The sequence below is a fragment of the Harmonia axyridis genome, chromosome 1 (genome assembly GCF_914767665.1).
Source record: "Harmonia axyridis chromosome 1, icHarAxyr1.1, whole genome shotgun sequence".
Lineage (NCBI taxonomy): Eukaryota > Metazoa > Arthropoda > Insecta > Coleoptera > Coccinellidae > Harmonia > Harmonia axyridis.
This window is the reverse complement of record NC_059501.1, coordinates 42372751-42516929: the sequence shown is the minus strand read 5'-3', so window position 1 is coordinate 42516929 and position 144179 is coordinate 42372751. Positions and strand designations below refer to the sequence as shown.

Below are 144179 nucleotides of genomic sequence, written 5' to 3'. Positions count from 1 at the left end.
TGATATTCCTACAGCATTTCTCAATGGAAAACTGAACATCGATATCTTTATTAAAATTCCTGAAGGTGTCAATACAAAAGGAAAATACAATTCATTAAAATTGAAAAAGGCACTATACGGTTTACGAGAAGCTCCAAGACTTTGGAACGAGAGGTTTCAGCAATTTGCAGAAAAATACAAATTAAAGAGATCTAAAAACGATTTCTGTTTGTATACAGGAGACAATGTATGGCTCTTAATATGGGTTGATGATATAATTGTAACTGGCAGAAACAGTGACTTTATTCAACATAAATTAGAACTAGAATTTAATGCAAAAAATCTGGGAAAACTTCAAAATTTTTTAGGAATGGAAATTATTGAACGAGACCACAAATGGCTTATCAGCCAGAAGAAGTTGATAAATAAAATCATAGAGAAGTTTAATCTACATGAATGTAAAGAAGCTCAAACACCTATGGAACCAAACTTCCAAGTTGAAGATCAAGAAGTTATTAAGGTACCATATAGGGAAATTATTGGATCCTTACTATATATTGCTACAATCAGCAGACCTGATATAGTATATTCTGTAATATTTTTAAGCAGATTTTTGGAAAAACCTACACAGCAAGTATGGAACGCTGCAAGAAGAATTGTACGATATCTGAAAGGTACCTACTATTAACTTGAATTTGACTTATGAAACAAGCAACGAAAACTTTGAGATAACAGCCTACACTGATGCAGACTGGGGAAGCGACCAACTAGACAGGAAAAGTGTAAGTGGTTGTGCAATATTTTTAAACAAAAATTTAGTGACGTGGATATCGAAAAAACAAAATATAGTAGCTCAGTCAAGTTGTGAATCTGAATATCTAGCCAGTGCTGTGGCTGCTTCTGAGTTACTTTACTTAAAAGGTATTTGTGCAGATTTTGAATTGAACATTTCAAACACAATTTTATTGATAGACAATCAAAGTGCTCTTAAACAAATTGAAAGCTTTGAGAATAGTAAAAGGTCAAAACATGTTGACATTAAAGCTCACTTTATCAAAGATATTGTTGCAAAAGGCTTAATCAAACTATCATTTGTAAGCACAAGTGAAAATGTAGCTGATATTTTTACTAAATCTCTACAAAGAGAAAAATTTGTTTATTTCAGAAACATGTTAAATGTAAAATAATGTATTAATATTTTTTTGCTCGCAATTTAAAAATTTGTTATGAATATTTAAATTGAAGGGGGATGTTGAACCACAGACTAATCTGTGGTTGAACATACCCACCTGTGGTTGAACATACCCACCTGCTAATTCTATGGTCAACATAGTATATGACATTTCAATAAATGTCTGTGACTTAACCAAGTTTTAGCAGTTGTACAAGTTGTCGTAATACGTAATAAAAGAGTTTTATTTTCAAACCAAGTTCTTTACTGAAATTATAACAAAATATTCCGAATCCTAAATATAATTTAACATATTATTCGTCACAGATCGCTCTGTATTCTGTATTATATCTTCAAGCACCCTAATCCATCGATATTATTAGTTAATATTTTCATTTTCAACAATTCTTAAATTCCAAGTCTGATGACACCTTATTAAAATCCTCAAAATTGATCGATTTGGCAAGGTTTTTCTTCAATAGTTACAGGGGAGCATTCAGGGAGGGGGCATATGGGCAATGGCCCTCCCCTCGCGGAACTTATAAATATAAAAATGTATCCTCAATTACCAAAAAATACACGCAGATTTCTAAGTGGCCATATACCTAGACCTCTATCAAATAATAATAAGGATCTTGCTTTTGGCTTTATGGGATGGGTCTTGGATTTGTTGTACCAATGAACGGTCGGAAACGCTCGCACGTGCTCGGACCAAGCACCTGCTCTTGTCGTTGTCCCGGCTTCATGCTGCATGCGTCCTGCCTCGGGCAAGTTAAATTTACTAATGCACGTGCGTGATCCAACTGTTCTCGTTGTCTGCTTGTCTCGCGCCTATGCAGTATACACTCAATCTTTTATAAAGGGTATGTATTATTTTGAGTTATTTTGTTTTATATTTTCCTTGATGTAATATGTCTTTTTATAAACATGATGGAGTTTTGTTATCTTTTATAATTTCAGATTAAATGAAATACACATAGAGAAAAAACACCAATCAAAAGAATGAAAAGAAATATTGAGAAAAATACAAAACTGACAGATTTTTTTAAGCGATCGAAAAAAAATGAGGTAGATCAAAATGTTTTGGGAAATCTACTGAGAACATCAGCAGATTCAGCTTAAAATGCATCTGGAACCATCACTCATTCAGCCTGCCATATTGATTATATTCCATCAACATAAACAAATTCAGAAAATGCATCAGTGACCTTCAATCGTTCTGATAATTTAGCGAGTTCAATTGACGTTCCATCTACATCAGCAGCTTCAAAAAGCCTAATTGAAAACTCATCAGTAACCATCATTCGTTCAGCCTATCCTATTGATAATGTCACATCAGCAGATTCTGAAACCATAGATTATTACCAAAAGGTTTTCGATATTGGGGCAGCTACTGGTGTTGCAACTGAATCTTCAAAAATGAGTGAGTTCCAGAAATATAACAATTTGAAAAATACCTGGTATCCTCCTGGAAGTTATCAGTTTCCATTTAGTGAACATATCAATAACAATAAAACTGTCAAGAGGTATCTTAGTTTCAAGTACTTGAATACATATGAATGGGTGGCATATTCACATTTGAAAAAAGAGTTATTCTGCAAGTACTGCGTTATTTTCAGCAATTCCAAAGATTCGAAACAGTTGAAAGGGCTGATATTGGAACCTTTAGTGAAATTCGCCAAATTACTTGGACACCGGGGATAGAGGCAGTAATGGCTGTCCAAAAGTTCATGAAGTCCTTTGAAATTCCTCAAGCAGATGTGAGGAATCAAATCTAATGCTTTTCAAGTGAGTGAGAATAAAAAAAGATTGAAACCAATCATAAATTCGATTCTATTCTTGGGAAAACAGAATATTGCCTTCAGAGGTCATTGGGATGATGGTGTCATAAGCATTGATGAGAAAATATCAGAGACGAATGAAGGGAATTTCAGGGAACTACTTAAATTTCGGGTGGAGTCGGGGGACCAAACATTGAGAGAACAACCTATGTGAGTAAAATAACACAAAATGAGGTACTTGATTGCATTGGAGAGGAATTCAAAGATTTAGTGATTAAAGGCGTTAAAGCTTCAAAATTGTATTGCATAATATGCGATGAAACAACAGATGCTTCTCATATTTCCCAAATGTCCATTGTTACATCGACATACATACATCGACATTGAGAAGAAGGAAGCAAGAGAAGACTTTATTTCTTTTGTTGATTGCCATGAAAATTTTCCTTTGGACAAACATACATTCGAACCAATCTTGAATGGAAAAGTCTTAGCCAAAACTGTATTGAACGTTTTAACAAAACTTGGACTCGATTTGGGAAAATGCGTTGGTATATGTACAGACGGGTGAAGTGTGATGGTTGAAGAAGTCAGGAAATACATACCACAAGCCGTACTCTCTTCATGCTACAACCACGCACTGAATTTGGCTGTGGCAAAATCTCCCACTGTACATTCCGTTAGGAATCTGATAGAAGCCATAAAAGTAATCATCTTTTTTCACAGCTTCGTCAAAACGATATTTTGTTTTGAAACATGTACCTCAAACAGAACTGAAGAGTGTTTGCGAAACAAGGTGAATTGAACGCCAAGACTCCATTCTCCAATTTAAAAGTGAATTGCCTAATACTCTCCAGACGTTGGATAAACTATCTCTATGGAGCGAGAGTGAATCTGCAACAAAAGCTAAAAACTTCGCGATAGCTCTGAGAAATTGCGATTTTTTAATAACACTCTTCTGTTTGGCGGATATATTTGCGATAACGTTACCACTCAGTAATCTGCTTCAAACAAAAAACTTGGACAAAAAGCGATCTAATGATGCTGTTTGTTCCACTTTTCTGACACTCCAAAATAAAAGAGACGATGCCTCGAAATATTTTCTTAGTATCCTGAATGAAGCCAAATAAAAATTCAAAGAGCTCAATATTGAATATTCGATGCCAAGATTAACAGGGAGAATGGTTCATAGACCAAATCCTACATTTTCTTCAGTGAATGACTATTATAGGGTAACTATTTTAATTCCTCTGCTCGATAGTATAATCAAAGATCTAAAAGATACACTATCAGAAAATAAATTGAATCTCTACAACCTTCACATATGTGTGCCGTCAATAATAAAATTTAGAACAGACGAGGAAATCTGTCAAGGCATGAGAAATGTACCTACTTGAACAGTTTTCAACAATTTTTGAGGAGAATAATAAAATAATCTTTCAGAAGATCGTTTCTGAAATGTTGATATGGAAACAGATGTGGAATATCCAGCAAAACCCCCCGACAATGGTATAACTGCTCTGAAGGAATGTGATAGGAATATGTTTCCTAACATAAACATTCTTCTGGAACTTTTATGTTGCCTGCCCTCAAGTGTTGCATCTTCTGAAAGGAGTTTCTCGACACTCAGAGGGCTGAAAGATTGAATAAGATCAAGGATGGTGGAAGGCAGGTTGAATGGATTGGCATTAATGCACATCCACAGGGCCATTTACAGTAGTCTGAACGTGAATGATATTATTCAAAGATACGCTAGTCAAAAGGATAGGAGACTGGAATTTGCTATTTAGCTTTAAATATTGGATAATTTGTTTTATATATTTTTGTTTATGATTTATTTGTTATTGAAAAAAAATATGTTTTTCTGAAAATGAAATGAAATATTTATTTTCTTGTGACTGATTTTTCTTGTGGAATAAATCTATACATATATATTTTGAAATATGTCAAATTATTTTAACTTGTTCTTGTACAGAAATTTTGGTAACTGAATATGATATGATCTTCTAAAATCCATTTTTCCATGAAAAAAAAAACACTTGATTCAGTAGGTACTAACAAAAAATTCCGCTATTTTGCTAACCTATATGAGCCATGACCTTCAATGGCCCCCCTCAAACATCGCCTGGATCCGTCCCTGAAATGTTATTACATGCTGCTCATTTCTGACAAGACACAACATGAAAGCTAATTGGAATAAGCACTAAAATAACAGACTATGTATATAAAAACTATTTCTAGTATTCAAAGACTTTTAAATATTTGCTCTTGTGGGTTCTTGTTATATGCAGTCATTCTGGGGACAAAAAATTTTTCAGTAGCAAAAAAAAAACTAGTGTTGAAAAATATTTAATTCGAAATAGAACTTCTTAGTTTATTGATTCATATAAGCTGAGAATTGATGAGTGATACATTATTCGATGATACCTATACGAATGAAAATGTTAAATGCAAAAACCAAAAGGAATATATACCTATATATAAATAGAATTCAAGAAATCAGGTTCACATCACATTATATATATTTATATATACAGCCTGGGGCAATAGTGTTCCATCGGTCGATAACTCTTGGAGATTTTGAGCTAGGAGAATAATTCAAATTTTGACAGACTGTTGACTACCATCCTGTTTTTTTTAAATAAAAAAGCCCAATTTTTATGTCATACTAATAATTTCCATGAAAATTTGGTTTTGAAATACCCAATTTATCTGTGGTTTCAACTAGAGATTATATCTTGAAAACCGTTCGAGATAATTGTATAATTTTTTTTATTGGATTCTCGAAAAGTTTTCAAGTCTTATGCATTTTAATGGACCACTTTACAGATGTTCCGAAAGAAACTGCAATTGTTTTAAGTTGACCTTTGACAAAATATGACCTTTTAAAAATATCAATAAGTCCATTTAATCAAATGGCATGCCCTGATTATTTTGTCTATCGGATACCCTAGTGTGTAGTCTTCATTTTTGGTTGAGACAGGTTGTGCCTAAAATGAATAGTTTTCAAAATGCCTCACATTTCATGTTTTACACGGATGCTGGCGTATACTTTCCACGCATACAGTTTCAAAAAGGCAAGATTACTCAACTCTGCTTGATACCTTCTAATAATATAAATTAAAATCAAAGGAACCATCAAAATATTCGGAAACATTCATTTGGATCAAATGGAACGGAGACCACGTGAACAAACAGAAACAGCATGAATTCTCTTAAAGAGTTTGAAATAACTGCATATTTGCGGCGGAAAAGATCTCATTTATATTTATCTCATAGATGTCTGCAATTTTTTTTTAATAAGTTTAATATAATTGTAATGAGATGCAGCTCGATTTGAAAAAAGTTTGCAGGCATCTGAGCAGATCATATGAACGATAAATATTGACGCGACTTTTTCCTCTGCGAATATGCAGTATTTTTGAACTCATTAAAATACTCCAGACTATATTTCTGTTTGTTCACGTGGTGTCTATTTCATTTTGTCGAAATGAATGTTTCCAAATATTTTGATGATTTCTTTCATTTGGCTCATCTTCAGGTTCACTAGGTATTAGTACAGTTGTGTTATCTTATCCCGAGGAAAGTATACTCTTTCTTCTAAGGTCTTTCGTACCATATGCAAAGTGAATTTGCAACAGATTGGAAACCGGGAATTCGATTGAAAAAATGCTACAATTATCTCGAACGGTTTTCAAGATATTATCTTCAGTTTAAACTATTATAACCATGAAATTTTTCGGCAAAAGTGGCGTACGTCAAAAAGTACCAAGTGGCAAGTGAGGTATTTCGAAATCATAATTCCATGGAGATAGTATAATATGAAAATTGGGTATTATTATTCGAAAAACAGGATAGTATCGTGTTTCACCACTTTCGGACCGGTCTAAAGAGTCAAAAATATTTTATGTTTATGCGTTGAGTACTCTCGATTGCGTCAAATTTGAATAATTCTGTTAGACCAAAATTTCCAAGAGTTATCGACCGATCGAACTCTATTGACTCACCGAGTATATAATTTGAATCTATCAATTATTAATTTATTAATAAATGAAAATTTACAAAATTATTTACATAACCACAAAAATACATACATTTTTAGGCCAAGATAACATTCAACATAGAAAAACTCATTCCTAAAATTATTTTGCATCAAAAACGAAAATTTTCAAATTCTGGTGCGTATGAATTAGTATTATGATACGACAATGTCATCTGATATGAATTCATACATTTTGAAGGAATTCAAAAGATTTGAATTGAATGCTGAAACAATTTCATAAAATTCCAGAATGACAAACTCAGCTTATGAATTTTTACTATTGAAGTTGAGAGTCAAGGCTATTTATATTTATTCAATTGTTTTTGGAAAAGAGTATGATTATAATTTTTTAGAGCCTAATTTCATTGGACCACCCATAGTCTTACTGGCACGTCTTGTTTCCAATTCTTTTTGCCTCATCAATTTTCTTTCCTCTCTTTTCCTCTTCGCCTCCTCTAATTTGGGGTTGATGCCTGGTTTTTCTTCAAGTGGTTCAAATTCTGTTTTATCCCACCCATCTTGGTTCGAAGAAGACTGCTTTATAGGCGACTTTGGTAAACTCTCCTTTTGTGATTCTTGTAAAATTGTGGTTATCTCACTAGGACTCCACGCTTCTGAAGGAGATGTTATTTCACTTTTTGTTTCCTGAAAAAATAGGATTTCCGAAAAGTTTATATCAATCTGATATTATATAATTCTTATAGAGCAGGCCCACGTATTTTTAAGGCGACCATCGAAAGGTCTAGAATGCGATAAAAATTGTAATATATTCGCGTCAGTTCAGAAACGTTCGATGGCAACATAAGATAACATAAGAGATTATTGTTATTATTATTATTAATTATACAATTAGAGTAGAGATAAATACCCAGAAAGGTTGATAGTATTTTGGGCTGTTTCCATCATCTGTGCGGTTAGTTGTTATAGATGTTTCGACGAGTATTCGCATGCCGTCTTCAGGGAGGTGATCCTGATGAGAAAGACTAATTATTTGGTTCTAAGAAGAACCGTCTGCCAAACTAGGTCTGTCTGGACTTGTGCGCACTATACTTTTAAGAGTTTTATTGAGGATATCGGGGTTTGAGGTTAGCACGGTTACAATCCGTTCACAAGGTCAAATATATTTATTTCGATAATAATGTACATAGTATCTTTAAGGCACAGTCGCCTTCACAAATCAATAATTATATTCTTTACACAGTTCCCACATACATGCTCACACTGTTGTTATATTATGGAGCGGTCGAATTCGACCTTACAATCCGTTCACTCTAATTACTAGTCTACAGAAGCAGGTAGTAACAACCTACAAACATTAAGCTCAAAATAAATTACACCTTACTTTTGATATGCGCAGTTGGGATGAAAAAATTCGGAGTGATACTAATGAAGGCTGCTTCTTTTAGTTTTTTTCGTCCTTTCTTGTCCTTTGATATTATAGACGCTTCATCCCATTTGATCCTATTGTTTTTACCCCAAGCATATTGGACTAACCTAGATTTATCCGTTTCTCTAAGTCGAACTATTTTTTGGTGTTTTTGGTCTTTCCAATGTACGCTCTGCCGCACTCACATGGTATATGTATGGTATACACAATTTTTAGTTATTTATTTATGAGTGGGTATTGGGTCGAAAGAGAGAATGGAACGACCACATAAGTAGAATGGACGAGGAAAGGATGGTCAGAATTGCACGCGATAAATCACCACTAGGTCGCAGAAGTTTAGGACGCCCTCGAAAGCAATGGAGCGACAATTTGTCGGTGTAGGCAGAGATTCGACGGAAAGAAACAGGCGAATCGCCTAAAAAAGAAGAATGAAGAAGAAGAAGAAGAAGACGTCCATAAATAAGTAATGAAATTCTGCATAATTTTTACATCGAACAAATTCACCTTAAGAGGATCGATTTCTTAGTAAAAACTTAAAATCGCTTTATAAAAAATTCTATTTTGTGAAATATTTTTTGAATATAATACGCTCAAGGTGATCGGGAATAAATTGAAGAACATTCAATAAGTTTCAAACGACATCATACACAAGCAAATAGACCTTATAGTTTCAATGTAATCAATGAAAAACAACACTGGCGGCGGCCTTGTTTATGACGTCACTGCTATCTCCTTCACCATTTTGAAACGTTATTAAAATGTTAAAAGAGGAGGACATGGCAATGGTAGCAAGAAATTCAAGATATTATTAGATATAAGGGTTTTCGAATACGAAATTATTTTCTCATTAATTTATTATTATATTATTTAATACCAAGGTGAATTCATCAAAAATAATTAATATGATGAGAATCGAAACCTTACATTTTAAAACATTTATCAAATTCGAAATAAATACTTAAGGTCTCGACGATTTCCTAAAGAAATCTAATGAAAAGAGTGATTTACGGTTTCATTCAAATAGGAAATTCAATTTGAGAAAATTATAAACCATTTATATATTGTGTCTAATTGTTGATGAGTAATTGTAAGTATTGAAGGAATCAATGTTAAATTAAAACGTTATATCTGTACTTGGAAAGCAGACAAACGTTAATCCAACTTCTGGTGAATATGGAAACTGTAAAAATTTAGTCTATATATAAATGGGTAATAGAGCCAAACATGGAGTTTTTTCACATAACAAGTCTAACGTTAGTCTAGTTCAGAGGTAAAAATATTTAAAGTCTTCATTTATGATATCTGATTCATCATCATGGAATTTTGTTGTTTTTATTTAAAAGACAAGGATTATTTCCACGGACAAAAAATGCTATCAAATTAAAATTCGAAACTTTCATTAAGTTTGATGTTGTTACTAGATACACATTCAATCAGAAATAACACACATATAACACAAGAGAGGATATCTTGTTAACGATTATAATAATAATGATAAAGTTTATTTGCTTTCATATTTGTCGTCATATATTCAATTTCTTTTCCACATGTCCACCAGTTGATGTGTCCCGTAGAGAAAAATACTGAAGGGGGTGGTACTACTCTGATCGGTCTATTACCCAATTAATGTTGACGAATTTTACGTTTCAGAATCTTTATAAATTGTAGATGTTTAGTTTGAGCCAAACTTGTCATGTTTTATTATTACAAACAAATAAAAGTTTATAATTAAAGTCTTTGAATTTTGGGCCATCATTTATTTATATCCCATAAATAACATTGTGATAATGAAGACCAATGCAAAAAAATAAGCAAAAAAATAAATAATACCTTATAAACATGATTAATTTTCTATGAAAAGTAACGAAAATTGGTTCATTATTTAAGAAAATCATATCTCTGAAATTATTAGATCTAAGCTAGGGGCGAGCAGCTTCGGGAAGTCATTGCACATGTCATGGAAAGTCGTGGGATTTTCTGTTGATTCACCTTTTTTATAAGCTTTTCGGGTTCAAATCTTATAACTGAATTTTTACACACTTATCCTTCACCGATCTCGATGAAATTTCGCAAATACGATAGATTTGGATAACAATGCATGAGAACGGCATCCAAAATCCAAGATAGCGAACAGTACAAAAGGGCGGGCTCGTTCTTTTGTGTGCACCACAGTGTCACGGGTATGACTATGAAAAGAAAAGGTAGACAGTTTGGTAGATTGCACTCGCAAAAATGAAGATATCAATTTGAATAATATTATACCATCTGACATTAATAAAACAGGAGGGTTACCAAAGGATCTAGAATAATTTGTTGGAGCAATAAAAACATAAATTTTCCCAAATACAATATTTCGCCTAGTATTTCGCTATATCTTGATTTATGTTTGTGATATCAAAAATCGAAGGCGATTGAAACCTCTTGATACGAGTCCTCCATGATGACCTTCATTTATGGTATCCGTTTGTCGCTCTGTATACCACTGCCTTATTCACTCTCATTTGAGTAACAATATTTTAATATGGGGGATATAGACAAAATTTTAATATCCCAGAAAAAAAATTCAGTTTATTTTTTGGTTTGACCTCTCATTCCTCATGTAAAAGACGTTTTGCTGATAAACAAATGACTGTGCCTTCGCTATATATTTTTAAGTGTTTGATTTATGTAGAATAAAATAACAGGAAATTACCAACTCTTTCTGACTGTCATAACTACAATACAAGAAATGTGTCAACTCGGTTTGTTCCTGCTAACAGAACGTCCAAATATGAGAGTTCTCCTCATTTTAATAGTGTAAGGTTGTATAACCATCTTCCTGTTTCGTTAAGAGAGCTTAATGTTACTGTGTTCAGGACTAAACTGAGACAATTATTAGTGAATAAGACTTATAACAATGTGAATGTGTATTTGAGAGATACGGCTGTTTCTTCTTCTCGAGTGTCTTGCACATACTTTTAAAATTTATTAAATTTTTTTGTTTGATGTATGCACGTAAGCCTCAATAAGAATTATAACTGTTGTCATAAATTTCATACATACCGTTATTTTTGTTTTTCCCTTTGTTGCAAATATGATCTTTTTTCTCCAGTGAATCATAAAAAAATGTGAATTTTTTGAACATTCTTCTCTGTTCAAATAAGCCTTTACGAAACTATCAGTATTTTTTCCTTGTTGCAGGAAAAATTTATTTTTCAATATTTTTTTTATCTAAAATCCTTGATTCTTCAAAAAAAGATTATCTGATATTTACCAAAACTTAGGTTAATTATGACCATCGAAAATCATAGGAAATCTTTGGGAAGTCATGGGAAGTTATGGGAAGCCATAGGAAGTAATGGGAAGTGAGAAGTCATTGTACAAATTTGGGATACCTTTTCGCCCCTCGGATCTAAGGAATTAAAATGTATTTTCTGTTCTGTATTTGTAATAACCCCTTGTATCACCGATATTTAAGTGAACCAACCTGAGTACGTAAAAAATAAATTTCAACAAACCTGTTCTCCTTCCAAATTACCCCATTCTTCATTGTCCCATCCATCAGTCACTTTATCCTGTCCGGAATGTGACGGAGGGCTAGTTGGATCACTGGTTGCATCTCCACCTCCACTTCCGCTACTACTTGCCATCTGCTCATGCGTCTGAGAAAATTTACAAGCGATTTATTCTTAATATCTATTATGTCAAATGCTATCGTACCTCCATATCACCCCAATCATTGTCGCCCCAATGATCGTAATCGTAATCGGAAACAGAATCGTTTCCTCTACTTCCATCCTCATGTTCTAACGAAGTCATCGAAGTAACACTTGAAGTGGTTGTGGAGATGCTACTGCTTGATGGTTGCTCTGTAAATTGAATGTTCCGTTGTATTCTATTCACAAATAATAAGTATAATTAATAATAATATAATTATAATAATAACAATTCATTCATTCACAGATAATAATATACCTACATACATATATCAATTTGAAGCAAAAATTAGTCAATTATACACATATTATATGTTACTGTAGAAAAGAGCTTGAGACTGTTCTCAAATCAATCTTCATAACTAACAAATATTAAGTCCAAAAATGCACTCAATAAAACACTCAATTAATTCAGGAAATGGTTTATAATAACATAAAATCTTGTAAAAATAGAAGGTTTGTTTAGATTAGGGATTTCCATTGCATCAGCGTCTGGTCTTGCACAAAATAAATGAAGGAAGGTCGGTATATTGACTCACAATATTAGGTGACGATAAAATTGTTTAATATTTTCAATAATTATAATTATAATTTTTCGTACTATATATTTAACCGTTCTCATTGAAGTTTTTCGCTGCTCAGCTCTAATAGCTTAAGGGCCCAAGTTCTATAAGAAAAATCCAGCGAAGATGAACACCAACCCTTATAAATGGGCGGTTGGCTTCTATTGTTGACTCCGTCTGTATGTTGTTTACCATCAAGTCTTACTCATCCCAACACTTTTTCACCTTACTGATGAGGACCGAAAACCCGAAACACTGTCTACGGTTAGCTCTTCTCCTTGAGGAAAATTTTCTGATTCAGCAAAAAATACATTTTCAGATAAGGTATTGCATGATCTTGAACCAAAATGGTCGATACATTAAACACCTCTTCTTCTTCTTCTTCTTCTTCGTCATCAAAGGCTTGTTTCGCGTGTACTTTTGAGATGCTGATGACCAGCTATCCTTCCATCTCTTCGGAGGGCGTCCTGGTGGTCGTTTAGTAACTGGCTTGCCATTCCATGCAATCTAAGCAAGTCTCTCATCACTCATTCTGGAAACATATTCATTCCAATATCTTCTTTTTGTACGTGACCATCTCACTACATCCAATATCCTACACTTCTTTCGGATGTTCTCACTCTTCCTATGATATCTCAAGGTATTACCCTATCTAAAGTTCCTAATCTCATTAGTACGCATCAAATTCTTTGTTTCGAATGTGTAGGCTCAACCGCATATGTCATGATCGGGAGTACGCAAGGTTTGTAAACTCTGGCCTTGCGTTGATTGGTCATAAATTGGTTTCACCATATTAACTACTTCAAGACACCTGCCACTTTGGCTGATTTATTGACTTGCCCCCTGACAACACCCGCCAGGTTTCCCCACAACGATACTTTGACTCCCAAGTAGCTGAAATCTGAGACTTGCTTTATTATGTTGTCATCAACTACCAGCTTGCATCGACGTGGCTACCTCGATATTACCATACTTTTAGTTTTTGTAATAGAGATCTTCATTAATCACCTAGTTTGATTAAATTCTTCGTTTCTTACTATTAACTGAATGAATGACAATGTACAACCAATATTTTATTTTATTTTCATGGGCGCACATTCCGAAGCCAACTTATTTAACTTAATTAATTCAAAATAAAAATAAAGAAATCACTCACCAAGTGAAGCTGGTTTAGTAAGCATTTTACAAGACATTGGATTCATGGACTTCACGGTATCTGATTGACTTCTATAGAACTTAGCAGTAACTGCTGTCACAGCCCAACCTGCCCACGTTGCAGCTGCATTACTCAAACTCGGAGTAGCGGTATTAACATCTGCTTCTAGAAAAATAATCCAACATTAAATTTAATATTTAAAAACACATTGAATCCGTACCCATACTCTCCCGAAGACTAGGATTTTCAGATACTTTCTCAAGTTTTCCTAAAAATCCCTTGATAGTACGAAAAGCAGAGTCCCTTACAGACTTTTCAGGATCCATGGTCAGTTGACAGAGTGCTGGTAATATTCTCAATGCGACTTCATTAAGTAGGTAATATTGTTGTGTGGCAGCTAAAGCTAAAATTCCTGTGAATACAAAATGCTTAAATTATTGGGATATAAATATAAAGTTGTTTTAATTTTCAACTGTTTGTTATTATAACTAAAATAATTATAATCAGTCACCAAAAAATAAAATTAAAGTACCTAATGTATGATGTCATTTTCATAAACAAAATCAATTTGGTTATGTACTTACCTGCTGTCCTAGCTGGTGGAAATGGATCCCTCATAGCTCTAATAAAGGCAGAAATAAGAACCTTCTGTCTAATTTGTGGATGTAAATGTTGGGCTATCTTTCCTAAACAGACAGTGGTATTCGTCCTAATGCCTCCTTGGCCATCTTTAGATTGTAAACGAGCAAAATGCTTCAGTACTTCTACATTAAGATTGTTATAACTTAATTTAGGAGCTAGATGTATCACAGACTGAAAATTGATATTCAAATTTTACTCATATTTTCAACTGGTGTTAAATTTTGGATTGAGTTATTTTGATGAATATAAACAATTTCAAATTTCCGTATAAGAATTAGAATATAGTTCAATAAAAGGAGATGAAAATTCATTGAATTCACAACTTCTTCACGACGCCGACGACTCAAAAGTGCTTTAGTTTTGCGAACTGTGAATTTTCACCATTTTGTAGAGAATTTCAGTGCGTTGTTGAAACATGTATCCGATCATTTTGGATGGTATGCCACTTGAAGAAATGACACCGAAATCAATTGGGGAATTGATCTGTTGGAAAAATTGGATTCTGTAACAACTCTGGTGGTTTTAATGTTATCATAGATAAAGAAGGCCCTACCGTGTAAACCAGGAAAATGATCAATTATTGGTGATAAAGATATTCTCAAAAATGAAATATTTCCATTTTCTTCTTCTATTACATCATATATTTTACTCACTTTAACAGTCTGTTCTCTTATGGTGGGATTGGTGTCCATAAAACCATGAGCAACTTGGGGAAATATTTGTTCGTTAACAGTACCAGCTTGTAAATGTCCTATGAAAAACTCCAACTGTTGTAAAAGACGGGATCTTGTAACCCTATCATTACTACTGAACAACTTCACTACACATGGCACAATTTTTTTCTGGTAATCGACTTCATCCAACAATCTACCCAACTGGAAATGAATGTGCATGTAATACCTAATTCAGTAATAAAAGTCATTTTCAAACACTTGTTACCTTAAACATTGGAGCTAAAACCGCCGATCCGGCATCTCCATACTCAAAAGCTGTTATTAATTGTGGTAATATCTTATGTTTACAAACATTGTCTGGAAAATTATCTAAATGAGGAGTCAAATTAGAGAAGAATCTGTTCTTTTCATTTTTGTCTTTTATCTGAATTTCCTCCAAAAATAATAAAGTATCAACTAGGTCGTTCTTAAAATAACCCCCTAGTTTTCGACACCTAGTTATAATATCTGCGGGATTTGGTCTGGAAGACGGGTTTGATCCGACAAGTTCAGAATATAGTTGGATCAACTGCTTAGGGATCTAGAAATACATAGAATGAAACAAATTATTCAGGAAAATATAATTTATTTACATTTTCTTGAATTCTCAAAGAAGATCGATTGTTCAAAGATCCATTGAAGACTTCCCAGATCAAGCAGCCAAGGCCCCACATATCAGTTGAACTGAAATACAAATCTTAGCATAGAATAGCTGGTCATGAAAAAATAATAAACTATTATTACAATCGATATTTATAATTAATATACAGGGTGTCCCGGGAGTCACCGTACATACTCTTACCAGAGGTTGAGTAGGACTAGGTGAGTAGGGATTGACTGCAAAAAATTAATTTCTGCCTTTCCTCAGAAAGCTACAGGGTGAATTTGCATATTCATGGGAATAATGAAACCATCATCAGAACCAAACTGCCGAGATCGAGTCAGAGATATTAATTATTTCAATATTCCAGGGCCGGACTCATTATTTCTCATTAAAAGAGTTCAGGTTAAAAATATCAATTTATATTTCAAATTTGAAATCATTGCTTATATTTCCGATAAGAACATAAATTCAGCTTCAATACGCAGTATCACTCAGAGTTATCACATCTAACATTTGTTTTTTATGAATTTTTGAAATTGGACAAAGTTCGAAATATTTGATTTATTTACATAATTTGGAATGAGCTATCTCGTGATTGAACATGAAACGTGAAATTCTTCTTGGAAAATCATATTCAAGATCAGGAGATTAATAAACTCATTTAATAATGGAATAACAACAAAATGAAAAACATCAAATTGCAGTAATAAGTCATAAAAATAAAAAAAAAACGAATGAATTCTTTATATTGGAATTCGATAAAAAATATTTGTAGACTTTCGAATTGAAACTATTTGCGTATTTATTAATATATCGCAACAGTTTATTATTTTATTCAACTAGTCTCTTACTGGTTGTGTTCTGAATTAGCCATATCTTTCAATTCTCCCCATAAGAAATAACCAAGTTGGTTAAGATCTGGAGATCGGGAAGACCATGAATTTGGTTCTCCTCGACCTAGCCATCTATTTGGGTAAGTATTGTCGAGGTAATTTCTCACTTCTAAACCAAAATGAGATTCAGCCTCATCATTTTGAAAATATATTCCTGTAATAATGCCTTGTAACATGCCGGGTTAAATATTTTGTAAGAAGTCAAGATGATACGAACTTGCCAAGTGACCGTCAGATATCTGAGTATTAAACAAACCATCATTGGTGAACTGAGCCTCGTCTATTTCCCTTACGCATAACACATACACGAACATAATATCAGCATATTCTCTATTTAGCAAAATGATCATTTTGATAATTCCAGAATTTCATGACAATATGGAAAACGACCTATGAGTAAATAATTACTATCTCAAATTTCAGTTGTCAGCATGTTTTCAGAATAGAAAATGATCACAAAAAATGTTTCGAAAAATTCATAATTTGCCTTTGTGCATATTTTTTTTTCTGCTTTTATTGTTGTTTCACTGATGAATTATTTCATATATTAGCAAATAATTATCATATACTAGACGTTAACTGTGTTTTAAAGAAAATTTCTACTTTTTATATTCATTCACGAGTTTTATAAGATACCTCACCTCTAAATCAACTTAGTCCCATTTCAAAAATTCATAAAAAAAAAGAATGTTAGATGTGACATCCTCAATTGATACCGCGTATTGAAGCTGAATTTATGCTCTTTTTGGAAATATAAATTATGATTTCAAATTCGAAATACAAAGTGATTTTTTAACACTTTAAATGAGTACTAATGAGTCCAGTCCTGGAATATTGGAATAATTAGTATCTTTCTGCTCGATCTCGGCATGTGTCAAAAACATCTCAACTTCCAATAAATTCCGCCGATAAGTTTTTTTCTGATGATGGTTTCATTATTTCCATGAATATGCAAACTCACCCTAATAATCAAGGAATTGAAAAAACCACAGAAATCAGAAAAACGAGTATTCTGGAAAAAACTGTCATCCATTCATGAACATCAACAACATTTTCAAATATAAGGTGCACAATAACATAGTCAACTCAGTGTTTGTTATTGTGCACCTTTTATTATATTGACTCATTTTTTATATTGATAATGATGTTGATGTTAGATGTTCACATGTTCTCATTCCGGAATTTGAGAAGAAATCGAATTGACGCCATTATTGATTTAGAATGCTCTGTATGAATTTGACTATTATCTTCTGCGAATTTTGAACCAAAAATTGCTTTTTTTGGCGAGAATTTGTTTGACAATTCTCATAAGTACTAAACAATGTGAGTTCCTACCACATTTCTTTTCAGCAATGACTAAATTTAATTGTTGTATTCGTATTTTTTAACCAACTTTATCTGTTGCTTGTGTATGAAACCATTTGGACTCCTTATGTTATTTTCCAGCCTATATTGTCTGAGGATGCGATCACGTCTGATCATGAAACCGCTAACAATTAAAATTTTCACACAGGATCTTATGATGAATATGCTCGAAAAAATTTTATATTTATTATATAATTCGATCTATGTTGAAATGTTACATAATTCGAATAAAAAATGGTGTGAATGAAAAGAATTCAACTAATTTAGGAACACTTCCTGGATCATCACATATAGTACGCCTCGAGGAAAAAATTATGCATGTAATCATGTACGAATTAGTACATACAGTACGTCCAGAAATGGACGTACTCAGGATATCCAGAAATTGACATACTCAGTACGTGCAGTAATGGACGTTTTCAGAACATTCCGAAAGTCCAGGGCGTTCAGACCTAAACTGAACCTGAAATGGACGTCCCCGGGACGTCGGGTGCTATATGGGATGTATCTATATAAATGTGAATGTTGATGTGAAAAACCATATACAGGGTGTCCCGGGAAGAATGCGACAAACGAATACAATAAATTAAGGTCATCATGGAGGACCCGTATCAAGATGTTTCAATCGCCTGAGTGCCTTCGTTGGGGATATACAGGGTGATGAGTAAAATTTTACAGTTCGATAACTCTTTAACTAATCGACCGAATAATTTCAAATTTTGAAGTTTTGTTACCCTTCCCCATCGCCTTCATTCAATATTTCTGAATGTGAGTAAATCAGATCCGGACTAGGAAAATTTCAGACTTTTCCTATTTTCGTGAACATTGGATCACCCTGTACGTGAACATTATGATTTTTTTTCCGTTTTCGGAACCACAAAGAATCAATTTATTATAAAAATTCCAAATCTCTGCTTGGCACGGTCATACAGGAATACAGGATGATCAATAAACATTCCCTTATGAGTGAAAAATTTTTAGTTCCATAACTCTTCACAAATCCACCGAATAATTTCAATTTTTAAAGTTTTGTCGCCCTTTACTATCGCCTTCCCTCAATATTTCTGAAATCGAATAAATCATATCCGGATTAACAAAATTTTAGTTTTAAATATTGGATCACTCTGTGAGTCAATATCATAATTTTTTTAATTTTCGTAACCACATCCACAACGAATTAATTTATTATAAAAATTCCAAATCTCTGCTTGTCACCGTCAAACAGGGTGACCAATAAACATTCCCCCATGAAAGAAGTACAACCGATTCAACCGAATAAGATAGCGAAATCTGTGAAACAACTATATCATATCAACGTGCTCAAAAATGTATTAAAATTGATGAATATCATTTTGAACAATATTTGCTGAACTGAAAATATTTTATTTTTGATTCATTGTTTTCAAGATCAAATATTTTCAATTTATTTGCTGTTTTTGTTCTATTCTTTATACAGTTTGTTGATTAAAAGTTTTCTTGAAAAATTTGAGGAAAATTTAGGTGAGACATTCGTGAAGGGTGAAACAAGTTCAATTTTCGAAATAATTCTACCGATAAATTCGAGATATCCTGAACTATGAAATTTCTTTCATGAAGAAATGTTTATTGATCACCCTGAATGATGGCGTCAAGCAGAGATTTAAAATTTTAATTATGAATTAATTCTTTTTGTTTACGAAAACGAAAAAGAATCATAATATCAACATACAGGGTGATTCAATATTCAAGAAAATAAAAAAGGTCTTGAATTTTCCTAGTCCGGATCTGATTTACTCGATTTCAGAAATATTGAAGGAAGGCGATAGTAAAGGGCGACAAAACTTGAAAAATTTAAATTATTCTGTGAATTTCTTGAAGAGTTATTGAACTAAAAAAATTTCACTCATGAGGGAATGTTTATTGATCACGCTGTATGATCGTGCCAAGCAAAGATTTAGAATTTTTATAATGAATTGATTCTTTGTGGTTCCGAAAACGGAAAAAAAATCATAATTTTCACGTACACGGTGATCCAATATTCACGAAAATAGGAAAAGTCTGAAATTTTCCTAGTCCGGAACCGATTTACTCGAATTCAGAAATATTGAAGGAAGGCGATAAGAAAGGGTGACAAAACTTCAAAATTTGAAATTATTCGGTCGATTAATTAAAGAGTTATTCAACAGGGAAATTTCACTCATAAGATGAACATCACCCTGTATATCCCAAACCATAGTATAAGGAATTATACTATGCCCAAACGAAGGCACTCAGGCGATTGAAACCTCTTGATACGGGTCCTCCATGATGACTTTAATTCATGGTATTCGTTTGTCGCATTCTTTCCGGGACACCCTGTATAGGTATGTGTTTTGTACTCGCGGACACACTTTAGAATCTTTAGATGGATATTAATTTAATCATTATCAATAATTTTATCTAATTGAAAATCAAAGAGAAAGATGCGAAGATATATTTCAATCTCAAGTTTGACTTAAAATTAACAGTTCATCTTCTTTGTTGGTGTTCTATATAATGAACTCACCATTTATTAGCAAGCTTCAGCATATTAGGGTCGGGTTTTTCAGGTGCATCGTATACTTCTAAACTAGGTAAGATTTTGTACATAGACGAACCATCATCTTGGGCAGTACAAACATACTCTACTCCTCCTAATTTCCACTCTCCAGAATTGTTAACGAAGACCGACCATATATTGACATTATTATGTTTCAGATTACCATCATTATTCAGAAACGAAAGAGCTCTCTAAAAAGAAGAATCAAATTCAAAAAAACGTTCACAAATATATCAAATCAGAAATATATATACAGGGTCATTCACCACGATGGCCTATTAGGAGTTTATGGAAAACTGATCATAATTTTGTGCTGAAAATTTGCATGTTGGGGTTTGAGATAATGATCTTTCTCCCTAAAATATTTTCAGATCTCTTCAACCTCGGGTTGTACTGGAAACAGACTACTATGTACTTTCATATAAACTCTTTTTTTGAACCTCCCCGTGCTTGTTACAGCCTCCTAAAGATGGCGCCCGAAAAATAGTTTTTGATTGGTGAAAAGTTTATAATTGTGTTTTTACATTTATTTTATTTTTATTTTATTTGACATCCGCCTATTTGATAAATTCAAGTTCGAAAATAATTCCAGCCTCCACAACTCAGACGTATTATCTATTGATAATTTTTTTTTCTCAAGAACCACCAGAACCAGAAGATTGCGAGAGTCCTTATTTGTTAAGAATTGATCAGTCTATCCAAAATTTATTTTCTTATTGTAACATATGAATAAAGAAAAAGTTATTGTGAAACAAGTTTGGGGAGTGGCCTTTTTCTACCCCTTGGAATCATGGAGGAACACCATCAAAAATTTTATTGAATGCATGCCTTCTCGCCGCAAGCTGTCAGCTTGATTTAATTTTCTTGAAAAAAATTGAAAATTTTTATTTTAATTTTTTTAATTTAATTTAATTTTCTTGAAAAAAATTGAAAAATTGAAGAAAAATTCTTTAGGGGGCTGTAACTAAGCAGGGGGGAATCAAAAAAAAGTTAATATAAAAGACCAACCCTATTTTATATATTAATATTCATATTTATGGCTTTTTTTTGTAACAGAATTTTCCAAGAATAAATTGATGGTGAAATATATAGCAATAACAATGACGATAACTCCTGATGTTATCTTGCGAAAACTAAACAGATAACGGATGACAATCCACCTGCTGTGTTAGTGGTATATTATGAATCAACAAAAGAATCAAAATATTGAAGGAAAGAAAAAATCTGAAGAAGTAGGGTTCAATTATTGGGGAGAATCTAACCGCTTACCGAAATGTATTGTACAAAACTGCCGCCAGAAAAATTGTTCCTTTATAATAATATATCAAATAAATAAACTTTATTTAGCACTGGCTATTGAAAACAATATAAATGTAATCCACTTTTATTGAAATTTTATATTTCATTGGTATTATATTGCATTCGGATATATTATTTATTTTTCAATTTTATAGAAAATGTACCTAATAATCTTGTGGCTTAAAAATAATGAGTACAATTAAAATTCATGGGTTCAGTTAAAATATTGTATTTCATTGGCATTATATTGCATTCAGATTTATTATGTATTCTCCAATTTTACAGAAAATGTGCCTAATAATCTTGTGGCTCAAAGATAATGAGTTCAATTGGACTATCGCATTTTCATATTATAGTTATATTGTTTTTTTTTTACATTTCATTGTTCACGCTTTTGCTCTTGCAGGATTTTTGGGATGCATGGTGCATGTATGTTTGTGCCATTTGCTTTAGCTCTTATTTTTCATCCTATATAACTTGATATTCGAAATGACCAATGAACTGAAAACAATCAAAATTCCCCCAGATGCAAGGTTAGCCTCATTTGATGTAGTAAATTTATTCCAGTCAGTACCAACTACAGAAGTGGAGTATCGAGTAAACCAACAACTTGATGAAAACCCTTTTATTACTGTAGATATGAAAGAGGAGACATTGAGAATTCTTAAAATATGTCTAGAGCAAAGCTATTTTAAATTCAACGAGAAAGTTTATCAACAGTTAGATGGTCTACCAATCCTTCATCCAATTTGTTTAGTGAGATAATCATGACAGCTCTAGAAAAGAAATAATTTTCTCCTGTGAATATCAGTTTGACCGATTATGTACTATACTGGAAGCGATATGTGGACGATAATTTCTGTATATGGACTGGCTCGACTTCAAAACTAGAGTCTTTTTGAATTGATAAATTCCGTCTATAGCTCCATTCAGTACACTTTGGGAATAGAGGACAACAATAAGTGTTTGAATTCCTTAGACATTCAGGTAAAAATAATAAATGAACACGTTCAATGTAATATATACAGAAAACCCACTTTTTCTGATATTTTGATCCATATAACACCTTATAACACAACAACCTCATAAGATCAAGATGTCTCCTGAAATAATTGACAAATTGATATTTAAAAAACAACAGAAAAAATTGTTAAATTTAATCTATCCACCTCAAACTGAAGATCAAATTAAAAAAAAATTGTATACATCAATTATATTCCATCTATTAGTGATAAACTTTGTAAAAGAATTAGACAAAATGATATTGATGTTATATGTACAAGTGGTGTTTATAAGTTGTTTTGTGACGAATGTCCTGCATTTATATAGGTCAGACCGGTCGATCTCTCGGAATTAGAATTGAAGAACATAGAAGATCGATTCTTCAAAATAAATCTACAACCGGTTTTTCCAATCACTGCTCACCTCTAATCATTTTATAGATTTTACTAAGACAAAAATTTCACACAAAGGTGGTAAAGGAAAACGTTTACATTTCTTGGAGTTTTTAGAAATATCCTCAGCGCATAAACAAAATCTCCCAATTTAAATGATTAATTAGATTTCCGCCTGTCTCCACTTTTAACATCTGTCACCTAGTCATCTATATTTACTTGTGTATATTATTTTATTCAGTTTTGAGAATGGAATGAAACCCGAAATATGCATATCAACAAGATTTTATATATTTTATTAATAAATTGTGAAACGTACAGTCAAATTTTTTCATTTTCATTCCTAATTTCCAAAATTCCATAGGAATTTGATGATTGCAAATATTAATACGAGGTCTCTCCTGGCTAATTTTGATTCCTTTGAAGATCATCTTTTAGCTGTAGGTTATGATATAGTCGGTGTTACAGAAACTTGGTTGATAATGATGATAGATATCTGGTAAGTATCGACTTTATAAGTTTTTTGTCTAGGTCGAAATGATAGACATAGTGGTTGCCGGTTGGGTAGCTTACTATATTAGATACTGTACTGAGATCGATTTATTATATCCAGCTCTAATGATCATATATAGGATTTTTGGATTAAACTATCTGTTGATGGCCACATTTTTGTGTTAGGCATTATTTATCGCCCGTCTAGCACAAATTTGGATGATTATGTTGATCTTATGCAGGATACTATAACCAGACAGTCTAATGACCATTGTAGTCGATGCCTCGAAAAAACAAAACTATGACCACAATGTACCTAGCGCACGAAAATGTACGAGTATGAAAGACTTCAACATCTATATACTCGACAAGAACTCGAGAGCCATTACCTCGTTGAAATCTTTATTTTCCATTTTTGGAATTACGCAATTGATAAGAGGGAGCCGACTTTCACCGCAGGATCTCTCTTTGTTTGATCTTATGTACGCGTCATTATTCCTAATTTTCATTAAAATACTCATCTCGATGGAATCTGCAGTTTCAAAATTAATAGACACACACAATTTTGTTCGGCCATATTTACGGAACCCCTGGTCAGATTATGTTCATTAACGAACTCAACCGCGGCATTCGAGATCCGAACCTACCCTGAAAATTTCAAGTTTCTCGCTTCTTTCGTTCGCCAGTGATCATGTTTAAGGACGGACGGACGGATATATTGTCAATGAGTCCAACACTATTGTTTGAAATCAAATTTTGGATCGCTATTAATTCTGTTCTGAACATCAACTAAATAATTATTGTAAAGATTTTATTCAATGTATGACGCAGTTCATTTAACCTGGCATAATTATTATTGTTACGGGACCTTCTGTATTTTTATACGCTCCAAATTTGAATCTATAAGTTCAGCAGTAGACCAATGAGGATACCTGCACAGCCTTCTCACCACAACAGGCACAAACTGAGATAAACTATTATACAAATTAAAATAAACTTTGTAACAGAAAATTCAACAATGAATTGATCGAAGAAACAGTCGCAATTCGATAAGTATTTGTTCAAACCAACAAAATCACCTCTACAAAAATCAAACTTTTTTTCCTCATACGGCAAGTCCTCAGTGCACTTCTCCCACAAAACAGCAAACTCCAGAGCAGCATGATAACCACCACCAGTCTGTAACGGGTCACAAGTACTCATAACACCCGCAGTGCCAACACTGGCGAACTCTAAATCCAAAAATCCACCAAGACTGTTCGGAACGGTGTTGACCTGCATGAAGCCAAGAAAGCCCAGCCCAGGGTATCCCTCAAACTGGCAGCCGGGTGACTGTCATCGCACAACACATAATCGCCATCACTCCATCTACCACCTGGAACGTTATAGTATCCACACAAATAAATGGATACTTTGGGACACAACAATAACATCTCCTCAAGAGCCAGGAAATTGTCGGAGTACACCCCGTCAGGTGAGTTAGGAGGAATGTATGCACCAGCGATGATGAACCTACTATTACCAGCTGTGATCTTCACGAATAAATGTTCAACGTTGTTGAAACAATGTTGGATTGCGTCTGCACACAAGCTGCCGCTGATCAGTATAACCACACCACCGCATCTGGACTTCATGCTAGTTTCATGGGTTCTATCCGCTCTAAAAACCACATAAGAAGAGGGACATATTTCTTGGACAAGAATACCACCATCAAGCCAACTCTTAGACAGTACTAGTATTTCGTAAGAGGGGTGCACAAGCGTTAGGTTAAGATCTTTCAGTTTTGTTCTCATTCCACCCATATTCTGATAATATACCCTTATTGATAAAGGGGGCTTCGTCAGTTTTCCGAATTTACTTTTCACTATCATGGGGACACCACGCACAAACTTTATAGTCAAGTCATGCTCGCCCGACTTTAACCGTTGATCTAGGTCATTACGCAACTTCCTCAACTGCGAGCGCTGCAGTTCGGTCTGATCGGACAAAATAGAGATTCTTTGTCCATACGACTGAATCAACATATTTCCCCTTTTAAGAATATGAGCTGCCTTTAAAGAACTCGAAAATGCTACCTATGTTAATCGGCTCTTGCTGCTCCCCTTAATCACTTCATCCAATGATATCTCCGCTGGAGATAAAAACTTGACGACTAGCTCTGTGTCTGATTTTATTCTCTGACTCAGATTGGAATCATCGAATTTCTTCAGTTGACATTTTTGATCTATTCATTCTATCACCGACCTCAGAGCAACCTGCTCAGCACTAACACCATTATTCCTCTTCAATTTAGACAATTCATACCTTAGTTGTTCCATCTCCTACCTAACGTTCCCATTAATCCTAAGTTGATCCTCAAATTCTGCAAGCAGCTTTGCGTACTTGTCCTCTATACCATTTAGTTTAGACATAATGGCATTCAGAGATTCATTGAGAGATAACTTTTTAGGAATCATTGTTGAAACGTGTGATGGGCCATTTTCATCTGTACAGAAAGTGCAGAACCAAGTTCCAATGCCACTTTTAAGATTTTCAAAAACATTAGATTCAATGTTGATACATGTTTTGTGATACCAACATTCACATTTATGACACTGCAATTTGAATCCCACCTTACCATGTTTCTTATTGTAATAAGAACTGTCAAACATGTATGTTTGACAGTTGGAAGACATTATAGTGGGTACTCTCCTTTAGCAGACTGCAACAGGTTTCCAGAAATATGTTCGCGCAAGGGACGCACACCAGCTGTACCTTGTGTACAGTAAAAACAAAGCAAAACTAATGAATGATGCAGGAAAACAACAGGGAACCAAGCAAATGAAATATTCGCAGTCACGCCTCAAATGGGCACAAAACAAATTCAGCTAATTCAGCTGTTGATGCTAAAAAAGTAGCTCTGACAATCAAGGGGTTTTGAGAGCAAGAAAAATTAAGCAACAATTCACCTATGAACACGAAGATGAAACAGTCCAAAATTCTGAATTGAAATTCAAAAGAAACTGTTTTTTCGCCATAAATGATTTCAGTATTCCGTTTTTTACTGAAAGATTTGAACTGTTTTCAAACCATTCAGATTTTTTATGGAATATTGAGCAGGGACTGATTCAGAGATCCACCAAAATGGGTTGGCAATTTTTTTTTACACTTAAACATAATATGTGAACTGCGAGATGCCTGCCTAAACAGTATTTTCTTAATTGGCATATAATAAGCATTATTTAAAAATTTTCTAGCTTGGGTTAGTCAAAAGAACCAATAACTCTCCTACCACTAATATGTTCCACTTCAGCAATTTTATAATTTCCTTTGTTTCATTTCCATCACCAAAGTTGATATTGAATTCCCTTGTCTCTCACCAAAATTATACACTAAATCCTCAGTTAAATCCAGAAAAACCCTATAGTCTATACAGATCTATAAACCAAAATGATAACCATGCTTTATTTCAATCATTGCCAGCTCAATATGAATCTCAACAGATCAATTTTTTATCCTAACAATCTCAAAATAATCAATATTATTCTTCAATGTCATTGTACCTCCATATATATGTTGTTTTCTTGAGACATTACTTCCCACTGTATAATTCTTAAGGGTCAAAAACATTTCCAGCACAAATGAAGTGCTCAATATAACAGTGGTATTTTCTGCTATGATACCATGATTATCTACACATTTTATTTACTAATCCATTCACATTAATATTGAGTAATATCATCTGATTCGTCTGAGAACATAATTGTTCTTTTTTTAATGTCAGCTACTGTGGTGTCCCGGTTTAGTACGGTTCCAATCGTACCGGGTTACCTGTTTTGATTTCAACTTTCTATTTTTGTCTACAGAGTAAACATTCATAACACCCAATGTCATCAGCTTCATCTCCTGAATTTGGTTCCTTGTCTTCTTTACTGGAACTGTTTAGTTTTCAAGCTTGTATCAGGTAAGTTCATACTTTTCATGACAAGTTCAGTTCAATCAGTTTATGCTCCTGCACAGAATCAATACTCTCAGATTATCTGAAGCTTTCCTTTGGCTCTCTGAATCTTCTTATCACCACAAACTGAGATCAGAATGATTCTATAAGAACTTCTTAGCTGTAGTCACTGGTATTGTGACTTTAATAATCTTATACATTCTTGATTTTCCATTCAACTCAGGGCAACTAAAATCAGCATTTGACAAATTTGCTTTGATGAACACTATTGTCTTCAGTGTTATTTGGTTCAATTTTGGAGAGATGAATGTGACTATAAAGGACAAATTTTACTGGTTTTACTTGGTACTGTTTGTGTACAAACAGTATGCATTTGGGTTTGCATCCTGTTTGCTATTGGCCTTCTTTATCAGCCTTCTTTATCAGGAAGATCTATCATGCATTTTTTGTTCAATTCCTAGGTTCCTTGAGTTATCCTGCCTAGGTGATGTACTGGGACCTAATTATTTTGTTTTTAAATTGTTTTTTCTATTGTCTTTTTTTACACTAAAATTATCATCTCTTAATGGTTCATTATCAATAGTTGCTATTTTTTTTTCACAACTCCTACCGAGTTGTTTTGAATTACAGCACCATCTATTTCATTCAGGTTTATTATATGATTCATCAGATCTGTATGGACCCTTCACCAAAGACACATAGGGAAATATATTTTTTTACTGTTAGTCCATGAAGACATCTGGTCTTTTGCTTTCAGAGATGAAACCTTATTCAGCTCATTTCTTTTGCTTTTGAAATTACATAATTCCTGTATACATCATCCGGAAACTTCTTGTAGAGCTTTTCATATATTATGATTTTTTAAATGTCTTTCTTATCCACATTTACTTTGTTAAATGACGAAAGTTTATGCGCCGGAAAGTTGAATTTATTATTTTTGGCTTAATAAAGATAATTGTTTCATTTTCAAACTGAACAACCTTCTGTAATAATTTTCGTAATGTACAATATCCATATGTTTCTTGTAAATGTTTATGTACAAAAAAGTTTTTTTTTCCTAAAAATGTTTGAACTCTTAGTAGATAATGATAACATGCATACAGAATATTCAAATTTTATGAAAAATTAGCAATATCCAATTCAGATGTTTTTTTCATTTCTCTCAGTTCTGATGACACTGGACAGTTTGAAAGTAGCTCCCTTAATATAATATAATATGTGTTATATTACATCTTTTCTCGCATCTTCTATATATTGTAAGTCATTGAGGGCATACATTTCTATTTATATCGGTAGTAAATACAAACTTTGTACTAGTCAGCATGAGAACATTGAAGGGCCATGAGGATAAAGTACAACCCACTACAGTAAGCTATCATAACATAATATATATATATATACATATATAATTTTTTTTTCTTATATTCCAACCATATGAAACACTAGGAAATAATAATCAACAGAGTAATGTCAGCACTCTAAGGTTTGATCAGCTGCGGGGGACATGTAACAACAAATAAAGCATAGCCTATTGAATAGGTTATATTAATTTAAGTTAGTTGTGAACAATCAGATTCCTAATCTATTTATCTGAAGCATCAGATGTCCCTGTCAGCAGCTGTTCTGCAAAATCAGCTGACACTTCTCTATTGAATTCGTTCTGAATTCAATTGAACTGAATCAAAGTGAAATGCAGTATTCAATGAACAATTAAGTTCTAAATTACATTACCGTAATCTGAAAAATACCCCAGGCTACATATAACTCCTTTTGGGGTCCCTCAATAGATTGTTTTTGTAAATGTACTGCTAAAGGTTCCACATATTCCGTAGCCAAATAAATAACTTTATCTGATTCAAAACTGTCCAAGTAAGTTAATATACTGGGATGTCGAAGTGTTTTCAACCGTTTCACTGCTGACTTGGCTGTATCGAATTGGCTTTCAGATCTATTCCTGATGTCAAAAACGAATATTGATACCTCTTCAGTACTACCCTGTGGGATAATAATTTTTTTTAAATATTCTATTCTCATCCAAAGTCATCTGACCTTCCTTTTGCCTTTGTGCAAATTCCATATACTCTTATCTTCTAATCTAGATACGATCTCTCCGACTTCAAAATTGAAATCTTTGGAAGGATCTCTCGAAAAAAAAGACCACATTTCAAGTTCCACTTGGATGAAAATCTCGAAAAAATTGAAATTGTTAAATATTTAAAAACTTAACCTAAATGCCATCATCAACAATATTATCATACCAAAACTAATCAAAGATCGAATCCAGTATTGCCAACTCCAACATTTCTGACTTCTGTGTAGGGATGGGCAAGAAATATCGATATATCGATATTTTTACTCTAACATATTTATATACATTTCGATAGTGCCAGAAAATATCGATACAATATATATCGATAGTTTTCTGTTCCTTGCCCATCCCTACTTCTGTGTCCCTATCCCTCTATTTCTCTGGACGTTTCTCTAAAATACCGTTCCAAAATCGCGGTATCGAAATACCGTTCCATCCTTCTTCTTTATGTGCCGTCTCCTTTAAGAAGGTTGACTATCATCATGGCGATTTTTACCCTTGAAGTTGCGGATCTGAACAACTCAACAGAGCTACTGTTGTACCACTGCCTTAGGTTGTTCAACCAGGAGATGCGTCTTCTTCCTATACTTCTTTTACCCTGTATTTTCCCCTGTATAATAGTTTGCAACAGCGTATACCTCTCCCCTCTCATCACGTGCCCCAGATACTGCAATTTTCTGATCTTGACTGTGTCGACTATTTCCTTCTCCTTTCCCATTCTTCTCAATACCTCCTTGTTCGTTGTTCTGCTCACCCAGCTTATTCTGAGGATTCTTCGATATGTCCACATCTCGAATGCTTCCAGCTTGTCGGTGTCGCATTTCTTAAGCGTCCAGGCCTCCATCCCATATAGCAGTACTGGAAATACGTAGCATTTAAGCATTCTGATTTTAAGATGTAGACTGAGATCTGTTCTGGTTAATGCATTCCTCATTTTATTGAACACTGTTTTAGCCATTCCGATCCTTGATCTTATTTCCTGTGAATAATCATCATTGTTGTAGACTTTTTCCACTGGCTCTCCTTTGATCCATAATGTTTCTCGCTGTTGTTGGTGTTTTGCGATCGTCATGAATTTAGTCTTCTTGGTGTTAAGTGTGAGCCCACTTTCTTCACTGATCTGTACTACTAGATCTATTAGCCTTTGTAGTTCTTCCAGGGTTTCTGCACCGTTCCATCCACAGAACATAATTTCTTTAGGTCTATTGGCCACAGATAACGGAATATAGGCCCAAGGTCATTTGAAGCCTTAGAACAAGCACAGATTAGTCTGTGGACAAGTATGTAATGCTTTATGGACGAAGCGACATATCATAGATAACGACCATAGACCTAATAGGTCTATGATAACGACTAACGAGTCCTACTTTTGAATTTTATATTTATCTATGCGGCATATTCATTATTTACCATGGATAATAATCAAATAATTAGAAAATTGCAAAATGCAATGAAATTAGGAGGTTTCACTATTCGTAGGTAATTAGAATTTGGATTATTTTGATTATTAGACTATAATTATATAAATTTTTCAGAGAAGTATGTACAATTATAGTGAATGAATTTATTAAAAGGAAAGTAAATTTGTGTGATAAAACAATATTTGAAGACTGCATAACAAATTTAAGTTTATCTCTTGAAAATCAATGTATTGCAGGAAAAAGTATAGAGGAGGAACAAGTCGTGAGAGCTGTAGAGGTATGAACAGTCATTATTTGAAAAATAATCATTTCTTTATATTAAATTACAGATTTTCTTGAATTTGGGTTTAGACAGAAATGAAACAGCTTTCTCAGTGATTGAAGCTTTTGCTTTCCCAAAATTTCATTATGATCCTGATAAAAAATTATATTTTTTATCTAAGCAAAAATCAAAATTTCTCTCCGATGCAACCTCAAAATCAATGGTGTTCATTGAAAGATACCAGACAATACTGCAAAGAACACAAAGAATGTTTTTATCTGGTGTTTCAACAGGAGAAACTAATATGCTAAAACTCCAAACTGTAGATTTCCTTCTAACATTATCAAATGTTAGTTTAAAAAATACATTGATCTTAGGATCTATCATTGAAGTATCAGAAGGAAAATACTGCCTAGAAGATCCAACTGGAATGGTACAGATAGATATGAGCCATGCTAAGTAAGTAATAATAAATTGTACTTTAAGGTTTGATTTGCACCAAGTTGTTGTGCCTAAGTACCTTCATTTTTAGATTTCAAAAATTAGGTAATAATAATATTAATTATATATTATCCATATGTAGGTGAAATTTTCAATTCAAGAACATAACTATTTCTTGGCAAAGGTCTTCATGTTTCAAAACAAAATAATTCAAATGATAATCAACTTTTCTCTTTGGTGTCAGTTACTTCCATATTTATTAAAAAAAAAATAATAAATAAAGGATAAATTAATGTTTTTTCAGGTTTGAAGGTGGTTTATTTGTTGAAAATAGTTTTGTACTAGTGAATGGATTTTATGAAGACAAAATTCTTACTGTATCTACCATGTTAATGCCACCTGGAGAATCATATGAGGAGTCTAGGTCTATTTCTTAACAATAGTGTCGCATAAGATATGAATTATATATTTTTCAGATCTTCATTTGCAAATGTTAATTACTTTGGGGGGCAATCAAGAGTGCCACTGAGGGATTCTATAAATTTAAGGGAACATGCTTCAAAGAATGAAACTGGCATGATACATATTTTGTCGGATGTTTGGTTAGATCATGCTTTGGTAAGAACTGACTAACCTTCAAAGCCATTGTTTGAAGTCTTTAAGCCCTTTACTTTTATTATGACTCACAAAATCAAAAATTGGTTACCCAAAAATTCAAGAGAAGCAATGACTTGGAATCATGAAGTTTTGAGCAGTTGTTCATTCATGCTCTGTGAATAGAGCACAGTAGTGTATAATATGTGAGATGTTATTTATTATGTCATTGTTGGTTATTTTATCTAGATGAGAGCATGAATATTCGAATTATTTCTACAAACTGAATTTTAAGCTAGTCAGATCCGTTATGGGAATCTTTGGTATTTTCTTTTGATATTTTGCTTCAAATTGCACGAGTTCTATTATGGAGGTCAACAAGAAATGGGAATCTTTGGTATTTTCTTTTGATATTTTGCTTCAAATTGCACGAGTTCTATTATGGAGGTCAACAAGAAATTTTGCGTTTAGATTGAAATTGTTATTAGATCAGATTTGTAATCACGGAAATATTGTTTTTTTTTTCAATTTTTTGCTTCATTCAGGAGTCTAGGTCTGTGGATTAGGTTAATTTATCCCTATGAAAGTTTGCATGAACTTTCAAACTCTTATTCTACTTTTCAATACTAAGATGCTTCAATGCTAAGAAAATACCTATTTTCAAAGAACAAAAAAATTATAGAATAATTGTAGACCCATTTCTATAACTATAACAATGATATATTGATTTCCCACATATACAAAATAGAAAGGAAAACAGGTCATCTAAAAACACACAAAAAATTTCTCTGTATTTAGTGCTTTCTCTAAGATAATAGAAAGATTAATTAAAAAAAGATAACATCATATATACAAACAAACAAAAATCAATATGGGTTTCAAGAATGTAAAAGCACCTTAGATATAACAGTGGATTTGTTAGAATACATTATACAGAAACTAGAACTGAATAGATATGTTGTTGCAGTGTTTGTTAGTCTACAGAAGGCGTTGGATACAGTCCAAATCAAACACCTGAAGGATAATCTGGAAAGAATTAGTTTTTAAGGTGTGTCCCACCAACTTTTAAGGTCTTATTTGATTAATGGAAAGCAAACACATAAGTGAATGGATATAATATTGGGGAAGAAGTTCTAACACAGGGTTTGTGTTGGGTCCACTGCAATATTTAATGTACATTAATAGCTTAAAATATGTGAATCACAAGTCAAAATGCTTTATGTTTGCTGATGATACTGGTCTGGTGCTTTCCTTACATGATTAGAAACAAGTTGAATGTGATGTTAACTGCGATCTCGAAATTATCATGAATAAGTAGAGTATTAATATAGATAAAACAGTATATATGTTGTTCAGTCAAAAAAACAAAGCAACCTGTGAGATAGATGTTCACTAGGGCGAAGGGACTTTATGGTCAATATAAACATCTGTCTTCGATATTTCCGATTGGGTAACAAATTTCTCAAATATCAATCTGTGTTATCATTCACATGTTTGATTGAGCGGAGTTATGACTCTGACTGATTCAAAAAACTGACAAAATTATATGAAATGGATTTAGAAACAGCAACGAAATAACCCTTCAATATGAATTCAAGATGTTGAAGAAGGAATTATCTAGAATTCCCTATTCAAAACTTGGTGCAATGTCATTACTTTCTAAATATGATGTGCACTGATTTGCTTACATATCTATACTACGCAAAATATTTTGTATGTTAGCAATATCATAGGCAACGCCTGAAAGAACGTATTTCTTCCCTCAAGTACGATGGGAAGTAAGAGATTGACTGGGCTTGCTCTGTTGAATTTTTATTATGATTTTGATTTCTATATTTCAAAAGTAAAGTACACAATGAGATTGGAACCCTATAATATGAATAAATATTGAGGAAAGAGATGATTTATTTGTTTGTTTTCTTTGATGTTGACAATTCCATATTTAGCATTAATTTTGATGATCGATGTAACTTATGGAAAATGAAAACTAGTACTACTATATTGTGAACGCATTAGATATCCTAGGAATGTCTGGAAGAAAACTACAAATTTTTATTATTTAATTTCATTATCTTTAATATTTATTTCGACCTTCAGTTCAATCTGAAAGTTTTTTTTCATACAACCTACAGCCAATAACTGTTATGTTATTGTCTCGTCTCCAGAACCATAAAAAATTCAATGAAAAACAATGTTCAATATTTCCGTAACGACAAATTAGACTAGGTTGAAATTTAGTTTTTATATGTAAAGGTACTCACTAGACTTTATAAACCGCATCTCATATAATACAATGAACAAAGGACTCACAAGCTTCAGTCACAACGTGCTTCACTGAAATTTTTTATTTCATCATTCAAATATCATTTTTATTGCGTTGATTGAAATTCAATTATAAATATTTTTCAGATTTATCAAAATAAGTTAAAACTATATAACTTATTCTGACTTGTCCTTCTATGTAATTTATTCTATATTTTAGGTTTTTGAAAAATTAGAAATGTTATTTAATGGGTTTCAAGAAGATCCACCTATTGCATTTATATTTCTTGGAAATTTTATATCAGAATCACATGGACATGAACGAATGGATATTATGAAAAAATGTTTTAAGCTACTGGGTGATCTTATAAGTCAGTACACAGCTTTGATGGAAAGTAGTCAATTTATATTTGTACCTGGCACAACAGACCCTACCACACCCCATATTGTGCCAAGGTATTTTCTTTTATTTCTTTGAAATTCTATATTTTGATTACAATGATTTTCTCATTCAAAGGTTACCTTTACCATCATATATAACTGAGGATTTTTTTAAATCAGTTCCTAAGGCTGTTTTCACAACTAACCCTTGTAGAATCCAATATTGTCATCGAGAAATTACAGTATTCAGATGTGATCTCCTCACTAAGTTATTGCAAGGTGCATTATCTAAGCCTATCAAAGATCATATAGCAGATTATGTAAGTTATATTGTAAATGTATTTATTGAATTGGGTTGATAAAAATAATTTTACAAGAATGCACAAATTGAGATAAATGTATTAGTCATCAGTAAGCAGCTATGATTTTCACAAGCAGTGGCTAAAGTAATTCAGAAAAAACTTATCATACCCTTGGTCCTTATTGAACACTCATCTTTAAACAAATCACTCTTATCATTTCGTTACAATGTCAATAACTTTCGCATTTTAAGCCAGGAATGATTTGACTAACTGATCTGTTCTTGCATTAGAATGTTAACTGACCATTTCTCTGTCCGTTCCTAATCATGGCAAGCTAGAGCGGAAAGAACCTAGAAACTTGGGAATTGTACCTTGAAAGCTGCGGTTAAGTTCGTTAGTGGACAAACTCCGACTAGGGGTTCCGTAAGTCAGGCTGTTCGAAATTTTGTTTTTCTGGTAATTTCTTAACTTTGATTTTGAAAATGTTGCATTATGATTTGAGATGACAATTTCAAGCCTCATGCAAAATTTCATGTGGATTGCGTGTCCAGAGAAATTATTCAATATTCTGTGTAAATACAAAATAAATATTTATATTCAGTAAAACAATTTTTGTGCAAAATTTCGTATAGATAACTTCTTCAGTATTATAGAAAATTCAAACTGAATATCTAAAAATAACCTAATGTTTCAATGACAACAAATCCGAGTTAGTTGAAACTTTGCGTGTATAAATATTTTTTTAATCGATATATAAAATAACAATCCCAAGCTTCTTAAAAAGTTAGAAAAGAACCTGTATTTCTTGATATCTATTTTATGAAATTTGTTACCAGCTAACAGCTAAAGCAAATTTGTTTGTGGAATCTTTGGCAAACACTAGTACTTTGTTGTGAAAACCACATCGCACTATCTATACTCATAATCTAGAAATCCTGAAACCTATGATTTTGTGACATGTGGCAAGCATTTTACTAAGTTTTAATAACAAGTTTAATCATTTGGACATGAAAGCATGTTGTATTTAGTAATATTGACATGGCACATAACAATAAAATTATCATACCCAATTTATATAATGAATTTATATTTATAGGTCACAAGAACTATAATAAGCCAGGGCCATTTAACGCCAATGTCATTGAATTCTCAACCAATACATTGGGATTTAGATTACACCTTACGACTACATCCACTTCCAGATCTGATTATTATAGGTGATAAATCAGAATCATATGCAGGGGAGCATAAAGGCTGTAAAGTGGTTAATCCAGTATGTTATTTATTCTTATTTCGAAAATTTTTTACTGTTATACTCTTTTTTAGGGACCATTTTGTGAAAAAGGATTTGAATTTATTTCATATACCCCATATACAAACAGTATCGAAGCTTGTGTATTATAGTATCAAACAAGTAAATTGTTTTATTTCAATTCCTAAATAAAATATATTTTATATAATATAATTCACCTTTGAATAGAAGTTATCCAGAAAATATTACAAACATAACAGAATTAATATTTGATTTATAACATACAGCCTAGAAAAATACAACATGATAGGTTATATATATCCAACAATTTTTATGTTTAATCACAAAATTTTATCAATAATAGATAGATGAGTTGGGTAATTTGCAAATATTATTGAGTACATGAGAACATTTTCTTTTCACATGTTTCTACATAATAACAAATTCTTGTTAAGCAGGCCTCTCATGTGGAAAGGAATAAATATTTTTCAAACTCTGCATATTATTTGGAAATATCTAATTGTTTGTTGTATTTTTCAGTGAAACCATCTTATTTAGTATTTGATGTTCTTGGGCAATGCAATGGATTATTGTTATTATTTCACTGAATCAGGGTCATTACGGCTCTATTAGACTTGCGGGAACTGCAACCAAGTTGATCTTTTGTTCTTAACCCTACCTTGGGTAAAGGATACTTTTGTGAAAAAATTTGTAAGGTTGTGTTCAGTTGTAGCAGAAGAAAATATTCAGAAGAGAATGAAAGGTGATAATGAGTCAATAAAATCAATTTGAAGAGAAACCAATATTGTAAATTTCATTATCTTTATTCATTTCATTACATTTTCCTTTCATTTGATGTTGTTTATCGCTCACTAAAGATTTGGGCAATTTCAGATAATGGCAATTTTCTCCCTTATTATGAACGAATCAGTGAAATTTCACTAAGATATTATGACTTTAATATAATATTCATGAATAAAATACTTATGTAGTAAATTGAACTGAATAACAGGAACATGCCTTGAAGGAGACCACGGAAAAATTTGCCCAGTTAATCTAAGTGATTCTGTTCCAAGCCTTTCCATACATTTTTGTTTCGCGGTATTGTGCAGATTACAATACTTTCACATGCATTCAGAAATTTTGTTCTTTTCCGTTCCACAATAATGAGAAGTCTGCTTTAAGAAGGCAATAAAATTTGAAATTTACACTATGAAGAAAACAATGTGAATGTTTTGGTCACATAAACATGTCAGTAATATATATAGTACACATGTTTTTATTATATATATATATATATATATATATATATAAATATCACCCCTCCCTCTCTCTTGCCAAGACCATTCATCTTAAATTTTGTCTTTAGTTACAAACAAGCCACATAGCAGAATTACATTTTTTTTGAATATACTAAGTTATTAAGGACTTATAAAAATGGTACCTACACCAAAATGCAAACATAAGCTTTAACCATAGCCGAAAAAAGGCATTTGTCCAGAACAAATCTATAATGCGGATGAATCAGTATTGTTTCAGATGATCCTGGCAGATGAAGAAAAAGAAGATAAGTCAGATTGATCTAATACGTACGCTCCCGTAAATCCGAACGGCGGTTTGTTTCTGGTTGTTCGGACTAACCAGGCTCTACTGTACTCAATTAGCTGAGTACTCGGTATTAAGTGAATTTGAAATTACGGCTATACTACCTGTTTACATATACATTAAGAATTTTTAATATATATCTATGTATATAAAATTTTTGAAATAAATCAAATAATTGAATGATATCCGAGTCAACACAATTTCAGTGATTATAAAGCTCATGTTTTGAGGAAACAATAACATCCGTGAATTTCTTATAGTTACGGCGTATTGATAAGTGAATATACTTTTGACGACGTGGTATAACCGTTTTGGTGTTTCGCCTCCTGCCATATTTTTATTATGGTCGAGTTCGGAAAGTCAGTGCTGTCGAATGCTCATTAAGTGGGATGTCAACAAAGCGTTCATAAATTACCGATGGCTGAAGGTACGATGGAAACCATCGGGTTCTTAAACATTTCTGGAATTCAGCGCTGGAACATTTGATGTTTCATCGGAGTCCATAGGTTGCAGAGAAATGGAAGGCCGATGTTCCATAATTCTTCCATAATGAATTCAATCAAGTGGCTAATCTGATGTTTCAGTTTGAACATTTCAATCATGAGGATTGAAATAATTTTGGATTTGTTTTGACTTTCTAATTAATTTGAAATAATAAAAAAGTATTAATTCTTCCAGTACGATGGTTGAAATTAAAAGGGCATAAGCAGTCAAATTCTGGCAATTCTAACCATGTTACTTAATTTGACTATTTGCCTTTTAACTGTCACTAGAAATAATTGCTGACCAATAATGATATCAAACTTGAGTGAAAAATGATGACGTTTTATAGAATTTTAAAACAAAGTTCATAATACAGATGTTGTCAATCTCAGAAGAAAAGTCAATAAAAGAACAACTCTGGAAAATTCTGCTCATACGTAGGAACAGCGTTTTTCTTTTCTTCATCTGAAGGACTCCTTGTTTCAATAATACTCAAAGATTTGAATATTTCGTTTAGTTTATTCTGAAGTAAATCATGCTTTGGTTGGGTTCTTCTGATCAACTCTGAGAATGTTGCTGTTCTGAATGTGTGACTTAGTATTTTTCTCTTTTCGGCTTCAGCTTCTTTACGAACTTCAGATGGTTCAGTGAGAACTTTCTTCATACTTTCAAAGGTCAATTCTTCCTCTGGGACTTTTCTGTAAGGGAGGAGAAAACTTCAGATGGCCTCCACAATTTCGCTACAATAATTTTTTACCTTTGTACTCCTGGTGAACTAGCAGCACTATCTACTTCATTTATTCCCGTCAATTCTGTGATGCTTCCTCTACCGGTGTCTATCCAGCTGTTTCTGTGAGCACCAGCAGCCACAATTCCTGGACCACCAGCTCCATATGGTGAAGTTTGAAGGAGTCGTGAGGCATCAATTCCATGACTCTTAACATATTCACAAATGGCCATCTAAAAGTAACATAGTAGGACAAAAATATTTTTTTTGAAATAATTGAAAATTAGTTTATATCCGAAGTAACACCAATTCATCTCATATAAGTAGATCCAGCAGATGTTCTGCTATAATTTCATCATTCATTTCAGTGGAACAATTAATAATGAAGTATCAAAAATTTAATTAAAAGGACCTCCCATAATTTTATTCGCATATTTTAGCAAAATTCAGGGTTTGAATGATTTAAAATTTTTAAGGGGTTAGTCTCTTTAAAAAGACTGTTCTAAAAGTACTGGAGGTAATTGATTCTCGAAATACCGAAAGAACAATTGGTATATGGAAGCGAAGAATTCCAGTACAACACAGTTTGAATGCGTATTTGATAAAATTTTTCTTTTAATGTGTTCCAGACATAAAAATCCAAAAGGAGTAAGATCAGGGCTTTTTGGTGGCCATCTTACTTGACTGTACCTTCCAATCCATTGTTCTCTGACATTTATTCAGTTGGTCCCCTACATTCCAGCTATTAGAAGCTGGGTAGCCATCCATTTGAAACCAAATATTTTGTCTGTTTTCCAGAGGCAATGGATTGCCACCAAGGAAGTCTGATCTGACTCCTTTGGATTTTTATGTCTGGAACACATTAAAAGAAAAAGTTTATCAAATACGCGTTCAAACTGTGTTAGGCAGATATGGGTTAGAAATGTTTTGAACTGCGCAGGGTTGTAGATTCAGTAAGAAAACAATTTGTGAAATGTATTGAACAAGGCGGTAGATATTTTGATTTGCTATGAGTTAATTGTTTAATTATTTGTAACGAGTTTTTTCAGCATTTTGTCCCCTCTCGTAACTTCTTTCTTATAATATGAATTAACAAAATTTAGTTCATTCATTTGACTTGACAGATAAATTAACACTTCTAGTGAGAGTAACTCCAATATTCAATAAGAGAAAAGAACTGATTCAATCATTAAGAGCTTTAAAATGGAAGAAAATCAGGATTTAATAAATTATTATTTTTTGTTGTTATCATGTTAGCCATGATATTGAGGCAAAAAACAAGCAGCTAGTACAAAAGTTGATATGTCATTCGAAAGATTACTGATTGCTGAAAAGAAAACATGTTCACAATCATACATTTTTTATCAATACAATCATGTATGAATAATCCGAAGTACCCTATAATCCGAACGGCCCAATTGGTAAAATGATATGTATAATCCGCACAGCCTGAACTCTGCAATCCAAAGGTGAGAATGAAATGCAGAAAATTCGATTCCTTTGAGAGTATCAGGAGTAGGACTAGATCAAGGTTTTGATTAAGTGGAATTAGTGAACAAAGTAAATCGTACTATGATCCAATAGATGAAACAGAAAAAATGGGCACGAGGTGATGATGAAGAAAACTGAGACAGGGTTTTAGGAACATGATGAGATAATTGCTGATGTCACTGAGAAAATGAAAGCTCTTACAACGAAGATGAACCTGTTCAGAAAGTGTCCACGAAAAATGAGATCATATAATTCATGTTTTTTATTATTATTTTTATTATTAACAGTTCTTTATTGGAACAATCCAAAAGGCCATCGACCGAAGTCCTTCAGCCAGTTTTGAAAACAAAATATGGTATGTTAACAAATATTGAAAAAAAAATTAATTGCATACAAATGTAAAAAAAAAAAAAAAAAATTTTGTTTCTTATGAACAGTGAACTATGGTGTTGCGGACAACTTTTGGAGTTCTTCCCATATGGTGTTCGGCGGTGTCTTTCTGTTGGGTCTTCTGTTTGGATCTCTTTCAATGATGTAGGTTTTCAATATATCTGTATTACTCTGCTTCACCGCGAACTTTTTCCAGAGATTTTTTATTCGTTCTTCAATTGGCATTATCTTAGTCACCTGGTATAACAGGCTGTTGGGAGGGTTATACAAGGAGTTCCTGGGGTGTCTCATTTTAGTGATTCCCCTGAGCGATGTGGTCTCTGCGGTACTAAGGATCTTCCTGACAGTTTTATTACTGGTGATGTAGATTGGATGACAGTATTCCAACAGAGGGCGGCATATTGTTTTATAGATATGAGCCGCTGTTTTGGTACTTATTCCTTTGTTTTTGTAGGTTAATGATCTAAAATGCTTACTCCTGTTGATACATTTCTTCTTGTTGTGTATTGTGTGACTCATCAGAGACAATTTGTGGTCCAGCTCAACACCTAGGTATTTGGCACTATTTTTGCAAGCGATGTTGGAGTTTGCCAGAACCAGTTCAGGCGAGTTCGGAGTAATGTTGTGATGAAATATGACAAACTGAGATTTTTCTGGGTTTATACGTAGCCTCCATGTGTTGAACCATGTTAATATCGAATCTAGTAGCAGCTGCAGATTGTCTATTGTTTTTCTTAGAGTTTTGTTGTGACTAATGAGTGTGTGGTCGTCAGCGAATTGCAGCACATACAGGTTTTTGTCAAAGTGCTTGGGGTTTTGGTTATAGATGTCAAACAAATAAACCTTACTAAGCAGTGTTGCAAGTGGAGAGCCTTGTGGAACACCCTGTTCACTGTGAAATATTGTAGATAAGCAGCCATTCACTCTCACCTGAAAGGTGCGATTCATCAGGTAGGCTCTTATGAGCCAGATTAAGTGCGCTGGGCATTCCAACAATTTAAGCTTGTATAGAAGACCCCTATGCCAAATGCTATCAAAAGCTTTTGTAATATCCAGGAATAAAGCAGCACTGTGATTTCCCATTAAACGGTTCACCTGGACATTCGAAGTTAGTAAAGTTAACGGATGAATGGTTGAATTCCCTTCCTTAAACCCGAATTGATAGTTTGGAATTTTGAGGCTGACTTCCATTTGAACAAGTTTTTTATTATTTGTTCAAGATGTTTACCCAAAACAGGTAATAGCGTAATTGGACGATAACTTCCCAATGCACGACCTGCAGTATTGGATTTTGGAATCGTGATGATTATTCCGTGTTTCCATTCATTAGGAAAGTAGTGTGAATTGATACAGAACTCGTAGATTTTGATGAGATATTCGTGTACAGTTGGGTTCAGTTTGCGCAAAAGTTCTTTGGTGATATTGTCGTGTCCTGGTGCTGTGCTTTTTCCTTTGTACATTGTTTCATAATAAAGTTCCTCCTCCAAGCACATCAACTCCATTACTGGCTCACTTCGAAAATAGTCTGTATACCACTTGTTTACATCATCATACTTTTGTTTGTCATATTGTGGAGTGCTTTTCTCACTGAATGTGTCCTTGTAATATGTCGCAAAGATTTCTGCTTTTTCTTCATTTGTTGAATATAAAGTGTTGTTTTCTTCGATTGGTCCAGTATTTCGAGTTTCATTATATCGAGTCAATTTCTTTATTTGTTTCCAATAATCACTTCCTCTACTATCATTTATTTCATCGCAAACTGCCATCCACTTATGCTCTTTATATTGTTGTATCAGGGTCTGGATATTTTTGTTAAAGTAATTGATCTCCTTTTTGACTTCAGTACTGGGGCTTCTTAGATAATCTCTATGCATTTTCCTCTTTTTCTTTATTAGTTTGATGATGTATGGTGGTAATTCATGTACATAATATTTGGTTCGGAGGTCAGGGCTGTTTTCATGCACTAGAGATGTCAGAATAGAGCTGAATTGGAAAATTTTTTGCTGTGTTATAGGTTCTTTTGAAACTCCATTGACGTAAGTTACTAAATCGTCATTCAGTTTTTCCATGTTACATTTCCTTATGTTCTTTCTTGCTGGGTACTCCTGAAGGATTGGTTTGTTCAAATCAATATAAATTTCGATGGCATCATGTTCAGTACCGAGATCAGGGTGTGTTATTATTGACTGTATATTATTCTCCATGTTTCTGGTATATATCACACGATCAGGGGTAGTATCTGGATTGTTGGCCATTCTGAATGTTGGAGGTGTATTAGCCATTTTGAATGGAGCTTTCTTTAAAAATTCAGTTATCTGCTTGTCTTTTCTGGGGTTGACATTAAGATCTCCAATTATCATGGAATATTTGTAGAGGCAAACTTTGTTGAAGATGGTTTGTTCGATAGTAGAATTTGGATGGCAATACACCAGAAAAATGTGAAGCTTATCTTCAAGAAAGGGGATTGAAAAGTGAGTTGCTTCGTTCAAAGGGTTTTTCATTTTTGGGGGATTTTCTCTAGTCATCCTTAAACCAGGATGTGTCTGAATTAGACTTCCACCACGAGTATTCTTGTTGACGACTATCCCATTTCTATGTATTATATCCCAGTTTCTATATTTCGTGTTGGTATTTTCTTTTGTTTTTGTTTCAACAAAAAGGGCGCAGTTTATCTCGTGCCTCTCAAGGATATTGTTTATGAGGTGTTTTCTTGGTGTATAGCTGTTGAGGTTGGCGTACATAATCCTAAGTTTCGACATGAACTTGCATGTTTATACCTCCTCCGATGGGTTGTGTGGGTGAAATCGATGAAGGACTTTCCAGATCGAACATTAGAAGATAAAGCCTGTTTCCTGAAAAATGGGCCACTGTATCGATTGAGTATTGGTCAACAAATCTTTTCCTAAGTTTGGCAATTAGTTCTTCCCTGTTTGTATTTTTATTTTTGTTCAATTTGTGTATGTATGTGTCGATTATCATGTCATGTATCGTTATGACTGAATGTAATTTTGTGTTTTTCTTTATTTCTTTATCGATTTCCATAGACTTTTTGTTGAGGGGTTTTATTTGGCTATTGGGTATGCCATCTATCGGTTTCGTTGGTCTACGGGGGCATTTTAGCGACCAAGCTGCGTGATCCTCTGAGCCACATGAAACGCACTTTGGAAGAAGTTGACTGCTACACTTGCTGTAATGATGAGAGCCTTCACATTTGGTGCATTTGATGGGACTGGTGCAATTTTCTCGAGTGTGTGCAAAAGATTGGCAACGGGAGCAAGGTTGTGGGATTGGTGCAGGTGGATTGCTAGGATATACTGGGTAATATCTGTGCTTGTAGAATAACCCTTCATTTAGTAGTCTCTCAGATGATTTTAAGCAGGGTGTTATAATTCGAATCATCAAGGTTGGTTTATTTGTTGCTCTAGCTATAATTCGTTTACAATATCTATGTTCCACCTGCATGCGATGGAGATATTCGCTGATTTCTATTTCTGAAATATCAAGTTCAACCGAACCAACCACTACACTGTATGAAGCATAAAATTCTCTGGTTGTTGTGTTGGTTTTATTTTGGGATGGATGTGTTTCTTTAAAATTTTGAATTTTTTCTTCTGCGACAAGTTTATTGAGGGTAACCACTATTAAGTCTTTATTCTGATTGGTTTTAAGTAGAAATCCTTGTTTTGTTGATAGAATAGAATCTTCTGAGTTTGGGTACTCTCCTTCCCATATGTTGGAAAGATCTTTGCGTAATAAGGATTCAGCAGTTTTTATATAAAATAAGTGCTTATATTGTTTATTAGTAATTTCTTTCATTTTCGCGGAATAGTTTCTTTTGTTGATTAGTTTGGTTGATTCAATAATAGTGGCTTGCAGTGTATCTGGAGAGTTATTTTGAACGTGTGTGTGAATAGTGGAATTCCCTTCTGTTGTTTGATAATTTTTTGTGGGCCTCACATGGCTCCGATAATTGATAGGAGGTGACATTATTCTGTTAGGAATTTCTTGTACAGGCGGAAATTGTTTTTTGTTGGGATTTAGCTGAGTGGGCGAATTTGGATCTCTATTCCTCTTTCTTTTGTGGCGCACTTTTCTCCATTCTCCATTGTCTTCAATCTCCATTTCAGAGTATTCACCATCACTCGAAGAATTCATCATAAACAGAGATTAATATTTTCGTTATTTATCAGCACCGTTTGCGGACCGTCGTATTTGATATCTGATCGCGACAGATGCTCCCATGTTTTTGATGGGCAGAAATACATATTTCTATATAAAGTGCAGCATTTTTTTATGAAAATGAGTTTGCACGCTCTAGAAATGTTTTTATAATCCAAACGACGTTCGGATTATAGATATTATTCAATATGATTCCTATAATCTGAATGATTTGATAAACCTAACAGGTCCTGCCAACTTTCTGTTCGGATTATCCATACATTACTGTATTTCTATTGGAAAATTGTGATTGATATTGTAAACCTAAGAATAATTATGTTTATATGCTTACCACACCCGCAGTAAGGAATTTTTTGACACAAAAAATTCTTGTATTATAGCCAATTTCATGCTCTTTTGAAATATGTGATCAAATAGCAAATAGCTTCTCTTTCCCGCCATCAGACATATCATTACATATTACGACTACATATGTAATAAGTTCTATATGTGCAATAAGTTTTTCTGTGATAATTGTTATTTATTTACTTTTAGACAGAATCTATCAAAATGTGTGATTCAAGGCAATTATTGTTTAGTTTTACCCAGATTTTGGATCCCTCCCAAATTATGATTAACGACGCAATGCTTCGTCAGAAGATAATAACGAAGAATATTATTTTTGCTGACACTTTAGACTGTATAGAGTGGTTGGTGAAAAGAAATTTGATCAAAAATTTGGCAATACTAACCCCGAAATGGCGTTTATTGTCGCACAGATGCTGGCTCAAAATACACTTTTTGTGGGCACAGCCATCTCAAATGCTTCAATGAACTCCTAAAATTCTTATTAAATATAGAGCTGATGAAGCCTTTAATCATTATTATGAATAGGTCAAAATATGTTGTTGGTGTTGAAAAGTGACAGTTGGGAAGTAAAATAATATAAAGATATAAATAACTTGTAGAATATATACTTTCTGTATTTATAATGAAATTTTAATCACTGAATACAATGAATGAATAAAATCCAATGATAATATTTTTTTTCCATAATTTCAAACTTATTTTCTTACCTGGTCTATAAGTAAATGTGGCACTTTTCCAGCACCCTCACTATTACTAGGATAATGGACCATAAACTCAGGTAACAAATGTGGAGCTTCCTGACGCCTTGCTTCTACAATTTGACTAGCATATTCCTCCAAAGACTTCAAGTTTGCAACATTTGAAATGAGCACCAAGAGACAAACAATAAGGCCATGTAAATTAAATTTCTGAGCAGAACTTAGGGAATTGTTTGTAAGTGCCAAATTCTGAATACTAAAAAATTGGAAAATAGAAATGTTTGATTTCAAAAATTTAAAACTCTTACCCTAAAACAAGTTGTAAAAGGTCAATCACAGTTTCTGCACTGGAGAGTTCTACACACAATAGAGCTAAGGTGGTGTAGATAGCTTCTATATTCTCTGGAGTATTAGTATCTATCTGTAAACTAGTGTATAGAGCATCATATATTATGGGTCCATGTTTGTTAATGAAGATCAAATCTGGTCTAGACGATTTTTCGATCACCAGATCTAGGTCTGATATGTCTACACTAGAAATAAAGATTTTATATAAAGGTATTTCATTTTTGGGGAAGGATTATTTCATTATTCTTGTAATAGTGACTTATGATGAACTTACTTTGGTTTTGTTAGTTTTTCCAAGTTATGATGTCTATCAATCAATGTGTGAAGTATCTTCTGTACTAACAATCTCATATCTGAATCAGGAGCCAAAGACATTCTAAGTAAGGGTTCCAGGAATGATACTGGGAATGTTGAATTCAAATGGATTGTTTGATATTTTGTTCCAACCTTCAAAATTAGAATAGATATCAGAAACATTTTAATGAAAACATTTACAAAAAATACCTTCAGTAAACTTTTCAACAGAATACTTTGCAACAAGTTGTCTGCAGGTGTTTGATTATCAACTGGAGGAAATGGTATTTTACTCATAATAAACATCATAATTTCAATTTTTTGATAATCTGGGAGATGGTTAGCAAATTCCCCCAGAGCATTGATAAGAGCTTCTTGATACTGTTTCTCCTCAGATTGTGATACACAGTTCCTGACTGAATCCCTCAAATGGCTCAGTAGGGAATTAATTATTTCCAATACAGTAGGGCCTGTTGACAAAAAAAAGTGAATATTACATTATGCTACGATGATATTGTTTTTAGATGAATTTTCCATAGTTTTCAATTCATTGAAATGCTAATTTATTACAATTGGTTAATCTAGTAATAGTAAATTCATTTTATATATTTTTTTGAGATTTTGTTGTATAATTTGGAAGGAAATGAAACCATGATATTTATAGAAATGCAGTCATGAAAAGGTCCATTTGCGCGGATTATACCCTGAGATCTACCTTAAATAAGAAAATGAAACGTTGTGTTGATGTTTTAAGATAGCGTTTTATCTTGATTTGGTCTCGACTTAGGTAACCTATGACAGTAATATGCCAAGAAAGTTCACTCTACTAATTAGTGAACCTGAGAGAATAAACTTATCAGCAGGACTTATTTTGAATTAGAAACAGACATTTTTTATAAGACTTTTGTCATAGGGGTGGAAATATTCTTTAATATAACAGTATATGCGTACAACAATTTTGAATCAAAACCAAAAATATTGCTTTATATTACATATGGCATATGGAAATTCCTTTATATTTATGTGGCCGAAGGAAAACTATCAATTGATCAATACAGATCAAAAACAATAAGCCCGGTTGTATCAAGTGTCTCAAATTTGTAGTTCAGTAAGGGGGATCTCAGAATCCCTTTGAGCTAAAAAAACTGGTTTCAAGCTATAAAAGAACATTGGAAAATGGCGTGAAATTAAAAGTTCTCATAACTTACTTATTACTGGTGCTATAATCATGGAACAAAAACCTTCTACAGGCACTATTTCAGTAGAATCCATTGCTATAATCATTTGTTTTTTATTGCAATTACAACGCATAAGCAAAAAAAAAAATATATCTGCTGATATATTTTTTCTATAAATGAATGAATATCAGCAGAAATGCAGCAAGATTACAATCAGACTTTGAAGAAGTCAATGATGAATAAGGAATGCCCGAATGGAGATTGGTGTACCTTTGTTTGATAATTTTGAAGGATTATTCGAACCTGAAACTAGTTGTCATAGATCTGATGTTCATTCAGAAGTGTTGCCATGTGAACAGAAGATTTGGGAAAAAGCAGAAATAAACTCTGGAATCTTCCCGATAATTTCCCAGCATAGAGTTAAATTTACTGATGAATAAAATCATGTCATAACAATATTTTACTTTTGGATTAATTCCGCAAATATTTTGACGAAAACGAAATTTTCCTCAAGTACACCCTTACAAGAAATGAAACTTATAGCACCAACACTTAAATTTTCTATAATTATTCATCATGTACCCATTTGCATAAAATTATTATCATCTGTGTAATATGTAAATTTGTTTTCAAATATAATATTTTAACAGTCTCTTAATTTAGAAGTCGAAACCTCTTAAAAATGTAAAATCATTTTTCTCCTCAAAATGATCATCAAAAAGAATCCTCTAAAAGGATCTTCTAAGAAATCCATATCTACATAATCCACTTTTTTTTTGACAATTAGAAAGGAACACTAATATCTATACAAATCGAATTGTAGTTAGGAATTCCAAATTTTTTATATTTTATTGGCTAGAATCAACAATTTAAATATTAATTCTCACTTCAATCCAAAGAACTTGCTTGATTCTTTTCATCTATAAATTAATGGCAATAAACTCAAATTAAGCAATGATGCAAGAAAAATGGAGCCACTTATCGTAGATTTGGCGCTAAGTTTTGGTTAAGTACAACTGTGCAAGTAGCCAAAATAGCAAGCAACAATGCTATCTTCTGGAGAAATATTTACAGATTTAGCTCAGTTGAGCTTGCTACAAATATAAACTGTATAGGTGACATTTCTCAACCCGTTTTAATATTTAGCTTTGCTTCAAGAAGCCTTGTTTTATACTCAAGACTACACAAAGGGGCCTCAATGTGAGAGGATCTAAACTATTGTTTTCAACTTCCTTACATAACTCACAAAATGAAAATGTAAAAGATGATTGCTATGATGATCCTATATATGGGGATAAATAAAGCATTGTTATTATAAAGCAATCACAATAAGAATAATAACATTAATCAAAACAGATGTGTGCCAGCATCCGCCATTTGAGGACATGTGATCCAGGAGTGAGCTTTAAAAAATGCTCATGCACTTCAAGGATTAAATTAGTAGTTTTAATTTCAAGGACTAAAACAATACTTTCAATCTCTAGGGATTAAAAGTGATCGACATCCCGTTACTAGCGCGACAACACTACCAGCACACTACTCCTGCAAGACAGGTTTTTGACAAATTAATTATTTGTTATTCAAGGTATTAACTGGTCATAGATACATATATAGTGCATAAAATGGCGTACAGCATACAAACAGTGTGACTAAAGTGTTTTCAATCCCTCAGCGAATTGTAGCCCTTCTAGCTCCTAGGTTATGAACCCCTTGAAGTGTAGTTCCACCAAATAAGCCATATTTAAATTTCATTAAAATGCGCGCGCACACGGATCCAAATAGAAGTATTTATTTACTCACCAACACTTTCTCCAGCGGCAATAGCTATTATTTTCGATAATACAGCAGCTATACTTGTTCTTATTGATGCACTAGATTTACAGTTTTCATCCAAATGTGCCATAAGAGATTCTACAACTGTATAAGAATACTGAGCTTGTATTGAAAACATTATAATCCTGAACGTGTGTATGGCAAATTGGTTGGGTACCCAAAGCTCATGCAAATCAAAATGCCTGAAATATGAAGGATATAAAATGAAAAAGGAAAGTTTTTTCATCAAAAAATGTTTTTCTTTAGTTTTCACATTGGTCGTTTTCTCCTATTTTTTGTCGCAATATTCCCATCAATGGTCTATTCCATAGAAAGTTACCTGGGCTATTTCTGTTGCATGAAGACGGAATTATACTAATAGAAGTGTGTTGGAACCGATACACGCAATACTATCGAAATTAATCATTCCTGTATCGACTGCGTTCGGCAAATCTAAATCGGTGCAGAGCGAGCGGTGTAATCTGCACTTTAGAAGATATTCAACTGAAATTTTCGGCATAAATACTTGCTCATTTTCCAGATCTGTTGCAATGATTCATAAAATTTCAATTAACTCCTATAATCGTAGAAAAGAAGAACTACAAGAAATACCCTGCATCTCTAAAACAAATCGTTTGCAGGCCCATGTTTACAGGACATTTTTCCAAAAATTACCCAAGGAATCTCCCATTTTGATTAGAACTTCCAATTAAGGAACAGCCTGTAGGTATCAAAATACGTTAAAATTGAAAAGGTTAGTTATACTGCCACAAATGGATGATGAGTCCCAGCTTGGGATATTTAAATCTGACAGCAGAAGAAATAATAGGAGAAAATTATACTATAGCGGTATTGAGCTCACTGATTTTCAATATATTTATAAGTTTCAGAAAGATTCCTAAGAAATATTAAAAATAGAGTATTATTAATTAATGCTATTGTAGAAATATCATATGACAAATATACTGATTTGATTCAAGGATATCCCCTTAAACAACCAGTTTTGTGAAAAAAGATATTTTCATTATTAATTAAGTACTATAAAAAATTCTAGAATATACTTCAAACATGAAGATTTGCAAACCATTCATTAATTAATCTTTCTCGGTTCTTAATCTGGGAATCTGAGAGCGTACGCCAAAACCGACTATGTCGGCCGATGGCAGACACAACTGCCCGGACAAGTAATGTATATGTAATTTGCTCATAATTTGTCACTTGGACAAATCCAGAATATTTCTATTATAAAGGGCCAGGGCATTTATTGCCTAACAATACTTTCAAATAAACTCTGTGTCGTATCTGGAAACAGAATGTGTAGATTTGGTTTTTTATATTGGCTAAAATAGTCCACGTTCCGCCGAGTGCCGATTTTGTTACTGCCATTGGCTGCAGCTACTCACATCTATCACTTCTTAATTTACTTTATCATGATTCGCATAAACCGGATTAATGAAAGGGGCATTTTTACTCGGTTGCGGTTCGTTGTGTGACTGATTTTTTCTTTTTATTCGGATAAAGTATATTCAAACTCAATTGAAGTATGCTAGAATATTTCTAATGTACAATACAAAGGTTTTCCAATAACCCAGTCCTTTTGAATAAATCCCTAGTGTATCGTTTATCGAAATATGTATGTGTCGATTTGGTCACTTTCATTGCTCTAAAATAGTACACGTGCTACCGCGTGGCAATTTGGTCGCTCTTATCGGTAGGAGTTGTGCTCATCTTCCACATCTCATCAATAGAACTAGTTTTGGTAGTTATTAAGAGCCTTTTAAGAAAACACCGATGAAAGATTCTACACTCATCGAGAAAATGTTTTTAATTACGATGACGTTTGGCAAAACTCTGTGTTAAAAAACTGAAGATTTTGCGATCAAAACTATTCCTCTAGTTAAGAATAATCAAATTATAACACAGTAGAATAGCATAGTGGTATTAATGATTTCACAACAAAAGCTATTCACGTCGCGAATTAACTGAAAAAATCGACATCAAAGTTCAATACAATAGCGTAAATATTATTTTCAACTCTAGGGTTCAAAAAGCGTGCGCCCAAAGTTACGGTATGAGATCAAACGAACATCTGGATAAGTGTTTTTATGGAGTAGTTCAAGTGAGATTGAAAGAACTATAAAGTTATTGATATTCGACAAATAAAAACTAAGCTATTGCTAAAAATAGAACGATACAAGCTTCAACAAAGCATTGAAAATAGTTAAAACATACTTTAAAATGGTGAAAATTGTGCGGTCGCAGTTCGCAAAACTAAATTACTTTTGTGCAGCACCTTCTCGGCTGTCAATAGTGAAACTAGTGGAAAATTTGAGCTGTTAGGACAAGTTAGTGATATTATGAATCGAAACGTCTCTCGAGAACAACGGAGAATATTACTGCTGTAGCCTGTAGTGTTGACAAAAACCCAGGTTTGTCAATTCCTCGTCGATTAAAGGAATTAATCATTCCACAAACGACATTACACCGTATTTTGCATAATGATTTGGGTCTTGAATTAAGGCTTTTAAAGTTCAGTTGACACAATAATTCAAGCAAGTATCTTCGCTGATTGGGTTCTTAAAATGTATGAAAATGATCCGGATTTTTATCGAAAAATCATCTTCAGTTTTAAGGCCCATTTTTTTGGGCTGATGGTGTGATTGGATGTAAAATGTTCAAAAAATGAGGATGGTCAACTATTACGGTGAATGTATTGCGCTACCGAGCTATGATTCATAATTTTCCTAGTTAGAATTAAAGATATTAATGTGGACGACATTTATTTTCAACAAGACCGGTCTGCGTGCCACACAACCAACGGAACAATTGCAATTTTGTAAGAAAAGTTTTCTGGGCGTGCAATAGCACGCCCAGAAAACTCGGTGATCAATTGTAATCCCCTCGTCGTTGATCACCGAGATTTTAGACTTTTCTTTCATTAATATGACGCATCTCAATGAGAAAAACACACAACAAACGACCAGAAGTCACGTACAGGCTCACGCCTCTGTGACTATATGTTTATACCCTGTAGCTTACAGAATAAACCATTTTATTATTATTATTATTTGCTTGTACCGCCCCATGTTAGATGTTTACCAAATATGTGATTCAATCCAGTGTCGTAACCGAAATTCAGCGGAATCGCATTCATCTTCGGGGGTAGATATCATCCCCAATTTGTATATTTGATATATGCGATTTTTGGTGAAATTATTTATTTCACAGGAGGTTCTATTTTCTGTCAAAAAAAAGAGTAACTTTTTAGATAATATACTGGGTGATTCATTGGTAAATGGGCAGAAGATAGAGGATACCGAGGTGAGTCAGAAGAACCTATATTTGAATGTTCTATCTCTTTTTATTATCAAGATACAGAGTGTTTCGAACCACACAATATATTTTCATGATATTTGGTATGTTTATTCTTTGCAACATCCAACAACTACTTTATACAAACATAGTACAGTAGACTCGCGATACTGTGAACACAAAATGTATCAAGGGTGTTCGAGTTATCGGAAGTGTTCATCTTAAGGGGGGTAGGGCAATGTGCAAATTTTGTGACGTATTTTATAATAATTCATTTATTTTAACACTTGAAATATTGTGTAATTTTGGTTTGAATTTGTTTACTCTTCAAATTTTCCAGTACAGCTTTTTCTTGCAGGCGTTTCAAAGTTATTATGTCTTGTATTTCCATAAAATTTTCTTCAGCCCAATAAATAACAGTGGAAATTGATTTCACTGCTTCGAAATGTGGAACTTTGGGCCTTACAATATCGACATCGTTATCTTCATCGTCGCTGTTTTCTGGAATATTTTCATCATTCATATCTAGCTCATCGCAATTCCACCGTTCAATTTCTTTTTCATTATAATCATGCTAAAATATAGAAAATTTGAAGGAAATGAAAATGTATGCTGATTTTACTTACCGGTTGAAGTTCCATTAAGAGTGATATTGTATCTTTCACAACAACTTTTTCTCTATTGAGCATTTCTTGTAACATACTCAAAGGTATATTATCCTCATCAGTGAAATCTTCAGTGCGATCAAACAAATTTTTCCAACACTTTGAAATCATCTCTGCATCCAATTTGATCCATGCAACTTGTAAATGAGCCACACAATCTTTTAAAGTAAGTCGTTTCAGAGCATCGGTTATGTTTTCCTTTTGACTCACAATTTGACTCAATAAGCTCCTTCTGTAATGTAGTTTTGTTAAACGTAGGATATTCTGATCCATGGGTTGGATCAAAGGAGTCACGTTGGGCGGCATATAAACAGTGAAAATTATTCCATCTGAACTTCGTAATTCCTCAGCCGGCGGATGACAAGGAGCATTATCCAAAATGAGAATTGCTTTTTGAGGCAGTTTTTGACCTCGCAGAAAGGATCTGACCTGAAATTTGAGTTTGATATCATTATGTTATACGAAACGTAAAAAAATTACATGTCACTCACCTCTGGAATAAAATGATGAAAAAACCATGTCTTCAAGATGTCTATCGTCATCCAAGCATTTTTTGAGTGCTTGTAGATGAACGGATTTTTAAAATTTTTAAAACATCTTGGCTTCGCTGCTTTACCTATTAATAAAGGCGTCAACTTATGCGAACCATTAGCATTCACGCACCCCAATAAAGTAATACGTTGCTTAGCCATCTTCAATCCAGGAGCTGCTTTTTCAGAAAGGGCAACAAATGTTTTGTCAGGGAGAAGTTTCCAAAAAAGGCCTGTTTCATCTGCATTGTATATTTGATGGTTACTTAGGTGATGTTCTTGAATTAAATTCTTCAGCTTCTGCTTGAAAGGATCGACTAATTCTGGCTGCGATGATAGCTTTTCGCCAGTAATTTTTAAAAATCTAACGCCATGTCGAATTTTAAATCGCTGTAGCCAACCATCACTGGCATTGAAATTATTGGTTTCTTTAAATTCTTCATGTAATTTTGATGCCATGTGTTTAATCATATCTCCTGTGACAGGAACATTATGTTTCCTCTGATTTAGGAACCATTTGTATAATTTTCTTTCCATTTTTGGATTTTCCGGTCTTCTCAACGTTCGCTTCTTGCTAGGTTTCAAGGTTTTATTGACAGAGTCCTTTATTTTTTCAGCCTTCTTCTTTATGGAACAAATCGTTGATTTTGCTACGCCATATTTCACAGACAAAGCAGTTACACTTAGACCTTTTTTGTGTTCGTCTAATATATTCGCTTTCTCAAATAGAGTTAAACACTTCGGAGGCATCGTTACACTCTGATATTCCGTAAACGCAAAGTACGATATTCACTGTTTCAATAAATCTGAGATACTAAATGTATTATGACTATGCAAACAAGTCTGAACGTGTTCGTAAGCGAAAAAATTAGATTATCTGTCTCTGTTCATGTTACCGAATTTCTGCGATGTTCACGTTACAGAGTAGTCAATGGATCAGAATTTCTGTTCACGTTATAGAGCCATTCACGGTATCGCAAGTTCACGTTATTGCGAGTCTACTGTATCTGAATTTTTTTCAGGTCTGTCCAGGAAAAATTGATAGATAAGATTCAACCCAAAAAAAACATCCTGTACATTAAATTTTGATAATATAATAATAATAATATAGTTTATTCTGAAATAGATACAGTATAAACGTTCCACACGGAGGTATAACCTGTACGTGATTTACATTTTAACTGAAAAATTACAGAATCCATACGTCCAAAGTATTACATTTCCAAACAGAAAAAATAAACACAAAAAAAAAGAAACTCTCTTTTCTAACTCTTGACATAACTAAATTAAACTATCATTCGCTTAACATTTCAAAGGATGGATGTTCCATATAAAAGGATTGAACGCTCATGTGACTGGGATGTACATAATAATTTATTGAAATTAGGCCTCATCAACTAGGGATTGATAAGCGAAGCAAAGTAAGCTCTTCCCTTTTCCATTATCCAATTTTTCATTTCTCTTTTGTACGCATAAAAACTCTTAATTTCCTTCAGTTTTCTAGGAATGGTGGAATGAATACGGGGTTCAAGGTAAGTGCAACATCTTTGTCCTATACGTTTTTCGGCTCTAGGAACAAGATACTGGTTTTTCTTATTTCTCGTCTCATAGTTATAATCACTTTTCAAGATATTTATCCTTTTCATATATATAGCAAGCAGCATATCCAGTGCGAACAGTTGATGTGGATTCATGATTCTGGAGATGTTATACAAACCATCGGATGGAAACAGAAGAGGTTTGCCGTAGACAACCCGTAATAGCCACTTCTGGATGACTTCTACCCTTTTCATGTGAGTTTTGTATGCTCCGCCCCAACCAATTATTCCATACTTAATATGGGATTGACAAAGCGACAGGTAAATTACTCTTAGATTTGTCACATCTAGATATTTCTTGAGACACCTGAATTTCGGAAGTAGATATCTCAGTTTTGTCACTACCGTAGTGATATGTTTGTCCCATTTTAGGTGCCTGTCAATTGTTACCCCCAGGTACCTGATATGTTCTGCCTCAGGGATTGAAGTATTGTTGTCAACTTTGAGATTGCCCATTTGTGGAAGACCTGAACTATAAGATGCAAACAGTAGGTATTTCGTTTTTTCTGTGTTGATAGTTAACTTATTTTGCTGCAACCAATTTTTTATCCTTAGGAGATCCCTCTCAACTTCCAATTTCAACTCTTCCCATGTATCACCCTCATACAATACGGCAGTATCGTCTGCGAAGCTGATGACCTCCCCTTTCTTATTCATTAAAAGTAGACCGTTCATGTAAATTATGAATAAAATTGGTCCCAACACTGTCCCTTGCGGTATCCCATATTCAACCTTTTTCTTCTCACTAACAAATTCATTCAATTTAACGTATTGTGTTCTATCGGACAAATAACTTTCAATTAGATCATATGCCTTTCCTCGAAAGCCGCATTGATGAAGTTTTCGAATCAGTTTCCTATGTGACACTGTGTCAAAAGCTTTCGCGAGGTCTATAAAAACGCACAAACCCACCCTGCCGTTATCCAACCAACTGTATACCCTCTCTACAACTCTTCTAATCGCTTCCTCTGCAGACTTGCCAGATCTGAAGGCGAATTGATTGTCTGATAAAATCCTATTTTTCTCTAAAAAATTTACTATTCGAACTTTAAGTATTTTTTCTATTATTTTAGCTACGTTAGATGTGAGACAAATAGGTCTGTAATTAGTTATATTTGTTGTATCCCCTGACTTGAACAATGGTTTGATTATACCAGTTTTGAGAATACTTGGAAATTCTCCCGATTCAAAGCATCGGTTCACCAGCAACATTAGAGGTTCCGCTATTTCATCTTGATTATTTTTCAGTAGCTCCGTTTGTATGCCGTCCTCTCCAGGGGCTCCATCGCTTTTCAGTTGCCTAATCATTCCCTTCACTTCATTCGTACAAGTAGGAAAGAAAAATAACGTTTCATTACAATAATATTCGCTCCCACCATCTTGGACCTCTTCTATTCCTTCAGCCAATTTTTTCCCAATTTCGCTATAATACCTACTGAACTCTTCCACTATTTTCTCCTTATCCATCAGCTCCTGTCCGCTTGAGTCTCTAATTGAATTTATTTCTGTTTTAGGTCTCGATCTCCCACATATATCATCTACACACGCCCACAGTGACTTAGCTTTGGATGCTCTGTTTATCATGTTATTAATGTAACCTTTTTTTGCCTCTCTTATCAGCTTCTGCAGAATATTACGGTATTGTGTATATTTTAGCCTTAATGAATTATTGGATTGATCTTTCATCATTTCTTTATATAAGTTGTTTTTGATATTTATCGCCTTCAAAAGGCCTGCAGTGATCCACCTTTCCTTCCCTGATTTTCTGTACGTTGATTTAACTTTAGTTGTATTTTTTTCTATATTATAATTAATTTCATTGAGAAAACATTCTGTGAAGGAGTTGACACCCTTGTTCCTACTGAGTTCATTCCAATCAATATGTTTCAAGTTTTTTCTAAGTTCCGAATAATTTATATAGGTTCTATAGTGGTCAGCTTTCTTCTTTGGTGTATTTTCGAAGTCGAGGCATAATACTGTTGTGTAATGATCAGTTATATTTGTACGAATAATGAACCCTTTATTCTGATCGACTACTGGTCTACGACAACTCAGGAAAAAAATGGTCTAAACAACTACCACTGGATGGTCTCGTAACATCGTTAATATAAGATTTATATCCAAAATAATTCAAAAGATTCACATATTCCTCAACACATTGATGGTGCGATAAGAGATTGATGTTCATGTCACCTACTAAAATGTGATAATCGAATGTTTTGCTCTCTTCAATATAATCAAACAAGTCTTTATTGAATTTTTCTACGCATAATTGAGGCGATCGATACATCCCTGTGATTTTAATGGTTTTATCAGTAAGCTTAACGTCCAATTCAATGGCCCTAACTTCCCCTATAGAAATTACCCTATAGTTGTATTCTAGGTCTTCTCTAATATATACAATAATTCCATCATTCTTATTATAGCTTCCGTTGTTGTAAATACATGTATACCCTGCTATTTTGAAAAGATCCAGATCTGGAATTTTGAAAGTTTCCGTCAACAAAATCACATGAAAGTTTTCAGAATATTCTCTCAATAATATTGTAAATTCTTCAAAATTCTTCTCAATACTTCTAATATTATTATGTATTATCTTAAATTTATCCCTTTCATCCACATGATCATTCAATTCGCCAATCTGATCCAAAATTTTGGTTTCATATAAATTCACTTTAAAGTCCCTCAAAAATTGGTCCATATTAACAATGCAAAAAAAAAAAAAACAACAAAAAAATCCTCAAAACTACAATCTAATAGCAAACGAAAGCAATTACCCCTACTGAAAATTCTACAAATAAAAAAAACTAAAAACTAAGAAGACAAAACTTATCTCTCTCTCCAAACTGTCTTAGCCACCCCTCTTTGTCTTGCTTCCCAGGTTTCCTGCTCTCTGATCCCTCCTTATAGGACCCGACGATCCTGAAGACTGTGATCTCGTTCTTCCCAGATCCTCAAAGTCCTTCGTCTTATTCAGCACAAGATTCAACGTCGATATTTCCTTGTTTAATTTCGATTGTTCTTCAGTCTGCAAATGGTCGTGCTCAGTAAGCATTTGTTTGAAACGCGCAATGGGTGCGGGACTACCAGGAGCACTGTTCACCAAATCAAGATTTTTACTAGATAGAGTAGCAGGTTCCTCGATGAAGTCTTTACTGGTCTTAGGTGATCTATCCAAATTATCTTCCCCCTTCAGCTGTTCTATGGAGTACTTCTCCCCATTGACGTATAAAAATCTGGATCGTATATAAGCTCTGTAGTTCTTAGCTCTGGCTATGGATAGTTGTTGTCTCAGAAATCTGAAGTCGCTTCGGTCCTCCTGACAAAGATCTTCGCTGATATAGATGCGAGTACCTTTTAGTTTTCGCCGGTTGTTAATCACTTTTGATTTGGCCAAGAATGACAAAAATTCAATCTTTATCACAGAGTTGTTTTTACTGAGTCTATATATGTTGTTTACTTCAAATTCTACCAAGTTAATGTTTAGAAGGGAGTTCAGCTGTGAAATTACAGAATGTACAAGGTTTGAGTCATTTAATTCCAATCCTGTTATAATGATATTATTCTTTATAGAATGACGTTTAAATTCAAGAAGCTCCTCTTCAACTCTATTCACTCTTTCCTCGCACAACTGCACTCTTTCACCTGTAGTCGATCTAATCTGCTTGATTTCCTCTCTCAGCTTCGCCAACTCTTCTTTGATTGTGGAGGTTTGTGCGGAAAATTCATTCTTCAGAAATTTTGATAATTCATCACTCACTGATGCCATTCTTTTCCCGGGGTGTATTTTCGTGTGTGGTAAGCCTTAGGCTAGTACTTATCAATATCACAGATGTAGATAACAAGATGTAGACAAAATACGAACGAACGTAAATAAATCGAATAATTTCGGTGAAAACAGTTGATTTAGGGTTCAAAATAATATTTTGACGTGAAATCATCCGGTCAGTCAGAGTCTGGAACCCACAAACTTTCTGCTGTCGAGTTTTCACAAAATTTTAATCAGAATTTTTCTCGTAAAATGAGAATTTTTGCAGACAATTCAGAAGTACGTTTACTCATATGGACATAAATAATATGTTCGAATAAAGGAAGAAAATGAACTAAAGGGAACCACATATTTTTCGAACTTCCGCATGCGATTTTAATATCGAATATCTTGTCAAACCTGTAACCAAAATTTAAAAATAATTGAATTTTATTCAGTATTTACCCTCTTATTTTTTGGGTCACAAACTTGAAACATAACAAATGAACAGATTTATATTATTCGGATAAATCTGTGATGATTTCAAGTAATCAGTGAAAAAGAAAATTTTCCGAATCGTTGGATAGGTAGGAATGGAGCTCATAATTGGCCTGCAAGTAGTCCCTACTCAATTCCTATTGATTATTTTGTTTGGGTTTCTTAAAATCAAAAGTTTAATCGATATTAATAAATGATATAATGCAACTTCTTCTGAGAATCGGGGGCGCTTGCAACAAATCGATAAATAATCAAGAAATGATGAGAAAATCAAGAACTTGTCTAATAAAAGAGCACAGAAATGCAGAAGTTCGAGAAATACAAGGCTCCCTTCAGTTTTTTCTCCTTAATTCGAATATTCTATCCAATTGGAGGAATTTTGATATACAGGGTGCCGTTTTGGGTTGAATCTTATTTATCAATTTTTCCTAGGCCAGACCTCGAAAAAAATTGTCTGTATAAAATAGTTGTTGCAGAGAATAAATGTACCAAATATCATAAAAATATATAGGGTGGTTCATAATTGGGTGAATTAATAGAATTGAAGAAATTGACAAAATCAATAAAACACTCTGTATCATCATTCTAAAGAGAGATAGACCAATCAAATGTAGTTTACTCTGACTCACCTCAGTGTCCTCTACCCTTAGCTTCCGCCCATTTACCAATAAATCACCCTGTAGATACAAACCTCAAAACTGGCTTCAGTACTGTTCTTATATGACCAAAAGATGCCCTTCCCACAAGTTCTCTCATACATGTTTCAGCTAGCATTGGAGGATTATCTTCATCTTCTGTAGGATCTTCATTGGGTGTTTCGTTGGAATGAAAACCTGATTCCTAAAAGTAGCATTAAATTAGCGAATTAATGATTTATTTTCTCAATATACATTAGGTACCTGCATATTGAACAATAAACTAGGTACGATTTTATCCATATGTATGGGTTCCCAAATATTTTCAACCAGTTCATCAGATACTGTTTTTCGGACTACCGCTTGCAAACCTTTGATACCAGCTATCCGTATTTTATTCTTTTTTTCTCCCTCGCCACTATGACACATTGCTGAGAACTTACTGACAAAAAAATCGTATCGTCTGTGATAAGAAGGTGTATCTTCTTCAATATTTGCGAACTTTACGAACTGAAAAAAAAAATAATTTTTCACTAATAGCTAATCAATCATCTTACACATAAAAATTTTTCGTTATTCATCATTATCTTCCCCATTTTAAATTTCATGCTTATATGAATTAGTATGCTGTTTTCGGTTCTACAAAACGTGGACTTTGAAAATCTTAATTATTGAAATATATTTCAAATATTTTCTGACTGATTGTTCCGTTTGATTGTAGATTTGTGCCAGGCGGCTGCATCTTGTCTTGTTACTTAGCTTGAGAATGGTGGTATTTAATTTAATTTTTCTATTATGAAAAATACATAAATCAGCAGAATCATCTCTTTTATGAAATAAAAAAACAAAAATTAAGTCCTTAGTTTTTCATCCTTTTAATAATATTTCTCTTGTGCACCATATGCAATTACATTTCGGTACCATAATTTAAATAATTTGGGTTCTAGTAATATTATTGGCATGAATTGATGATAAATATGATAGAAATAAATGACGATCTCAGATTTGGTGTTGTGAAAAAGTAATAGTAAGATGTCTAAAACACTGGTGTGTTCGCTTATTCTTGAAAAACCTTAATGGTCAAGTAGATATATACATTTTACCTAGAAAAATTCCGAATTTAATGAAACTTCTAGAGGTTGTTTGGGGGTGCTGCGGGATGACTCTGTCAAGTTATAAAACACGCGCACCCTGTGCTAACCCTTCGCAGGGCCGAAGAAGCTCAACATTTTCGGTTTTTTGCTCATAACTTCTAACCTAATTAGTTTTCTACCAAAACGTTAGTTTTCAAAGGTTCTTTGTCTACTGGAATACAAGATTGAGGTGACGACTTTTGAATGGACCAGCCTTCTTGGAGTTTAATGGTATTTGGTCTCTTTTCACTTGATTTCCGCATCGTTTCTTATGGTGCTGACGTCGTCTTTCCGTCAATATCGTTTTGAGGTTAAATTAAAAGTGGATCAACTTTTGACAGATCAAATGAAAATTTTATTGATGGTTGATTGGCCAATTCTTTATATAGCACCACCTCAAGGAAGAAAAAGGAAAAGAGACCCATGCCCAGTCGCCAAAATTATCTTAAACAAAATCTAACCAGTAAACACACAAGTATTTTGAACATCTTGAGCAACATTGTAATTTGACGAGAAATCGAAGGCTCAATTTTAATTAATTTTTTATATTGTAAACTATCAAATTGATTATTTTCACTGGAGAAGGAGAGTTTTTTCGCATCGTGTAATTAAATATTTTCATATGAAATAAACAACATCATTAGAAACCTGACACGTTCAAATAAGGCAAAATCCTATTGACTATATACAGGGTGTTTCATCATAAACTGGACAAACATATATATTCGTGTAGAGGACATCGGGAGAATCATTTTTGCCTTATACAATATATCCCGTTTTCGAAGCATAAGCGAGATACAGGGTGTTAAACGTCAATTTTGAGCAAGATTCTTATGGGTGTGGTCAGTTTTGTATAACACTCAAAGAAACGGTTTTTGGTCAAATCTCAGTATTTTTGGGTCCTCTATTCAGAAAAGTTGATGAAATCGGAAAAAAGAATTACAAAATGGCGGAAAACCTTCAACGTTCCTAATTTTTTTTTTCCGGTGGTCAAATTGAATTTTAGTTTCTGAATGAACACAATTTTCTAAGAATTTCGGTGCAAAAATTTTTTCAAAAATCGAACACAAATTTTTTTTTACATGTCTACAGCGATAAAAAAATTTCACCCGAAATGGATGAAATTTTGTACAATTGTACTCCTTCAATTATCAATCACGAATATGAAAACAGAATTGTAAAATATCAAACGGTTTCGTTTCTACAGCCATTCAAATGTTTCGTTCAAACCTCCAAAAAAAATTTAGAATGGCTTCTTAGAGTCAAAATTATTAAATTATTGCTATTTCCAAATATTCCGGATGCTAAAATTTATTTATACAAAAAAAATTCGGTGAAACTTAGTTGGGAGTCGAACCCTCGATTCCAACGTAAGTATTAATGAAGAAATTAGGACAGTTCTAAGGATATTAATATTCGTTGCTAAGCAACGGAAGTTCGTTGCTCATAGAATTCTACTGGTTATTTGAATTTCACTGAATATAATTTCGCAAGTATCGTGACACGAATTTGTTTGGAAACGAAAATGAAATATTCTCTTTTGGAAAAAAGTCATGGTTCATGCTTATTATCAAACGAATTTTTCAAGGAATAAACCTGAACTTTTTACTAATAATTCTACATTTTATAAGCACAAAAAAAAAAGTTAGTGAAAAAATCAATTTATAAATCGTTTTCGAAGATGTTTCCATTTTTAAGAATACACATTCTCGCCCTTTTCGCAACACTATCGACCGCTGAACGTATCATTTCGGGGTTTTGCCGGATCTCCTCGGCAGCTGATTCAATTCGTTGAATACGTTCTTCCTTTGAGTTTACTGGAGCTCTCTTATCATAAACAAGACTTTTGAGATGTCCCCAGAAATAAAAATCAAGTGGTGTGAGATCCGGCGAACGAGGAGGCCATGCGATAGGTCCTAATCGGCCAATCCATCGGCGTGGGTATTCTTCATCTAGATACCCTCTTACATCACGAGTTGTGTGGGCAGGGCAACCATCATGCTGGTACCAAATGCCCTGAATCTGACTCAGCTGAATATCTTCAAGAAGATCTGGCAGAATCTCCGTCAGGAAGTGATAATAGCCGTTTCCAGTCAATGTTTGAGGAAGAATGTATGGTCCGATAATGAATTTATCTTTTATTCCCATTAACTGAAAACCTCTTCTGGCTATTTTTTGATACCGTGGCATGCGGATTTTCTCTATGCCATAAAATATTATTTTTTCTGTTGAAGAAACCATCCCTATGAAAAGTAGCTTCATCCGTGAATAAAATTTGATGGAGAAAATCCCTATTTCCACGTTCCTACTCTTCTCAAAATAAACTGACAGAATTCGTTTCTTCTATGAAAATCACCGTCTTCTAGAGTTTGGCAAAGTTGGAAATGGAACGGATGGAAGCTGTTCTTTTTGAGTACTCTCCAAACAGTGGTTTTACTTTTATTCACTGAAGGGTGGTTCGAAAGGGTTCTTGTTGAAATCATTGGGTTATCTCCTACTAAATTAAGGATGCGATCATCGTTTGTTCTTATTGTTTCCTTCTTTTTCCGGTGCACCCTTCCTTCTTCACGTAATTTGCGTACTGTTTCATAAAAAGTTTTGAAGTTTGGCAAATTTCTGCTTGGAAATCTGCTGGAGTAAAAATTTCCCTTGCTTTTCTGCCTGAGCAATTCGCTTCATAATAAGCCTGCACAATATAATTTTTTTCCAAAAGAGAATATTTCATTTTCGTTTCCAAACAAATTCGTGTCACGATACTTGCGAAATTGTATTCAGTGAAATTCAAATAACTAGTAGAATTCTATGAGCAACGAACTTCCGTTGCTTAGCAACGAATATTAATATCCTTAGAACTGTCTTAATTTCTTCATTAATACTTACGTTGGAATCGAGGGTTCGACTCCCAACTAAGTTTCACCGAATTTTTTTTGTATAAATACATTTTAGCATCCGGAATATTTGGAAATAGCAATAATTTAATAATTTTGACTCTAAGAAGCCATTCTAATTTTTTTTTGGAGGTTTGAACGAAACATTTGAATGGCTGTAGAAACGAAACCGTTTGATATTTTACAATTCTGTTTTCATATTCGTGATTGATAATTGAAGGAGTACAATTGTACAAAATTTCATCCATTTCGGGTGAAATTTTTTTATCGCTGTAGACATGTAAAAAAAAATTTGTGTTCGATTTTTGAAAAAATTTTTGCACAGAAATTCTTAGAAAATTGTGTTCATTCAGAAATTTGAATTCAATTTGACCACCGGAAAAAAAATTAGGAACGTTGCAGGTTTTCCGCCATTTTGTAATTCTTTTTTCCGATTTCATCAACTTTTCTGAATAGAGGACCCAAAAATACTGAGATTTGACCAAAAACCGTTTCTTTGAGTGTTATACAAAACTGACCACACCCATAAGAATCTTGCTCAAAATTGACGTTTAACACCCTGTATCTCGCTTATGCGTCGAAAACGGGATATATTGTATAAGGCAAAAATGATTCTCCCGATGTCCTCTACACGAATATATATGTTTGTCCAGTTTATGATGAAACACCCTGTATATATATATATTTATAATTCACACTTATTAGTGGGTTTCGTAGAGTTATCCGGACGCCAAGGCATCAAGGATAACCCTCTTTTTGGTTAATGGGGGTATACGACCTTCCGTAAGATATTCACGGTTCCCAAAATCACAGCCTTCTGCATCCATGTGATTGTGTTCTTAGGTAGATTTAGCTCTTTGAGATGTTGAGTGCTCTTACGGTGGACGAGACCATTTACAGTTATGACCAGGGGCTTAATTATTACGCTTTTAAGCTTCCACATATCTTTAATCTGATGTGCTAGTGCCTCATATTTCCAGATCTTTTCCGCGTAGGTCTTCGCCAAGTTGTTGTCTTGGGGAACCGCGAAGTCTATTATGGTGGCGGTTTTGTTCAATTTGTCCCACACCACCATATCTGGACAGTTATGCTCAACCCTTCTATCCGTTATGAGCTTTAGTTCCCAGTGAACTTTGGAATGGTGGTTTTCCAGTACAGTTTTTGGAGTGTACACGTGGTGTGGTGTGAAGTGCTGGATGAGGTCTTTCTGAAGACACAACAGCTGGTGTACAACCTTCCCCATATTGTTATGGCGAGCCAGATATTTCGTACCCGCTATGGTTGAGCATCCTGATGATGATATATATATATATATATATAAAAAAAAAAATAGATATATATATATATATATATATATATATATAAAAAAAAAAATAGATATATATATATATATATATATATATATATATAACAGCTGATTTTCCTATCTGGAGTATTCACAGAATGAATTATTCATTTACTTATATTCAATATAAAAAAAAATAATATTCAGTATAAAAAATGAATAGCATTCTATAACAATACCACATTATATGTATAGGTAAATTCTCATTCTTAAAAAAATTCAGGATTTATCAGTATCATTTTTTAATTCTTTTAGTAGATTCATTAAATTAAATATGATCTGCTTTTGGGAATCGTACAAGTTCTTGTGAAATTCGTTCTATACAGATATAAATATGTATATGATAGTTCTTGTTGAATAATTACGGTGAATATTCGGCATAAACAGATATCTGTCAAAATAAAGGATCCTCAAATAAAAGTTGGTCGCCTGTATTTGAGATTTAGACAATTATTTAAGAGATCCTGTAATAAAAAATCTCTCATTTGTGCGTTGCAATAATTCTCTATTATGTGAGGACATCACGACTGCACCAAATTGGATAATTCGTTTTTTGTTGTGTTCATTACCGTCATGTGAAGGTTTATTCAATAAAATATTTTCCAAAAAAACGTACGGAAAAGAAAAAGGCTTTCCTTTTTCTGCCGACCAAGCGAACAATCAAAGAGTAAAATTTGACACTTCGAAGGATGTATTTTCGGTTGTCTGATAGAAAGTAGATGATTGAATTGAAGGCGTTATTTTATTCCATAATATATTTTGTCGAATTTTTTTATTATTAAATCCGGTCGTGCGAAGGGTGGGCAGCTAGTGGAATATAAAAAGTGAGTTTATTCTGGTTTTTCTAATATAGTAGCTCATTTTCCAAGTTTACAATGGTATACGGATGATTTTTTTCCAGTTGAATCAATAAAAAAATCTCGAAAGGAAAAATCTTACGAAAAAATGTTTTAAATAAAAGGTTAATGGTTTTGAGAGGGAAGTCCACTTATAGCAGAATTTCAAATGGGAACTCCTGTTTTTTTAATGCAGATTCATATTTTACCAAGAACAATATTTCAAGAATAGTCACAAATAGCTCTGTAAACGACCACAATTTATCTGCTCCATTGATCTATATATTAATGTTTTTTGAAATAAGAGATCGAGAGATGCATATAACTTTTTCTCCATATCAAACAACTCAGGAGATGTAGTACCGAATAATAAAAATCTGACCAATCTGTACTTTTATTTTTGATATTTAACTCTATGTAATCGTAGAAAACTGGAGATATTTGGATAATAACTATATACATATTTCAAAAAATTACAGATCGCCATCTTTTGTGTGAAAAAGCTTTCAAGGACCTCCTAAGCAAATAATTCACGAGCTACACTTCAATTAGAAATCTTTAAAATAGATTAGATGCGAGATGTACCCTAAGTCCTTCGTCTTTTATAATTTTATTCAATATAATTTTCCAACCTCAAGAAACAAAATAGACACTAATAAATATTTTGCACTCTTCCCTAATCCAATAGTTTCATTGAGAATATTAAAAAAAATTTCTATTACACACTCACAGACTGTGTTGCTAGAATTTGTAGTTCTGGTTCGGTTGATTCGAGTAGCTTTTGTATCATTTTCAGAAAACTCTCGACAAACAAATTGAGTGTCGGAGCATGACATGCCATGAGAAGTTGATCCATAGCCTCCATAGCGATGACAACGAATCTGAAAAATAATGAAGGGGTCATTTTCCAACATGATGGAGCACCACCTCATTCCTCATTAGAACTCAGGAATTATTTTGATAGCTCATAACCTAATACATGGATTGGACGAGGTGGACCAATGGCATGGCCACTTCGATCTTCTGACCCAACATTAGTGGACTATTTTCTCTAAGGTCATTTAAAGTCAATGATCTATGAGAAGCCACATAGAATACCCTATGTTTCGAATAAATTAGGCATAAGGAGAAATACAGAATAATGCCAATACTACAAAAATCAGACCTTAATTTGACGAGAAAATTCAACAATGTAGATGTCACTTTGAAGATACCCTAAGCCAGGGCGTATATTAGCTTAGCAAACAGCCCGATGCCAGGTGGTATACTTGAGTAGTTGATTACTCGCAAATTGTGTTGACATATTGGAGATCAGTCTCGGCATTTTTTGTATTAAGCCGAGGGACTATAAATCAGTCATTTAGGTTATTGACAGGTCTCACATCTGGGTGGGATTCTAATTGTTTACTTACTTTTCTTGTGTAATGTTGGAATACCGCCATTCGCTTTCTGCGTCTGAATATAATGCCGAACTGGAAACTTTATTACGAGGTTACTCCTTGAAATTTGCTACTTACCCGTATTTTTTTCTATAAATATCTCTGGCTCCCCTCTGATACAAGTATTCCCCAATTCTATCCAACTTTTCTGGGGAACTAAGGGCATAAAAGGTAAGTTTCTCCATATTAGATTTAACCAGTCCATCTTGAGGGTATACAGGAAAGATATTGTCAACCAATCGTTTATATCTGGGCCGAAAAGCACTGCAGCATCCGCAGCAACCTTCAAACATTTTTGACTTGGATAGTCAAATGTTACTTAATGAAAAAACTGATTCAGTTCGCCTGAACCTTGCACATTGGACTATATATTGTTATGGAGTTGATAGCTCCTGAAATTCATTTCTTTCTGAAGAGCATAAAATAAAAGTACAAATGGATTAAATCAATCGTCAGGGTGCAGATTAAGAACTAACTGTTTCCTACTAATGACAATAATATTATATTAGTAAATGGAATGTTACTGTCGTTACTGTGCTAGAGCTAGTTCAGCTAGTGCAACTGATAACTGACAGCACTGACATTTACTGTCAGTTGCTGTCAGAGATAGGTTATGTTAATAATAATAATAGATAAACTAGATTAGTTTTTCTTTGGTCAATAGATAAACTAGTTCTCTAGTTTGTCTATGGTGATCTTAGAATATAGAATCACAGACTAATCTGTGATAAAATAGGCATCTGAAAATAAGAATGCAGCGCCAAGGTGAGCAGACGTAGAACTATAAATGTTGACATTGGAGTGTTTTGTTGTATTAGTTGTGTGTGTATTTGCTCTATTTAAATTGGATTTTACAATAAATATAAAAACTTTTCGGACTTCTATAGTGAATAAGTGTGTTACTGTGTATATAATATTTTCATTTTAGGTAAAGGCGGTAGGTATCATCATTTGTTTCAGTTCAATCTAGTGATATTGAAAGTTATGCAAGGATGGAAGACTTCGAAAAATGACGAATAACAACCTTTTGCATATAATATGTGAACGGTTGAATCAACATTATTATACTACAGGATTCTAATAGTACCTTTTTTAGGTCCAAATGGCAAGACTGAGTTTAGAAGAATACTTTGGGTATCTTAAAGGTACATATACTTCTAGAAGTGTTTATGAAGGTGAAGAAGTTTTAAATGCTGGTCACATAATAAAAATGTTACATGTCATTTGCATGACTAATAAACTTTAGTTGAAAGGTTTTTTCACTTATCCGAATTGATCATTTCACATTACCCTTCAATTATACAGTCCCAACAAAATATTACAAATGCTAATGTATTGAATATTTTTAGGAATATCACAGAAAGTCGCATATCCATTTTAATTTATTTATTAAGAGATAACACAATTTCGATACCTATTTATCGAATTAAATTATTGCTTGACTAATGAATCACCAAAAAATAATGAGAGATCAATTGAAAATATTTCACTTATGAAATGTATTTATTTTGAAAATATGTTCGGCATATTATACGACTATTTTAAAATAATTAAAATGTGATAGAGAAGTATCATCAGTGTGCCCTGAAAAAAAATATATAGAATTTCAGAGTACATGTCCAAATATTTCTGAGGAATTTTTCCAATATTGTGTAAAGGTACCTTAGATTTGAAGACAATGTATCTTTGGCACAATTCTTGTGAAATGCCAAATAAAACAGATAATGTTACATATGAAAGATCACATTTCAATTTTATTAAAACTAAAACAATACACTGCTTGATTGTTAAACGATCTGATCTTTGATCACTGTAAATAGATTGTACTGCTTCTACTATTGTATCTTATAGTTTCATACTATTGAGACCAGTAAAACTGTTCAGTGCACTATCTGTTGTTATCAGGTCACACAAAGAAGATACTTTAGGAGTATTCACTTGCACTTCGAAATCCTTGAAAGTTTTAGGCCCATTATAATCAGGCTGACCCTGAAGAAGCTGTAATAGACCTTGTACAGCTTCGATTTCATCTTGGGAAGTAGATTGTAGAGCAGGTTCGATTTCTTCACAAGAGCATTCTTCAGCAATAAGTTTTTCTTTGTTGATATTTCTTTGATTCAATCTTTCAGATCTACTACTAGAACATTCAGATTCTTCCTTTCTGGTAGTGGATCCAACAGAAAGATTTCTGGAAGGCTTTTTCAAACATTCTTTCTGTGTAGAACTGGAATCTGTAAACGATTATTATTATTATCCCCATAAATATAATCTAAAATTTCATGTGCTATCAGTGCTTACCTCGATAAAAATAATCATCATCGCTAAAATGCAGGGAACATACTTTCATATTTCTTGTCACTGGTTTATCGATTTTGAATTTCAGTTGCCAAGCTTTTGTCGATCCATCAGCACTTTACTCCCCAGTTTCCCTTCCATCCAAACACGATATTTATTACCAGTTTGAGGGAAAGCATGGAACTTGATATTTGACCTTTTTTTCCCAGGAAGAACACTGAGGAACTGAACAATAGCGATTCGAACGACTCAGAACTATTGAAATGATTCAAAAAATATATAAATATTTGTAGAATATCACACAAAAACAAAGCAAAATGCTAGAACCTCAGAGGAATGAAAAGGACTGACTACCTCTGAGGCAAACCATGTCAACATTTCTAGTTACTCTGATTGTCACCAGGTGGCGTAGCGCTTATCTTGATTCGCCAGGAAGAAACATAAGGCTTCGTTAAAATTGCTGAACGGAAATCGGCCATTACAGGCCTTCCGTGATTCAATTCTCAGTCGTTTCGTGCTGTCAAAGTTAACCGACAAATCCCATAGGCGTATCATAGGGTTTTTTTTGTTATTACATTTTTCAGGTTTATTATTTCTTCATTCTCATCAAAATACTAGCTAGTTGCGTTATTGTGTACAGTCCATTCAGGAATTATTGACATCGAAGTAGGCCATGAACGTCTAGTCGCGGCTTTATTTCTGGTTACAAAAATATCACTAAAAATTGCTATGGTTCATCATAGAAATAACCAGTTTAAATTATTTTCATCATTTATGTATCCGAAAGATCTTGAATTTTCGAAATTACGATTATTACGAAGGGATGCATACAATCATGATTTCATAAATTGAAATTCAGATTATATAACGTAAAAATATAGTGAAATGCTATCTCATTTCGAGGAAATTCAATGAAGAGATATCTATTCATTTAAGAGTTTCCCATGAAAGATCCCATTGAAGATCATTAAAATATGCATATTCCTTTTCACCAAAGGCTCTTCAAAAATTGTTGCATTACTGATGGACACTGGATACCAACCTGCTTGCAAAATTCTTATCAAATAACTCATAGATAATTTTAACTGTGGTGTCTAAACTGGTGAAGAAAAATAAATTTAAAGAGTGTAGCTTAGTGAATGGAAGAGCCATATCATAATAAGATAGAAATAAAATTCAAAGAATCCATTTAGTATATGAAAAATTTTGACATCACAGTTGTACTATAACTTTCAAAATTGGAACCAATTTATCAGCCGATGTGTAAATTACTTTCTAAAGTTACTATTTATTGAAACTGTTCATGACATCAATGATTGATTAAACTTGTATGAAAAATATAGGTACTATTTGTACTCGAGTTTTCTGTTTTTTATTGAAATGCTTTTATACTAGTTTCTATTGAATTACATAAATTATTTTGCCCATAACAGCCTTAACTCACACACTAAAAGCATTTTTGCATGAAATTATTTTTAATTTGTGAATTTTAAAATTTTATTGCATTCTTCAAGTGGGTAAGAGGTGAAGAAGTTACTCTTCTGAATATATTTTTCGATTAAATACTCAGTAAAAATTCTTTAAAGCAATTGGAATTTATTAGATTTTTGGATTACTCATTGAAGAACAAACAACAGATATAACAATACTTAATTTCAATATAGAATATAAATAAACTATAGATGCAATGCCAAGACTTTGTTTAGCAATCCAATTATAAAATAACTCTCTCTTCATAGATTTATATAATCCTCATGATCACCACTGTCAAAACAAAACATCCAGGTAAAAATCCAAATATCCAGTATTCAAAATAGTGCTCCTTCTACTTTTACCCTTGAATATACTTGAAAAACATTTCGTTTTCTTTCTAGAGTCCACTGTTGAATAATGCTGGCATTTTCAAATAACCAAGTTTCCTCCAGATGAATGAATTTCACATTTTGTTGCAAATATTCTCTGTATTCACCATAAAATCGTACTCAACTTATTATATTTTTCTGTTTATCAATAAGAATTTTCATTTTATTAACTGTTTTGAACTTGTAACCAATTAAGTTTATGTAATGTTGTCTTTGATTGATTAAAATCCAGATGCTTTTTGGTCAAATTTCATCTAGGCTGATATATTGGTTGCTTTTGGCTCGGGTTTTGGTAACAATCAAATCATTCAATGATTCTTTGAAGGTGAAATCGTATTGCACAGGTTTTCCTCCACTAATAATCCAGGTTGTAATGACTTGCCTTCTTCTTTTTTCAAACAGTACTGTGAGAAATACTCAAATAGACTAATCAATGTGTGTTTGAAATTGATACAACTTTTTAAGTTTCAAAATTTCTTCGATATAAACAAACTGAAATCTAATCTCCTGTCAAGTGTCAATGGCATTTCCAATGCCAACCCGAAATCTGCAATTCAAAAAGTTACTGAATGAGCCACTACCAACTTAATTTCGATTTTCCAAAGCCACCCGGGATGTCAATAATTCCTGAATGGACTGTAAGTAAATATTGAGTATAGGAACTCAAAGCAAAAATAATGATCAATTATTAGTGTAAAAATATGTTATTTTCACGCTCTAGATCTCCAAAAGATAAAAAGAGAGCGGAATGGATTCATTCCATAAATGGGCTTGAATTTGTTCCTACAACTCAAAGTTATTTATGCTCTCGTCATTTTGATGATGATTGTTTTGATCGAACTTCAAAGGCTAAAGTGAGACTACATCCTATTGCTGTGCCAATAATTGTAATAGATCGTTTAATAGTATGAAATCCTGAAAGGCGAGTGCCGCAAGCACACGAACGATAAAAGGACTATCTCCACGTGTTGCACACTATACTTTTCCTACAACTGCACAAATTTCAATAATTCAAGTGAAGGACTTGATTCAAATCAAAATGGCCTTCGTTGACAGTATGTGCTAATTTATTGCGTTTCCATAGAAACGACTCAAAAGCCCAATTTCATTGGTCTACCAAGCGAGGTGTGGGCAAAGTGCCGTAGGGAATAATATTTCCCACAGTATGAGCAATACATAGTTTTGAAATTGAGTAAGTTTTGAAGAATACGCTACTTTCCATAGCAGTTGTAGGAAAAATATGTAAGTAAATTATATTGACAACCATTTTCCACATTTTAACTGAAATAAACATGTTTGTTTTTTTTTAGGTGAAAAATTATAATGCAATAGTGACCAGACCCTCGAAATGCTCTAATGGATCATGATTCTGTATATTTAATTTCTGGAGCCTCAAGTATTGTTGGACCTTCATCTACATCCGAGTCTTCTATTCTATATTCTAAGATGGTGATGTTATCTCTGGTTAGTGGTGTAGTGCAGTCAGTTCAGTGAGTGTAGTATTCCCCACCCTTTAGAAATGAAAATTCCTTCAATGGATGCCAGAAATTCCCTGAAAGAAAAGGAAAAAGTACGAATTCCAAATGTATATAAATATCAAAAGATATTACTTATCTGGTTGATGTTTCGGCAAATATGCAATATGCCATCCACATAACCATTGTCAAACAGAAGATTTCCACGTTATTACGTAGGAATCAAAATAGAAAGTAACCCAAGGAGAATGTTCGTCATCAAGGGAAAGTAGCAATATACCGGTTTCACCATTATTAGGGATCATCAGTACCGCATAACTATACCCAAGATGACAAACAAACGAAATAGCAGGCACCTTATTGAATGCTGGCAGACGCTACTCAGTATGAATTACTGCGTTATGTGGATGGCATATTGCATATTTGCCGAAACATTAACCAGATAAATACAAATGACTGACACTTGTTAATGAATGAAAAAAAAGGAAAAAGTACGATTTCCAAGTGTATATAAATATCAAAAGATATTACTTATCTGGTTGATGTTTCGGCAAATATGCAATATGCCATCCACATAACGCAGTAATTCATACTGAGTAGCGTCTGCCAGCATTCAATAAGGTGCCTGCTATTTCGTTTGTTTGTCATCTTGGGTATAGTTATGCGGTACTGATGATCCCTAATAAGGGTGAAACCGGTATATCGCTACTTTCCCTTGATGACGAACATTCTCCTTGGGTTACTTTCTATTTTGATTCCTACGTAATAACGTGGAAATCTTCTGTTTGACAATGGTTATGTGGATTGTGGATGGCATATTGCATATTTGCCGAAACATCAACCAGATAAGTAATATTTTTTGATATTTATATACACTTGGAAATCGTACTTTTTCCTTTTCTTTCATTCATTAGCAAGTGTCAGTCATTTGTATTTATCAGAAATTCCCTATTTGATGTATTTTACAGTTAAAATTCCCTGCAACCCATTAGTGTTGCAATGTATGTCAGGACCGGCAAACCGGACATTTTGCCGGGGCGCCAAATGTTAGGAGCTCAAAGTCAGTTAAAAACAAGACATACTTCTTGACAAAAGTGTTTTCTAAGTAGTGAAATAATCTTCTTAGAGAGGTGGAAGGCACCCTCAACGCAAAGGAGATTCTGCTTGCAATGTTCGGTGATATCGGAGGGGTCTTTGACAATACCCTACATACCTCCATATGCAATGCACAATACCCTACATACCTCCATATGCAATGCAGCCAAAAGGAAAGGGATAGAACCCTCCACTGTTAAGTGGATATCAGCCTACGAAAGGACTGAAAGGACGAAGTGTTACAGCCTATCTGGGAGAAACCGAAGTGACTGTGCTGACGTGCAGGGGATGCCCTCAGGGAGGGGTTCTATCACCCCTGCTGTGGAGCTTGGTCATGGATGGCCTCTTGGAGAGGCTTACAACAGGCGGCTTTAACGTCCAGGCTTACGCCGACGACATAGTGGTGATGGTTAGAGGCAAGCATGGGGGCCCAATAAGTAGCCGAATGCAACTTGCTCTCAGAATTATTGAAAATTGGTGCGGGGAAGAGGGGCTTACTGTCAACCCCTCGAAAACATCAATAATCCCGTTCACTAGAAGAAGGAATCTCGACCTCAGAGCTCTGGTCTTAAATGGTCAGACTCTGCACTTCTCTAGTGAGTGTAAATATCTAGGTGTTATCCTGGACAGTAAACTGAACTGGGGGAAACATATAGATAAGACTCTTTCCAGAGCCACGGCGGCTATGTGGGCATGCAAAAGACTCTTTGGAAAGACATGGGGAGTGAAACCGAAAATGGTACTGTGGTTATACACAGCGGTGGTACGCCCTATTGTCACCTATGCATCTCTAGCATGGTGGACAAAAACCGAGGAGGTCACCACACGCATCAGGTTGCAGAAACTGCAAAGGCTGGCGTGTATTGGTGTCACAGGAGCTATGCGCACAGCTCCAACGGCAGCGCTGGAGGTTATACTAGACTTGCCTCCCTTACACCTACATGTGAGGAAATGTAGCCTGCTCGAAGCATTAAGAATTTCCCATAATGGAAAGCTCCTTCCTGGGAACTGGGTTGGACATATGAGGATACTGAATCAACTAGATTCAAACCTCCTCGCAAAACCATCAGATATTATGCCAACCACCTACGATTTTGAAACGGTTATAAATGACCGTCATAGTGCAATAAGTTTCATAAATCGTCTGGACAAAAAGTCATCCATATGGTTTACAGATGGGTCAAAAACAGAGAAGGACACCGGCATTGGGATATATGGACCTAGACTGAGGATCTCTAAAGCCCTGGGAAGTGAGCCCTCGATTCTACAGACCGAGATAATGGCTGTTTATGTATGCGCCCAGGAGTGTCTCAAAATGAACCTCAAAGGGGCGCATATCTACATCACCACGGACAGCCAAACCACGCTGAGATCCCTGGAATCGTGCTGTCAGGGGTCTCTGCTGACTTGGGAGTGCCGTAACACCATAAAGCAACTGGCCAGAGGAAATAAGGTGACTCTACTATGGGTACCAGGGCACTGTGGGGTTGAAGGAAATGAGAGAGCGGATGAGCTTGCAAAAAGTGCATCAAGGTTAAGACCTGCTGGACCTGAGCCTTTCTGTGGGATAGGAAAAGACCAATACAAAGCTGCGGTCCAGCTATGGGAGTTGAACAGTAGGACAATCCACTGGACTAACACTCCTAGACTTGCTCAGGCAAAGAAATTCGTGAAGTTTTCACCTACTTACACCAGAAAGCTCCTGAAGCTGTCGCGAGCAGAGCTTCGGGTGATGGTGGGACTGCTGACGGGGAACTGTCGGTACAAACATCATTTGTACCGTATGGGTAAGTCAGCAGACGAGATTTGCAGGCTCTGTGGATCGGAAGTAGAAACGGCTGAACACTTGATATGCAAGTGTCCAGAGCTGGCTGGCCTAAGAACCATTCACATGGGCAGGCCGGTCCTGGATACCAGAGAGGTAATGGCCAAGGCCCATAGGGAGGTTGTCAATTTTATTAACGTCATTGACGACCTCCCTGGGTTTATATGAATGAGTAGGGTAGTGAACAAAAGATCTGCATGGTCGCAGTTCCCGGAAGGCTTACCGAAGCAAAACGACCCCAGTTCAAATAATAATAATAAGTAGTGAAATAATAAAATTCCCAAGAGCCATTTTTTTTTTTTAATCAAATAGGCGCCTTAAACTATAGTTATGAAAATACAAATAGGTATAGTATTTCCAAAGTCACTCGGAGGAAGATGAATATTTCGATTATACAAGGTTTGTCCAAGTTTCCAGAAATTCCTTTCGGACCAATGAATTTATTGCCTAACAATACTTTCAAATAAACCCCGGTATTTAGCAGATCGCGGTATCCACTTCAAAAGGCCTTCTATGGCCAAGCGTTTTTATGGACTAGTTCAAGTGACTTAGGACATACTATACTAAAATGCACCTTAAAGAACTACGTCGTCTTTTAATACAGTAAAAGTCATCACGAATGGGATAACACCAATCCGAGGAAACCTTGAGAGCCGAAGGATGCGTGATGCAACTTTTAGATACTCAAAATGTGTACCCCAGACACTTCCGCCATTTTGGGACGTCATTTTTTGCCGTTCATCAATATGGGTTTTCACGAAATGTATTGAAGATGAAATTTTTGCTGATCTTGTAATTATTTGAGCCTTAGTATGTCAAATTCTAGAAGGGGCCGGCAAAATTTAAGAGGTGTCCGGGCCATTTGGGAGGGGAACGTTATCCCCCCCTCCCCCGGATCCGCGCCTGATCTGAGATGCAAGTTTTCAACAAGCTGACTGGAATGTCATCATAACCAGATGCAGTAGTGTTCTTCAATTTCTTTGAGGCTAACATCACTTCTAAATTAGTAATGTTGAAGACAAAAAAAGAATTTTTTATGTTTCCTATGAGGTGATTTAAATGGGAGATTTTTAATTTACGACTATGCAGCATTAGCGAACAATTTATTGAATTCTCCGCCTGTTGTTTCGGATCATCTGTTTTTATGGGACATTTGTAGTTCTTATGTTTTTTCCTGTTAATGAACACACTAATCTCCATGTTGCCCTGCTTTTATTGTCTGATGTTGCTATTATTTTGCCTCTGTGGGCACGTTATGCTCCTAAGATAGTCCTACCACATTACTTCTTCACTCACTTGTAACTGATTTTCAGTTCCTGCTCGTTGTTAATGAAATCAGTAAATATTCATTTTTCATTCTTTTTAAATCAGGAGTTACTATAAATTTGTTAGATTTAATTTTTTAGTTCTTTTTACTAAAGGGAAACACTTGTTGAATAGTAACTATAGTTAATATTCAATCAGAATGGTCATCTATAAATAGATTGGCTGAATCAATCATTCAATCCTGACCACAACTAACTATAATAAAACTAAAGGAAATAAATCAAAACCATTATCATTAGGACTTTTTAATCAACATATATAATAATTATGAGTGAAAAAAATTAAAGCATATCATAACTAATATATATAAATTTATATATATTTAAATAGATATAAAGTTTTATATATATATTAAAACTTCAAAATGTACACAGTAGTGATGTAAATATTTCATTTGATGAAATACCAAAAATGATCTATTTCAAGCACCTACCTTTTTAGTGTTCAAAACACTGATATAATTAAAATTTGTCAGTTATGTTTTAAACTTTTGTGATGAATTCAAGAAAATTTAAATTCGTTCTTCAAGGCTAGTAAAATTAGGCACTTCGTTTTTGATCACAAATCAGATATCAAATTATTAGAAACAGTACTGCAATAAATGTCAATAATTAATATTCGTTTTTTTTTTATAGAACTTACAATGATTTTAAATATAGATAAAAAATAAATGCAGAAAGGAATGCTATTTTGCTTTAATCACCATAACTTAAGTTTCTGATCAGTAAATGAGTGGATAATTGCAGCGAATATTGTAATATTTCAAGAAATCTATTATTCATTACTCTTCGTATGAAATATGATAAGACAAAAAATGTACTCTTTACTAACAGAAAAATTCGAGAGTAGTAAAAAAACACATAATCAGTAATCAATTGATAAAAAAAATGATCAGATTACAGCGAATATATTTAATATGTATTTATAAAAGTTCTTCAAGTGTTTTCCTGTCTTCTCATGAAATCGAGAACCTTATCATAAAAACAACAATGAACAAAACATTTTAAATTGACATAGCGTTCTTTTTATTTTACTCTCTCGTTTTACCCAAAATTAACTGGAAGACATTTCAAAAATTTGAATTTCTGTCATTTTTATTTGTGAAATGAATTTGATATTCCACTTTGGCAAGATTAGGCCATGATTATCTCCAATTTATTACTCTCAGAATAGAGTTCAACTATTGACAGTGTTTATAGTACCTATCTTGAAGGGAATGAAAATGATGATGAATTGATATTATTTCAGAAGAAAATGTTTTGAAAAGTCATAAAATAATTGTGCTTTGAGCAGAAAACATTTCAAAAACTCAAATGACATTAGTTGGAGAATTAAACAGAGATGTTTCCCACTAATCAAATTGTATAATTGAATTAATTGGAAACGTTATAGACTTTACACAAATAGATGTTATAATAAAGTTATAAAAAATAAATGACATATTGAGGTTAACAGTATTCATTATGTATACCAGCATATCTGTGTTAACTTTGCTGAAGAAATTAATAAGAGATAACACAACTCGGCCTAATTAAAAAATTGGAGATATCCAGTTTAAAATAAAAATTCAAACATATGTAGTTAAATGGTAGCTAATTGTACATAATTTGCTGGTAGCATCCCAACTTGACCAGTACGCTTAACTTGTCCTGTCATCCAACCACCATCTAAACTGCTAACATTTATTATTAAATCTCCATCAACAAAGCTAACTTCATCCACATCTTGCGCTTCATAATCATACATAGCACGGTAAACTCTTCCTAGAGAACCATAATTATGATTAACAGGATCCATATCAAGAACAGAACCAATATGTTGATTCTGTCCCACATTGTGAACTGCTCCTCCGTGATCCGATGAATATATTAAAGTTTGTGAATTTCTAGAAGAATAGGGACTCGCCCCCATACCTGAGCTAGTGTCATAATCATTAATTTTAGCAACATTCGTGTTTGGATTGAATGATGGAGGATGTTGATAGCTAGGTGGCCCCTGATTGGCATTTTTATGATCTATTGGTGTGGGTGATGACATCAGTTGTGGTTCTCCTAGTCCATTTTCATTAAGTTGTCTTTTTTGTTCCATTTCAGCCTATTGAAAAAAGCATAGTGCATATTTTTTTATAACCGATAAGAATCATATCTTGCTTTTTTTAATTATAAATCAAAAGTTCTGTTCAAGCAAACGGTTGGATGGGACGTCGCAGTCAGTTTAAATATGGCATAATAAATATTTAATGAATCAAATGTCATCCGAGTCTGAACTGGTCCAGACTGTTGCTTGAACGGACCTGATAAGAATGAGATATTTTTAACACATTCTCATCATATAAGACTAGTGATTTCGAAAAATTACTTCAGATAGAAATGAACAAAATTTTTCTTCAATTGTGAAATGTAACTTAATAGTTATGATCATGTGAAACATAATGAAAATATCGATTCTACTAGAAAGGATTCTAGGTAATTCTTTTAAATTTATTCTTCTGAATGATATTAATACTTTGTAATAAACTGAAATTTTGAGAAGTTTGTAAACAATTCATACTCAAATTTTAATAAACCTATATTTGATCTTGTATCATTATTTTATTTTTTCTAATAAAAAATTTATTTTATTCAATAAAATTCTGATTTTATCTTAATTCAGTTTGTTTGAATGTTTTTGCCTCAAATAAAAATGGTTGAGTGATGAAAATAAAACAATATCTGATAAAATTTGAAGAACGCGTTGTATTTGGAAAGATTATTTTTTTCTTGAATAGAATTGTGTTCATTTTTCAATAAATCTCGAAGCACTTCAAGGTGTTAATAATGACATATTCAAAGGAAAATTTAAGCTTTTCAATGTAAACAAGGTATTATCGATGGAAACAGTTTTATCAGTATTATCCAGAACAACTGGATAAAATAATGAATTGCTATTAGTCGAAACTAAGAGGTCTGAAACCATGGTGTATGCACTCCTCAAATTTTGAATGCAATGACATTCGATCAAATTGAAAATATTGGTTTTAGTTCGTGGCGGCGCCGCAACGTCAAACTTGTCATTTCGATCTTTTTCTGTTGATTTTGATTGGATACATTAATTAAAACCCGATACTGAGCAATCAAAAGCGATGTGTAACCGAGTATGATCGTGCAAAGTCGTGAAACAAAACACGAAACGTTTACTGGAATGAATTCAAATATTTGAAATAGAGAGAGAGAGAGTTTATTGGTATTTCAATTACAAGAATTGCTTCCATAGATTATAACTATAATGAAAGATATACATATATAGGTACATAATGGCACAAAACTCATAAATAATGAATAACAAGAATCTTAATTTGTTGATAGCGCTACCTACAGTTGACATAACGAAGCTTAACTAATATTCTCAAAATTGGCAAAACAAAAGCTAAACAGTCCATACACCTGGTTTTTAGACATCTTAGTCGAAACCACCAAATTGTCAGTTTTGACATGTGGAACAAATAATCTATGATATTGAATGATATTTTGTTTAAACAATTAATTTTAATTAAGATGTCTAAAAACCAGGTGTATGAACTGATTAGCTTTTGTTTTGCCAATTTTGAGAATATGTCAACTGTAGGTAGCGCTATCAACAAATTAAGATTCTTGTTATTTATTATTTACGAGTTTTGTACCATTATATACCTACAGTCCATTCAGGAATTATTGACATCCCGGGTGGCTGTGGAAAATCGAAATTAAGTTGGTACTGGCGCATTCAGTAACATTTTGAATTGCAGATTTCGGGTTGGCATTGGAAATGTCATTGACAGGAGGTTAGATTGTTCAGTTTATTTGTGTTTTGTTCAAAGAAATTTTGAAACTGAAAAGTTGTATCAATTTCAAACACACATTGATCAATTTATTTGAATCTTTGTAGTTATTATTTTAGTTGATACGCAGTTAAAAAGAACTGAACTGAACGCAATAGTTTTATTATAACTTCTACTAATGACATCAAAAAAACAACTGTCAAATGTTACATAAGGTAACTCAAAATAATAAATAGCAGGAGTGTATATTTGAAATGTATTAATTCCAACACTCCTCCTCACGAACTGCTTGAGTAGAGTCCAATGCCTTTTAGTAACATAAAATGACGATTTCCATTCAAGGATTTTGTTAAAATATCGGCTAACATTTCATCGGTTCTTTTGTAGCCTATTTGAATGTCACCATTCTTCACAAGATCTCTTATGAAGTGTTCTTTTATCGATATATGTTTTGATTTTGAACTGACAATCGGATTATATGCCAATTTTTGTGCAGCTTGATTGTCATTGTAAATTAAAATAGTTTTATGATGGCATCCCACATCATTTATCAGATTTTTGAGGTGTAATGCTTCTTTTGATGCTTCTGTAAGTGACATGTACTCAGCTTCTGCTGTTGATAATGCTACGGTTCTTTGTTTCCTCGATTCCCAACTGATTGTGGAATTGGCAAAAATAAAACAATAACCAGTGTAGGATCTTCTATCAATTTTACATGCACCCCAATCTGCATCAGCATATCCGGTTATGTCTTGTCCAGTACTCTTGAATTTTAGTTGAAAATTTTTTGTACCTTGTAAATATCTCAGTACACGTTTTGCAGCAGTCCAATGTTCTAAATTGTAGCAGTTATTAAATTGGCTCAAATAACTGACTGCAAAAGATATATCTGGTCGAGTTGCTGTTGATAAGTACATCAATGCTCCAATTAAATTCTGGTAGGGAATGTGAATATTTTCCAATTTATCTGGGTTTCCTTTTTCCAATTTTAAGTTTTCTTCCATGGGGCTCTTCGCGATTTTGCAATTCGACATACCAAATTTGATCAATACATCATTGATGTATTTCTGTTGGTTAGCGGTTATAATGTCACAGTCTTGTTTGAATTCAATTCCAAGACAATAATTTAAAGCTCCCAAATCTCTCATATCGAAACTTGTCAAAATTTGCTGTTTTATGAAATTGAAAGTGTTTTCACTGGATGTTGCCACAATCAAATCGTCCACATATACTGCAATAATGGCTTTTTCTCCTCCTTTGCGGTATATGTAGATACATGGATCTGCATCTGATGATTTGAATCCAATTTCATTCAATTTTGTATCTAACTTTTTAAACCATTGCCTTCCGGCTTGTTTTAATCCGTAAAGAGCTTTCTTGAGTTGACACACTTTTTCCCTTGAATTTTTTTTCAAATCGTCCAACATTTTTAAAGCTTTCAAATAAAAATCTATATCATCTTTCATACTCTCTTCCAAAATAATATCTTGAAGATATTTTTCAAAATTGTTCGGAATTTTCATAAAAATTTCTTCTTCTATTTCACCATTTAAAAATGCTGTGGTGATGTCTATTTGATTCAATTTGAGTTTTTCTTCTGCTGCTAGAGCTAATAGTAGTCTTATAGAGCTTAATTTCGCCACAGGTGCAAAAGTTTCCGTGTAGTCAATTCCTGGACGTTGACTGAAACCTCGTGCTACTAATCTTGCCTTTCTTCTTTCTAAACTTCCATCAGCATTGAATTTTTCTTTCAATATCATCTTATTTGTAACTATATTTTTATTTTCTTTTTTCTCAGTAATTGTCCAGGTACCATTTCTTATGTGCGCTCGTATTTCATTTTTTATAGCTTCGTCCCATATTTCATCTTTATCTTCTTCAGCATCCTTCTCCCCAATGAAATATGTAACATAATCTTCTGTCCATTTAGGTGCTTGAATGTTTCTTTTGGGTCTAATTTCTTGTTCTTCTAGAATTCCTATTTCTTCTACGGATTCTCTCTGACATTCTTCTTGATTAACCGGATAACTTTTTTGCGTTTCTTGATTTTTCTGAGTGGTTCTATCTATTTTTATGTCAATCTCGAAGTTTCTGTTTTGCTTATCTTCTTTTCCCACTTCTTGTTCTTCTTGATCATAATCTGTTTCATACTGAATTATATCATAATCATTTTCTTTTTTGTAAAATTCAGACATTTTGTTGTCTAGTATTCTTACATCTTTTGAAACTACGATTTCTCTTTGACTTGGCATCCATATTCTAAATGCTTTAGATTTTTCCGAATACCCCATGAAAATACCTTCTTCTGAACGTGGTGAAAACTTTCCTCTACTTGGTTTTTTATTCAATACAAATGCTTTAGATCCGAAAACATGTAGATGTTTGACTGATGGCAAACGATGAACCCATTTTTCAAATGGTGTTTTACCATCTATTGCTCTTGATGGTGATCTGTTTATTAAGTAGTTAGCTGTGTTGATGGCTTCGGCCCAAAAATTTAACGGAAGTCCAGCTGCAATCATTAAACATCGTGCTTTATCAAGCAATGATCTGTTTTTCCTTTCAGCAATACCATTCTGCTGTGGCGTGTATGTACAGGATAATCTTCTTTTGATACCATTTTGCTTCAGAAATGTTTCGAATTCTTTATTGACATATTCACACCTTTCATTATCACTTTGGAGAAATTTTATTTTTCTGTCGTGTTCATTTTCTACCTCGCTTTTGTATTCTTTGAAGATCTCTAGAACTTCATTTTTTCGTTTAAGGAAATAAATTTTGCAATATCTGGAGTATTCATCCGTAAACGTGACAAAATATTGAGAACCACCATGTGACTTCATTTTTATTGGTCCCCATACGTCAGAATGAACTATTTCCAAAATATTTTTTGTTTGATTTTCTCTTGGAGGAAATGGCAACCTCGTCATTTTTCCTTTTATACATATTTCACAATCATTCAATTTGTCTGATGTATTAAAATCTAAACCATTTACTATGTTTTTATTCATAGCAGATTTAAGGTCAGTTTCATTAATGTGACCTAATTTTTCATGCCATAACATCATTTTAGGTGAATAAAATGAAATTTCTTGTTCATCATTGGATGAAATTTCACTCTGTATGTAATATAAATTATCTTTCCTTTGTGCTTTCAGTATTGGTTGCCCTTTTTTATCTTTTATTATTGCATTATTCTTCTTAAATAACACCGTGTATCCTTTGTCGGTAATTTTGCTAACAGACATTAAATTAGTTGTAAGATTTGGTACGTAAAGTGTATTCGGCAAGTTTATTATCTCATCTTCATCTGAAAATGTCAATGTGACTTCGCCTTTTCCTTCTATTGGTGTTGTTTGGTCTTCTGATGCCAGTTTCAAACAATCGTTTTCGGAATTTTCATCAATTTCTCTGAACATTTCGTTTGTAAAACAAAGATGGGATATACACCCACTATCGAGGCACCAACTATTTACATGTCCTTTCTTATTTCCAGTGGCTAGATAAATTTCTTCGGTGTTAAAAGATTTAGGATTTTCATTCTTGTTTTTAGCCCTGCATTCTATGGTTCTATGATTGAAACGACCACAATTTTCACAGTTTGTTCTATTTTCTTGCCTGAAGGTTTTGTTCTTAGAAAATCTGTTTTCTGTTCCTAAATTTTTGAACCCTTTATTTCGATATCTTCGGTTTCTTCCAAGATGAGCTTCTTCTCCATGATTATTACTTGGATAAGTTTTGGTCCTGGCTTCACTTTCTTCTAGAATTTTTATCTTTAAATTTTCTGGTGTAGGTAAATCATCTCTGGATTCTATGGCTATTCGGAAATTTTCAAATGACACAGGAAGAGAGTATAACAACATAATACTGAGTAAGTCATTGTTAATTTGGATATCCATTTCGGATAATTTATCTACTGTATCAGCAAACTTATTCAGATGTTGCCGAATATTGTCCCTTTCATTCATTTTTTGCAAAATTAAACTTTTCAATAATGTTGCTTTACGAGCAGGTCCTTTACTTTGGTAAATTTTGCTCAATGTATCCCAAATGACAGAGGAACAGAGGAAATCCAATTGATGGGAAGTAAATTGAAGGATAAGTACACCAGCGGAGAGGATGAAATACCAGTGAAGATCATCAAGCAATGCATAAATGCCATATCTGAGGTCCTTTGCTATGTAATGAATAATTCCTTCAAGTATGGAATTTTTCCGGAACAACTAAAATTAGCAGTAATAGTTCCTATATACAAGAAGGGGGACCATAGTTCGTTTGAAAATTATAGACCTATTAGTATCTTGCCATCATTCTCTAAGATTTTCGAGATGGCTATGTGCAGTAGGCTGGTTGACTTTATGACTTCATGCAGCGTACTGAGTAGCAATCAACATGGCTACATAAGAGGAAAATCTGTACTAACCGCCATAACAGAGTTCACAAAAAACGTTGTCAGGTCATTTGAAGATAATGAGATTTTGCTGGGTATATTCTTGGATCTGTCGAAAGCTTTCGATTCACTTAATCATGAATCTTTACTGATCAAAATGGAAAGATACGGAATTCGAGGAAATGTGCTGAACTGGTTCGAATCTTACTTAATCAGAAGGAGACAAAGAACTATGGTGAAACAAAATGGGAAATTTATAAAATCAGAAATAAAAGAAAACCCCTGGGGTGTAGCTCAGGGTAGCATGTTAGGACCCATATTATTTGTTCTCTTTATGAACGATATTGTTAATGTTCTTGAATGTGAGAAATCTGGGACCGGGGAAGCTGTTTCTGAAAATCTGGCCAATTGTCACATCATAAATTATGCAGATGACACCAACCTGCTAGTGTCTGGCTCAAACTATCCCCAACTGATCAGTACTGCTTCTATGTGTTTGAATAGAGTGGAGCAATGGTTTGAAAGGAATGGCTTGGCTTTGAACCCAGATAAAACTAAGCTGATACTGTTCAGAACACCACAACAGAGAATGGAGACACCAACCACTGTGAGGTTGTTGAATAGAGATCCGAACACTGATCGGACTACTAAGTTTTTAGGCATCTCCATAGATGAACACATGAATTGGCACCACCATATAATTGGTTTGGGAAAGAAATTGAATTCTGTCGCATATAGTTTGAGAATAATAGGTCGATACTTAGACGTGAATTCACTCAAGATTTTTTATTTCGCCAACTTCGAGAGCTTGATGAGGTTTGGTTTGATGTTCTATAGTGTCAACTCAAACACTGGAGATTTTTCGTATTCAGAAGAGGGTTATCAGAACTATATTTGGTCTGGATTACCGTCAATCATGCAGAGGCGTCTTCAAAGGGAACCATATTCTCACTGTTTATGCTCTCTACATTTACGAAGTGCTAGTTTTTATGTTTAAGAATTTGGAACATTATGAGCAGTGCGGTTCTATGCACAACTATGGTACGAGAAATTTCAATATCAGTTATCCGATACATAGACTCACAATAACGGAGAAACACCCTTCTTATTCGGGTATTAGATTGTTTAATGAACTTCCCGAGAACCTAAAAATGTGTAATAGTATGAAAGTGTTCAAGAAAAAAATTAAGGAATTATTGATTGATTTAGAGCCTTATTCTATAGAGGACTTTGTGCGCGTATAGTATATGCATTGTGAGGATGATCGGTTTTTTTGTTTTGTTTTTGGTTATATGACATTGTTTCATTTAATGTTACCATATTAACATCTGTATGACACTGTAACATTCTCTGAAATATATCTACTTATTATTATTATTATTATTATGTCTTTTGATGTTGAACAGTTTTTAATCTGTCTCAGTTCATTTGGTGATATTATTAAAATAAGTTCTGATTTTGCGTTTAAATCATCGTTAATCCATTTATTTTTAGTCTCTTCGTCTGCTGTGTCACCGGGTTTGATTTTCTTTCCAGACACATAATCCCATAAACCAGCTCTTGTTAAAATTGCTTGTGCTTGAAGCTTCCAAGTATCATAGTTATCATTTTTCAATGATTCTATTCTATAACTTGTTGATGCTTGAGCCATTTTCTTCGATCTCTTTTATGATATTTCAATTTCTCGAATTTTACGTTCTTTATTTGTTCAACAGTTGCAAAAACTTTGGTCTTTTTATGCAAACTCAATGCCTGAGCCCATAACCTGTAGTTATTATTTTAGTTGATACGCAGTTTAAAAGAACTGAACTGAACGCAATATTTTTATTATAACTTCTACTAATGACATCAAAAAAACAACTGTCAAATGTTACATAAGGTAACTCAAAATAATAAATAGCAGGAGTGTATATTTGAAATGTATTAATTCCAACAATCTTTCTAATCGTACTGTTTTAAAAAATAAGGCAAGTCATTACAGCCTGGATTATTAGTGGAAGAAAACCTATGCAATACGATTTCACCTTCGAAGAATCATTGAATGATTGTTATATCAGTCTGGATAAAATTTGACTAAAAGGCATCTGGATTTTAATCAATCAAAGTTAAAGACAACATTACATAAAATTAATTGGTTACCAGTTCAAAACAGTTAATAAAAAGAAAATTCTCAATGATATACAGAAAAATATAATAAGTTGAGTACGATTTCATGGTGAATACAGAGAATATTTGCAACAAAATGTGAAATTCATTTATCTGGAGGAAACTTGAATATTTGAAAATGGCAGTCTTATTCAACAGTGAACTCTAGAAAGAAAACAAAAAGTTTTTCAAGTATATTCAAGGGTAAAAGTAGAAGGAGCACTATTTTTAATGCTGGATTGATGGATTTTTACCTGGATGTTTTGTTTTGGCAGTGGTGATCATGAGGATTATATAAATCTATGAAGGGAGAATTATGTTATAATTTGGTTGCCAAATTAATATCTCTTCTGCAGATATTTGAAATAATGTGTTCTCAAATGATGAATTTCAAAAATTCATGGAGCATGACTGAAGTTATACTATCAAGCTATATGAAAAAGATCTGTAAACGAAGTCTTGGCATTGCATATATAGTTTATTTCTTTTCTATTTTGAAATTAAGTATTGTAATACCTGATTTTTATTCTTCAATGAGTAATCCATATATCTAATAAACTTTAATTGCTTTATAAAATTTTTACTGAGTATTCAATTGAAAAATATATTCAGAAGAGTAAATTTAAGAATTTCTTCACCTTTCAACCACTTAACGATAATAACAGAATGCAATAAAATTTTGAAATGATTCATGTAATTTAATTGTAAATAGTATAAAAACATTTCAATAAAAAATAGAAAACTTGAGTGTACAAATAGTATCTATATTTTTCATACAAGTTTAATCAATCATTCATGTCATGAACAGTTTCAATAAATAGTGACTTTAGAAAGTAATTTACACATCGACTGATAAATTGATTCCAATTTTGAAAGTTACAGTACAACTGTGATGTTAAAAATCTTCATATACTAAATGGATTATTTGAATTTTATTTCTGTCTTATTATGATATTGCTCTTTCATTCACTTAGCTACACTATTTAAATTTATCAACCAGTTTTTTTCTGTTTTCTTCACCAGTTTAGACACCACAGTTAAAATGATCCATATGAGTTATATGATTAGAATTTTGCAAGTAGGTTGGTATCCAGTGCCCATCAAGAATGCAACAATTATTGAAGAGCCTTCGGTGAAAAGGAATATGCATATTTTAATGATATTTGATGGGATCTTCCATTGGCGATTCTTTAAGGAATTGATATCTCTTCATTGGATTTCCTTGAAATGTGATATCATTCCAATATATTTACATTATAGATCATGACTGTATGCGCCCCTTCGTAATTTAGAAAATTTGGGATCTTTGGAATAGAAAAATTATGAAAATAATATAAACTGATTATTTCTATGATGGATCATAGCAATTTTTAGTGATATTTTTGTAACTAGAAATAAAGCCGCGACTAGACGTTCATGGCCTACTTCGATGTCAATAATTCCTGAATGGACTGTATATGTATATCTTTCATTTTTGTTATGATCTATGGAAGTAATTCTTGTAATTGAAATACCAATAAACTCTCTCTATTACAAATATTTGAATTAATTCCAGTAAACGTTTCGTGTTTTGTTTTACGACTTTGCACGATCATACTACGTTACACGTCGCTTTTGATTGGTCAGTATAGGGTTTTAATTAATGTATCCAATCAAAATCAACGGAAAAAGATCGAAATGACAAGTTTGACATTGCGGCGCCGCCACGAACTAAAACTAATATTTTCAATTTGGTCGAATGTCATTGCATTCAAAATTTGACGAGTGCATTCACCATGTTTTTAGACATCTTAATTGTAATCTGGCAATGCTTCTTCTCCTATTAAATGATCCGCTATAGTGGCGTTTTTTGACAAGTATTTCATGCAAGTTATTTCTCTCGCATAATTTAGATTTGCAAACTATCACATATTTCTTTTTTCATAATACGTACTTTTCGTTGCAGCTCTCCATGGTATGCTACATTACTTATTATTTTGGTATTCTGCTTAATCCTCAACATTTCAGGATCATCAGCTACTTGTGTGAATTTTCCTTTGCTAGCTTCAAAATCGGCGTGATAATTAACATTTGACTGGATCTTTGTATTGGCTGCAATCCTTTTTAATTCTGGAGTTTCAGCCATTGTTGTAGCTTTGGCTTTTGGAATATGGCTGTATACAAATTGAAAAATTTAAATCAGGGATAAAAGTTCAATACAAAATCTTTCAAGAACTCATCATAGATAAGAAAACTTATTTAAGTTAACCTAGGCAATTCTTCTGTACTAGATTTCACCGACAGCGTACCTTTAGCTGCTAGTGTTTACGGTAATGCGCAGCAGGCATCTGCCTGCTGTTATCTAACTTCATATTGTTAGAGAATTTAGTCAACTAGGGTTGAAAAGGCATGATACTAACTCGTTTGAGTTGGTGAAAAAGACATTCGAGATCAAGGCTAACCATTGCACTCAATAAACAGTTGGAATTAGAAATTCACTCGATTGAATAATTCAGACTGAGTTGCTTATGATCTGTCATTAATCCATAAATTTGTTTTCTACCGAACAAAAAAATACAAAATGAATCTAGCACTCTTCCGTCGAAATGAATACTCCATTTCATAACACTATTACCAGCAAAAGATTATTTCTTTTATTAATAAATACGTCAGGTTTAATTTTTTTCATATATATGGGCCGTCATCACTTGGGTGACGGCCCATATATATGAAAAAAATTAATTAATTAATTATTTAAATTATCAGATTTTATCGTCTATCTGCGAGCTCCATGTGGAGATTGAATTGGAAATTTCGATGTTCAGTCAACAACGGTTTTCAAAAACATGTAAGTTCAGATCCAAAATATTTTCGGTTTTCAAGTCTACGGGATAGGCCATTCACATTAATGAAGATTATTAGGTTTCACAGAGGACTAGGAGCAAGAAAGTTTATTCAGAAGTGAAAAAAATCATCCAAAATTGCTGCCTTGATCATACTCATTCAAAATTCCAAAACGGCTTAAGCTACAGAAATGTATCTTCTTGTGTGTCAATTATCTCTCCCCAAAAAATTTATACTTGTTTACAGGCTATGAGATAAAGGCAACAGCCCCGTGGAGGTGGAGAAATCAAGAATGAAACCATGTGAAATAAAAAAATTTCATCTTTAGAACATTGAACTAAAATAAGTTTGGTGCTCTAATAAAAATTGTTTTATTTTGATCTTAAAAATTATAGGATTGTGAGGAGAAACGGGATAGATAACATTCAACATAAATTATTCAAGAGATTTTGGTGTAGGCATTCAAGGGGCATAATAAAAGTTGCTATTTGTTATGAATGATCTGAAAATGCTTGGCATGTTCTATATTTGTGGGGTATTTTCAATAAAATAAAGTTTTTTATCTATCTTACGAGTAGATACTCGATGAATCGGAGAGGAAAGAATATTAAGATGGTTAATTACTCGAAGTCAGAACAATTTAGATCAACTGGCAAAGGAAAGCAGAATATACCTTGCCCCGGGCGACAAATTTAGGGGTAGATAAATACACTAAGTACTCGGCAGGTTTCTAGTCAGGGCCGTCGCTAGGGGGGAGGCAGGGTAGGCGGTCGCCTATGGCGGCATTTCAAGCATGATCAACAAATATCACATGACGTGTAGAAATTCGAAGTACTGAATGAGATTTAATTCGCTCAGCAACAACAGAAAGTAATACCGACAAATTTAATTAACATCAAAAACCATCAAAGGTGCCGCATTATGCATAATACTCATTAGTATCCAGATGTCGGTAATCCCCTCATAATGCTGTTTACGAGTTAATGGCTGCGTTCAGCGGAAAGAGCAGTTGCAAATCTGATCACTGAGAGTTCACAGATCCTAAAGTGATCAGAGAGCGGTTTTCTGAACGGTTAGAAAATACCTAACCTCTAAATCCTCTGTTTTGGATGTTTTGACAGTTCTCACAACTTAGTGAGCGTAATTCAGTCGCTCAGTAAAATGGCGTCCGCTTAGTTAACATGTTGAGTATGCGCTCACTGATCAGATTCGTTCAGCGAAAATTCTTCCAACTGTTGTGTCCCCTGAACGCAGCCAATGGCTCCGTTCAACGGACACAACAAGAATTTTCGCTGAACGAATCTAATCAGTGAGCGCATACTCAACATGTTCAGTGAGCGGATGCCATTTTTCTTTGAATTACGCTCACTAAGCTCAACACGTGAGAACTGCCAAAACAGAGGTTTTAGAGGTTAGGTATTTTCTAACCGATCAGAAAACCGCTGTCTGATCACTTTAGGATCTGTTGGCGCTCAGTGATTAGATTTGCAACTGCTCTTTTCGCTGAACGCAGCCATTGACACTTAAAAAAACATGTGCACTCATCAGGCTTGTCGGCGCGACTTAGCCCGCCCGGCCTACCGCGGCATAGTGTGGACCCTGCTTGAGGATTGTTTCACATCAACACGACACCGGTATCCGATTCATGGGTGAATGATGGTCGTATTTACGGCACACGGCAGTCGTATACGGCTCGGGGGAGTCCGGCAGCCCCCTCGAGTCGTGCCAATGAAGCTGAAGGGCGTTGAATAGATGGAACTTTTCACAACTACAAGACAGTCGTTTCGTCTCCTCTTCGAATCATTATATTCACAACAAATTTCGCGTTTTATTCGAAATTTCATACATTTTTTTTTGTGAGTCATGGCAGAAGTACACATTGAAGTCTTTATGAGTAAAGTTAATGGATGATTTTTGTAAGTGAAACATCGAAAATAGGCATGTTCATCTTTGCAATTGATTAGAGAAACTAAGTAAATTCTATTATTTCTTCTTTCGTAGAAAACAATACAGGACATTTTTCGTGTGAGTGAGAAAGCTCGAACGGATTTTTTGCTAGTTCGGATTGATATCATATCTATTTCATGATATTTTTCATATTTTCTGAATGCTCAATCGATTCTGAATCCGTATATTATGTGAATATATTGGTAGTTTTGATTTAATTTCAAGCTATTCCATTCAAAATCAACCTAAGGAAATTCAAATTCCACATTCGGAAAATATATCCATGTTATTTATCTATGGTTCTATAAATATTTGATAGTCAAATTTCGGAGTTTTCTTCACAATTATAATGGAAGCTTTATATTTCAACTTTCATACTAATCTGGAATGAAAATTCTGAAGTATTCATTTGCGATTATAATTGAAGCTTTATATTTTAAGTTTTAATATAATCGGGAAAGAAAATTTTATCATTTGACAATCAAAAATTTATTGAACCACAGATGACATGGATATACCTGCAGTGACTCAATAAACCACAGTGGCGACCAAGGTCTGTACATTACACAGGTTGTAAGTGGGGTAACGCGTCGGCGTCATCCGGTGTCTGTATCGCCATTGGCCATCATTGACAGACATTTTGTCGTAGCTTTTTTATGATTGAAGATATTAAAGACTATTTAGGATAGGCTATAAACGATAAACGCGATCAAACTAATAAGAAAATCCGTGAAAACCCACGATTTCATTGCAATCAAATGTTATTTATTTAATGTAAATCGAGTGACGTCACGAATGATTGACGCTGATTGGTTGAAAGTTACGAGACAACCTGTCTAAACCTATAGACCTAGTTTTTGATTAGACGAGCTTAAATATGGCGGCTTTTTGTTTAAATTCTCCATTTACTTGATTTTTGGGATTTATTCAAAATGTAAGGCCCATTTTATTTAGTCACTGTATTATTCTTCAGTTAAATAAATTTGTTCCATATACAATCAATATATATCAACCGTTGGTGAAAAGAGAGGACGGAGAAATGTAGGAATATCGTGCATATCTTGAACTTGAGAAATATCATCACAGGGTGTTTCAAATATTGTGCCAAAAATTGTATCATAACTTTCGATTTTCAAATTAGAACCCTATTTTTTTGTGATTTCGTTGGATTCTACGGTAAAAAATAAGAGTAGTGTCCAAACATAATTATGCTCCCAAATTCAATAATTAGAGAGTTATTAATGGTCAAGAGTGCTGTGGAGAAATTAGAGTTGATTTTCTGTGACTACGAGGAACACTTAGCTTATACCATATCACTAACATTTATGTAATAATAATAAAATTTATTTGCTTTCAACACAACCTATTCTATTGAATACTGCAAATAAACATAATGACCGGAGACTGATTATATACTTTGAATCTGGGATTAATATGGTACAAGCTTAGCGGAATATTCGGAAATGGAGAAAGAATTGTATCCCGGGTTTATTACACAACAAAGGAAACAATTCCAATTTCGTTAGAAACACTAGGGGAAAGACCTCATCAATTATATCAGAATATTTATGAAACACAGAACTTTGTCGCAAGAAGAGGGGTTCTTAATTTGAAAAAGACATGGTCTGAGATATATTAAACTCTACGGAGAGAAATTATCGAATGAGGAATCTGTTGTAGCTCATCTAGTAATGATGACTCAAATAATAACTTGAAATCTTCAGGAATTATGTTGGGAATGAACATATAATTCTTATCTCTTGAAACTGATTAATTTCCTTATCAAAAGATTATCTAGACCGACCACAAAGATTTTGTTATATTTCTAATATTGTGAGCATAAAACATTCCGAATAGTCATTTTAACAGCGGATATATTTATTATTCAACTAGTGTCAACCATTGAGAAAATTCTTACGCTTCACAGTAAGGTTCCTTATTGAATCCTTTATAGTTTCTCATGTTGAGAGCCATTCCACATTCTTTACATTTGAAGCATGGCTTATGCCATATCTGAAATGGATAAAAATAACAAAATAATAATAAAAATTAATTGAAGATAATTAAATTGGTGGTACTTTGTGACACATTATTGAACTAAATCAACCTTGACTTCATTTGCTCTTACAACAGAAAATCCAAAATTATAACCCTTAGTTTTCCTGATGAAAACGAATACAAGATCTGTGTTAAAACACGAATATAAAAAAGAAATAATCTACTTGAAAGATATTTCTTTGCACCAACCTTATCCAGACATTTCAATTCTTCGGTTGGATACACCGTTTTGTCACATCTAGCACACTTTTTGCTCATATTGTTTATTGTAGATGATGTTTTTCATTAAAGGTGATAAGCAAAAATATATCTTTACAAAACGATTTATTGTAATTGTGAAAAATTCAATTCACACCCATTCAGTGGCAGCAGTCATATTATGTGTTGTTTCTATGGATCATTATGTCTTGTCATATCACAGAGTACAGTACAGTTGTCCTCTCTCTGGTCGAAACCAAAAAATCGCTCAAATCCTCTGTGATCGAACTTTGTTTTTCGCGACTTGGGCTGATACTCGAATGGGCCTGGCAGTAGGAATCTATTTTAATATCATATGTAGATGAACTATCAACCGATTCTGATTTTGGTTGGAGTTGACTATATAAGCGAAATGCACCGTTTTTGAGTTACAAGCATCATACAGCGTCCATATTACGGAACACAAATATATTCCATACCATATATTGAAAAAGAGTTCAATTAGTCAATTCAAATTAGTTCACCCCAAGCCAGGAGAGGGCGCAGAAACAGTGTTTCGATCCGTCATATGGGACTTTTCTATCTATGCGTTAGAATTTATCTATAATTCCCACCTTAGAACCATAGTCTATGCTTAGAACATTAATAACTAATTAATCTATGAAAATATATATATCTATATTCTAAGATTCCCACAGAAGCGACAAGAGGTTATGAACTGTCAAAAGTCCGTCACTGTTTGTCAATCATTTTTGGCGGTATTTTTGAATTGTATATCGGTATCATGCGGCTATATTTTAGGTTTTATTCTCAATTTATTTAGGACGTGACATAATGGTCTATAAATTCGATGCAGAGGATGTTGTTTTGAATTAACTATGGCATAATATCAATTATTAGGAGGGTACACATTCAAAATATTCCTAGGGAGAATTTGAAATAGATAAAATTAATTGAAAAATTTCGGATTCAGTTCACAAAACGAAATACTTCTTCTTCTTCACTCCTTTATCATGTGCTTGGTTGAGACCATCGACACATCAAACAAATGACCCTCCTAGAGTGGGAGGGGTGTGGGTTCCCACTTTATTTTTGTCTGCATTTATCGTACCTCATACACTCAAACCATTGTTAATTGCTAGTATTTTTACTATTTAATTTAACATTCGGAGGAATCACCTTGGCAGGGACTCACGATTACCCAGGGTTTTCCCAAAACTCAGACAAAGCACTAAAATAGAAGGAAATAACGATAGGGAATATTATACCACATAAAAACAAAAATGAATCAACTAAAACACAATTTTTTTTTTTCTATAGTTGGTATTTTACAATTTGATCTTTGAAGCTAAAAGGAAATTGTACAGCAACCTATACACTGTGATGTTTTTAGAGAATAGTAAATCAAATATGTTAAGTGGAAAAGTCCCTGAAGCCTTGATCTTTAAGAGATCATTATATAACTTTGAGCAATTTTCCATATTATCTTTACACGCGAAAAATATATGTGCTATGTCGCCCCTCTCACCACAGGAACAAAGATCTCTCTCCCTTATATGAATCCTGTGCAAATGTACAGGAGAACAACAATGTTGAGTTCTTAATCTATTGATCGTAACTATGTTACCTCTAGTCAGATCAACACCCAAAAACCAAGGTTTCACACCTATGGATCTTGGAGCCACATATTGAGCAAAAGTACGGTTACCCATTTTCTCAATCCAGCGTTCCTTCCATCTTTCCCAGACAATGCGTTTGAAAGTCGGCCAAAAATCAGCCACATCCGCTCTAACAATTGGAGACCTTTCAGAACTATTTCGTGCTAAATAATCCGCTTGTTCATTTCCATAAATATTTGTATGACTGGGTATCCATACAAGCCTAACAGAGAAATCATTTTCATACAGATATATTAGGTTGGCTCTGATAGAAAGTGTAATATGATCATTTTTACCTGCATTTTTCCAGTTCGTTATTTTTTCAAGTGCCCCCTTGGAATCCGAAACTATCAGACATTTTGTAAGATTTTTACTTTTAATTACCCATGTTGCCTCCAAGATTGCTAACAATTCAGCCGAGCATATGGAGAAGTAATTGGGTATCATCTTTGATATCCCAACCCCTATAGAACTATAAACACCTATACCTGTTTTATTAGGAGTTTTTGAGGCATCTGTGAATAGAATTTTGTATTCTGGGTATTGTTCCAAACATGCAGAGACAAAAGCCGCTGAGTTATCTGTCGAGGTCTTAGACAGATTGAGGGAGTGGTATTCAATTGACGTAGTATGAACAGCTAGTTCACGCAAAAAGCAGGGAAGGTGGAGAGATGAATAGATACCTTCTACATTATTCAAAATCCTAAGACTCTCCACTATGGGAGGAGGGTTACCCCGGTAAGTCCAGTATCTGAGAGAAGTTATGTTGGCAAGCACAGGGTCATTAAGAATCCTATGTAACTTAGATACAAATTTTGTTGCCAAGAAAAGTCTACGCTCCTCGAGTGGAAGTTCATTAGTTTCTACCAGTATTATGTGTATCGGAGTTGACCTCATGTATCCCATTACTACACGTAAAGCAGCATATTGAGTTCTATCCAATTTCTCCCTAAGAGATCTGGAACATTTTCCATAAAAAATGCTCCCATAATCTAGCAATGGTCGAACTGTAGATTTGTACAGCCGGAGTTGAGTTGCTGGATGACAACCCCACCAGGTTCTACACAATGCTTTCATCACATTAATACCTTGGATAGATTTGGCGGACATGTTATTAATATGTTGGGACCAATCGAGATTTTGATGTATTGTTACACCCAAATATTTAACAGATTCCGCCCATGGGATATCCTTATTATATAGTTTTAAGTGTGGAATGTTAATTGGTTCCTTTGACTTGCGACAACAGAGGGCCGACGATTTCTCCGGGGATAACTGAAGAAATTTGGAATTTGTCCACCTTTCTATCGAACTCAATGCCCTATTCATCTTATCAACAGCCTCCCCAATAGAGGATCTTGTAGCTATTATTGTAGTGTCATCTGCGTATTTCAAGGTTACCACACCAGGAATATCAATATACTCTTGTGCATCTTTGACAAAGATGTTAAATAAGATAGGATTTTTCGGTGATCCCTGTGTTAAGCCTACATGTGTTTGTTCTGGTCCTATAAGTTCCCCGGTAAATGGATCAATGAGATAGACGTTCCTCTGTACTGTCAGTGACCTTAATAGTTCAATTATATTTTGAGAGACATTGATGTTCAATAAGCTTTGTTCAAGAAGGTCAAACTGGACTGAGTCATACGCTTGCTTGATATCAAGGAACACTACAATGGCAACTTCATTTTTTGATAGTGCAGAATATAACGTTGTTATCAAAAGTGATAAAGCATCATTCACTGATCTTCCCTTGCGAAAACCAAACTGAAGTTCCTGTCCATCAACTGATTCCTCGTAAATTCTCTCCAACCTGGTGGCTATAAGGGATTCAAACACTTTCAGGATGCAGGAAGTCAGAGAAATAGGTCTGTAACTCATCGAATCATTTGGAGGTTTATTAGGTTTACAAATGGGGAAAACGACGGTATCTTTGAGTGATAGAGGAATATGTGGGGCATTGAACAGTTGATTGAATAATCCCGTCATCAACATTGTAGCCTGGATCGGTAAATATTTCAGCATACTATATGTTATTCCATCTTTGCCAGGGCATGATTCTTTCTTTGTCCTTATAGCCATGATCAACTCATCCAGAGTAATAGGTGGGAAAGTTGAAGGTCTGTAATTTTTTGGTATAATGGTCCGGGGAATATTTGTATTTTGCAAGTGACACAGTCGTGTAAGTATTTCCTGTCCACATGTCTGGGATGTAACTCTCTTTATTGGGGGTCTAAATCCGTGCTCAAACTTACTTATGTCCGACCAGAGCTTTTTACCATTACATGTAGATAAATTTTCACAGAACATCCTGAATGAATAACGTTTGACCTGCCGAATTTTGTTCTTGGTTGCAGCTTGAACATTTTTAGCATAGAGGAATTTTTCGAGAGATGGATCATGTAAATATTCATTGAAAGCTCTAGCTCTCATCTTCACCGCTTCAGACAAATCATTGCTCCACCATTGTTTCCTGTAGGGAGTTGGCCGAGGAGTTTTTCTCTTAGGTATGGAGGCCTCAGCTGCTTCTAAAATAAGATCTCTTAATTCCTCCAAATTATCAGTGTTCCTATTTTCTATGGCACTCTCAATATACTCTTGATATTTCAACCAATCTGCCTGGGAGGTGTTGTATTTCCTAGAAGAAAAATGAGATCTATATGTTTCGTACAATTGTGGTGAAAAATTCAGTGATGTCATAATAGGAAAGTGGTCACTATTTCCAGGATCAGGAATTATTTCCCATTTTGCTTTGATTTTAAGATCACTTGAACATATGGTAATGTCAGGAGCGCTCAAACTGGTACCAGGTATGGTGATTCTGGTTGCTGAACCATCATTAAGTATAGTCACATCATCTGACAAAAGAAGTTCACTCAACACTTTGCCATTTCCATTTTGAGTACCCGACCCCCAAGTAGGATCCTGAGCATTCAAATCACCACATATGATATAAGGCTGTGATATGTTATCAATCAGAGATCTCCAAAATGTAATGGGTAACTTAACCTGCGGAGGGGAATAAATATTGATGATAGTGAGATTTAGACTACCTATTTATTATGATTCCCTGAACTTGAGTCCTGTCAGGGCCTTTGACAAGATTCATATTCAGCTCCGAGAAAGGGATATTATGTTTAATTAGGGAGGCAATACCTCCACCTCGAGTGTCTCGATCTTGCCTCAACACATGGAATCCATGAACCACAAAATTGTGGTCCTCATCAAGCCAGGTTTCAGATAATAAAATCACACTGGGGCGATTTTCCTCCACTAATGTTCGCAGATTGTCTATATTAGGAATAATTGATCTTGAATTCCACTGAAGTATATCAAACATCTTGATACTTAAGGTAAAAGATCCATGATAAACTCCACGGAGGAATAAACTGGATCTTATTATTCACAATTCATATTCTCTGATCCTATCGGATCAGTATTAATTCCTGGGATGGGTGATTGGACGTATTTGCTATGGATTAAGTCTGCAAGACTCTTTATCATTTCAGATGAATCATTTTCTGTAAGACGCTTTGAAATTATATTAATTAGCTCTTTATCTGATAGTGATGGCGCTTTTTCTTGGTTGGGTTTGGGGTGAGAAGAGACTTGGGATGATTCATTATTTCCAATAATAGGAGACAATGGAAGAGATATATCAAATAATTGTGCTTCATGAATAAGTCGGTCATATGTAGGTGACATTGGATTTCTTCTCTTCTTTTTACTTAAGGCGTTAGAATAAGACATTGTAGTCTGTCTTGTAGGCATAAGAGACATTCTATCTTGCACCGTTATAATAGCAGCATCCTGCACTGTGTCGGTGATTCTAACTGGGAGTTGTGGAAATAGATTTGATCTAAGTTGATTCGGTGTTGAATTATCTTGTACATTTGTTGAGCTCCCCTTGTATGTTTTTGGCATTAGTTTTACTGCTTCAAAGTATGAAATATTTTGAACAGCGATCAAATTATTAATTTTTCTTTGGCGCTCAAATTCTGGACATGCGTTGATGCGTGTTTCCCATCACAAAAAATGCACTTTGGCTTATCCAAATTCGAGCATATTGCTTCGTCGTGATTTTCCCCGCAATTCCTACATGTTTTTGATTCCAAAGGAGAGTGGCAATTGGTCTTAGTATGGCCATACCTGAGATAATTATAGCACTGTATGACAGGTCCCACATACAGTGAGACATGCCTAATACAGCCCCACAATCCTATTTTGTCTGGTAGATTTTTCCCTTTAAAAGTAACCACCCATGTATTGGATGGTTCATAACTAATCCTATCGTCTCTAACTACCCTTCTGTTAAGTTGTCGAGCATCCAATATCGTTACCCTTGATTGAGCAAAGTTCAAAAAATCCTCCTTCGTTATATCAGAACCGACATTTTTTATAACCCCTCTACTACATACCATACGTGCAGGGATAAACACATCAATATCCTGATCCTGTATAAAAGGATGGTTGTTCAAAAAACTATTGGCTCGGTCCGGTATATCAAACTCTACAGCTATTCTCTTTTTACCCTTTTTAGAAATATTTTTTATTCCCTTGATGTTCAAGGCAGCTAATTTTTTACCTAAATTCATTGGATGAATGTTTCCTATATTACTACCTGATTTGGATTCCATAATAACTATAAATGGACCCATGTCATTAATATCATATTTGAGGGCTATTTTTTGCTTTTTAATAGGTTTATGATTATTAACAATATTTGTAATAGTTTGTGATAATTCACTAGTCTCGTTAACTATCTCCTGATCATTCTTAAAGGTGGCTGTAATCAGCTCTATTTCCCTTGTTAGAAGTGTTAGATCTGCCTGAGAATAATTACTTTCATTAGATGATTCATCTATTAAGAATAGTCTATTCAAAGTTACTTTAGATTTTGGTGTGAGAAGATCTTTGGTTTTGGCTTTTGGTGAGGGGGGAGGGGGGTCCCCAGACCCCCCTGATGACAATTCCATCAGAAAAGAAAAAAAATTCCCTTATCAGTTAGCTTCAAAAATACCCGTATTAGTATAAATTGACCCTAAAAAGGCCTACCTTCTAGTACACGAATACTACACAGTATAAGTGGATGTTGGAATATTAATAATTATCGAAAATTAGTTTAATCTATTAATTATAAGGAAAAATCACAGGAGAATAAACGCCAATGTCAACGGTTAACCTCCGAATCAAAACGAAATACAATATTGGTAAAACTCATAGACCTATAATAACATGGACTGGCCCTCACCACAGATTACGGATAATCCGTAATCTGTGGCCCTCACGTGGCTTCTACTCGCTTCGCTCTGCGGACTATCGAAGAGAGAGAGGTGTTGTGAAGGATGGAAGTAGAAAGGCAGAAAATGCGAATTTACTAAGGGAATAGGGCGTTTTTAATTCTTTTTTTTTGGAGAAATATTGAGTTTTTCGCATTAATTGATTATTGAAATAACGAAATGGCTATGGGAATAAAGCGCTTTTAATTTTTTTAATGAGAAATATTGAGTTATTCGGATGGAAATAGTAATGAAATAGCTTGATATGGCTATGAGAATAACCCGCTTTCAATTTTTTTTTACAGAAAAATATTGAGTTATTCGGATGAGAATAGTATTGAAATGGTTAAATGAATCACATTTAAGAATTGTATGGTACAGATTTTCATGTTATGTAAAATTTCTTTCAGAAAAAGGTGAATTTTATTGAGTGCTACCTGAAAGAAAATATTTTTTAATTTCTATTCCAGAGTTTTTAGATAGTTCAGTATATCAATAATATTATAGATAATTAAATTTATATTCGATATAATGTAGCTTTAGGTAAGTGTAACTGAGCTTTAGGAAATTCAAAATTTGAGATAAGTAAAAACACAACAGAAAATTTATGAAACTTTTAAAATTTTATATATTCTATCTTCTGAAAAAATAGCCCAAATATTTTAAAAAATAGACAGAGAAAATAAAATAGTGAGTGTTATTGGGAATGAAAGTGCCATATTTTTCCTATCAAAGGAGGAATTCAGCCTTACGTTCCAAAAATATACATCTTCCTCTACTCTAACGGTTTAAAAAAGTACTGCAAATTTTATACATGGGTTTATTATATATGCAAGCACATATGGAAAAAAAACATATAATAAATATCAATATGAAAAAAATTATGATTAACATCCGACGAAGAGATTCGAATCAGGGCTTCGAAACTGGAATAACATGGTCAAAAATTCATAACTCCGTATCTATGAAGGGCAGGAATTTGCTGTATAGTATTCATTATTATTTTAGTAACACATGTTCTCAATATCAAAATTGTATTGCTCCTTCCTTCAAAACTTTTGGTATAGAGATTGACATAATAGTCCATTGTTTTGAAGTGATTACTACATATTACGGTTGTGGCAGAAGGTTTTTTGTCTTTACTCCATATTTCCATCACCCATTCAATTTAACCTGTGAAAATATTCAATCAAATAAACGATAAATCCCTTCTTGTTTTCTTACCTATGAAATGTCACGTCCAACCCTTTTTTGGATATCATCATCATTCAGCCCTAAACCGTCCACTGCTGGACATAGGCCTCCCCAAGGCATTTCCATCTTTCTCTATTCTGTGCGGCTTCCATCCAGTTGGTGTGGATTCTTTTCAAGTCATCGGTCCATCTCGTTGGAGGTCGGCCTCGGCTTCGCTTGTCTGCTCTTGGTCGCCATTCCAGAATTTTCCTCGTCCATCTTCCGTCGTTAGATCTTGCAACATGTCCTGCCCACCTCCATTTAGCTCTCGTCACTCTCTCCAAAACATCATCAACACCCGTCCTTCTGCGAATCTCCTCGTTTCGAATTCTGTCTCTTAGACTTATTCCCAGCATCGATCGTTCCATCCTGCGCTGCGTTTTCTGCAGTTTTCTTGCCGATGCTTTGGTCAGGGTTAAGGTCTCTGCACCGTAGGTTAGAACGGGTAGAACACACATGTTGAAAGCCTTTCTCTTCAGCTTGGTTGGAATATCGCTCTTGAAGACATCACGAAGTTTGCCATATGCTGCCCATCCTAAAGTTGTTCTTCTGAGCAGTTCTGCTGTTTGGTTGTCTCTACCAATCCTCACTTCATGCCCCAGATATATGTAACTATGGACCATTTCTATCTGATTGTTGTCTACACTTAAAAGCTTATTAGGGACTAGATTGGTCATCATCTTTTTTTTTTCGAGATTTAACCTCAGTCCGACTACCTGTATTGCGTTTTTTAGTTCTTGGATATAACAACACAATTATAAGCTACACACGAAGCAGAGATATTCAAAATTGTTTATTAGTACTAAAATAAGCACCAGAACACCAACAAACACTCAGTAAATTGTTTGAAAATATGTAATCACCACAAGAAAACACATACAATCAGTTCAGAAAACCAATGTTATGCCTTTAAACTTTCATCCTTATCACAATACACCGATATCAATGGTCTCTCTCTAACGCCCAGTCCATGTTATTAGATATAGGTCTATGGTATAACTAGTCTGAAATTGTATGAATTAAAATGAGTATTACATTTTATCAAATTATATTATTCTGTTTTAACTGACAAAATATGGCTAATTTGTACCATGTGACCGTGATCAACCAATAAAAAATCGAACCACCTATGTCGGCTCTGCAGGAATAAATTCGCTTCGACTCAATTATTGCAAAATTAACCACTGAACTGGATGAGGCCAGAAGTAAGATCTCCGGTCTAGAGGAGGAGAATTTGAAGTTGAAAAGGGCCGTTGATGTTTTAGAAAGGTAAGATTGAAAGAACAATTTGATAATTTCCAGTCTTCAGGCTAGTGAAGAGATTTCTGGGAACCGTTGCAGGCTGTCTGATATTGTTTCAAACTTTTTGAAGGAATACCTTGATATCGTGTCGGTTAGAAATCACATAAATAATATCTGCTGTTTAGGTGAAGGAAGTGAAAAGATCGTTGAACTGGAATTATTTTCTTTTCTTGTGAAGATTAGACAAAGATTTTTATTCACGATCTTACATTTGAGGAACAGAAGGTTCACAAGATTTTTTGTAGCATTTTAGATTAGCACATTCGAAGGGTTGCAATGATTGAATTGAGAATTAAGAAAAAATCATCAATTGTAAACGAAGAGGTAGAGATTCATCAAGCCAAGTAGCTTGATATTTTAACCAACTAACGGGTGTTTTTTTTCGAGGTTTATAACTTTAAGTTGGCATTACTGTTCGAAATAGCGATCGATTTAACAGCTGTCAAGTGATTTATTCTCAGTTTGGTTTGGCAATTCATCATGAATAGACTCACGCCTGAACAACGCTTGTAAATAGTGCAATTTTATTTCGTATATAATGGTTCTGTTCGGAATACGTATCGCGCTCTACGTCCATTTTATTTTGTTTAGCGATGAAGCGCACTTCTGGTTGAATGGCTACGTCAACAAACAAAACTGCAGCATTTGGAGTGAAGCTAATCCTCAAGTGTATGTCGAAACACCGTTACATCCAGAAAAGTTGACTGTTTGGTGCGCTTTATGGGCTGGTGGAATCATTGGTCCGTACTTCTTCAAAAACGATGATGACCAGAACGTTACAGTCAATGGTGATCGGTATAGAGCCATGATTACTAACTTTTTCATTCCTGAATTGAACAACCATGATGTCCAGCAGCTGTGGTTCCAACAAGACGGCGCAACATGTCCGCCTAATTTCACGTTTTGGACCTGTGAATTGGCCTCCAAGATCTTGTGATTAAACACCGCTAGACTACTTTCTGTGGGGCTATGTAAAGTCATTGGTCTATGCGGATAAGCCACAAACCCTTGAACATTTGGAAGACAACATTCGCCGTGTTATTGCCGATATACGGCCACAAATGTTGGAAAAAGTCATCGAAAATTGGACGTCCAGATTGGACTAAATCCGAGCCATTTTTCCAATTTTTCGCCATTTTTCCAATTTTCGCTTATAACTCGAAAACAATAGAAGGTGGCCAAAAATGAATACTACCCTTGTTAGTTTCTCAGAAAAAGAGATCGAGAAGTGGGTACCAGATTTTGTCTATCTCCTCTGGTTCAAAAGTTGTAGTGCTAAAACATCGAAATTTGCCCACCCTGTACAGGCCCACAGGAGTGAATATTGTTGTACCTTTTTCTTTTTCCTGAATATATATTTTTCGAAGTATATGCCGTCTACTTGTGGTGCTTGTGGCGGGTCGTTGGGGAATGTTGAACATTCCCAATGCGCTGCCTGTCCGAGGCCCACCGAGGCCCACCTGTCGCAAGATTTGGGATACTTGAGGGAGTCAAATGCAAAATGGAGTTGGCATAACTGCGAAGCCCGTAAAAGATCATTACGCAGTAAGCCCCAGTCAACCACCAGTGGTGAACCTCTCACCATCGATCACTTCAATCTACTCATGAATAAAATATCCTCAATGGCTGGTGATTTAAAAACGATAAAAGACGACCCATCCCACATCATAACCGAGCTCGCGAAATGCAGGGAAACGCTCGAAAATCATACGCATATGCTTGAATCCCTCAAAACTGCCATTTCTGATTCTGAGAGGAGAATCGTGAGCATTTAGAATTCACAGTCTGATCTGGCTTCTGGTTTCTCTGGTGTGCTGAAGGAGGTGGGGGATTTGAGAGCTTGTGTTCCGGATCGCGACTCTCCATCGATTGGTCTGGATGCTTCCAAGATTTTTGAAAGTTCTGAGTGTTCTTTAGTTCTTTCAATATTATCTTTAAGAATCTTCCAGAGTCTTCCAGCGATACTGATGTGGCCTCCGATGTTTTGGGCTGTGTTGACCCTGGTGCTCGTAATTGCGTGATAAGAACTACCCGCTTGGGTAAAGCACGACCAGCGGTCCCTTGAATGCTGAAAGTTTCTTTGTCTAATCCTGAGATCGTAAATTCCCTGCTTAGAAATAGGAAAAAACTGTTGAGTACTGAATAAAGAAAAAAAAATTTCAAATTTTCCTTGTTTTGAAGAAGTTTTCCGAAGAAGTTTCCCTACTCATAATAAAATTGTGATATATAAGGTTGTTCCATATAATGGATATTCCTCCTGGGGGAATATATCCCCCTTATCCCCTCCCTTGGGTACGCCACAGCCCGATACCTACGATGAACATCGTCAATATTCCAATCGTCTGTCGGACAAGATCAATGAAGCTAAGAGGGAATTTGAGAGTAGGTTCGTGTCCTCCGGGAATGGAAAGAAATTTTTGTAATACGACCGTTCCTTTTTCAAGACGAGATCTTCTGTACCAATAGTGAGATGTAGCGGTGGGACGACCCTCGGGGGATGTGAGGGGTCGGCTGAGGTATTTGTCGAATCATTCGCTTCTTCATTCACAACTGAGCCAGATGGACCAATACCTGCAGTTGTATGTGATCGTTGTGATGATGACTTGAGCTCGGTCCAGTTTACCCCTGAAACTGTGTTGTCTCAGCTTCTTGCTTTGAAGATTGACTCATCGCCTGGTATGGATGGCATGAGCGCAGTGGTTTTGAAAAAATGTGCTACCTCTTTGTGTGTTCCGCTAGAAATGATTTTCACAGAGCCTTTCCGATTTAATAGACCTCCTCCTCAGTGGCTGCAAGCATCGATAACGCCCATTTTCAAAAAAGGTTATAAACTCTCCCCTGATAATTATCATTATCAGTTTAAATTCTGTGTGTTCGAGGATTTGTGAGCTTTTGATAATGAACGAGATGATAACATTCTTGCTGAAAAATAGCATTCTCCCCAGCACTAAACACGGATTTTTACCTAGTCGTTTCGTTCTCATCAATCTTTTGGAAAGTATAAATGAATGGACTAGGGCTTTTGATAGCGGCATTCCAACTGATATTGTCTATTTAGTCTTGTCCCGGCCTTCGGGTCATGGGTCTCCTCACAGGCGATTTCTCGTGAAGCTCGAACACTTTGGAATCAGGGGAGATTTACTACTATGGATCTCCGCTTTCCTGCAGAACCGAACGTTTTCTGTCAGGGTGTCCGATTGTTTCTCTAAGGCTAGATCTGTTTCAAGTGGAGTGCCGCAGGGATCTGTTTTGGGTCCCCTTATTTTCCTGGTGTACATCGCTGACTTCTGAAATCACCTTGCTCACAGTTTGCGGATGACACTAAGATCTACAACAACCCCTTGTCAGATTATTCCCAGCTGCAGTCGGACTTGGATGCTTTATCGGGCTGGTCAAAGGAATGGCTGCTCGAACTCAATCATGAAAAGTGCGTTGTCCTACATATTGGAAGAAAAAACCCGAGACACCATTTTTTTCTTGGAGGGCACCCACTCGCCACGACGGAGGCAAATGAGGATTTGGGTGGGATTGACAAAACGTCCGTTTTGAGCTGGTCCCAACATGTAGCAAAGATCACGTCGAAGGCTAGAATCCTCGTTTTCGTGATGTCAAAATGTTTCCGTGGCTGTTCCCCTGATGTCTGATGTAATATACAGGGTGGCCATTTGAAAACGAAACAGACGAGATTACAGACGAAATAAAGTTTTTCGATAGAAATGCTCGGACAGGTCGATTTCTGTTTCGAGGGGGACAACTTAAGATGTAGGTTACGGACGCATAGCGCTTCAACCCTTGCTACTACAACCCTCACCCCCAAATTTTGAATAGGGAAGATGGGGTGAGTGATACCTCATTTGAAAAGTATTTTTATACTGATTTCAGCACAGTAATTGTTTTTTCATTTTATGCATTAGTTCTCGAAATATTCTTAACTAAGTATTTGAAAATGAAGTGGTGTTTTCATGGCACTTGTAGTGTTTTATGAAAAATCGACATTTTGAGCTTCAAAACAACCATGACTGTGGCTTCCTTCCTAACTAACTAACGCATGAATATTTCGAGAACTAATGCATAAAATGAAAAAACAATTACTGTGCTGAAATCAGTATAAAAATACCTTTAAATTGAGGTATCACTCACCCCATCTTCCCTATTCAATAATTGGGGGTGGGGGTTGTAGCGCTATGCGTCCGTAACCTACATCTTAAGTTGTCCCCCTCGAAACAGAAATCGACCTGTCCGAGCATTTCTATCGAAAAACTTTATTTCGTCTGTAATCTCGTCTGTTTCGTTTTCAAATGGCCACCCTGTATATAAAACTTACATAAGACCGATTCTTGAGTTTGCCGGTCCGGCCCATAGAAATATAATATATTATACTTCTATGGTCTATGGCCTGGTGCCCAAATCTTCAGGCAGACGTAATCACGTAGACCAGTTAGAGGCGGTGCAGCGGTGGGCTACGCGTATTTCCTATGGTTACAATCGCCCCAGCTACGAGGAGAGATTGCGCGTTTTTGGACTTTTCGTGCTCTCTTGTGCTTATTTTGTGTTTATTCTGATGATTTTTCATTCAAGACTGTACTGTCTGTATTTTTTGTATTTGTATTCTGAGCTACAGAGGCATAGCCTCACCTCTTACTGATCAATTAATAATAAGAATAATATAGAGAGTTTTTGGACCCATCAACTGTTAACAGTGACCCCTTGTAACTTCCAAGCGAGTTGGATGAAAAGGGAGAAGCAATCATGTGAGATCATAGAAAATATGCTGCAAGACTTCTGAAGAACTACAGGAAATATTGAAGAGCACACTTCAATACGTAGACAACTAAAGCTACTTGCGTGTTGTTCCTGGACTCGGATGTCAAGCAGGTAGCTTTGGCGAGTCTGTCTCGAGCCAAGTTTAATGTGCGCCCTCTCAAGGGATTTAGCGTTTCGTCCCGAGATCGCTGGTGGACTCATCGGTTAGGCTATCCAGCGATCTCTGCCTAAGACACACCTTCCCAAACCATTTGATGAGAAGTGAATCGGTTGCTTCGCGTCGACCCCTTTAAATACGCCGGGGCCGATGTTGTGTGGCGCATTACCACCATGGCGCCATCTCTGAGCAAACCGAGTCACTACATAGCTAAAGCTGTCTACGTGTTGAAGTTGGTCGATGCCCGAAAACCCACTGAGGCTGCCTACGGAAAACAACAATGAGTGGCTGATTCCTGTTGTTGGCTCCGTTTGTTTGTTGTTTTCCTGCAAGTGTTGTTCATCCTTACATTTTTTCACTGTACTGATGAGGACCGATAGCCCGAAACACGTGATTACGATTAGCACTTTTCCTTGAGGAATGTTCGTTATCATTTTGTATTTTGAATAATCCCCTCGTTATTTTTTACACAATCATCGAAACCTTTTCAAGACATATTTCGATGACAAGAAGGCTTTCGACTCACTTTTACATGGCTGGATGATGAAAATTTTGGAAATATACAAGATCGATCCAATTATAACAAACTTTCTATAGTTTGCAATGGGCAGAACAAGGAGGGAATTTTCCACTCTCTAAACAACTGAACGTTACTGATAAGGGTTTCAATATTAGAGGAAATAGTAATACTACCACTTCAATCATTTGCTGTACATGGATGATTTAAAACTGATAACAGGCAATAAGAACCACCAAGAAATTGTTGTGAAATTAGTGGAAAGTTTTTCGAAAGATGTAGGTATGGAATTCGGATTGAGCAAGTGTCGTACTCTCAACGTAGTGCGAGGGAGAATTCAAGATGAACCGCGATTACTCTTGCAAATGTACAGGAAATAGGGGTAATAAAGTCAGATGATCTTTACAGATACCTTGGAATGACGAACCAACCACCAGAGTAGGAAGCAAGATTTAACGGCCCTAGTATAGTAGGAGTAGCAAAAACATATTGAAAACAAACTTCAACAGCAAGAACATGACAAGAACCAACAATACATATGCATGTTCAATTTTAATATACTCTTTCGGTATATTCCCATGGAACAAAACCAGGATCATGTCGACATTGAAGTGTCGAATTACTGGCTTACATCAGGTGCGATGTATCCAGAAATTTTTTTCTAGCCATCGAAGATGAAGTGATCTCAACGAGAAATTACACAGAAGGATGTCAAATGTTTGCAGGAAATGAATATAAAGAGAGACACGATGCAGTAGGAAAGATACTACACCAAGAATTGCTAACTATATTAGAAACTAATTTATTCTGAAAAAGTGCCGTACTACAAGTACCGACCGGAGATCATCCTGGAAAGTGAACGCTGACAACTTCCCCAAGCAGGGCCGCCGCCAGGAGCGGCATACCGGACATTTTGCCGGGGCGCCAAATTGAGGGGGCGCAAGGTCAGTTAATAAAACAAGACTTTTTGCACCTTCAATATTTTGAATTGACAAATACAATTTTATATGAAATTGGAAAGCTGCCTGAGATGAATAGCAGAGGCCCCTTCAAAGAAAATTCATATATTTTTCCGGGGCGCTAAAATGCCTTGACGGAAAAACGAAGAGGTCGTGTCACAGCCGCTGAAGGCATGGAGAAACAAGATGTGTCGTTTTTCATCGAAGGATGTTTTGCTGTTGTTAGGGCTATAGCTTTCTACAATTATGGTATCTGAATCCTCATAACTTGAATATAACTTGAACCTATAAACTTGTCCATGAGCATCACCATTAGGCGTTTCTTGTTGTTTTCGTTGGCACGGAATCCTTCTTTCGTCATTGTTGCGGTCATCGATTGATCAAATATCACATAAGAAGATGACACGGTTCGAGCTCTACAGATTCGTTCAGCTGACTTGGTGATCAGTGGATGATTTTAGCCATTTATTTCGAAACTCAGCAAACCAACATCGAAATATCAATACCTATGTCCGACACGTTGAAAACTGTAGCTCGCCTGGATCGTTCTTTCTTTATGTTCATAGTGACTGATACAGAAATCCTAAAGGTAGTCAAAAACTTACCGAACAAGAAGAGCGTAGGCTATGGCGGTATCCCAACAAGAGTAATAAAAGGAACCATCTCCCCTATTTCTCATCCATTAAGGCATCTTGAATAAGAGTTTCCGATATGGTGTTTTTCCGGATATGCTCAAGATTGCAGTGATAAAACCTATTCATAAGAAGAACGATCCAGACGATATTAATAACTAAAGACCTATAAGTCTCCTAAGTAATTTTCGAAAAAATTATTGTCAATAGACTTCTAAGTTTGAAAGTTTAATGTTCTAAATGAACAACAACATGGTTTCACAGAAGGAAAAACACCGAGACAGCGATTTACAAAGTAGTGGAGATGATAACTGAAGGTTCAGAAATGGATGAACAGATGCTAGGATACTCTCGGATTTTACAAAGGCATTCGAATAATTTAACCACGAATTTTTTCTGAGAAATCTCAAGGCATATGGCATATGCACAACTCAAGTTCTTTCAGAGCTACCTCAGGGGACGATCCCAGCATGTATCTGTTTTGTTTGATGGTGTTGAGTATACATTCGTGCAAGGTGTGATACAAGGCAGTGTCTTTGGCCCGCTGCTTTTTATTGTTTATATAAATGATATTCTTAATAGCGGTAAATATACAGGGTGAGTCAAAGGAACGGGCCAAACTCCAGGGTGTATAATACACGTGAAAATAATTAAACAAAAACTCAAATGTTCTGATACGATTCTCATTTGTTTTTGAGATACAGTGTATTAAAGTTAGAATTTTGTTCAAGTTTTTCTCTTATAGGGCCAGTTGCACCATTTGCCTAAACATTGATTAAAATTTAAACATTGATTAATTTCTGATTTCTCTTGAGAAATCATAGAGTAATCAACGTTTAAATTTTTAATCAATGTTTAGGCAAATGGTGCAACTGGCCCTGAGTATCTACACTTCACAAGATATTGAACTGAAATTTGGCATAAATATTATCATTGATAGTTCACACCATGTGACATCCCAATTTCAATAGCAAATTCATAGGGTGATATTTTCTATGGAACAATGTCGACTGTTTCCCTACAGGGAAAATTAGTTAACTAGTTAATTTGAAAAAATGTAAAAAGAATCTTTGTTGATATATTAAACTTTATGGTCTCTTGTAGTTTTGTCGTATCTGCTACCGATTTCGAGAAAAAATTTTTGAATGATTCTCTCGAAATCCTCAGAAAAATCCAAATTGTCATGAGAAATTCAGTTAGTAATAATAAATGAATAAATTCATTATTAGTTTTTATGGTTATTTTGCCGATCTGTAGCAATGATTCATAAAGATTCGATAAACTCGTTTGATCATTTCAAAAAATTTATTCAAACTTCAACACCCTGTATCCCGAAAACAAATGAGAATCGTATAAGAACATGAGTTTTTGAATTATTTTCACGTGTACAATATGTTCCTGGAGTTTAGTCGGTTCCTCCAGATTAACCCTGTATATTGTCCACATTCATTGAAAGAAATGATGATCTGACTTTAATTTCACAACAAAAGTTGTGAAATTAAATGCTATTAAAAAATAGCATTCGTGAATTTTATAGATGACTCGAACATTCTCATTCGCGGAAAGAATCGTCAAGACATCCAAGATCTCCTTGAATTCACTTATCATTGTGAACAAGCATGGTGAACATTGAATAATTCAAATCTGAATGTGGATAATACGGAATTTGTCCTGTTCTCACACAAACTTATAAAACTTAGATAGCTTACACTATCGGGTGAAATCATCTCTCTCGGAGCAGCTACCAAGTTCTTAGGCATCCACATGAACATGTAATTTAGTGTGATTGAATATACTATTTTGGCGATAGTATATTATTGTTATTCTTATGAAAGCAAACTGCAAAATTGCAAAAGAAACCAAAGTTGAACGTGGTTGGGGCCTCAATTCGGTAAAAAATGTCTCGAAAATGACAGCATATTAATAAAATACAATAGTTACTACGTCTAAACACCTGCCTATGCTGAGTCGTGGTAAGATATGTCTGGGTAGAGACAGCATTGGCTCAGTTATTTTTTACCGCGTTGCAACAGCATGTATGCGTTGCAGCATAGTAAACAATGCCAATACGCGACCGGGCAGTCCCCCCAATGAATTTTTATTTTTAGTTGTTGTAATAGATCAATTTTTCATCACCCGTTATGATGCGATGAAGAAAACCGTTCCTTTTTAGCGTCTGAAGCAATTGTTCACATGAGAAAAATCGACTTCAGTTCATAAGGAACACAAGTGCATTCCCAACGCAAACAGTAGCTTGGAAATGGCATGGCTGGTAACTCCTAATGAAGAACAGTCGTCAACATCGAAATCACCATCTTCGAAGTGATCGAACCAATCACTGCACGTTGTTTCAATTAGAGCAGCATCCCCGTGAACTTTTTGGAGCTTACGATGCCCTTCAGCCGTCGTTTTCTTTGAATGAAAGGAATGTTCCGCAAATGACTAATATTTGGCACAAAATCAGACATATTCACACATCCAAAAGAAGATGACTCCAATACACAATCACTATCACATGTGTGAAAACAGTTCGTTAACAATATTATTATTTAAAAGCTTGATTCATGACATTTTGGTTATGTCAAAATCACCAGCATTTACTGCTGGAGGCGCAGGAGCCATTTAACAAGCAGTGGAAATTTAATTGTGCACCTAATATATACTATAATAATGAATTATGAACAATTTTATTGAAAATCCATAACAATATATGTAGGGATACATCATCCCGGATGATGTAGATTTGTATTATCCAGGAAACCTATCAAGTTGAATTGGAATGATGATGAAAATTATTTTTGGTAAAAAGAGTTCTTCGTAACGAGAGTTCATTTGAATTCGTGATCAAGAGTGCTGTGGGAAAATTAGAGTGGATTTTCTGTGATTACAAGTAGCACTTAGCTTGTACCATATTACTAACATTTGTTTACATCAGTGAACTGAAGTTCATAGTCCACCGGTTTACATACTTCGAATTTGGGAACTACACTGCTCAACAATTGATAGGGATCACTTACTTGTTCTAAATTTATTTCTGAAATATTCGCTCCAAGATTATAAATTTAGTCAGATATCAGAGTAGTTTCAGTTGATAATATGGTTCATTTCAGAAAAGAATGAAAAAATGGAAAGTTGGAGAGAAAAAAAGACTTTATTAGGAACACTCAAAATTCTGTGTTTGAATAACATAAAAATTTTATGATGAAACCACAAGAAGGCTAAAATTTCGGTAAAGCTAGTACCTAGTTGGTCCCCCACGAGCTCGTCTCAAGCATTCTACCCTACGAGGCATACTTTCGATAAAACGATTTATAAAATTTTGGGGCAAATTCGTCCAAATATCCCGTAAAGCGTTAGAAAGGTCCTCCAGGTTATTGATCGGTTGTTCTAAGGTTGACAATTGTCTAGACATCTCAGACCAGACATGTTCGATGCAATTCATGTCTGGAGAGCGAGCTGGCCAGTCCATCCTATCAATAGCATGAGTTTCTAGCGCTTCATTAACCAGACGACTACGGTGTGGACGGCCATTATCGTCAATTAAAATGATATTCTCGCCCACAGCAGCCGCAAACGGAACAATTATGGGTTCAATAATCATATCGTGATATCTCTGGCTGGTCATGGTGGTGTTCTGCAGAACAACCAACTCTGTGCGTTGGTTCAAACAAATGCCTCCCCATACACATATAGAACCTCCGCCAAAAGCTGTTGTGGGTACCATAAACTGTTCTGCATACCTTCGACCTCTTTCCCTCCGAGCAAGAATACGTCCATCGGAGTTGACCAAACGAAATCTAGACTCATCCGTAAATAAACATCGGCTCCAATCTTCAAGTGTCCAATTGTGGTGCTCCTCAGCCCATTGCCGTCGATGAACCCGGTGTTCCCTATTCAAACGGGGATGTTGTACCCTCCTACGTGCTCTCAAACCACGAACATGTAGTCGTCGTCTTACAGTCTGGTTCGAAATTAGAACTCCTGTTGCAACTCTCAGTGATCTATTGCGCCGCGACGCCGGGTAAGTGGGATTTCTCCTAGCATTGAGGATCAAAAGACGATCTTGGGCAGCTGTTGTACTGCGCTGCCGACCTCCCCCATGAACATAAGCTACTGAGTCGTTTTGGATTAACCTATTCCCGACTCACGACACTTTGCGAAACATTCAACCGCCGGGGCACTTCTCGCTGGGACAAACCTTCCTGTATCCACCGTATGATTTGGTCCAGTTGCACAGGAGCCAAACGTCTTCTCGGCATGACTGATAAGCTGATATTGTTCTCATTTCTGTAACAGCCCACAGATAATAATCGATTTTGTGAACCAGAGCCGATGAAGTGAGGAAGACTTTGATATAATCAACTCAAAACATCTTACTTTTTCCTTAGAGAACATATAATGTACAGATATTCACGAGATAACTTGAAAAAAATACAAAGGAAGAGAAGTTCATAAGTGATCCCTAGCAATTGTTGATCAGTGTATATGGTACAAGACTACAAGCTAAGCGCTACTTGTAATCACAGAAAGAGAAAATCAACTCTAATTTCTCCATAGCACTCTTGACAACGAATTTAAATGGTCGCACGGTATTATAATATTTTCATTGCGTTCTGCTATGTAGTCTATGGTTCCGAGTTGTGTTTGATCGATGCGTATAATTCATCATGTTTACATTTGCGTCTACCAATCAATAGTAGTTACTATGCAATATTAAAATGACATGACAGAATATTTCAAGTTCTGTTGTAGAAGATGAAAACTAAAGAAGGGGAGCTTCTTCCTCGTGGGCGGAAGATTCAAAACTCAAAAACCCATTTATATTATGATCATAAAAATTTGAAGGCAATCGTGAGTATATTTTATATTTCTTGAAAGACAATTTTTCATAATCGATATATTTGCCACAACCATACCTCCACAGAATTCATAGGGTGGTTTAGGGAATAGTTATTTATAATACAATGTTGTTCTCAATTGCAAAAGTCATTGACATTCCTCCTAGAATTAAAAAAAACAAGCCATGAAGTGGAGAGTTTTCGGACGGACGAGTCTTTGAATGAGCCTTCTTCTAAACAAGTATTCACATTATTTTCTATAATTCACAGAATTTTTATTGAAATGGATGGAATAATTCATATAAATATCATTTAGTGATTTCCGCATTGAAAAATATTATTTTGCAAATACTTTTTCTGTATCGCAAATTTTACAGATAATAGATAAATCCATTACAGGAGAGTTTCGAGTACCAACATAAAATAATGAAATGTTATCATGAAAATCATTCAAAACTGCGTGATTTTTCTGTACGATTTTGTTCTACACTATTCGGTTGAATAGTTAAAGAGTTATTTATCTGTGAAATTTCACTCATAAGTTGAACATCACCATGTCCAACAACGAAGGTACTCAGGCGATTGTTCGCAAACGAAGGTACTTAGGCGATTGAAACCTCTTGATACGAGTCCTCTATGATGTCCTCAATTCACTGTATCCGTTTGTCGCATTCTTCCCGGGACACCCTGTATTGCGATAATGGACCAACCTTTAAAGGAGCTCAAAGATAATTTGATGAATTCTATAAATTATATAATATCGAATGCCATAAAGATAAAGTTGAGGATTAGGCGTCAAGAGAGACTCTTACTCACTAAACCTAACCTGCTTTTTGGAATATGCGAGTCGTAGACTCGTTTATTTCGGTCTGAATGGGTTAGAAGTTAGAATGGCGGAAGTTGCGCGGATTGCTTGTCACCTTTCGAGCCACTTCTAGAAAGGGCTGAACGGTCTTTTTGGGGAAGATTGAGTGATACAGTGCACTATTCAGTGACAATCCTCGAAAGACTCGATTTGGAATGCAAGCTTTGGACGCTTGTATCTGGTGGAAGATTCTTTGTTGTCGAGAGAGTCTCTGACCAATCTGTTGGGGTGTTTTATCGACTTCCCAAAAGTTTTAAGAGGGGTTTCATGAAGAAATTTCTTAAACGGTGGTAGGTTCGCCTCGCGATGGAGTTGGGTATTGCGAACAAATCAGGCTGCGTTGAAGATGGTCCTGAGATATTTATTCTGGAAGATTTATAACGGCTTGAATTTCGACGCGGAGGATGCGAAGGCCCAACACGATGAAGCATTAGTTATAGTGGGACGGACAATAGTTTCGTACAATATAAGCTTGTTCTGAATGGACAGGTTGCTGCGTCGAGAAGCAGCGAAGACAATTTGGCAAGCACCATTTTACTCTTTTGGACGGCATAGTCCAGGAGTTGATTAAATGAGAGTTTCTCATCCTAGATGACTTTTACTTGGGAAATGAAGATCATGTAGGGGTGTGGTAGTACACTTCGACGGTTTTTTTTCGAATGTTTCTTCAATTTGCCTCTGATACCTATTCAACGTTCGGAATTTGAATTACTTGAGGGGATTGTTAAATTCCCTTCAATCGAGTTAATTCCATTCAATTCAATTCAGCAAAACATACTTTATTTCCAGAAAAATTCTAGGGGAGAAATTCCTTCTGCCTCCTCTTGGTACGGCTTTGTTCAATAGGAATTTCAATGATTATTTTTCAGTGATTATATTCAAGATCATATTAGAGAATAATATATTTTTCAGCCCCAAATGAACTTGTCGACTGCTTGTGTTATCTATTTGCATAACAATGCCATTTCACAAATAGAAAATATACAATCTTCCACTTTATGTGCACTATATCTCCAATGTAACAATATCTCGGAGATTAAAAATTTAGAAGAAGTCAAGAATCTTAAGAAACTGTATCTAGGAAATAACGAAATCTGTGTTCTTGAAGGTCTCAACCAACTTGGACAATTGGAAGAGCTCCATATAGAAAAGCAAAATTTACCTATGGGCACATCACTTTGCTTTGACCCGAGAAGTATAATGTGCATATCGGTAAGTTTGATAATTTCCTCAAAAATATTCTAATCGTATAAGTATGTATCTGAATATGTTTGTTTTGAATCAATATACAATATCGGAAATCCTCAAGCTCCTTTATTAACAGTAAAGCTAGTCAAATAATCAAAATAAGGGATATTTTTGAATTGTTATTTTCCTATACCCATTTGATCCATATGGTTGAGGGCAGAGGATAATACCAAAGCAAATAAATCGTTTCAGAATGATAATGTAACGCCCCCGAAGATAAAACCATAGAAATATATCAGACTGGTGGAAATCTAGGTTGTGTGTTGATCATAGGGAAACGTATAGAAAAGTCATCGAGAGTGAATAGCGTTATTTCGCCTTGGCTTTTTCTGGAGTTCATCAGTATCGCACATCCCAACATCGATGACAGCTAAATGAAAACAGACTATTTAAAAGAAAGCCAGTAGTAGCGATGTATGCGCGTAAGAAATAAAAAAGGTAGAGTGACTAGGGGGAAAACTCAGTTGGATGGACAGACGACAGGTGACTCTATCCTTTTCATTTCTTACGTAGATATTTCGATCTTGTTCAGTATCTTCCTCAGGATTCTAGGAGAAAGACTTAAATCAGATAAGACCATCACTCTCCCATCATAATTTGTCGCGGGTGACCCCGCTCTGTGGTTAACATATGATATACGGGAACTCATGGAGTCTATAAACAAGATGTAAAGTAAGTATAGAAAGTTTTAAGTGTCGAGATGATTGATCCTCATATAAACCTTTCACTGTATTGATATCTAATCAGAATACTGGTCAAGAATAGAAACAACTGAAACATCTCAATATCGGTAGAAGAAGGTCATTGGTTATTTCAACCCAATTGGATAATGCTGGGATGTTGAATGACTACCTACTTCATATAATGTACATAATCTAATATATTCATTCGAATATTACGTGAATGATAGTCAATATTGCAATATTGCGAATTCAGTTAAAAAAAATTCTCACTCATTAATTAATTAGAGAGGATGTTTGACTGTTGATTGAGTTCAATCGAGGGTCAACTACCCAAACATCAAACAGTACGTTGAGCTTGGACTCAACTGCATATGAAAGAGGGCTGGAAAGAGTAGAGGTTTTGCTTCAGTATAAACCTTCATCTGCAATGCAGATGGAATTGTTGTTTTGGAGGTTTTGTGCAACAGGATGTATGCTTCAAACTAATAGGGCTTTTTGTGAAATCGATAAATCCCCAGCTTCTTAAACTATCCAGAAAATTTTGAAACAGCTTCTGCTTCTGCTGGGATCCTACTAATTTGTTATCAATTGATATGTTAACAATCGGCACCCCTCCTTTCTCCTCACCATAGTTACTATGTTGAGGTGGAGGGAGGGTTACAGATTGAGAACATAACAATCGATTATAATTTAGCAGTAAATTTTAATGCCAAAGTTGTTTGTAAATAGGATGTATCGGAAACTGCAGTCGGCTATCACAGATTGGGAAGTCGAAACGAAAGAGGTGATACACCATGATTTTGCACACCAGAACAACCTGTGCTACAGACGAATGCTAAGAATATCATGGATCTACCCCGTAACCAACGAAGCCGTCCTACAGCGTATGAGAAAGCAGAGAGAGTTTTTGAGCCTAGTGAAGGAACGCAAACTTTCATGCTTCGGATATGTTATGCGAAACTAGAAATATAGCCTACTTCAGCTTATTATGCAGGGCAAGCTTTACGGCAGAAGGGGTCCTGGAAGACGGCGGATATCATGGCTGCGAAATCTAAGACAATGGACAGGAATGACATCTATGGAGCTGTTTCGGGCTGCAGCAAATAAGATCAGATGGGCCATAGTAATCGTCAACGTCCAATGAGGATAAGGCACGAGAAGAAGAAGAACAACCTGTATATAATGAAAACCTTCTTCAAGAAAAAGAACAGCGATAAATGGGCGTGTGCTAGTCCAGATAGCACGAACAAAAACAATGTAGATTTCATAATTAGCAGCAGAAAGAACATAATCACATAAGTGTCTTGAATAGGTTTTCGATAGGAAGCGACCACCGTATTGTAAGAAACGAAGTAAAGTTGAATATAAAGAAAGAACCAGCATGATAATCAAAAGAAAAATCTTTTCACACTGATCAGAACAACTTCTATTTTTCCTAAAACCTCCCTGGCAATTTTGCAGAGCATCTCCAACATATGGTTCAATTCGGAATAGAAATAACCTTCCAAAATTTCAAAAGAAACACGAAAGACTTATAGTCTAGATAACTACTTGGATTGGAAGAATTTTAACTAGACATCAAAATAGCAATTACTTTTGCTTTACGAAATTCATTTGGGAAATTACCTGAACCCAATACATCATTATAAAATGATAAAAGCCAAGATGATCCCCAAATGTTTAATGAACAAATTACATCGAAACCGGTAGCTTTCCGAGTTTTCGTGCATTTTATAGCTGATGTCAACTCTTTCATACTGAACGGACAAGAAATAACATCTACAACAGATGAAGATCTCCTCAATCTATGCAAATTTTTTCTCATCTCGTTTCATTTTCACCTCAGATCTGAAGATTTTCACTTAATTAGAAATTTTCGCGGGTCGGCTTGCAATTAATATTAATACTAGGCATTAGTTCAGATTTTAATTGAATAAAAATGTAAACAAGTGTCAACGTTTAGACCCTTTGGAGTTTTTGGATATAACTTCAACCGAAAAACAAAATATTCCATTTGCGAATGATGAATTACCTAGTGTCATAATTAACAAAATTTCATTCCGTTTTTTTTTTAATTCGAGGCTTTATTGTGAAAAACTGGTTATATATTTATGATTCAAAGTAATGTCCATCGCTGATCACTAATTTCTCCCATCTTTCGGGCAGCGTACGAATCTCGCGTTGAAAAAACTGCTCATTTTTTGAAGCGATCCATGAATCGATCCAATTTTTTACTCCTTCATAAAGCCGGAAGTACTGGTCAGCCAGGTCGTGTGCCATTGATCGAAACAAGTGATTGTCCGAGGGAGCAACGTCTGGAGAATACGGAGGGTGGGGTGGGACTACCCATTTCAACATTTCCAAGTATGTTTTGACCACTTTCGCAGCTTGTTGCGTCACTCCCAATGATCCGGACTATTCTTGTTGCGTTTGACACGAGTTTTGATCAAGTAATCCTCCAATTATGCATCTTCGAAAACCTTCTCTCTTCCACTGCCACGCTGGTCTTCGACGTCAAAATCACCGTTCTTGAAGCGTTGAACCCACTGTCAGCACGTGCTTTCACTAATAGCAGCCACACCATAGGCACTTAAGAAGAAATTCGATGAGTCTCAGCCTCAGATTTCTTAATATTGAAGCAGAAAATTAAAACCTCCCGCAAATGACGAGAATTTGGCTCGAAAGCTGACATGTTTAATCGAGAATAACTTTATGATGCAGACACAAATCGACTAATATTTCAATGGCGTTATGTTTACAAATACCTAAATATGACATCTACGATCTATTTATTTTGACTTCCACTTACCGCTACAGCCATCCTTTGCAAACCTAATACACCTAATAGATTTCCGCCTGTCTCCGGTTTTTAAAATCTATTACTTAATAATTCATTTGTACTTGTGTATTTTATGTTCAATTCTGAGAATGGGATGAAACCCGAAACATATATGTCAATGATAAATTATATATCTTTATAAAATTTTTGAACGTATCGTCAATTGTTTTATTTAATTTATTATTCTTATTGTGATACCATTATATCTCCCTCTTATTCATGAATATGAATTTCAAATTGAATATTATTTTGGAAATTGGTTTTCAGAAATCACTTAAAGTACTCAACATTTCGGACAATGGAATAGAATCTCTGTCAGGTTTAATGCCCTTGCGCCACCTCACTTCTTTATGTGCCTCAAACAATAGATTGAAGGATATCGAAGAAACATGTGAACTATTAAAATTTTGGTTCTACTTGAAGAACGCATGGTTTCAAGGCAATCCAATCAGTAAGAAACATCGATATCGTGAAGATATAATAGCATCGTCTTATTGTCTTGGTGAGTAGCTTGTTTTTTATCATCAAGTCCTCTGTTAAGGGTTCCACTCACACAGAGAGATAACTTAAGTAAAATCTCAATTTTTTTTGCATTTCTCTTCAATTGAAGATTTCTGTTTATTATTCCCTACCATACCTAAATTAGTTGTTTGAATATTCTGACTATTCAAATAAGATCCACACCATATTGTAGAATGCAATTAATATAATATTCTTTTTGAATTTTGAAACCTATTGTTTTGAATTTTGGAACTTCTTCTGTATACATTTCGGATTATTACAGCTGTCGCCATCTCTCCGTCCACCACTTTCAGTCATTTCTCTCATGACATAGATTTTCCTCAAGGCCTCTCGAAGCCATGGCTTCTTCTATGTTATCTCGCCAGCTTCTTCGAGGTGGTCCTCTTTTTCTTCTTTCGGGTACCCACTCGAGAACTCTTTTTGGCCATCTATTATCAGTCATTATTTTGACATGTCCAAGCCAAATTAGTTAGTATTTCTATTTCTTCCAATATTGGCCATTTCATGTTTATTTTTGTCCATATAACTTCGTTCTTGACTCTCTCCAATCTTGACAGTCTACAGCTTTTACTGAGGAAACCCTCCTCCTTAGCCATTAGTTTTTTTCTGTTTGCACTGAATACATTCCATATCTTTAAGCCATACAATGTGACACTTTGGACTCTCATAAATATGGTTTTTAGTCTGTTTGATTGTGTTTTTATCCCAACACAAAGAAAGTGTTAATTATTTTCAATTCATATTCCTGGCATATATTTATAAATCGTTCCCCATTATTATTTATTGTTTTTCTCCTTGCATTCCTGCTACCTCACATTTTTGTTGTTTTACAACTCGTGCATTCAGGTCACCTGCTATAATTAATTCATGGCCATTTGGAATTTTGTCAATGGTTTAATTTTATGGTTAATTTATAAGTTAAAGAAGAAAGTTAATGCTAAGATTATTATTATCCCCGACTTTTGCCTATACGCGTAGGATTTCTCCTCGCCGTCGACTTCTCACTCCTCGCTAAGAGAAACATTCACTCAATCCCAGATATTTAAAATATCAGAAGGGTAGAGCTCGGTCGTGTCCGGTCCTTGTGGTCCCCCTGGTTCTCGTCGAACTTCTGGTCCTCTTACACGCGATCCTTGGAACTGTCCTTCGCTTCCTAGGAATTTTCTCACCGTCCTTGCAGTACCTAAAACAACAGCTTTTTGCATTATATTACATATATACTCACTAAGTCCTAAATGCTTGATATTTCTCTTGAGATTTTTGGGTACTATTCCTGTTGTTGAGATGATAATTGGAATAGTTCTCGTTGATATTATTCCCCACTGGCGCTTTATCTGAAATTCGAGGTCCCTATATTTTGAAATTTTTTCGACGTCTTTTTGACGCATGTTGTTGTTATTAGGTATTGCTACGTCGATGAGTATTGCTGCCTTTTGATGTTTATCAACAAGCAATATATCTGGCCTGTTGTGAGGGACTGTTTCATCAGTCAAAACTGTAAGATCCCAGTACAGTTTATAGCGTTCATTATCCAGGATGGTTTCCGGTCGGTACTTGTAGTATGGCACTTTTTCAGAATGAATTAGTGTTAATTAAGTTGCCATTTCTTGGTGTAGTATCTTTCCTACTGCATCATGTATCTCTTTATATCCATTTCCTGCAAACATTTGACATCCTCCCGTGATATGTTGGATTGTCTCATTCGTTGGACACCCATAACGGCATCGATCGTCAGTAATAGTTCGATCTTTTATGATATGCTTGCAGTAATTTCTTGTTGAGATCACTTGATCTTGGATGGCTAAAAAAAATCCTTCCGTTTCTGGATACATCACACCTGATGTGAGCCAATAGTTCGACGCTTCAATGTCGACATGATCCTGGTTCACCTCGTTGAAATGTCGTCCATGTAGGGGCTTTTCTCTTCATCTTTGCATTTTTTCTTGGATTGTCTGGTGGTTGTATGACAATTGCTTCTTATGCAGTTGTGAAGGCGTTGATTCGTCTGCTTCACAAAGTACTTTGTAGATCTCTGACATGCCTGATTTGTCTTTGAAGTATGTTCGTAGGCATTCGATTTGCCCATGGGCAAGTTTCATGATGTCCAGCAGACCTCTGCCTCATTTATTCCTCGGCAGTGTCGTTCTCTCAATGCTACTTTTCGGATGGTGCTTTAGGTTTGTTTCTAAAATTTTGTTGATTCTTCTAGTGAACTCAGTTGTAATTCTTCCTTCATTCTGTGATGGTTTATTCGTCGGTTTTGTTTCATTCCTAGGTATTTATGAAGATCGTCCGATTTCATTGCTTCTATCTCCTGTCCATTGGAGAGAGATATCTGTTCATCTTGGATTTTTCCACGCACTACGCTGATAGTACGACACTTGTCCAATCCGAATTTCATCCTCACGTCTCTCGAAAAATTTCCACCAGTTTGACCATAATTTGCAAGTGGTTTTGTTGCCTGCTATAAGTTTTAGGTCATCCATATATAGCAAATGATTGAGTGCAATAGTATTTCTATTTCATTTGACATTGAAACCTTTTTCAGTAGCATTCAGTTGTTTGGAAAGGGGGTTCAGCGCCAAGCAGAACCATAAGGTTGAATCTCCTTGGAAAATTACCCTTTTTATTGGAATCTCTTTAGTAGTTATGTTCGCCGTATAGAGTTCGATATTCGTTCTCCTGTTGCACATTGCATACTTCAGAAAGTTTATTGTAATTGGATCGATCTTGTATATTTCCAAAATTTTTGTCAGCCACCCATGTGGAATAGAGTCGAAGGCCTTCTTATAGTCAAAATATGTCATAAAAAGATTTCTGTGTTTTTTGAAGGCTTGGTTGCATATGATGGAATCTATTATCAGCAGTTCCTTCGATCCTAGTGCATTCTTGGAACATCCTTTCTGCTGTGCTGTCATTATACAGGGTGGCCACTTTTTCAATGGGATTGTATTGGTAACTTTTAAACCATAAGAGTTAGAAGGTCGGTCGAATGGAGAAAAAGTTGCATGCATAGAAGCATTATCAAGCAGTTCAAACAAATCGAGATTATCAGGGCCGGTTATTGAGATATCATAAAAGAAGTAAATTCTGTCCAGCACCTTCAGCGGTCCGAGAAACTCGTGTTATTCTTCTCCTAGAATGTTGAGATTGTGGAGGTGTAGCATTTTGTTCGACAGACGCCCTTAGCACTCTGTCACCGCTTTATTATTATTATTATCATTCTGTTTTGGTGTTTTTTTAAATATAAATAAGGTAACGCTTGCTTTAGCTCGTTGGTCTTTATTCACTTCATAGTAAAAATGTAGATATATATTTCCTCAAGTTTTCGTTACCGTTTCCCCTTTTATTAGTTTCCGAAAGCACGATAGAATTTATATACACTGTGTCCGTAAAGTATGGAACAAATTCATTTTTAGCTAAACAGACCATTTTAAGAAATAATCCTGAAAAACGTCGATTTTTGATTTTAATTCACCGTATTTTAAAATAATAATCTAATATACAGGGTGAATTACTTTCGAGTAATGCCGTCACCGTAATTTTTTTCAAATGGAACACCCCCATTTTGTCTCAATTTTCCGATTATTCTAGCTGAGCTTATTCCAAAAATGTATCACATGTTGATTCCAATGGTGGACACAAAATACAATAGTTCTATGTGTGCTCTTTTCAGTTAAATCAACAATATTATCAAAAATACTTATTGTCTAGTGGCAATTGTTTTAAATTTAACACCCTGTCGTTTGTTACGTTTTTAGATTTTTAGAGAGTTGATGATTCTCAAGTAGGAGATACATATTTTTTAGAGCAGTTTTCTACCCCAGATTTTTCGAAAAGCATTGGTTTTTCAAAAACATCAACCGTTTCAGAGATATTGATTTTTTAATTAAATTTTTAATGGGACGCCTTATATATATAAATATTTTTCATTTATGTCGATATTATTCGATCTAAATTGGGGAATTGAATGCAAACCCAACTAAAATAAGCCTGATCTCAAGAAAAAAATTAAATTATCATTTTAAAAATATATATATTAATATAGGTGTACGCAATATGTACGCAGAAAGCATGGATAATAAATGTGCGAGTTGCCCTAGCCACATAGGGCGAGTTGTCTCGCCTGTCTCCATTCCCTGATGGATTGCAGCAACTAGTTGCGCTAGCCACATAAAAATGGAAAAATGCTTCCGGGGAAGCGACCTTTAGGGTTCCAGGTTCCCCTAAGGGGACAAATGAGAAGTAATAAAGAATCCTTCAAAACGAGTTATTATGCCTCTGGATCCTGGAAACGTAAAGATTTTTTTTAGAAGTTAAATTTTTGAATTGAAAAAACTAATTCTGGAGAATCCAATATATAGAGGATGCCTGTCAAATTTTTGCAGGTAGCGATAAGAAAAGACATGTTGCAGTAGAAAAGATATTTCACCAAGAATTAGTAACCATATAAGGAGTAATTCAGTGTGAAAAATTACCATACTACAAGAACAAACCAAAAACCTTCCTGGAGAATGAACGCTTGAAAATGTATGTACTGGGATGATACAGTTTTCGCAGATGAAATATTACCTCACAACAGACCAGTTATATTATTAGTCGCTCAACATATTCTGAAGACAGCAATAAATATCGCCAAAAGAAGATCGAAAAGTTTCAGACCAAGCGCCAGTCGGAAATTATTTCACCAAGAACTATCCCAATTATCATCTCAACAACTGGAATAATACCCAAAAACCTCAGGAGAAATATCGAAGAATTAATTATATATGTAATACAGTGCAAAGAGTTGTTCTTTCAGGTACAGCAAGGATGGTGAGAACATTCCTAGGAGGCGATGGACAGGCCCAAGGATCAGCAGGATCGGATGGACGAGAACAAATGGGCCTAGGAGGAGCGAACAAGACCGAGCTCAATTTTTTTATTATTTTCAATATCCGGTATTTCATGAATAATCGAGGATAATAATAATAACTGCTGTAAAAATTATTTGAATTATTTTCAAATACAATTTAGAAAAATCAAGGAATCAATTTGGGAAAAATACATTTTTGTATATTATGAGACAGACTAATTCAATTAAATCTTTGTGAAATTTACATTCTTTCGAAACGTTTCAAACGATCATTTTGGAACAACCATACCTGATTTGATCAAAATTTTTCAATTTGAAAGACCTAATCAACTCATTCAAATCTTTACAGATTTCTTGGACGATAAGCCTGTCTCACCATCCTCTAGGAATTTCATCAAATGTTTGGAAAATAACAAATTGAAAAAATCAAGTAGACCTTCCATTGATCTTACACAAATCGTTGCAAGTAAGTTGAAACATTCAATTTGGATAATTATTTTCTGTAGTGAAATAATAATTATTTTGTAATGCTCTAATAATCATAATGTCGAAAATTTTCAGGTGCGCCAGATAATTATCCACCACCATTGAAAAATGCAGTGTCTGCATCTCTGATACATAGCCAGTTACATATTTTCGGTCCTTTGGATGTTCACATTAAAAATCGTGAGTATAGTCTACTTGGAAAGAAATTCACATATTTGTTTATTCAACTTTGAATGAAATTCACTGAAAACAGAAAATATTCGACTGAAAAATGTCATATCATACAATAATCCATTGAAGAAATATGGTGCCTATACCTAATTTCATTAAATATTATCTACATGTTCAAATAACATAGCACAAATACAAGTTGAAACTTTATCAGCGCCATATTGAAAGAAAACAGAGTGTTTTCCAGAAATACATTCATTCAGAAGAAATTACATTCGGATAGTTGGTGAAATACCTAAAAAGTACAAATATCATTAAGAGAAATCCACCTTACTCGACCTGTTATGTTACGATATCTTCTATACAAGGAGATTTGTAAACGCACTCAGGGACCTGAAGAATGTATAGGAATTTATCTTTTGGTGATGTCGAGATATTTCAATCGTTTGACTTTTCCGGTTGCTGAGAAGACTAAGTTGAATATTATTATACAAGTTATATTGCTCTATTTAATCAGAGGCAATTGGCTTTAAAAGATATAATTTCGAACTTTCATCTGGAGTTCATGAATTGGATTTGGCATATGTGCAGTTGGAAGAACAAGTGGCCTCTGTTGAAGCTTCCACTTATCCTGGACATAGCGCCTCATCTGGGGATCCTGCTCGGGCTATTGTGTGTTATCGTTGTGGTAGAGCAATGGTTGCACAGAGAAAAATAACGGTTTTGTTATCACTGTAAGAAGTAAGGTTTCAAGACGAGGACTCGTTGGGATTGCTCAAGATCAAGAAACGTCGGCTAGCGTTCATAAACGATGGAGGCAGGTGTGTTGGATCGGATAACTCCGTCGACAAACTTCAGATTATTCTAGTATTTTTAGTAGTGAGTACGGTTGTAGAGATGAGTGTCCATATCTTACTATTGAGGTCTTAGGTAATTCGTTGTAAGGTCTTTTGGATTCGGGTGCTTCACGCAATATTCTTGGTGCCAAGGGGCTCTTGGTTATTCGAGAGTTGTGCATACCTCTGGATGGCAATAGGGCTTCATCGTGTACAGTTGCTAATGGAAGTCATTATTAGTCTGTAGGTATTGCGGAACTTCCAATTACTCTTAGGAGTAAGGTATTATTATTTGAACTGGGGTCCTTTTGGTTCGGTAAGCCTTTCAGGAACTGCGACTATGTGACTCTTTTGTTCTCTACCCTACTCATTCATGGAACCAAGGAGGTCGTCAATGACGTTAATAGACTGACAACCTCTTTAGGGGCCTTGGCCGTTACCTCTCTGATATTCAGGACCGGCTGACCCATATGAATGGTTCTTAAGCCAGCCAGCTCCAGAAACTTGCATACCATGTGTTCGGCTGTTTCTGCTTCTGATCCACAGAGCTAGGAGTAAGGTATATTTCATTGAAGCTGTAGTAGTTGTTATAAATTAAACGCACTGTTTAATAATTAAAAGTCTTTAATAAAATATAGGAAATCACTGTGTAGTAAACACACTGACAAATATACAATAATACTCTTCAACAACGGCCAACGAGAAAAGGGAGCGAGCATAGCTTGCACATGGCCTATCTTACAATTACACAGAATAAATATACGACTGCGCATGCCGCGCATAGAAATACTACAAGACAACTTATATTACTTATGTACTGGGTAAATATTTCAACACCCCCACTTACACAGTACAAATAAAAACAAAATCACATGATGAAACTTAAGAACTACTACATATCATGAATGCCCAACATTTTTGAAAAATAATTATGTTTAACAGCAGGTAAACTTTTTGTTAAAATATCAGCTGGCATTTCATGTGTCGGTAAATGTTTCAATACAATTTGCTTTTCTGCAATAACTTGTCGAACAAAATGATGTCTGATGTCAATATGCTTTGACCTTTTATGATAGGTATCATTCGCAGATAATTTAATTGCACCTTGATTATCACTGAACAAATTCACACAAAGAGCTGTTCCCATTAGCTCGTACAATAAACCTTTTAAATAAATAGCCTCCTTTACCGCTTCAGAGATAGCCATGTACTCTGCCTCGGTACTAGAAAGCGAAACTGTTTTTTGTTTGCAACTTTGCCAGGAAACCACGGAACCACAAAATTTGAAAGCATACCCTGTGTATGATTTCCTATCAATAGAATTGTTGCCCCAATCGGCATCTACAAAGCCTACTAGTTCCATGTTTTTCTTTGAAAATCGCAAGCAATAGTGTTTAGTACCCTTTAAATATTTTAATATGCGTTTAGCATGCTTCCAATGTAGTTGACTATATGACCGATTGAATTGGCTCAAGTAGCTTACACTAAATGCAATGTCTGGCCTAGCTATAACTGCCAAATACATAAGACTCCCTATTAAATTCTGATAAGGGTACATGGAAAGTTGATCTTGATCACCATTTTCTAGACTAATATTGCATTCCATAGGTGTTTTTATAATATTACATTCTGACATATTAAATTCATTCAAAATTTGGTCAATGTAAGATTCCTGATTCAATGTTAAAATACCCTGTTCCTTATCATAATTAACATTCATACCAAGACATTCTCTGACAACACCCAAATCTTTTACTTTGAATATTTTGCTTAATTCGTCTTTTAAATTATTAGTTTTCATTACATCATTGGAAAAAATGAAAAAATCATCCACATATAAAGTTATGACTATAAAGCTATTTTCAACTTTTTTGGAAAAAAGACAAGATTCATATTGAGATTTAGTATATCCCAATTCTAATAATACTGAATTAATTCTATCATTCCAACACTTAGCTGACTGCTTAAGACCATAAATTGCCTTATTAAGCTTCAAAACTTTACATTTATCAGATTCTGAGCATATAAAACCTTCAGGTATTTTCATAAAAACTTTTTCTGACAAATTTCCATTTAGAAAGGCTGTTTTTATGTCTAAATGCCTTATGTCTAAATTTAATTTGACTGTTAATGCAAATAGAATTCTAAGAGTGGAATATCTTGTTACAGGAGAGAAAGTCTCATTGTAATCAATTCCATACTTTTGTGTAAATCCCTTTGCGACTAACCTTGCTCGATATTTCACTTCTCCATCAGCACTGGACTTCCTCTTGAAAACCCATCTTGAATCGACAACAGTGACATCTCTCTCCGTTTCAACTAATTCCCATACCTGATTCTCCTCAAAAGACTGTAGTTCCTCTTCGATGGCACTTTTCCAAAACATACTATCAGGACTGGATAAAGCCTCTGAAACAGATTTCGGATTACCTATTGCACTGTTATGTCCACCACATGCATATGTTACGAAGTCTGGATCCACCTTCTTTTTTCTCTGTCTTTGAGATCTTCTAGGTTGATCGTTTGATATACCTGAAGTAGTTTCAGGTTCACTGTCGTCCAGTTCATCTGTTGGTTGACCATTTTCTTTGAAATCTTCCATTTTTGATGCGGAGACCCCCACTGAATCTGTCACCTCTTGAACTGGTTCTTCGATGTTTAGAGCAACACTCTTCTTTATGTTCTCCATTATTGTGACATCTCGACTGATGAAAACTTTTCGGCTGTTTGGGTTATAAAGTCGGTATCCTTTGGTGTGATCATCAAATCCTACAAGGATGCATTTGACGGCCTTTTTATCCCATTTCTGCCTATTCTCTTTTGGAACATGAGACATTGCGGTACTTCCAAATACTCGTATGCTACTAATGTCTGGCTTTTTGTTGTGCCACATTTCATATGGAGTTTTTGAAATACTAGAGGTAACTGAACGATTGATTAGGTGGCAAGCAGTTTTACTCGCTTCAGCCCAAAATTGCTTACCTAGGTTTTGGGTCGAAGAGTAAACATCTTGCTCTTTCTACAATCGTCCTATTGAACCTCTCTGCCATACCATTCTGTTCTGGAGTATAACTGTTTGTCCTTTGATGAACAATACCATTGTTTTTGAAATAATTTTGGAAATCTCTACCAATGTACTCCCCTCCATTGTCTGTTCTCAGAATTTTTATTCGTTTATTCCTCTGTTTTTCTACTAGGCATCTGAACTGGTGAAACTTCTCTGAAACTTCATCCTTCGATTTTAAAAAATAGATGAAACACATTCTTGAGTAATCATCTATGAATGTGAGAAAATACCTTGAACCTCTTGAACTGGTTCTTCGATGTTTAGAGCAACACTCTTCTTTATGTTCTCCATTATTGTGACATCTCGACTGATGAAAACTTTTCGGCTGTTTGGGTTATAAAGTCGGTATCCTTTGGTGTGATCATCAAATCCTACAAGGATGCATTTGACGGCCTTTTTATCCCATTTCTGCCTATTCTCTTTTGGAACATGAGACATTGCGGTACTTCCAAATACTCGTATGCTACTAATGTCTGGCTTTTTGTTGTGCCACATTTCATATGGAGTTTTTGAAATACTAGAGGTAACTGAACGATTGATTAGGTGGCAAGCAGTTTTACTCGCTTCAGCCCAAAATTGCTTACCTAGGTTTTGGTCGAAGAGTAAACATCTTGCTCTTTCTACAATCGTCCTATTGAACCTCTCTGCCATACCATTCTGTTCTGGAGTATAACTGTTTGTCCTTTGATGAACAATACCATTGTTTTTGAGATAATTTTGGAAATCTCTACCAATGTACTACCCTCCATATTCTGTTCTCAGAATTTTTATTCGTTTATTCCTCTGTTTTTCTACTAGGCAACTGAACTGGTGAAACTTCTCTGAAACTTCATCCTTCGATTTTAAAAAATAGATGAAACACATTCTTGAGTAATCATCTATGAATGTGAGAAAATACCTTGAGCCTGCTATAGATAATTTTTCATGAGGTCCACAGACATCACTATGAATAATCTCCAATACGTCACTGGCTCTACTTCCTTTTGCTGGGAACGGTAATCTATTTTGTTTTGCCTAGCAACATACCTCACAATTAGATTTCTGTATTTTTTCTCCAAGTTTGAACGGTGGCATACCTTCAACTACTTCTGGCATTTTTATTAAGAAATCCGAGTTGATGTGCCCTAGTCTCCTGTGCCATAGATCTGGTGTAACCATTGGGGCGGCCAACAATGCTGTTGAATTCTTGTTATTCAATCTCAGCTTGTATACATTGTTCTTCAAATCAGCTACTCCAACAAGAACGTTATTTTTATTGAAAATTTCACATCCTGTGTCATGGAAATTTACTCTGGCTCCGTTTCTAATTAATTGGCTAACAGAGACCAGATTCGTGGTTAGTCCTGGAATGAAGTGTACGTTTTGTAAAAGTACATTAACACTTTTTCCTCTCACCATAGTTTCCATTCTGACATCACCTGCACTTTCGACTGCAAGTTTGGCCTCATTCGCACATAATATTTCTCTTAATTCTGGCTTCCGTTTGTCAATGAGATCGTTATCACTTGCTGTAAGGTGAAAACTGGCACCGCTATCAATATACCAGTCAGTGTTGCTAAAAGAACCATTAGCAAACACGGCACTCAAAGCGTAAGTTACCTTTTTGTTTAGACACTGCGACACATAATGTCCTTTTTCCTTACATTTGAAGCATGTGATATTACTACGATCCTTTTTGTTTACGTTATTCTCAAATCTTTGGTTATTCTCATTGACGTACGACCTACTGTTCGAATTGCTGCTTCTTCCGCCATCTCTGGACCACCTCTGGAACTGTTTCCCTTTTCGTGCGTTACTTTTAGCAGAAAACGCTTCTCCATGCCCCTGGCTACCACCATCTGCGTGCATATCGAGCAATTTCGATTTAATGGCATCTGTTGTTATTTTAATACCAGAGTGTTCAACAGCCATAATCATCGGTGAATATTTCGGGCGTAAGCCTGCCAAGAGTAATGATCCGACCCATTCATCATCAATGTTGAAGGCCGTTCTTTTCAACTTTTGCGATGTTTCGACGACTTGAGTTATGTAACTCTCCATAGAATCATGGTTCTCCAATCTGGCTGATATTAAAGTCCTTAAAAGCCCGATCTTTCTGGTAAAACCGCTATCGTCGTACAGATTTTTAAGTTTCGTCCATACTTCTTTAGGAGTTTTTGCATCTCTCACGTGGGTGTAAAGCGATGGTTCCATTGTCAATATTAATTTTGCCTTTGCTTTGGCTAATAAAACGGAGTCCAATTCACTGCCATCAACGCACTTATCCAGCCCTTCGAGTACTAGCACGTTTTCAATGGCGAATACCCATTCCTGTTAATTTTCGCGTCCGTTTAGCTTTGGCACACTGGCGAAATAATTAACTGCTGCCATCTTGAATTATTGTTCGTCTGTTTCACAACACTATTTCACAATATATATAAATGTACTTACGTAGTGGAACGTTCCCGACCGATAAACTATTATAAAAAGTCTAGATTGCACGCGATGAGAACGCACCTGGGCCCATAACCTGTTATAAATTAAACGCACTGTTTAATAATTAAAAGTCTTTAATAAAATATAGGAAATAACTGTGTAGTAAACACACTGACAAATATACAATAATACTCTTCAACAACGGCCAACGAGAAAAGGGAGCGAGCATAGCTTGCACATGGCATATCTTACAATTACACAGAATAAATATACGACTGCGCATGCCGCGCATAGAAATACTACAAGACAACTTATAATACTTATGTACTGGGTAAATATTTCAACAGTAGTCCCGAAATTGCATCACTTACTCCTCTTGGTTGCTGATTTTTGGCGTATTATGGGAATGTTTCTCCAATGAACCATCCGTGCAGACTAGGTAGAGCATTTAAATGATCTTCAGACTCTTTTAACACCTTCGGAGAAAGTCAGATTATAGCGATGATGGGAAAAAAGTTGGGGTGTACCAAAAGAACAAAACACGAGATACAAATCCTGTTATACGGCAACAGCTGAACCGGGAGCTAGAGGAAATTGTTACCTCACTCTAGACCTTGGTAGAATTACACCTGTCAACAATCTAGTCAAATCAACTTGGAATTTGCCCTTCATTTTTGTGATGCGTTAATTTTGAAGCGCAGTGTATAATTTTCAAGTTTTCTAAAATACCTTTGAAAAAAATATTTTTTAATTTTCAAAATATCTGTCACACATAATCGTCCGCCGTTTTTCTTGAATATCTAAAATTATGTCTTTTGACGTATACAAACAGGAGCTTGATTATATCAAATTGAATTTTTATATTTAAATACTCACCTGTTCCTACTCTATCCTTGATAAAAGAGTATGTAATGAACTGACTACAATTTCTTGAAAATATATAGCATGAGAGTCTTTTTTTGATAATGTTAGGCTCATCAATCATTCCCATTGATGTTTATAGATCATTATGTATTAGATCGAAGCTTCTACCTGCTCTCTAACTAATTATAGGACCTTGATTTAACTGAAACTGATTTCTGAGCTGAATGTTTTTATTTGCAGCAATTTCAATTGTACGAGGCAAACCGAGACTGAAGAAAAAACCACCTCATAACCGACTCAACAAAGAAGACTCTCATTCATTTCCTGCATTATTTGCCTATGGAATGGGATCTGCTTGGAAGTGATCATTTTCATTAGAAAAATATAACCATACCTGATCGATAATGTAATTCTAATCGACTACATCTGAGATTAAATCAAACGATAAATTTTAAAAGCTTTTATATTTAACACCAAATTAAACTACCTGTACAAATCAGTTCAATTAAGTATACATAACAATGTGAGTTTTACACTGGACAAAGTGGTTACTTCCTTACCATTGCAGTTACGAGAAATCATTGATATACATAATTGAAATTAATTTCAATGCATTGAAATATTTGATATGCTTCGTGGAGAGTTCTTCTGTAGCAACAATGTGGCAAATAAGGATATTCCAGTATTTTGAATTGGAATATTTCAAATTTCTTGTTTTATGGCAAAAACTTTTATACCAATCTAAAATTAAGCCAGCATATGATATGGAAAAATTTTGAGAAGAAGAGAACTAGTTTAGGGGTTGAGGATAATTCAATGCATCCTAAAATTATCTAGGTTCTAGTAGGAGGAACTTCTTTTGCGGAATTTCCTTACCAAATGGATGAAGATGAAAAAAATATTGTACAGCAATACTTTCGACAGTGCCATTCGATAATCACCTACAAAACTAACACAAAGTCTCTGGTCTGCAAGCATATTTCCTAAATAAATTTTATCTAGAACAAGAAATCCTGTTCGACAAACTGAGATATCGCTCAATGACAAAAAAAAATACATGATTGCAAAGAGTATCATGAATATAACATGTTTTATGACTAATTTCAAGGATAAGACTCAGTTGATATCAGAAGAACCATTACGTGGAAATGGTAAATGAAATATTTGTTTTATTTGATGAAAGGAATCTATGGTTGAACTAACTGTACAACTTTCATGCTCACCCTGTATATATAAATAGTAGACAACAAAAATAAATATATACTCTGTGACATTAACTATGTCACAACAAGTAGGAGTTGAATTTTTTTCATCAAACTTGGCAGAAATGTTTTAATTGATCAAAATTTCATACAAAACAGCCTAGTGCTCATGGAAAATTTAAGGTTGTATTTTTCGTTGCTATCGTAATTATCAGAGATATTTCTTGATTGAGTCGATTTTGGTATTGTTTTTGGTTTAGAATTCCCCTGTTCTTGTCGTTTTGAGCTTGCGACTATGAACATAGTGCGACAAATTGAAAATTATCGATAACTGAATGAATTCGCATTCTGTGAAGTGCTCCGAAAGGACAAAATATCATTCCGTGACCATGTAGATCTACGGACCTTTCGTCAACATGTACAAACTCAGAGGAAAGAAAATTTTCTTTCCTCTGAGGGTACAAGACTGAAGCAATTTGTCAATCCTACACAATTACAAGAAGCTGCCCGGCATAAATTATAGATTTTCTGGATCAATTACCACCTAGCTTCGACTAGTTAAACATTTCTGGTGCTGCATTTATGTCACAGAGTATATATGAACAGGGTGTTCGAAAGTAAACCGTCACACTGAAAAAATAATCTTATTTGTGTCAATAAACATAGGACAAAAAGGCTTCGTTCTCAATTTGCAGGGTTCTTTTGAAAAAGAAGCAGCATATAATTTCTAATAATTTCGAATAAATAAATATTGTTCACAAAATTTGCTCGAATTTCGTCCATTACTTCAGATGCAACTTTCTGGGCATCTTCAATTGGGTGTTTCAACCTATAGAAAAATAGAGTTCTTTAACTTAAAAAAAAGTACCGTCTTTCAATTGAACTTCAACACCCTGCGAATCCGAAACGAAGCTTTTTTGGCTTTTAGTTTATTGAGAAAACTAGGGCTATTTTTCGATTTTGAATTCATGATGAACGTACAGTATTATCATTGACGCGACGCATAACGCTAAAATTTTCGACTTTTTCGACACAGTATCATTAGGCTCCATTATCAAATGGAAATACAGAGGCAGTAACAAAAAAATGTAAATGACCAAACATATGTTTTTTCTTATGGATCAACCTTTTTTTGTTTAATTTTCAGATCGCATAATGTTACTATGTCGAAAAAAAAATCGAAAATTTCAGCACTTATCCGTTATAGAGCGTCAATGATAATAATACCCTGTATATATTATACATTTGGGAGGAAAGTTCTTTCTATTTACTACTTGGAAAACTAATTGTTGTTCCAAGTGTTTATTTCTAATTATTACAATTTTAATATGGTTTCACATTTTGATTGTTGAAAATTAGTACATTTATGTATTTATCAGTCATAATCAAAAATTCATTAAGTTGAAATGAATCTCAAACTTTGATATTATAGTTTCATAATACATTTAAGAATTATCAGATTCTATTAATGGAAATACTCAGTAAATGGAAATGTAATGAAATAATCCTGCTTTCTGGTGAAAATAATTTTTGAAATTGAACTTAAGTAGGTACTAGATAGAAATTCGAATAAGGGTATGTGGAATTGAAATATTTGTAGAAAGGTAAAATCAATTGATACCTATATCTTATGATATGATTATGAATGGAAATCAATTGTGTATTTTGTAATTTCTAAAAATCAAACGTGGATCGAACTCAATTTTTCGATACTCTTCTCCAGAATTTCAAAACAATCTCATATGAAAAAATTAAATTTAATTTTGAAATTTAATATAATATTTCTATTGTGATAAGAATTCCTTCGATATATTCTATTCGATCATGTTTTGTGCCTTAGAAATAACATTTCTAGTTCCCTAATATTTTGAAGTCAACCTACACAACGATAAGTAGGTAAGTAACTTTATTTCGACAAAAATGCTTCATTTTCCAATTTATTATAATCTTGACGAATAATATCGTGTTTCTTTAATGAAAAATAAATAATTGTTTTGAATCTCTCAATTAAAAAAATTTCAAAATTCATTCAAAAATCACACAAAAATCCAAGATAAATGATACGGGAAGATAATAAATCAAGTTTTGACTTGAAATAATATCAAATTTTTATAAAATTGTACTGTTCAAAGGACTTTTTTCAATCTTTTCATGAAGAATAAAGTTAACAGGTCATACAATTATTGGTCCAATTCCTGTTCTTCATAGAATTCAGTGATAAAATTCAGCCTTGTGAGTGAATGCATTTTGAAGTTTACATTCTCCAAAAATGATTTCCACAAATTGATTTCTACTTATATGTATTTCAACCAACACTAATTAATTTGAAGTCAAATCAAAGGAATGTTCGTGATGAAGTATGGATCAAATATGTCTTCATATTTGTTAGCCAGGACTAACATAATCACAGAATAAAATTAACAGATGAAAAAGAAAAATATGAAAAAAAAATTAACTAGGAATATATTTGTTTCGGAGACTATTCATATTTATGTATAATGTATTGTTAGAGTTCTATGACATCCTTTTTTTCTATCTTATATCATCACATACAAAGTTAAGTAATTACTGAGAAAATGAAGAGAAAACTCGGACAATAGTTCAATGATTTTTAAATTCATAAATTACATGCTTGTCAAGTCAAGGGATATATATCCTTTTTTACTATCTTATGTCATCACACATATAGGTGAGTAATTACTGAGAAAATGAAGGAAAAACCCGGAGAATAGATCAATGATTTTTCAATTCATAAATTACATTTTTGTCAACTGATTCATTGGTGCATCTTGTGCTATAGATTATCAGTGACTTCAATCGTTTTATATTGCAGCTTTATAAATGTTAAACCAAGGTGTTATTTGTAGCAATATCGTTATACCTAGTCATTTATCTGTCTGTTAAACTTCCATCTCATAGTCACGTGGAAAACATGCACCTAGACTTGAGAATATATCGATTCATTCAAATGACTTTATCAAGTAGTTCTATATAGAAGATTCGTTTGCAGCCGTCACAAAGAATACTTAAAAATATTTAATATTTCAAGTCTGCATTCTTCATCTTATTTTTGATATCATTATCAGATGTACCTACTCAAACCGGGTTCAGTAACGAATTTTGAAAATGTAAAAACAGAAAAATGCACAAAAAACTTCTATTCTCATTATAAATACAAATAATATTATAAATTTTAATACATATGGAATCCCCTTATAATTCAATATTTCGAATTTAGTTCTTACTAAGGCGGAAATTAAAATCGGAATATTTAAAGTAGACGATACATTAATCGTTTTCAATATGAGTCAACAGACATTGAATATCAATATAATTTGGAAATACTACATAGGAATGATCTTGAAGATCATCATCAGTGCAGTTTCATATAGAGCATATGAAATGGACGTATCATCAGCGCTGACCAATTTTTAGGATGTGGTCCTTTCCTCTCACCGATCAAGGAGTCAATGTTGTCTTTTTTACAGATCCTCGAATTCATGAGTGTTAGATGAGCGAGATTCTTCGGAATAGTTGATCAATTAATAGATCCTATTGATTTAAAGCTGAACACAAACATGATATTGGTTCTCTTAGTTCCTCAGCTCATCAATTAAGAAGAAAAATTGGGAGCAAGGGATATGTATCTTTGAGTTTCTTTCATTTGCTCTCTCATGTATGCAATATCTAATCTCCAAGTTAATCTCTCAAATTTTCTATTTATTTTTAATCCGACAGATAGGCGTGGTCACATACACATACAAAATGTATCTCATTTTCATATTTGGAATTGAAGTTATTATTGGGTTCAATTTGAGTTTAGAACTCTTTAAAAAAAGTCCTGAGAATTCAAACTTGTAAAAATAAAAAAAAAACTTTTTTACTAGAATTTTAATGTGCATACAGATATTTATGTACAACTCAGAACGCATAATTTATGTTTCCAAAGGCATAATTTGCTATAAAATATAAATGTTCATTCGTGTCAGTGGCGTTCCTGTGGTATTGCATTGAATTATCTCAAAAAAGAGAGTGATATGCCGTTACATTATCGTCTAGTAATATTGGCATGTAGAAATGCATTCAATACGGCTACTAGATTGTGATCAATTGCTCCTTCAGGAAAAAATATTCTACACCATATTTTGTACTGAGAAATTGTATTCAGATATTTGCATAAAAAATTACAATAGCCTTCATTTTTGACCATTTATTAAGATGGAATATTCTCATTAATCAAGTTCATTATATCAATCATTGACCTACTCACTTCATTCAGTTCAGGTATTGTTCCTTAATACCTACATTAAATCTCAGGATTTGACACCATTAGCATGCATGTCATCAAGAAGAACCCTATGTAGATATATTTTCTTTGATACCGACAAATCATGCCATCAGTGACTATACAGGTGACTGGTGACATAAGGGACGACATGAAATAATAAATATAGTAAACTAGTAAGACATGAAAGTTTAAAATATAAGAGACAACTGTTCAGAATAGGTAGAAAACATGAATCAGAATAACGGTTATGGTTTGAATGTTCCCTTGAGATATTGGTTTCAAAAGTGCAGTGTGAATTCCGAAAAAAATGTGAAGTTATGATCCACCATATCTTTGATAATATCGAAATGTTTAGATGACATCAGACAAGTTTATATGATGCTCATTCTCCTCCAGTCCACCATCAAATTTGCCAAATTTCAGGCACGTAAGAAAAAAAAATTATTTCGCGTTAGGTAAAAATGTGAAAGTGTGAATAATACTTTTTATGAGACTTTGAACGTTATTTAAGTGATATTGGAAGCCAAAAATTTCTAAATTTTATAGTTACATGATGAAAAAATAATAACCGAAAAACATGAACATTAATTTTGATGTACATGGCTGATTGAAATATCTCATAAATTTCCGACAATTGGCCCTTAATCTCATTCAGTTTGAGGTCCTCAACCGTTGTCGCTTATGTCACCTGTCACCATCTATATTTATGTGCAATTCATAAAAAAGATCTTTCAATCGCATGCACCTTAACGATACGTCCGTAACAAACGCTCCATGTGGAAAGGCACTTGCTATTTCATTGAAAAAACCTTGTTTCTTCCGCATTCGACTTTAGGCATAATAAGCACGAATTAGTATATTATGTATTACGAACGTTTTGTTTCTCCGATCAACGTCAATTTGTGGTGAACACGTGTGTTATTTTCATTTCTTTGTGTTTACTGTTTTGCTGCAAATTTTTACTTAGGTATATATTCAACATGCGAGTTATTCTTATAGTTAAAACATAGGTTTTAATTTTCTCTAAAAAAAAGTTTATTGAATCAAATAAATTCTCACAGTAAGTATGATAAATGAGTTTATTACATACTTAAAAGTGATTTTTGCAGAAGAAAATAGCTCATTCAAAAACGAAAATCAACAATTTCGTATTTTTCTTTCGTAACATCTCTGACACCTGTATGGTTAAATTGCGTTTTGGTGGCCTTTTTGAATCTAACTTTTTCAATTTCCGAATTTTTGAGCAATATAATTGTGAAAACATTCACTCAATGCTCAATAAACATCGCTGAATAATTTGTGATTATTTGAAAATTTTGTCAGCTTGACACTACTGAACTAATATCCTGCAAATTTATTATATCTATTTAATTCCTTTTTTTCAGTGAAAAAGAAACGTACGAGGAGAAAAAAATAAAACTTTTTGAAATGTTTTTGTTCAAGTTATGAAATTTGTAGAACACGAACAATTACTGTTAATTCTGCGCTAGGAGAATGATTCAAATTTTAATAGAATCGACAGCACTCTTCGTATAAGCTTTTTTGACTGAATAGCCTGGTCCGGAATGGGTGAAATACGATTCCATTTATTTAATTCATTTCAGTCCTGAGGTCGGTTTTTTCCTTCATTTCGTAAAGTCTTTTTTTTTCAATTGTTCGAAAATTGCATGAAACAGGGCGAAATGATTAACCATAGTTTAAAATTCGTAGTGCTTTTCATGAGTAACTCTGCTAGCTTTCGGATTGAGTTAATCAAATTTAGAACAAACTATGTCGCCGAAAATTTGTTTTATACAAAACACCGAAAATTTCAAAAATTTGTATCCTGGATTTGAAACCTTTATGGTTCATGTATCGTTTGTTAATATATAAGTGTTGTTATGATATAACATAATATAAAATAATATAAAAATATAATATATTTTCTATGGAAAAAAATAATTTTTTCCAACTCTTGAAATCAGTGACATATTTCATCATTGAAAATATTGAATTTTATTGCAAAAAACTACAATTCAAAATGCAAATAACACACGTATTTATCGTAAAATGACGTCATCGTAAATCGTACGCTCAAATTCGTTTTTAATCAGGTCAGGAGATAACAAGGTTGGATTATTCGAGTTTTTAGTGCTTTATTTGCATATTTAATTTCATATTTTCTGTGTCAAATCGAAGTAGTTATAAGTATGGTTCTTGAATGTTTTATCTATGAGTATGTCGATCAATAAATAGGAGAAAATATTTTTTGTACTGTCGAATAGCCTATTTTTCCAGTTTTTTTAAAAAAAAGAAATTTTTGTCAGATGGTTTTTGAGATTATGGGAAGAATTTTGATCTATTCTGCTCGAATAATTGCACAATTTTAATATACTTGGGCTACTATTTATGTATTGAGAATTGGCAACACTGA

At 34.4% G+C, this 144179-nt stretch overlaps 7 protein-coding genes across 8 annotated transcripts; 2 read left to right on the top strand and 5 right to left on the bottom strand.

Annotated features, from left to right (window-relative positions):
* Nucleotides 1–5261: 5261 nt before the first annotated feature.
* Nucleotides 5262–29868, bottom strand: LOC123688883 (N-terminal kinase-like protein). Its single transcript, XM_045627620.1, has 12 exons — nt 29717–29868; nt 29399–29662; nt 20513–20736; nt 15720–15810; nt 15353–15667; nt 15067–15288; nt 14356–14584; nt 13992–14183; nt 13772–13936; nt 12057–12205; nt 11855–11998; nt 5262–7615 (listed from the first exon to the last, which is right to left on the bottom strand). Exons 1-12 carry the CDS (start codon nt 29828–29830, stop codon nt 7310–7312), a joined length of 2415 nt encoding a protein of 804 aa, XP_045483576.1. The 5' UTR covers nt 29831–29868; the 3' UTR covers nt 5262–7309.
* Nucleotides 29869–31055: 1187 nt separating this feature from the next.
* Nucleotides 31056–36834, top strand: LOC123688885 (DNA polymerase epsilon subunit 2). Its single transcript, XM_045627622.1, has 9 exons — nt 31056–31235; nt 31292–31454; nt 31507–31898; nt 32185–32304; nt 32357–32498; nt 34957–35192; nt 35254–35437; nt 36516–36692; nt 36746–36834. The coding sequence occupies exons 1-9, from the start codon at nt 31168–31170 to the stop codon at nt 36821–36823; spliced, it is 1560 nt and encodes a 519-aa protein (XP_045483578.1). The 5' UTR covers nt 31056–31167; the 3' UTR covers nt 36824–36834.
* A 1130-nt stretch (nt 36835–37964) lies between these two features.
* LOC123688884 (protein EFR3 homolog cmp44E) lies at nt 37965–69440 on the bottom strand. The gene is made up of 11 exons (XM_045627621.1): nt 68930–69440; nt 68143–68293; nt 61475–61720; nt 61267–61415; nt 50213–50427; nt 47445–47704; nt 47215–47387; nt 46901–47125; nt 46602–46848; nt 39517–39719; nt 37965–39457 (listed from the first exon to the last, which is right to left on the bottom strand). The coding sequence occupies exons 1-11, from the start codon at nt 69142–69144 to the stop codon at nt 39160–39162; spliced, it is 2382 nt and encodes a 793-aa protein (XP_045483577.1). The 5' UTR covers nt 69145–69440; the 3' UTR covers nt 37965–39159.
* Nucleotides 53796–55557, bottom strand: LOC123688886 (jerky protein homolog-like). Its single transcript, XM_045627623.1, has 3 exons — nt 54693–55557; nt 54163–54630; nt 53796–54110 (listed from the first exon to the last, which is right to left on the bottom strand). The coding sequence occupies exons 1-3, from the start codon at nt 55479–55481 to the stop codon at nt 53817–53819; spliced, it is 1551 nt and encodes a 516-aa protein (XP_045483579.1). The 5' UTR covers nt 55482–55557; the 3' UTR covers nt 53796–53816.
* Nucleotides 69441–78958: 9518 nt separating the features above from the next.
* On the bottom strand, nt 78959–96339 carry LOC123679514 (LIM and SH3 domain protein F42H10.3). The gene is made up of 4 exons (XM_045616952.1): nt 96078–96339; nt 95749–95843; nt 90994–91213; nt 78959–80823 (listed from the first exon to the last, which is right to left on the bottom strand). The coding sequence occupies exons 1-4, from the start codon at nt 96144–96146 to the stop codon at nt 80311–80313; spliced, it is 897 nt and encodes a 298-aa protein (XP_045472908.1). The 5' UTR covers nt 96147–96339; the 3' UTR covers nt 78959–80310.
* Nucleotides 96340–100350: 4011 nt separating this feature from the next.
* LOC123689085 lies at nt 100351–104879 on the bottom strand. The gene is made up of 4 exons (XM_045604028.1): nt 104319–104879; nt 102163–102573; nt 100462–100753; nt 100351–100382 (listed from the first exon to the last, which is right to left on the bottom strand). Exons 1-4 carry the CDS (start codon nt 104877–104879, stop codon nt 100351–100353), a joined length of 1296 nt encoding a protein of 431 aa, XP_045459984.1.
* A 12394-nt stretch (nt 104880–117273) lies between these two features.
* Nucleotides 117274–136733, top strand: LOC123676695 (protein phosphatase 1 regulatory subunit 42-like). Of its 2 annotated transcripts, none has more exons than XM_045612824.1 (6): nt 117274–117438; nt 119203–119502; nt 123328–123562; nt 128787–128903; nt 128999–129103; nt 136517–136733. In XM_045612824.1, the coding sequence occupies exons 1-6, from the start codon at nt 117343–117345 to the stop codon at nt 136639–136641; spliced, it is 978 nt and encodes a 325-aa protein (XP_045468780.1). In that variant the 5' UTR covers nt 117274–117342; the 3' UTR covers nt 136642–136733. The 2 variants fall into 2 exon arrangements, with proteins under 2 accessions (XP_045468780.1, XP_045468788.1); XM_045612832.1 differs by having other exon boundaries at nt 117286–117438; nt 119399–119502.
* The last annotated feature ends 7446 nt before the right edge of the window (nt 136734–144179 follow it).

Bases quoted from the DNA above. Each gene is read 5' to 3' on its own strand.
- LOC123688883 (XM_045627620.1), bottom strand. From the start codon at position 29,830: ATGTGGTCTTTTTTTTCGAGAGATCCTTCCAAAGATTTCAATTTTGAA. The intron at 14,184-14,355 runs GTAAGTACATAA...TTGTATTCACAG, and splicing joins TCCACCAGCTAGGACAGCAG to GAATTTTAGCTTTAGCTGCC. The intron at 7,616-11,854 runs GTTTGTTGAAAT...CTATTTTTTCAG, and splicing joins GTAATTTGGAAGGAGAACAG to GAAACAAAAAGTGAAATAAC.
- LOC123688885 (XM_045627622.1), top strand. From the start codon at position 31,168: ATGGATAATAATCAAATAATTAGAAAATTGCAAAATGCAATGAAATTA. The intron at 31,899-32,184 runs GTAAGTAATAAT...ATGTTTTTTCAG, and splicing joins ATAGATATGAGCCATGCTAA to GTTTGAAGGTGGTTTATTTG. The intron at 35,193-35,253 runs GTATTTTCTTTT...TCTCATTCAAAG, and splicing joins ACACCCCATATTGTGCCAAG to GTTACCTTTACCATCATATA.
- LOC123688886 (XM_045627623.1), bottom strand. From the start codon at position 55,481: ATGCCTCCGAAGTGTTTAACTCTATTTGAGAAAGCGAATATATTAGAC. The intron at 54,631-54,692 runs GTGAGTGACATG...CTCAAATTTCAG, and splicing joins TTCATCATTTTATTCCAGAG to GTCAGATCCTTTCTGCGAGG. The intron at 54,111-54,162 runs GTAAGTAAAATC...TCTATATTTTAG, and splicing joins TCTTAATGGAACTTCAACCG to CATGATTATAATGAAAAAGA.
- LOC123688884 (XM_045627621.1), bottom strand. From the start codon at position 69,144: ATGTTTGAAGGTTGCTGCGGATGCTGCAGTGCTTTTCGGCCCAGATAT. The intron at 68,294-68,929 runs GTAAGTAGCAAA...ATTATTTTTCAG, and splicing joins ATTTATAGAAAAAAATACGG to ATTCGTTGTCATCGCTATGG. The intron at 47,388-47,444 runs GTATTTTTTGTA...CTAATTTTGAAG, and splicing joins TGTTGAAAAGTTTACTGAAG to GTTGGAACAAAATATCAAAC.
- LOC123679514 (XM_045616952.1), bottom strand. From the start codon at position 96,146: ATGAGCAAAAAGTGTGCTAGATGTGACAAAACGGTGTATCCAACCGAA. The intron at 95,844-96,077 runs GTTGGTGCAAAG...TATCCATTTCAG, and splicing joins AATTGAAATGTCTGGATAAG to ATATGGCATAAGCCATGCTT. The intron at 91,214-95,748 runs GTAAGAATTTTC...ATTTGTATACAG, and splicing joins AAGGAACCTTACTGTGAAGC to CCATATTCCAAAAGCCAAAG.
- LOC123689085 (XM_045604028.1), bottom strand. From the start codon at position 104,879: ATGGTCCATAGTTACATATATCTGGGGCATGAAGTGAGGATTGGTAGA. The intron at 102,574-104,318 runs GTCCAGCAGTGG...AATTATTCTCAG, and splicing joins AATGCCTTGGGGAGGCCTAT to GCAGATCTAACACTTCTAAC. The intron at 100,754-102,162 runs GTATGTAGTAGA...TCCCCTCCGCAG, and splicing joins TGTTTATCCCTGCACGTATG to GTTAAGTTACCCATTACATT.
- LOC123676695 (XM_045612824.1), top strand. From the start codon at position 117,343: ATGAAAACTAAAGAAGGGGAGCTTCTTCCTCGTGGGCGGAAGATTCAA. The intron at 119,503-123,327 runs GTAAGTTTGATA...ATTGGTTTTCAG, and splicing joins GAAGTATAATGTGCATATCG to AAATCACTTAAAGTACTCAA. The intron at 128,904-128,998 runs GTAAGTTGAAAC...GAAAATTTTCAG, and splicing joins TCTTACACAAATCGTTGCAA to GTGCGCCAGATAATTATCCA.